At 42.7% G+C, this 142,091-nt stretch overlaps 11 protein-coding genes across 16 annotated transcripts; 3 read left to right on the forward strand and 8 right to left on the reverse strand.

Annotated features, from left to right (window-relative positions):
* The first annotated feature begins 18,338 nt into the window (after positions 1–18,338).
* Positions 18,339–46,614, forward strand: spred1 (sprouty related EVH1 domain containing 1). Its single transcript, XM_037486089.2, has 6 exons — positions 18,339–19,295; positions 30,191–30,461; positions 33,372–33,540; positions 36,949–36,995; positions 41,117–41,272; positions 41,443–46,614. The coding sequence occupies exons 1-6, from the start codon at positions 19,264–19,266 to the stop codon at positions 42,136–42,138; spliced, it is 1,371 nt and encodes a 456-aa protein (XP_037341986.1). The 5' UTR covers positions 18,339–19,263; the 3' UTR covers positions 42,139–46,614.
* An 829-nt stretch (positions 46,615–47,443) lies between these two features.
* On the forward strand, positions 47,444–50,162 carry fam98b (family with sequence similarity 98 member B). Of its 2 annotated transcripts, none has more exons than XM_037486591.2 (8): positions 47,444–47,641; positions 47,832–47,980; positions 48,061–48,189; positions 48,293–48,468; positions 48,680–48,760; positions 48,842–48,958; positions 49,074–49,241; positions 49,329–50,162. In XM_037486591.2, the coding sequence occupies exons 1-8, from the start codon at positions 47,604–47,606 to the stop codon at positions 49,527–49,529; spliced, it is 1,059 nt and encodes a 352-aa protein (XP_037342488.2). In that variant the 5' UTR covers positions 47,444–47,603; the 3' UTR covers positions 49,530–50,162. The 2 variants fall into 2 exon arrangements, with proteins under 2 accessions (XP_037342488.2, XP_037342489.2); XM_037486592.2 differs by having other exon boundaries at positions 47,838–47,980.
* A 94-nt stretch (positions 50,163–50,256) lies between these two features.
* Positions 50,257–63,716, reverse strand: ptpn21 (protein tyrosine phosphatase non-receptor type 21). 3 transcript variants are annotated; one of them, XM_037486589.2, is made up of 20 exons: positions 63,377–63,716; positions 62,158–62,439; positions 60,684–60,853; positions 60,206–60,303; positions 59,247–59,314; positions 59,073–59,143; positions 58,644–58,731; positions 58,421–58,506; positions 58,047–58,134; positions 57,653–57,732; positions 57,416–57,523; positions 56,714–56,774; positions 56,464–56,545; positions 54,829–56,333; positions 54,145–54,285; positions 53,164–53,382; positions 52,732–52,860; positions 52,393–52,627; positions 52,053–52,213; positions 50,257–51,891 (listed from the first exon to the last, which is right to left on the reverse strand). In XM_037486589.2, the coding sequence occupies exons 2-20, from the start codon at positions 62,335–62,337 to the stop codon at positions 51,763–51,765; spliced, it is 3,699 nt and encodes a 1,232-aa protein (XP_037342486.2). In that variant the 5' UTR covers positions 62,338–62,439; positions 63,377–63,716; the 3' UTR covers positions 50,257–51,762. The 3 variants fall into 3 exon arrangements, with proteins under 3 accessions (XP_037342486.2, XP_037342484.2, XP_037342487.2); XM_037486587.2 differs by having other exon boundaries at positions 63,298–63,715; XM_037486590.2 differs by lacking the exon at positions 57,416–57,523 and having other exon boundaries at positions 63,298–63,713.
* Positions 63,717–66,142: 2,426 nt separating this feature from the next.
* On the reverse strand, positions 66,143–71,065 carry spata7 (spermatogenesis associated 7). Its single transcript, XM_037487526.2, has 12 exons — positions 70,811–71,065; positions 70,102–70,164; positions 69,897–69,986; positions 69,685–69,732; positions 69,212–69,315; positions 68,646–69,109; positions 68,531–68,567; positions 67,948–68,069; positions 67,810–67,860; positions 67,592–67,669; positions 67,402–67,459; positions 66,143–67,254 (listed from the first exon to the last, which is right to left on the reverse strand). The coding sequence occupies exons 1-12, from the start codon at positions 70,851–70,853 to the stop codon at positions 66,610–66,612; spliced, it is 1,803 nt and encodes a 600-aa protein (XP_037343423.1). The 5' UTR covers positions 70,854–71,065; the 3' UTR covers positions 66,143–66,609.
* A 2,428-nt stretch (positions 71,066–73,493) lies between these two features.
* kcnk10b (potassium channel, subfamily K, member 10b) lies at positions 73,494–88,789 on the forward strand. Of its 2 annotated transcripts, none has more exons than XM_037487307.2 (7): positions 73,494–73,700; positions 77,102–77,517; positions 83,550–83,667; positions 84,170–84,330; positions 84,496–84,688; positions 84,766–84,908; positions 85,508–88,789. In XM_037487307.2, coding segments are annotated over exons 1-7 (1,728 nt in total). In that variant the 5' UTR covers positions 73,494–73,699; the 3' UTR covers positions 86,204–88,789. The 2 variants fall into 2 exon arrangements, with proteins under 2 accessions (XP_037343204.2, XP_037343203.2); XM_037487306.2 differs by lacking the exon at positions 73,494–73,700 and adding an exon at positions 73,725–74,271.
* A 319-nt stretch (positions 88,790–89,108) lies between these two features.
* LOC119227899 (cysteinyl leukotriene receptor 2-like) lies at positions 89,109–94,845 on the reverse strand. The gene is made up of 2 exons (XM_062557409.1): positions 93,973–94,845; positions 89,109–92,431 (listed from the first exon to the last, which is right to left on the reverse strand). The coding sequence occupies exons 1-2, from the start codon at positions 94,843–94,845 to the stop codon at positions 91,466–91,468; spliced, it is 1,839 nt and encodes a 612-aa protein (XP_062413393.1). The 3' UTR covers positions 89,109–91,465.
* A 2,230-nt stretch (positions 94,846–97,075) lies between these two features.
* Positions 97,076–99,910, reverse strand: LOC119227169 (B2 bradykinin receptor-like). The gene is made up of 2 exons (XM_037485675.2): positions 99,818–99,910; positions 97,076–98,859 (listed from the first exon to the last, which is right to left on the reverse strand). The coding sequence occupies exons 1-2, from the start codon at positions 99,835–99,837 to the stop codon at positions 97,815–97,817; spliced, it is 1,065 nt and encodes a 354-aa protein (XP_037341572.2). The 5' UTR covers positions 99,838–99,910; the 3' UTR covers positions 97,076–97,814.
* A 760-nt stretch (positions 99,911–100,670) lies between these two features.
* bdkrb1 (bradykinin receptor B1) lies at positions 100,671–103,176 on the reverse strand. 2 transcript variants are annotated; one of them, XM_037487527.2, is made up of 2 exons: positions 103,094–103,176; positions 100,671–102,502 (listed from the first exon to the last, which is right to left on the reverse strand). In XM_037487527.2, exons 1-2 carry the CDS (start codon positions 103,103–103,105, stop codon positions 101,390–101,392), a joined length of 1,125 nt encoding a protein of 374 aa, XP_037343424.2. In that variant the 5' UTR covers positions 103,106–103,176; the 3' UTR covers positions 100,671–101,389. The 2 variants fall into 2 exon arrangements, with proteins under 2 accessions (XP_037343424.2, XP_037343425.2); XM_037487528.2 differs by having other exon boundaries at positions 100,671–102,517; positions 103,094–103,170.
* An 808-nt stretch (positions 103,177–103,984) lies between these two features.
* On the reverse strand, positions 103,985–106,180 carry LOC119228151 (B2 bradykinin receptor-like). Its single transcript, XM_037487530.2, has one exon. The coding sequence runs from the start codon at positions 106,177–106,179 to the stop codon at positions 105,160–105,162; it is 1,020 nt and encodes a 339-aa protein (XP_037343427.1). The 5' UTR covers position 106,180; the 3' UTR covers positions 103,985–105,159.
* A 1,229-nt stretch (positions 106,181–107,409) lies between these two features.
* LOC119228150 (B2 bradykinin receptor-like) lies at positions 107,410–109,794 on the reverse strand. Its single transcript, XM_037487529.2, has 2 exons — positions 109,667–109,794; positions 107,410–108,476 (listed from the first exon to the last, which is right to left on the reverse strand). Exons 1-2 carry the CDS (start codon positions 109,684–109,686, stop codon positions 107,462–107,464), a joined length of 1,035 nt encoding a protein of 344 aa, XP_037343426.1. The 5' UTR covers positions 109,687–109,794; the 3' UTR covers positions 107,410–107,461.
* Positions 109,795–116,902: 7,108 nt separating this feature from the next.
* Positions 116,903–135,766, reverse strand: LOC119228033 (uncharacterized protein C14orf132). The gene is made up of 2 exons (XM_037487305.2): positions 135,376–135,766; positions 116,903–120,350 (listed from the first exon to the last, which is right to left on the reverse strand). Exons 1-2 carry the CDS (start codon positions 135,400–135,402, stop codon positions 120,114–120,116), a joined length of 264 nt encoding a protein of 87 aa, XP_037343202.1. The 5' UTR covers positions 135,403–135,766; the 3' UTR covers positions 116,903–120,113.
* Between the last annotated feature and the right edge of the window lie 6,325 nt (positions 135,767–142,091).

Consider the following 142,091-nt stretch of genomic DNA (forward strand, 5'->3'; position numbering starts at 1 on the left):
TATCACAAAATCAAATGACAACATTGCGTGTCATGGAAAAGGGACTTTAGCTTTAGTACACAACTTGACAACTTTGGGAAACTACTTAGCATTTCGACTTATAAAAAAACTTACGGAATAGAAATGTTGGGCAGTATTTTTCATCTAACATCGAAAAAGACATTTGAAGATGTTAAAACTGTATTTTTGTACTTTGACATTTTTTATATTTGGATGGAATTGGCCGATCGCTATTGGATGAATCCTTATGATAAACTTAAGAGCTAAACACAAATGAAAATCTATTATGTTATGTTATTATTGGTATAAAATGTATAAAGCTTGACATGTTTATTACCATTGATATAGTAATAAACCCACACCCTAACTATGCACCTGTGGATTTCAGGTAAGCACTATCGTTCAAACCTGTTCTCTAACTATGACATAATACATCGTACATTAAACAATACTCCTGAAATGTTGCAAGTCAGCATTACGATGATTCCACCTAAACAAAGACCTGAGGTGTCCTCCTCGTCTCCATCCCTGCCACTCCTTCAGCCCGTCGTACTTCACCCACTGTGCGTCAGAGGGGTGACCCCTGCCTCACCCCTGTGGCGCCCGGGGGAGAGCTGGTTGTCCCGGTCCGACCTGTCCCGCTGAATGCCTTATGACTCGTTGTTTGTTCCCTCTACCCTTCCCCTGTCCTCGCTGACTGTGTCCCCATTGTGACTCCGATTGTGGCCCTGCCTTGTTTGGCCAAAGAACGCTCGCACACGCCTCTGCTCAGCACCCGGTGTCTACCTGACCACTATTTAACTCCCACCTACGGATTCACTTTTCAAGCACTGTATGTTCTGTTACCTGATCTGTAGTTGAAACATGTGGGATGTTGTAGCTTTTAATATATACAATAATAATAAAAAGGAAACATTTCTATTTATATACACACTTTCACTTGTCACTTTCTGTTCGCTGGTGCACTTTACTTTGAACTTTTTAACTTTTTTAACTCTTATTCCTTCATTTTTAAACTAACCTATAGCCTTATATTACTAACTCATAGCATTATATTTTATTATATCTTATACTAACCCATAGCATTATATGTTATAATATTTTTACTATGTTGTCTTGCTGTCTGCTGTCATGCACCAACCGCCAAGTCAAATTCCTTGTATGTCGGACATATTATGGTAATAAATGTTTCCTGATTCCGGTTTTTATATAAATATATGTATATATATTAGTATTGTGAGTAGCCCATAAAGCCTCACAGGCATAACTAAGTGGCATTTATTCGTTGCAGTTAAGCAGACCTCATTAGACTTTAGTTGTTTTTTGAGTGCAACCTGTTTCTTTGTTTATTTTTCCTACATTGATTTAAGGGGGGTGAAGACATCAGATAACAGCGCAATACAATAAAATCCAGCCCTCCTGTTCAAATCCAGACATCTACCTGATCCCCCGCCCCCCCCCTTCTTCCCTCCGCCGGCCCCACATCTCCTGTTCCTAACATCAGTGGGGAGCGTGGCTAATTTACGAGCGTGGGCAATGCCAACATACTCTCTGAGGAGGGCCCGTTTTAACACCTCCAAATGCTGTAATGCCTCCCAGCTGACCTTAATTATAAAAGCATGTGCCTCCAGTGCCCCCCCCCCCCCCCCCCCCCACTCTATATACAAACCGCAAGGCCGGGGGTGTGAGCCAGTGCTCCTACCTGTAGAGAACAACACAGCAGCAGCCATCGCGGCAGCTCAATGTTAATAGTTGGATCCTGAGAGGAAATCAATAAAGCTATAAAGGGTGATATCACAGTGCGTCTGGGTCCCCCACGCACACATTCCCTCCACCTCCCTCCCTGCACTCTCCCTCACGACCTCCCTCAGTGGGACCTGTTTACGAGGGGGGTCTGGTGGCTGGCGGGAGCAACTGAAAGGTCAGTAGTATGAGGTTTTGATCCAGGGATGAGACGCCCTCCTCGGGAGCGTGGGGTAAACGGTGGAGTGGGACCCCTGACTCCTCTGGAGGAGAAGTGGATCTTTTACAGGGCTTAGAGCTGCTGTGTGTTGTCAAGGCAGCGACGCATTAGTGCGCGTGTAGGCCCATCGATGCCAGATGGTTACGATCAGAGGAGAATCCCAGGAGGAAAGATGCGGCCTTGCTAAACTGCTGATGAACCGGGGGAGATACTAAAAGGCCGACTCTCCCTGGTCTTCTGTCTGTATTGCAGATTTTTGCCCATAATATTGATATACGCACAGCACGGGGCTCTAGCATCATTGGGCTGATAAACTGCTCATACAATAGATAATCTTTTATGTACCTCCCGTGCACAGCACAAATATTATGACTATTAGTACATTAATTAACTCACTGGCCTGGGGGTCCTCTGCCCAGCCAAGGTTAAGAGCTTCTTTAATTAAAGATCAATACGCTTTTGCAGTATATTTCTACAGCACCAAAGGAGACACGGAGCTCTTTGCTGTCTACATGTCAGAATGAAATAGAACTTTCAAAGATATGGACAGACAGAGATTGTGAGAAGGTGCAAAATGAGAGCATTTGCAAGTATGGAAAGATGAGTGGAAATACTCTATGCCCACTGTACGCAAAGGCCGAAGTGATGTGTGAAAGATGTATTACCACCTATTTTATTGATTGAGTTATAATGCAAGTTCACCTTTCTGCTAATCTGAATCTTATCCCAAAAACATAACGGCATTATGATCTCAGCTAATTGGGGGCAACAACCTTTGTCCAATCTTCCAGTCGGGGTTACACAGATGCCTCTCTAAACATCACCTGCTAACACACCTCTGTACGCTCTGGGCGAAGGAGGTGAGCGCCAACGCTGATGGCTGAGACCAAGGCCCAGACCACTCTGTCAATCGTCCATCCAGATGTGCGCACCTTAGGATTCAGTCCTTGTTGGTAGAAGTAAAGATAGCGAGGCCCAAAGAGCCCACTTTCACGCTCACAGCTCCAACGTTCCCCAAGGATCACCGTAATCCTCCCCGGATTACGTTTGACAGGGCGGGCATCCTCGGACCCCCCCATGTCCGTTCAATGGTGCCGCCCGCGAAAGGTGGCTGCAGCCGAAACCCCCATAACCCCACAGCCAAACCAAGCCCCACCCTGCCTCCACCCAAAAGAAGCTCCAGAACGGGAACTTCTTTATTTTGTGTATTAATTTGCTAATATTTTTGCTTTTTTCCCTTCAAATTCCGCTTTAAATTAGTTAAGAGGCAAAGAAACATTTTCTTAGTTAACTTGTATATATATAGCCAATGCTTAACATGTTACATTAGATGTTGTACAGCAAATGTATCCAATAACAAACAATCCAAAGTAAGTGATGCCTGCAAAGAAAGTATTTTTAGTTTACATATAAATACCATACTGTAAATATGTCTAAACACTTAATTGATAATTGATTATTCACGGGCCCTTTTGCCAAATACACTATAGCTACCTCATGCGTTGTGCATGATAGGCATGTGGGAACCAAAGGATGATTCTGATTTCTTAGTCAGATTTATTTATTAGTACCCAGGGGGAATCCACACGCACACCAAAAAACACACACACAACCTCTCATGCATTTCCAGTGCTAGTCCACTGGAGATGTTACAGATCGGGACGCCTCTGTCATCAATGATCCTTCCTGGTCTCTCTGGGCCTGTTGTCCAGTTTCTCTCGCAAACCCTGCTTCCTCTCCCTCCAACCACTTTGCCACACGAGACTAAGACTGGTTATACAGTTAAACACCAGCAAATCCAGCACTGCCCTATGGGAAATTTGCTTCTAATCCCTAACTTATAGGCACAGAATCAAAGCCAAAAAGCCTAAGCAACAAATCTGATCCTCCCCCCTAACAATCTCGGCCCTCTTGGGAGGGCAGGGAGAAGCTCCACAGACAGGGCTGAGATGGATAAATACCTAAATGATGAGACAGTCTGGGGACAGGGGAGTAGTGTCTGGCTATGGCCGTTCACCTCCAATTTGGCATCCGCTCAATGAAAGGCAATTGGGCGGCAGCCCCCACACAGCAGCCAGTCCTTATTATTATATGTTGAAGTGTGGCTTGGGCAATGATTAATGACAGTGTCAGGGCGAAAACAAAGCACAGCGCAAGTTATCTCCAATCCACCTGCTCCCGTGGCCCGATTGGAAGAGAATGGAAAAGAGTGCGGGCGGCACATGGCTTGATAATAGAAAGGAGAAGAGAATGGGAAAAGGAGAATGAAGAGGGAACAAGGAAAGGGAACAGTGAGGGGGACTCACTGGCCGCAGCAAGGTGACAATGACTTCAAGAGACACACACATAATGTACATACAGGAATGTACAAAGACCAAAGCCAAAGTCTGTGCTACACATTTCATCTCAGAACAAAAATAATTCCTAAAAAACCCTACAGGGATTTTTCTTTGCCTCTATAAACCAACCAAATGCCAACTCGCAGGTAGTTTCCATGTGAGGTGTGAACATGCAGCTTGTGGCTCGCCCCGGTGATTGATTTGACAGACAGAGTGGACTTTCATGGCGTCTGTGTTTGTTACATCCAGGCCCACTGTCCCCTGCTGTATTGGTGTTGACATTTATGAGACATGTTGGGGGGGGGGGGGGGACTGCTAGAACTCACTAATGAGAGAGCCGAGGCTGAAAGCGGGTGGCGCAGCTTGACACTGCCATCCAGGGGCCACTCTGGGGAATGCGGCTAAGGGACGTCGGGCAATTACCACGTTTACACTTCTCTGACTGTGTGCTAAGGTGCACTGCTTGCAGATTATCAGAGAAACTGTACCTAAGGAATGTAGTAAAGGAACCATTGACTTCTGATGTATTCTGTACAGAGGGCAAGTGACTCAGCAGTTACTCCATCGGGCATGCGGCCTCTCGGGTTTGCGTACGTGTTTGTGTGTGCGATCTGCCTTGATTGTGATGGTAAGTTTGTGTGTATTACAAAATTCCAAATTCAATATTTTTGTGTTAGTATTGATATATTGCTCATCTTTCACATGTTATCTCCATCAGATGACAATGCATCCTCAGTGGCAGCTGACACTTAAAATATCTCAACAGATTGTGAAATGACCAGCTTCAACTTGAAAGTGAAATCAACTCCAAATAAGGAATAGATGGAAAACAGGGATTTCAGGCCCATTTTCTGTTTTCACAATCGTCAAACGCTGCTGAAAAAAAAAAAGAAATAAAGTCTCATTTTGACCCATGCAAGGACCCAGAGACTGAGAACCAGGAAATGAAAAGTGCAACACCCCTCCCCACCATGGCTTCACTAATAAATGTCTCTGCACTTTTCATAGAACGCCTTGCTGGAGGAACAAAATACACCGGGGCCATTCGGTGTCTGATATTCCCTCTGAAGAGATTTACCAAGAAAAATAAAGTGTTAAGAAAGATGAAGACAATTTGACCAAAAGAGCTTTTATGCAGAACCTTCAAAGGTCCGACATCAGTATTCATTTTCCGAGTAAAACCTGTGAGACAAAACTCATAACAATGTAACTGCAGCTCCAAGTGATCAATCCAAGTGATTCAATACTTGGGCTTTGGGTATTAGCATGTATTAATATAATAAGCTGTATGCCTCCCTGTGTGGAAGGGAATTATTTCATTAGAAAGGCAACGTCAGAATTATTTGTTTATTGTTTCAAGATATACACATTATCACCAATACCTATCTGACCATATTGAGTCAGAAGCAGGCCAATATCCGTTATTATTATATCTCTAATTTAAAATGGAAGTATGGGCTTTAATACAAGAAGTAAGGAAGTAATGGAGCACAGATGAGGCTGTCTTTAAGGTCAGAGGTCATCCACCAATACCGTAAAACATAGCAGTAGTAATAAATACATGCGTGTCAGATTTAGATGGGTTCCCAAACATAACGTAACCATGTCTCGTTCATGCAGCCCTTAGATGTCCCTGTGCTTCACTTAGCATTTACAATAATGTGGACTTTTCTGGCCTTTGCACCACCAGGATCAGACAGAAAAGGCGTTGACCCGAGCCGCAGCAAGCAGCCCTCACATAAAGGCTCGACATTTCTGAACATCAACACTACTGTTATTTCTCTGTAAACAACTTGTCAATCATTTCCATTAAAAATATTTTGTCATTTTTTTTCTCGAACACTTGTTTTGAGACTTCTCCGACTGTATGCTTTATTTGACAGTTCCAATCATGTAACCCTGCATCTTTCAGCCTCAGATGCGTCTACTCTGTGTAGTTTTCCCATAGCAGGGTAATCTGTGGAGGGAGAAGTAGTGTTTTTTTAATGAGAAGCCATGGTCTCCTCGTCTTCATAACAGCTCTTGTCTGTCTGCAGCGCAGTGCGCAGCGTGCCACGCTGAAACGTGGTCGGTCTATGTGGGATTGCCGGGGCCTCTTTGAAGTACCGAGCCGCGGCTGTTTCCTTTGTGTGTAACAACGCAAAAAAATCAAACCTAAAACCAAAACACCCCTAAGAATACCTAAAAGGGGTACAATATAAAGTGCCATATGTATATGATGCTTTTCACATCTCTTTTTTTGTGTGTTTCATCCCCTCCCCTCCGCCGTGATTATGCATGTCTTCTGTGAAGAGCTGCACTGCGTCGGGAGAGCCCCTTGAATGGAAACTGTGAGGTACAGAGAGAGCACATTAAAATCCTCTAAAGCTTTCAAACGAACAACCTAGGGACAAAACATGAATTCCTTGTAGTGCTGCAGCTCAGACAAGCTCACATTTAGCACTGGCTGCCATCTCAGACAGTGGGTCCAGTGGGATGTGTAGCTATGTGTTTATCAGAAGATGAACTTCCTCTTGTAATATGGTGTGCCCCCCCTCACCCCATCTCCTCCCCCTCCTCCCCCCCCCCCCCCCCCCGCCCCTTTTCCTTCCTTTCCTCTTAGACTGCAGTTGAAGGTGAAGCACCCGAGTTCAGAGAGCGAGAGGATCAGCCGGCGCCTGACTGACACAGAGCAGTGCACTCTGGGAGCTCAGGGTTTTGTCCCTGTGTAGACGCCGCGGCAGGCTTACATTTGTGAGAATGTTTAATGCTTTAATGTAAGGTTCATATGAGCGTGGCCTACATAGTATCTGGGTCTGGGAACTGCAGAATTTCATATTGATAACTTATGATTGTATTTCTCCAAATATTTTCACAAGGAATTAAATAATTCACAATAAAACTAGTAAGAGCGACTAAAATATGATAGCATCAATCCCTTGCAATTATAAGTTGATGTATAATATTATACTATTATACTAGCATTGTGAATGTATAAATGGATTTTTTTATTATCTGTATTTATTGTCATTCTTTTTCCTTAAAGTCAAGATTAAATAAAAAATGTATTTTTATCCCATATAATAACACCAGTCGTATTACACATATGTTTAACAATATGAGCAAAAGAAATTTCAAAACAAAATCAATTTCTATTTCAAAATTCCCTCTTGTGAAACAAAATATTGCGTGTAATTAAATAAGCATCCACCAACCAATTGTTGACCAACAATGTCATCATATCAATCAATCTGCAACTTTTTAGCAATCCAATTTAAAAGCCAATGATTTGGTTTGAATCCCTCTTGTAACTGCACACCACTAAAATAGTGTGTTTCACTGGGGAATACTCCCAGGAGCTACAGACACTATCTCCTGTTTCACCGGGACCTTTTAAAGTTCTCTTCCTTCCACTGTGCACGAGAATGTCACAGCATCTGTATTGGTGTGCTTTAAGAGGCTTTTACTCATTGAATCTGTATTTACTCCCACATATCGGATAAGTAAGTTGGCTAAGTGATAACACATCATAGAATAACAGGTGCAACAAGTATGTACTATACATAAAACCTCATTTGAAATGCATAGCTCACACACAGTTACAGTCTAATGCAACCAGGGTTATTGCTTCTCTCAATTTCTTATTTAATCACCCAACAAGTAAAGCATATCATCTCTACGTCAACAAGCAAAATGTTCTAATCACAGAACAATATTGTATCTGAATATTCTTTAAAATTAAGACTAACCAACAGTGCAATCAAGTCCAGAGACAATGGCGCTCTCTAGTGGCCAGTTTGCATCACAGCCAGAGAGTTACTATGTTATATAACATAACATAAGTATATTATAAAACAGTGGGGGACACAAAAATCTCTGGTACAACGAAGTTCAGACACTTCAGAAGTGTTTTAACTTCTGACACGCGACTTCATTTTGAGCTGGTTGATTAGTGGGGTCTTAATGAACCAATGAATGATGGTGCCGAGTAGTGGGACTCCTTAAATGCCCAACTGCAAGTCCATTGACCATCCGAGGGATTCCCCTCAACATCTTTACATGCAAATGACAATAAAAGTAACCCGGCATAGAGGTCCAGATTACAATGGCTGCTAGATCGTAGGCACCAGAAATCTCTGACACATAAAGGTCTCAGAGAAGATGAAGAGCAAATCAAATTAAGCCAGATTTTGCTTTTTTGGAATTAATTACGGTATTTCATGACAAACGTTTTCACCCCTAAAACCAAATGACTGGTTCAGAGCAATATTTGACAGCTGTGTGGACCCTGTGTGTCTGACCAGTATATTAGTATGTCAAATGCAGGGGTCAAATTCCTCCAAAGGGATCCAAAAAAAACTTAGGGATAATATATAAATAGGGATAAAATATAATATATATATAAACAGAGAGCCTGTTAAATCTGGATTACAGTTACTAAACATGAAAGAGGACCGGCGGCATTTAAAAGTATTTTCTTCACCTCCTCTAAATAGTTCACCTGGTTATATTAATGACGGGTTACTCGTGTTGCTCATCGGCCTCACGCGACACCAAAGACATCATCTAAAAAAGAGTTTCAGACTCACTCATCAAGGAGCAAAAAAAGGAAACTTCGGAAGCTGTTACCAGGAACTCGTTTGGCATAACACTGATACCAGATGTTGATGCGATGGACAAATGTTTTGCCGAGTAGTGCCACAAACTGACAGTTGATGGTGTGTAGCCACAGTTCGTGTTTGTGTGTGTGTGTGTGTGTGTGTGTGTGTGTGTGTGTGTGTGTGTGTGTGTGTGTGTGTGTGTGTGTGTGTGTGTGTGTGTGTGTGTGTGATTGCACGTATGAATATCTGGGATGCGCGAGGCTGTGTTGCCTGCCGAAGTGGTGTGTTAAATGACAGTGACACTCATCCCTTCATGGTGACAGAATGAACGCATCACTGTGATCAAAGCACTGAGACACGCCTTGAGGAGACAGGATACGTGCTATAGGTTGGGGGTTTGGTATCCTTAAAACAATTCAGATAAAGTTATTTCTCACCATCTATAAACATGTGTCTGTCTCAGATAAGGTCATCTCGTTGCATGCAGCATCTTTCTTATATGTATTTGTTTATCGCAACTTTGTTTTGACAGCCCTGCATATAAACGCAGTTGCACTAGAAAAATACTCAAATGAAGTATCATTTGTTAAATGTTACAATTCATAGACTATGCTTTCATACTAACAAAAGAATATACTGTATATCAGACATCAAAAAGGCAACTAAAATAATAAGAACATACTAAAAAGGTACAACCATCATGCAAAAGTCAAACAGAAAAGCTTTCTTCTTGATTCGATAAAAAAAGAATTAAAAATAATTAACTCAATCAGTGGAATCAACAAATACAGATAAATAAGTAAAGAAACAGCATCACATAAAACCCAGTCTTAAAAGAGATGCGGCTTCCGCAGTATATCACAATAATCATATATTTCTCCTACAATACCTCAAGATATCCGCCCTGAGAATGTTAGAGGCAACAGTAAGTTGACTCATACACATATAAGACATTTTCAAAAGGATGACGTCTGGTGTGTGCACTTGTGTACACAGGTGTTGTGAAATAAACTTATTTACCATTATCAACAATAATCATAACGTTGGTGAAGTTGTACGTTGTATCAGAGCCAATTTGCTTTTTAACTGCAGGAGGTGCCCTCAATCTGTCAGCCCTCAAAAGCAAGCTTGCAGGCATAAAAGTTAAGGTTAAATTAGGATACTGTCCATGCTGAAGAGATAACCGAACGTTGATGACCTGGTTTTGTCTTGTGTCAATAAATGTGTCGTATTTTTCCAAACCAGAAAAAAAACAGTGATGTAATAAATCAGGTGAATAGATACCACTGGTGCTTTGAGCAGCCTAGTTCCTTGAACAGCTCACCATCAGCCACAAGGGGGCGCTGACCTCACCTCGGTCACAAAACTGTCAGCTGTGTGTTGCTTCTTTGGGAGATGGATGCTTGTGCTTGAGTCCTGTTTCACACTTGAATATATGTCCAATAAGGCACTTCAATTCCATAACAATTTAAAGACAATCTGATGAGTGAAAGTTATACTTATACCACTGTTTTACAATGTATTGCAGCATTCAGGTCTCGGCGTGACCGCTCTCTGGTCTCTGGTATGACCTCGTGTCTTTTTGAGCGAAGAGCTTGATTAAAACCGCATGGAGGTGCGTAAACATGATTTTTGTGCATGATTGCCATCATTTACTGCTTTCAGCCACTAGATGGCCGTGTGCACCAAAGAAAACCCCTGACAGTGAGAGCGGTTCAAATTTCACCTAGCAACAGGGCTGCTGCTGCTTGTTCATTCGCAAACCTACATGGTTCCACGTGACGCTCCTTCCACTTTCGCATGTACAAAACAATCCATCACGCAAGTGCACGCAAGCGCACCGGCTCACGCACGCGCGGTGTCTGTGGGCCGATTCGTCGCGCGCCTTGCTCCTCTGCGAACGACGGTCAGCGCGGATGAACGGTGGGAGTCTGCATATGTACACAATAAACAATGGAATTTAAACAAGCAGACGTCCTTACGGACGAGCAGAACAGGCAGCAGTGCCCGGGGGGGGGGGGGGGGGGAGAAGTGGTGTCCATGTGACACCAGAGCTCTGCCATGCAGCCCAGTGCCGCTGTCAGGCCACATAAAGCCGTGTTCGGCGTGAATGGAGGCGCTTTGGTTTGGCTCTCGGGTCCCCGGTCAGAGTCAATGCAGCGGCCTCTAATAGTAGAATTACTCCCACCCCTTCGGCTCCCTCTTTCCTCCATTCACCAGTCCGTTCTGTATTCTCCGATAGTTCCCCCCCCCCCACCCCACCTCATGCTCCCCATTACAAATAAACTTACAGACCCATTTTATTTGCTCCATTTGAGAAAACAGTCCAGAGATCCTGTACCGCTGGAGGAAAGAGGGAAAAAAGCAGAGCAAAAATCAATTGGCTCTGCAAAGCCTCGAGACTGCCATGCAGCGAATTGGCTCTGAATGACGCCTCTATGAGGACTGTTTTGTGCTGTAGTTCCTATTTTTTTAAGAAAAAAAGAGGAAGACTTTAAGATAACTTCGGGGGATTTAGAGTCACAAACTATTCTCTTACTCTTTCTAATATCCCCTCAAGAGAGTTTGGACTGTAAGCAATGGTTTTGTGCTATTGTCTGTCCAAACGTACATTTCCCAAGCTTGTGGTTTTTACGTAAACTTAAAACTGTTGTCTTAAGTCCACTCCATTATTTGGACAAATCCATCCACGCACCTTTCCATGCATTTTGGCTCACAGAGAAGCGAACTTAATCATGATAGTCATATTTGTCAGGACCCCGAAAGGACAAACCCGCGGTAGGAAACACACTGATTACTGCCGATCAATTAAGAAAGCTGGTTTTCCGGTCTGCGCGGGTGCTGGCGGGTGACAGACGTATAAACCAAAGAGGCCAACTTCCCCCATGCTTCCCTGGCTCTTTAATTAACTCTTTGATCTGAGTGCTACGCAGTGAGCCCAGGCCAGAGGCCTTTTTTGAGGGCCACACAGAGAAGGGATAGGATTTCTTATACAACAGAACACAGCGGGAAATGGGAAAAATGCTGCAATGCTCTTGTATGGCTCTGAAGGAAAGTTTAGATTCTGATTGGGGAAGGGTGTAAATCCAGGACAATTTTGAAGTATATATTACAATTGTTTCCACGGCAAAATCTGCCTTCCCGTTTGAATCCCAAGTCTGAACTTTGGCTAACATTAACATCAACACTTCGTCAGAAGCTGTGTGTCAAGGACTGGACCGTCAGTGGGGTGTATTTAGATTTCAGAAGGGTTGAAGTGAAGGGACAGTCGATCTGGCAGGATTTGAGAGCCAGTAAGCTCACTTTGTTGGTTGGAATTTGCAGCGCCGTGGAACGATTTAATAACAATGCGTGAAGCAATGAAAATTACACAGCTCCCGCTCGAAGGGAAAAATTAATTGCTCTCAGGTTGCACTCGAGAGAAGTTTGTTCATTCAAGCATGTGTTTGCACACACACACACACACACACACACACGTATGCACACAGACACGGAGGTTCACGAGCAGAACCATGACTGGATGTGTGTGTGTGTGTGTGTGACCCTGCAGCCCTCCTGTGCTGTTCAGTGGAGAGAAGAATAGGGCCTGGGCCACATTCCAGCCCTGCCTCCCTGGGCGAGAGACAGTATTCAGCATTCCTCTGCCTGCCTATCAGGCCAGGTGCATTCCAGAACACACACTCAGACAAACAACACACCATTCAGAAAACAGGTTTATGCTCTATCACAAATGCAAAATGTGGAGGCCCGTGGGTTCCCATGTATGGTAACACAACACAGCATATGTGTGGTGCACTTTCATCTATTACCTCACGAGCGCCGAGCCAACCGCATCAATCTGTGGGGGGGGGACACACATGGAGTACACACTGCACAAACTCTCTGCACAAACACACACACACACACACACACACACATACTTCCTCGCTCACAGGAACACCAGCAGGCTTAAATCAAGACAAACCAGCATTGTCTGAGTGTGCGGCGCTCCTTGTCACGCTGCTACATAACGTGAAAAGATGTTCTGTGCCTCTCTCATTCTCGTGTGATTCAGTCATTCTTAATGCATGGAGTTTGGTGTTTGGAGGAGGCCGAGCTATTTAAAGAGCAGGGGTTGAACACACGGTGAACATACAGCCAGCCTCTTTTTGAAGTTCACACTGCCATGCACTATGAGTCACACATGACAGTGCAGACGGGGGTGGAGTGACTGTGTGTGTGTGTGTGTGTGCGCGCCAATCCCCCATCCGGGGTTCTCTCTTTTCATATATCAGGAGATTCGCTTCGGTCATTTCTCTCTTTAGTCTCGAAGAATTAAAGAATTAAACCGAATATGCCTGGTTTTGTCCGAGTGCAGAGACGAGAGGCATTATGGTGGCGGGATAAAAGCGGTGACCGAGAGAGATAAAGTGTCGACGTTGTGGCAGCATGTGAGGGGGGGGTGGGGGGGGGGGAGAAGGGGATGCTCGCCTCGTGAAAACACGCTTTAAATCCGCAGCCTCTGTCCAATGTAGAAGCGCAACAAGCACAGAACAAACGCGCCATTCAGAGTTTAACGCGCTGCCTCCCTTCCACACCATTCCACCGTCGGATGGAATGGTGCTATTTGACGGGCACGGGACTAGACCATTACCCTTCGGCATGCCTCCCTCGCCGTTACGCTTACTTCCCCCTTATCCTCGCATTCCCCATCGCTAACCGTATCCTCGTTTTTTTTTCTTCTTCTTCTTCTTTTTCTTCTTCTCCTTCCTAGCCTCTCATCCGTCGCCCCCCTCCCCTTTCTTCCCCTTTACATCCCGTTTCATGTCTGCTAGTAACGCGAGCCAATTCCCGCCCTTCTCTCCCCCTACACACACACACACACACACACACCTCCCTCAGCCCACTTGTCACCCATTTCCATGTGGCGACTCTTCATCAGTGAAGTGCCTTCCTGGCCCGACTACCCCCACCCCACCTACTCACTCCGCCACTCTCTGAATGGATGCAGCATTAAAGAGAAGGGGAGGAGGGGGAGGAGGAGATGGGGGGGGGGCGTCCTTCCTCCCTTCCTCCTGCCGGCGCCACCCCTTTGGATGTCGCGCAAGTGGTATGTTCCACAGCGAAGCCTGCAGAAATTGAGAGAGCACATTGTTTGTAAACTAACATTGCAGGGGTCACTTCCTGACTCGCGTGTCCGCTCCCTAAACCCTGCGTTGATCCGTTATGCACCCCCCCCCCTTTCCACCTTCCACCCCCCCCCCCCTTCTCCTCCTCCCTGTGTGTCCATCCATTGGCCATGTAGCCTAGGGCTTTTGGACAAATCCCGTTCTTCCCCTTTTGTGTAGGAAAGCTTCAACATCTGAAAACAATCAAATAATCTGGGTACAATGCATCTCTTCATGAAGGGGTGCTGGTGGCTCCCAGATGAGCGGGAGGATTAAGTGGAGAAGGCCACGGGGGGAGAGAAACAGAGGGATGGGCATGGGGGCTGTATATGACGCTGAGGAAGGGGGCAATTTATTGTTACTAGACTTTCAGAGCAAAATATATGTATGCGTGAAGGTATTGTTGCATAATGGGATGTTTTGGGAACAGGGACAACATCAGACGTTCCAAGAGTCAGGGTGATGTCTGACTCAGATCTGAGTCATTGATTCCTTCTTATTTTTACCCCTTGTCATTTGACCAGGAATCCGATCAAATATTACATAGTTTCAGTATTACGGCCAAAAGCTGTTTTTATTTATTGCATTTGCACAATAAATGGATCTATGCACACAATTCACACAAAATAGTATTTTATTTTTGGGAATTTCTGAGATTCCAAAATGCAAAACAATGCCTGTGTTTTTACTCAATTAGATATTCTAAAACAATCAGGACTGAACTCTTAAAAATGACCACATTAAAGCCTTTATTTCATATTTGCAGTTAGTTGCCATACTATTGCTGGTTCTGCTTGCCTTTTCCAGCTTTGATCAAATGCTAATGTAACACATTTTGTTTCGCACTTCTTTGGTATACAGAAAAAGTTACACACAAGCAGGCACATGCCAGACCACGTGCACAACTTCTCCCGCGTCTCTCATGCTCTTCCTACTCATCCCCATAATAATGGTAAATAGTCATCTGTAACTTCCCCTCCAACGTATTCATTAATCCCCTCCATCCTGTGAGGCTGGATCATGATTACAGGGAAGCTGACTGAAGCCGCCCAAATAAACACCCCTCAGGCGGCAACAAAGGCCTGTCCACCTCACCCTAAACACAGCCTCCCCAGCTAGATCAGGTTTCAGTCAAGCCCACGCACAACATGCAAACAATAGGAAGTTAGAGAGTGTTAAGTGCTGAAGAAGCTAACTGCGGCTGAAACCTAGTTTCCTATTTTTGTAGTTGAGACATTAGCGACGGGTACAAATTAAGTGGCGGGCAGGTCTTGACAAACAGCTGTAAAAAAAAAGCACAGTTTTAAACTTAACGACAAATTTAAAGGTAAATGAAATAGATTTGTTTTGATATAATGACAGCTCTATAACAAACAAAAAAATTTGCTGTAAAGCAGAGTGCTCCACTTTTGGATTCAGTTTGGCGCATCTGCTCAAAATACATGCTGACATTTTATAGCAATTTAAACAACTTAAACAGATGTGGTCCTCTCAAGGGCCGTGCAGCCACGATGACACAAGCACCACCCTTGTGCATGGTCATAAGACCACTTTACTGCTCTTGTTATCCACATTCATCTCCCATCTTCGACTATTTTGAAACACAATCTTGAAAAAGTAAAAGAAAAAAAAAACATGCACTCATGCACGCTGCTTAAATTGCTTGACAGATTTCATAACCATTTTCTGAGGCCAAAAAAGCGACACAGCTCAAATGTTTCATCTTTGGTTGCATTCTGGTCATGCGTGCACACACAGATAGAGAGACGGAGTGCAGAGTCAAACATGCCTGAAGGCCCTCTCACTTCCATCCCCTGTAGCCACTACACCTTTTCTACCCCCCACCCTACAATTAGTGCGCCTAAAAGTCATAGACTTCCGAGGCCAGGCCCACACTAATCATAGGTATGCATTGTTGTGTTCCGCTGCGAGGGTTTTAAAAATCAGCACCTCTTAGTAAAGCCACACCTCTTGGCCTAAAACCTTGTTGTCCGAGGGGTAAATGGACAATGAAGAGAAGCACTTTCTACAAGAGTGTTTTTAAGAATGAGGAAGAAACTTTTTTTTTGCACCGGAAAAAATTGAAGTCCACACCAATCATGAAAATGTACAATAGCATAAATATGTTGACAAAAAGGAGGGAGGTAAAACATATATAGAGCGGAAGATCCAGAGAATAGGTTATTTACAACGAGCTGTCATAAGCCATCTCTGGTCTTTCCCACTGCCATGCCCTGGGGTCTCTGGAGGCTGTATGGCTGCGAATACACAGACTGAATTTCCTTTCTATATTTGCTACACAAAGAGAGGCCTTCACTTCTCCCCTCTTGTGACCAGAGGCTCCCTGTGCTGCTAGCTGGTGATCACATCACCTGTGTGTTCAGCTCGTCATCTGATTTGCGTTATCACGGCCCGAGCAGTGAATCTCCCCTGCTGTGTTCAGCACTATCTGTGGGGAATATCCTGTTTTGGAAGATATCTCATACCTCGTTCTCATGGCAACGGGTTTGTTTGTGAGTTTTTGATTTATTAGATCAGGTTAATATTCACTCGAATAAGCATAAGTGAACCGCTCTAAACCTACAGGTTGAAACACACTACTTAGGGATCATGTCAACATTACAGCTCTAATTTACAAGTTTCAACTGATATATTAAGCCAGAAATCAAAGATCTAAGTCCATATGTGGAATAACAAGCCAAATCCAAGCAATAGCAGAGTAGGTTTGTGGAATGAGTTTAAGTAATGAGGTTATATTTGACCCTATCAGACCCTTATCTGCAAATAAGTGCAAAAGTGATGTTCCATTCTGGACCCAGGTGAACGTGGATTGTGTTGAGCTGACAGCCTCTATGCTGCGGTTGTTTGTTGGATATACGGGAATGTTAGCTTGTTTACCATTCTAAAAAGAATTGTGACAACCCTGACTGCACTTAGTGAGGGAAGTCAAGGGATGCTTCTGTTAGCTGAACATCCTGTTGCCTTATTTAAGTACAGTACAGTGTATTCAATGTGTGAAAAACACAGGAAATGCACACTTCACATCCACTTTTGTGAGAGGAGAAAGAAGGCTGACTTTCTGAACTCTGAATACTCCAAAGGATACAAGCATGCTACTGGCAATATTCATGGTCATTGCTTTTTCTGCTCCATTTGAAACAAGGGACACTTTATTTGAACTTGATCAAGACAACAGTAACCAATTCTAAAAGGAAGAGGCGAGGACAAGTGGCCACATTTAGAAGGTCTTCTGTAACTTCATATGCAATATACAATTTTTCAGAAATGTAGAATGCTTTCTAAAAAGTGCACATAGCATATAAGACATCTGTTTGAACCCCAAGAGAGAATTCCCCTTTGCTCTCAGGCATCCATCAGGATAGCAGAACACACCTCTGGCATGAAAATCTAATAAAAGATTACAGGAAGTGCATAATGTGTGTCAGGGTTGCACATGTGGGGGTCTTGAATGAATTTACAAAGCTACAGAAGGATGTTTATATGGCTGCAACATAAGGCTGTGGCACAAGCTGTATGAAAGCCAGAGAAACACAAAGAAACTTCTCACACAACATGCTGTCACTATGACAACCAGGCAGAATCATTTAGCCTGATCTCTTGCCATTCCACACAGCACAAAAATCCACTAGCATTTAAGTATTACGCAACCAGGCCACCGATTCGCTCTGCAAGGCTTTTAACACATTTGCAAATAAGATTCATAGGTGCATAGGCGGCAAGGGTCTTTCTGATTGCCTTTGAGGGTGTTTTATTTTGGAAGGTTCCCCAGCTGACTGGAGAGTTTGGGCTCCAAGGCTTGGTCATTTTAAGTATATAACAACCCCTGTTTATGTCAAGTAGCTGAGGCTAATATATACCTCACTTTTATTTACCTTAACAGGTTATCACATTACTAAAACGACACCTCACTGGAATTTGTGAAAGACCTTCCCATCTCTTTTGGCGCTGCATTTATGTGTTATATATGTATTATGCTCAATCAAAAATAAGATAAACGACCATGATAAGATAGCAGTGTTGTTTCGAGAGAAAGGGATCTAATGTAATTCCACGTGCTGCAGCAGTCCTCGTGCATTTAAAGCATTCCGCCACAATTTCCCAAATGCAGATTTTCACAAATCGTTCGGGGGCGGTCGATCGTGGTTGCGCTGCTTAATGAACGAAAACAACAGAAATTGTTAATGGGAGAGTCTGTGTCCGAGTCCTGCTTCCAGATTATTTTCTACTTTGCGTGCTATCACACGGACGCTTCCCTCTTGTATCAATGCGTGATTGAAGGGGAAACTTCTTTTGGGAAGTGCAGGGACTACTTTAGGTCAACTTTTGAGAGAAACGCTCCTAATTCACCGCACAGGGCTTCGGGGCACTCTGCATAGCACTCCATAAGTTAGTGTTTGGCGAAACGGAACAAACCGTGTGCTTCTTGGGCGTTTTTTATTGCAAGAGTTGTATGTTTTTACTACGTCGCGGAAGGATCTAATTTTCTCACGCGAGGGTCGACTCATCCGCCCAGTTTTCCGATGTTTCATTCCCCCCCGAGTTGAAAATGGAGTTCGATTAAAGCAGATGTCCACCAACTTCTCAAGGAAATTTCAAGTCTACACGTATTTACTCAACGCACCAGAATCAATATTGAAAACAGTTGAACCATTTTGTTGGGGCTTTGGATGCCTTTACTGCAAATGACTCGGACACGTTGACGGAGCAACGCTCCACGGCGCTTTTTCAAGTGTTGTCCTGGACCTGAAGTTGGCGAATGGATGCTCGACAGCCAGCCATAAATAACCTGCCAAACCTTACAGCCTGCCACCATTTCTACATTCTCTGAGGATCTATTCACCTTTTCGCAAAGCGGGGACCTGTTTTTTTTGTCTTCTTTTTTTTTTTTGGCTTGTTGAGGACGATGATGCCGATGGCCCATTTGTTGTGGTCGGATTTTACTTCCAGGGAGGATAAAATGAATCAACGGTTGTCATTCCTGGCGATTTAACGTTACTCCCCAGGCAGCGAAGCTAACGTTAAGCTAGCTCCTCCGCTTGGTGCTCCCGAGGACGCTTACTTAGGCATGCCCCATCGCACACCGTCTACTTACTATCCGGACTAGCGGTAATTTCTATATGTGAGGGGAAAATGGTGATATTTGTGGTATTTTATCCCGCCGTCACTGCGCCGTCGATGCTATTGCTAGGATTTGGATCCCCGTGAGGAAAAAAATGAGTGAAGATTCAACAAATCCAAACAACGAGTGAGTACACCGTCTTATATACATGCCTCTCCATTGACATGTACAAACACAACAGCTGTATCGATAAGTACTCGCGGATCTCGGGGTATTCAGACACGCTCTGCTCGGGGAGCTTTGCACTACCAGTTCCCGGTGACATTTCTCGCCGAGGGACGCTGATATTTCATCACCTCACTTTATTAATATCAACAATGTCAAGCTCCGATGTATCGTCTTTACGTTTTGACAGTTCTTTTCGCTAATAGAAAGCCGCGTTATGGGTTGCAGTGGAAGTAAAGAGCACATAAGTAAAAAAAATAATAATCGCATTCTTAATCATTTGTAACGTTATATTATATTTTAACTAACCGACAGGGTGGTGAGGATTCATATCAGGCCAAAGCGTGAATGTAACGTTATGTATGTTAATGGCTGCCTACACATCATTTATTTAGCAGGAAAGTCGTGAACACCGAGGACATTTGGCGTTACTTTATCCATAGGCAGTGTATGAGGGACCACTCGATATAAATATAATACATATGTACACTACGATAATCCGGTCGAAATATGATTTGTCTGCCCGGTAGACCGTGGTGTGAAAGCGTTACATTGACAAAGATGTGCATGTGACTGCTGTCCGCCATGATTCTGGAACAAACTCATTGATTAAAACCGTGCGGATCACGTTTCCTATTTCAGTCCAGACTCCCTTTGATAAAATCCTTCGAGTCGTTTGCGCCAATGTCAACGCTGGAAATCTGTAGATGCCATTTTTTTCTCAATCACACTCATTTACATATCACAATCTCCATTCATAAAAAAACGCTTTAAAAGGGCGTCACGTTCACACTCGAGCGCTCTGAACGCACGTCGATCGATTGTAATCAGCGCGCGCAGTGTTTTCGTGCCCGTCGCGTCCGTTTCAGGTCGCGTTTCGCTATTGTTTTAATGGGCTGATCCCTTGTGTGCGCTTGTTGACAGCCAGTGAGAAATATCTGCTCCGGGAGGTGCTGCGGTCACATGATCTCCTCCATTCATAAAGTACCTGCCTGCCCATTCACAGCACTGTATGCCGTTTCGCATTGCACCGACGATCACACAATGATCCCATTCCCCGTGCAATGCGCAACACACACACACTCTCTCTCTCTCTCACACACACACACCAGCGCACATTTATGAGCCCTTTTTAAGAAAATGTGTTTGGGTTTAACCGACGTTTCGTCATTATCTCCGAATATTTTCTCTGAGAAATGGGTTTGTCACAGAGGAAGTCGAATGGCCCCCTTTTTTTTTACAGCTATTTTTATAGTGCTATGGTTTAGTGTTGGAAACACCCATGTATTTACCCCATTCCATCTCTCTGTGGCCTAAATTACATTCATTGATTTAATGCAACGAGGCTTTGTCCTTGAACTACACTTCTGGATTTTACGTAACATATGCCATGGAGGTCTGTCATCAAATAGATTCCAATTCAACCAGTCATTACGGGGGAACTACATATTGTTCTATGGAACATTCACTGAGATTCTTTGTTTTTGTTCCTGCTTTTGCCTGATGCTAGTGGGAAGGGAGGTGTCTTCTGAAAAGATGTTCTTTCATTCTGCAAACCTCTATTGTAATAAATTACATTTCAGAATTAGCTGGGACTCACAACAATAACCCCAGGGACTTCTCGAGGCCCACAAGCGCTGCTTTGGGAACTACTGCTATGGGCTACAGATCATACGGGGTGTGCAAGATACAGTCCATGCTGGGTTTGTTCCACGCTGCATGATGGCAGGAGCTAAGATGGCGAAGTGATCCAAACATCGTTGCTATGATTCCACCACCTTTGTAGCTCTTGTATGATTCATAGAAGCAGAGTGAAGTGAATACAGAGCGCTGCCTGAGACATTTATTTTAGCTGAAGAGAGTCTGTGTATTTTTTCTAATGACTCCCCTATTAAAAAACTCATATTTGTGTTGTTTTCTATAATCAGTTAGTATAATAGTTATTACAGTTCCAGGTTTTGTTTCTTCTCCCATTGATAAGATGCATTTAGATATATGGTTAGTGGCCTGCTTAATCCTAAAAAATATAGATTTCTATCTTTTCTCGACTTTACAGAAATAGTATAAATCATGTTTAAACATATATCTTAGATTTTTCCTCACTATGCAAACACAGCATAGGGAAACGTGTCTGTTCTCCTTGCAGTGCAAAAATGTATTCTCCAAAATGTGCGACGAGATGGTCCCGAAGTGGTTTGGTCTGACTGATGGGCGGTGAGCCGAGCCGGTGTACACACAGCACACCCTTTGCTGAGAACAAGTTACTTGGCCTTGGTACAGATATGTTCACAAGGCTGAAATGACAAAGGGTGTGTGTGTCCGTGTGTGCGTGCGTGCGTGTGTGTGTGTGAACAATGATCATGCCTGAGCGGTTCCCCTGAAGTATGCGCAAGCAGTCTCTTTGTTGAATGTCGCGGTTATCTTAAATATGTATCTCAACCAAGGCAATAGCCCGTGAGGTCAACTGTGCGTTTTTTTACTTTCTGCGATGTCCTCTTATACTCCTTTTTATAAATGGGAATAGTCTCTTATTACACATTTCAGGTTTCTGAAACAGGTTACAGTAGCATACAAATTGTCATTAATCCGTGATATAGGAAAACCCCAAAGGCTGATGATTTCAGGGCCTTGGGGCTGCTTTTGCTGAGGTGAATCAAACGACCCCTTCATCCATTTGTCGTCGGTGAGGGTCAGTTGTGTAGGCTATGGCCTCGTTGTTTTCGACTCCTGCAGGTCTGTGGCATTGTCTGTCGCCAGTCAGGTGATTCCTCTCTCTCTCTCTCTCTCTCTCTCTCTGTCTGTCTGTGTCCTCTTCCTATCTGCGTGACTGATTTGGCAGCCCAGCGTTTCATCTGCCAATGTGGGTGTCTTGATCTTATCACCTGAGTTTTGCACCCCCGTTCCTGTTGCAAAGCTTTCCCAATGCATTCCTCCGAAAACAACCCCCATCGTGTCCCGAAACGACAAAGGGAGGCAGCTACCTCAGCTGTTAGGGCGAGCACTTTATGGCCTGGGTAATTGCCTATATCCTGTGGCCCTTATGTTAAACTAGATCATTTCCTGGTCCCTTTTATTCAATCTTTTTTTTTTATAGTCTGCATTATTTGGGGTCGTTTCCAGTTGTTGGATGCGACCTCCATGAACAAGCTGCTTTACCAATTGGCCTAGTCTTAACTAAAGACGTATCTAACCTTTGACAGAGTCCGCTGAGCCAAACACGTCTTTGGTTTTGCTTCTGTATTCTTTTGGGGAAGTGTTGCCTGTGACAACGGTGGTTAACGGAGACTAGCAATGTGTTATAAGACATTTACGCATACGGGCACTTCGTTTTACTTCACTAATCGATAGCGCCGCTATATAAACTCGTGTTCACGTTCAATATCTTTCCGTTTCACCGTATTTACGTAAGGGTTGAAAGTTGAACAATCCCCAAAGTTTATTTGCGTATAGAATATTTACGCCCCAGTGCCTGCTGGTTCCACTAGAAGCTGTCGTATTGTTTGTGTGATTGTTGACAATGATCCTCTGTATAACCAGAGGGCTTGGACTGTCTGTAACTGAGACAAGCCAACAAACTGAACAGGCCTTGTATAGATGTGGACTGTTCCATTCCCATGGCCAGATTTAGGTCCGGATTCTGGGTATTTTAAACCCCAGCCACTTCCCCCTTATAATTTTCATTTCCTCTTCAAGTATTTAAGGAGCGAGCATAAACTTCAGTGAATGTTAGCAGTGTATTTAGAGCATATTTCAATCAAAAAAACGTTCATATTAAGACAAAGACCTGGTGTGGATATGTGACCGTCACTAAAAACCTTTCTTTTGTGTCTCACCATCCTGATAGTGGGGCTTGTCTCCCTTTCCTTTGTAGAGCCGGGCCTCTGATGTTCACCGACCATATCCTGATGCCCCCAAGAAGTGCTTTTAGCACTAAGTGTCTGAATTGTGGATATTGTTTTCAGTTGTGCTGCATGCGGGAGCATGAAGACGGGGCCTTGTTGTGAGCTCTTTGCTGCAGCTGGGCTGAGATGGTTTTTTCCTGCGAGGCCACAGACTTGAAAAGGCCACAGATGTAAATCCTAAACCTTGTGTCTTTGATTGGGTTTTCAAACACTTTGAAAACAGGAAGTTTTCTAGAGTTTTGTGTGTGTGCGCGCAACCGTGCACACATGTTTATTCCTTTGGAACATTTACCGTGTGTGTGTGTGTGTGTGTTTCTGGGAGAGATAGGCCTCTGTCCAACATGAGGAAATCTAAGTAATCGCAGCTTTGGGGTTTCAAGTGTTATTGAGAAGTTTTTAAATCAAATCAAAATTTGCGGCCTGTTAGACACGTCTGTCTTTTTTTCTCCACAGCAACTTTTGATCAGATTTAGGCTATATTTAGAATATGGAACACGCTGTTATTGTCTGGTGGGAGCGTTTTCTTGACTCTTCCAAATCTTTGGAGGCATAGCTTGAATGGAAAACTGATTGAATGTGAATCTCATTGATGTCCCAGCAGGACTAATAGCTTGGTTTCTGTTCCGATAATAATGTCACACTATACCCGATAGCAGGGCATGCTGTGATAGTTTACAACTTGTCAGAGCAGTTTCTCTTCACATCCATGGGCCATCATCATGATTTGGCGGTTTATCCTTCTCTGAGATACATTCATGGTTTCTCCCACAGCTGGACGCCTCCCCCCTCGGTTTCAGAGTAACTGGGACTACTCTTACATCAAAGAAGACCGGAGACGAAGCAGTTGAAAGTTTGCGGTCGAGCCCCCCCCCTGTCCCCCGCCCCTCCCCCCCTCCTGGCCCCCTGTCCCCCACCCTCACTTTTTGGTAATGGCCAACGCAAGGTTTTAATTTTCCAAATGCTTGCGGTTCAAATTAAGATCATCTCAATATGTGGCTTTGATGGATGTTTGCGAATAGTTTGTTGGCATTTGATACACATATGGGGAGTCTTGTGATTTATAGTGCCACGCTGCAGCGGCACCTAGAACATTGTTGTTGGGGTTGCAGGCCCAATCCAGTAATGGAGGGGTTGGTTAGAAAATCAATGTTAGAAACGCCGTCTGACTGAGCGGTCTTGACATTCATTTGCTGTTTAAGGTCTATCTTTGGTTTAGGCCACAGGCTAATTTGACCCACTAACTGCCGTCTGTGACGGATGCTACCAGACGTGACTGTGATCAGTTACTTTGCCGTCTTATTAGGTGGTATTTCGGTGAAAGGATGGTGGTGAATTTGAATTGTAGAATCATTGTGTGGTGCAGCAGCAGCAGCAAAGTAGGCTTGCTCTGTTTTTTAGTTTTTTCTTTGCCTGAGTCAGTTGGTAGCTTAGCTGAATGTTCTTGTGAGGGGGATGACTCACCAGCAGCCTGAGGTGTTGAGATGAGATGGGGCAAATTTCTCTTTCACTTCTCTTTCTATAGCCGGCGTATTGGTTTTCACTGCAGCTAATGGAGCAGGCTTGTGTCAGGCTGCCTGTTTGTTTTTCTGTGGCCATTGTCCCATTATTAGCTGTGCGTTTTTTATTAATGGCTAACCGACAGCCCCTTCTAAAGTGAGTTGTTCCTGCCTCGTGTCATAATTTGCACTGCATCCATGTTGGGTCACGCCGGTGTTTGTTTTGAGTGTGTCCGTGCCCTTGAGTTTGCCACTGGTTGTTTAGGGGATTTGAACCGTGGCTAATTGGCCAGCTAGTTGGCACCATTCAGATTAGATGCACTGCTGGAATCGACAGTGGAGTCCCAGATTGCATATTATTTATTTCTTCAATGAGGCTTGAGCGCAGGGAAAGGAAACTGTGCCACTGTATCCTCTTACAGCTTTAGCTCCAAGTTGCCATTTCTTTTCTCTGGGTGTTTGTTTGTGGTTGATTACATTTAGATGAATTCCTGACTGTTTTCCTATTTTTCCGCTACATTACACTTGGACTACACCTTTGGCCAAGTTAATCTAGATTGAATACAACAAGAATTCTCCTTCTCCTTTCATAAGTTTTCCTAAAAACGTAATAAGTTAAGTTGCATGTTTTCTCTTAAGACAACATCTGTTGGAGATAGCGGCATGTTAACATATGAATAGATATTGAGTCCCACCCAGTATAGTTTTTCAAGCAATCTTCCATTGCAGCCTCTACTTTTTCTAGGGATTGCTTTCCTTTTGGAGGATAATCTTAAAAAATCGGCTTGGGATAAGTAGCTTGTGTTTATTTTCCCGATGATATTTTAATGATTTCCCCCCCACCCACCGCCCCTTTCCCTCAAAAGTCCGACAAACCAAAGTAGTCTAGTAGAGCTTGACCAAGCTTGACAGTCACCCTCCGGTTTTGATACAGGGGAGAGATGGGGAGGAAAAGCGACGACGGAAAAAAAGAGGTGGGGGGCTATTTTCCCCCTTTCTGATGCTAATGAAAGGAGGAATGGTTTTCCAGCTTTTAGCTTGCAGAGTGTGTCTCCCCTGCAGCATGCTCCGCTGCCTGGACATTGTGGGAGGACAAAACTCCAGGCCCGGGATCCAATAACGTGAAATTTCAGCAGAGAAGCGGCCATTGTGTGGAGAGAGGCAGCCGGGAAGGGGTTGGGTAAAGGGGGGGGGGGCGGAGGAGGAAGGGGAGGGTGACTTGGCGAGCACCCAGGGCTCAGGCCACATCCTTTCTCTCTCCTCTCTTTCCGCACTCCTCCTCTTTCCCTTATTCTCCCCCTCCTATCTTCCTTTCACTGCCCCCGCGCCCCCCCCCCCCCCCCGTCCCACACCGCCTCATACTGCTGCTCTCCCCTGCCCTCCAACCGTCCCCTCTGGGGTGGGAAGCCCAAGGCTGAGACCACAGCAAAGCATGATGGCATTGGCCGGAGCAGCAGACAAACGGCCACTTTGTCAACTTGGGAAATAGTTGTCCCAGGATCCCCCTGCTCCACCACACGCTGGAGCAGGCCAGCCCAGCCTGCACGTGCTTCCCCATCACGCATCCTTTCCTCTATTCCTTAATTCACTTCAATTGGAATCGAATTAAAGTGGGTTGGTGTGTTTGCACTCGCTTGAAATGAGCTTCGATATTTGTAACCTACATTTAATCAGGATTTCTATACACGTGCGTACGTTTACCATATTGTGCAAAAGCCTCTGCACGTCCTATTTGTGGATAGAAAAGGCCCTATTCAAATGTGGCCGGGAGCCGCAGACTGTCCCCCCGCGCCTGCACCCGTCCACGGCCTCATCCTCTTCTTCCTCCTCTTCTCCCGACAGTCCTCCGTCCCACACTCACCCCTCCCCTTGTTTTTCTCTCCTGCTTTCGGTCGGAAATGAAGTCGGTCATCCAGCAGAATAACTTGGAATAATTTGAAATGGGGGGGCTTCTTTCTGTCTATCCACCCCCCTTCAGCCCCCCTCTCCTCCCCTGGCCAGCTGATCTGCTTCCGCTCTCAATTGTGTGACCAGTCGACTGTGTGCTCCCAGCAAGGGGCGTGGAGGCCCGCCTTTGTCTCCACCACCCCACTCTGAAGTGTGTGTGTTTGTGTGTGTGTGTGAAAGAGAGAGGGAGATATGCAGCAGGCTGCTCTCAAACATCTTTTTGGGCCCGATTAGTGCTCTTACCTGAAAAAAGGAAATATTTTTAGATGAGGGGGAGAATGCAGAATGTGTTTTTTTATTGCACTGCTTTAAAGATTTAGTGAAATCAATCTGGTACAGTTGTTTGTTGTTGGTTGCGCTGAACTGCTGGCCTGCAAGTGTCGATTGACCTTTTCACCACAGTGAAAATTAGTCTATGGGACATCTCATATTCCTTGAATGAGATTCATATGGGTGTTTTAAGTTAGATTGAAAAGTGTGCATATACACTGTCCAACTTCCTCTCTGGGCCTGGCCCCCCTCCCTGTGAGTGTCATAGTTGCTGGCATGTGTGTGATGGTAGGTCTGAAGGGTCAGGCCTTGGTCATTGTGCCCTGGTCATGGCTGAGCGACACCACCGCCTGCCTTCTGTTCACCCCAGGGACCCCTGCATGAGTGACAGCCCCTCCTGCACCCATCACTCGCATCCTTTATTGGGGGCCATAGAGGGGTACAACGACAGCAGTATTTCCCTCTTTTACTGCCTGTTATACTGCTGGAAACTTCATTTTTTCCCCCTGCTGTGGCAGGGTTCTCGTGTAAGGTTAAGCACTACTTCTGCGGTGCTGTTATGAGGTGTAACCACAAAGGGTGCTGCTGGGAGTTTGCAAAGGGGGAGGTTAGTAGTAGCCTCCCAAGACCAGTTACTCCTTAAGCTCAATGGCAGCACGTGAGGGAAACCGACAATTGTTAGAGGAGTACATTTAGTTTGATAAGAGAGTCAGAATATTGGTAATTTGATCAATTCTGTGTCCGTTATTGTGCGGCACCACTATCTGTTATTCCCTCACGTTTAACCCACGGAGTAGTCGTTGTTTTTTGTAATTGAAAGAAATTAGCTAATTTTTCAGTTAATTCATTGAATGGCAGAAAAATTACTTTGCGATGTTTGAAAATGTCCTTGTCTTTATGAAGATTAAAACTTGCAGTGTGGTCCACTTTTGTTTACACTGTGATTGACAAAGCTGATGTAAACAGACTGGCAGGGAATCAACCTTTAAACATTCAGCTACGGCTTGAGTCTTTCCGGAAGTAAACAAAAATGTTATCGCATTAATCTCCGTCAAAATAATTGCATGGATTAATACATTAATTTGGACGGCCTTTATAATTTTACAAACTTGTCTTTGTCCAAGGACAGAAAAACATTTCTATTCTGTTAAATATAAATGTCCAAGGGTTGTTGGACGAAGGGCATGGAATTTTCAGTAGTTGGGGATTAACAAATCATCATGTTTTCTACATTGTCCTTCCTTATCGGAGGCGATTGAAAATAAGGACCTCTGAGTAAACTTTCATTTACATGAAATAACTGATTTGATTTTGGGTCACATCGGGCTAGCAAAAACCAGTCGTTAACTCAAAACGACATAGTTATTTATAAGGAACATTATAATTAGCATTGTTTGAAAGACAAACTGTTGCTTATTTAGACATCCAGCTGTTTGTTTCAGTCGGGTCATGTTTCTGACGAAAACAAATCCATAATATTCTCTTTATTTAGTTACTCTTTACTCTAGTTACTCTTTTTTAAGTTGATAAAGGTTTACTGCTGATCTTTTTATATCATGGAATACATCATCTCTAGAATAATGATTATAGCCACACGGTTTCATTAGTTTCAGCTTGTTGCCGGGTAGAATGGTGGATTTTTCGTTAGTCCTGTGTTGGTGTCTTTGTGTTTGAATAGGCCAGAACTAAGTTAGTGGATTTAGTGTTGTGGTGGTTGGTTTTATTTCTGCGTTTTATTCGACTACCACTGGGGTATAGAATGCCGAAGCCTTTACATGAAGAAAGCAAGAGCTTCAGATTTATTGCTCACTGGCTTTTGGATTAACTACTAACCAATAACCTGGGTGCTCAGGTTGGCCAAGTGTGTGAAAGGCAGGAGGGCAAAGGTTAGCCGTATGTAGCAGGCCAGGGTTCAGGCAGGAGAGGCAGTAATGGTGAGAACACAGCCGCTCTTCTTCCTGAGCAGGAACCGCTGCTTAAATATGTTGTCGCCCTTAATAAGTTTCATATTTGGCCACTATCAGAGAAGAAGTTCTTCAGAAACACGTTTGAGGCCATGTGACGTCACAGTCATTGGTCAACCTGGACGTCGGCCAGAGAGCAATGTATCACGGGAAGACATCCGGCAGTCACATTCTTTCCTCTCCCCGGCCGTTTCTGTGAGCTCTCAGATCTGCCCCGGTCTTTAATTAGCTCACAGATCTCCCCCCTGTCTTTAATATGTTACCAGGAGTTTCTGCAAAATGCTGTCCTCAGCACACCCTGACCTTTGTTATTTCCGGTGGTCCGTGTTATCTAATCAGGGAATCATCCAACTCCTAAGTGAAGGGACAGCGAGGTGGAGAAGGTGGGGAGGAAGGGGAAAAAAAGGCAGGAGGGACATAAACGTGTAGAATTATGATCCAAAATACAAGTCTGTGTTAAATATTGCTGTGAATCAATCAGGGACCAATATAGTGATACTTTTAGTTGGGATAATATGGTCACAGTGTGGCAGGATTTTTCTAGTTTGCAATTACAGTAAATAACCTCTTGTTTTTTTGCCTTTTGTAAAAAAAAATCAGTTGCATAGCTAATGTTAGTATAGATAACTGTGTATTACACTGTGAGTAAAAGCCCTTGTAGGTGACGTGACAAAGATGAGTGGGAGAAGTAACCGCTCTATCATTGGATAGAAGAAAAGAAAGCTAGAGGCCGCGTTGTGTGCTGTGGTTTTAAACCACCTGCTTTAAGGGAAAGGTTTCAAAATCAGCAGCAGACAGGGGCTGCACTTGGCCATATGGTCAGTCACCCTCGGCCAGGGTTAAACATACACTGACAGCTCCAGACTTTAAAAACGTCATATTATGCACAGGAACCAAAAAAAAGCCAATAAGTCCTTGACTTTGCCGATCTATATTGTATTTTTAGTTTTGTTGCAGAATTCCCAGTAGTTTTACTTTTTTTTCTTCAGTATTAGTTGCGGTGGGATGTGGCTTGTGGTAAACTCATGAAAAGCCTCAAATTGTTGGACAAATGTGAGGTGGACATTTTAGCCCCTTCTCCTCGCTTCTACCCGTCCCCCACTACACCTTCACCAACCATTTTATGCAAGCTATGTGTACTATACTATTGTACTAATATGACTGAATTATGTGGCCTGATGTTTGATGTATTTGATATTTCATGTCTTCAGTTACTGCTTTTTTGTTTAATCTATGTGTGTGTAATCCTACCTTTTGCTTCCCGTCCTCCTCCACAGTGACAGTTATGCGCGTGTGAGAGCAGTGGTCATGACTCGGGATGACTCCAGCGGTGGGTGGCTTCCCCTGGGGGGCGGAGGCCTAAGCTGTGTCACCGTCTATAAGGTCAGCCGGACGGAGGACAGTGGCAGCATCCACAGTGGAGGCAGCGGAGGAAGCGGCAGCAACCTCAGCCCCTGTAGCTCCAGTCCCGGCTCCAGCCCCAGCCCCAGTCCCAGCCCCACCGCCGTGGAGTTTCACATCAAGGGCGAGAGGCTCAAAGACAAATTGGTGAGGGGAGCTCATAATGTGAAGAAAAAGAAAATGTATATTTCTTTTTTGTGGCCATTCCTGCTCATCAAGTCACTCGCTCTCTTCTGCGCACATGCAGGTGCACAAACCAGAAACGGTGCATTCGCCCTGATGAGATAACCCTGAGCCCCCTCTTTCACTGACTCTCCCCTCTCTGTCTTACTCACACACACACACACAGACACACGTGCACACACAGGAAGTGGTTGTTTGGCTTTCATCCATGGCGCAGGTATCTGAAAATAGGAGCAAACTGAGTGATGCTGTGATGCATGATGATATCATCAGGGGGAAGGGCAGATTACTCAGGAGAAGAGAATGTGGGATGAGGGATGTGGGAAACACAAAGAGCTCGAAATAGCCCTAAATGATGGAATAAGGGCTGTAAGTTCACACTCTGACTTTCCATGAGTACACACGCATTTGCTCACGGACAAACGTGTATTCTGCAGAGTGCACGGCCGTTGCGCTTCCTCGCGAAATAACAACGCTCCTCCAAAGGATCACGATGGACGTCGTGCTTCTGATTTGCTGCAGTGGCCGTAAAGCTCATGATCTTACTGTCACAGACTGGTCCCGTGTTGCAGACCTAAAACAGATCCAGTAGATGCTTTGGGATAATCCTGGTCTGTGGTAATGAGAGTGTAAAACTGCCTGTGAGCAATGTCAGGACCATGCTCCAAGTCTGGTGGCTCCTGACGAGCCGACACTCGAGGCATTTCCACAGTGGGAGATCTTTTAGCTCCTTTTGAGTGAACTGTTTGTGTTTTGCGCGTTGCTATACAATACCTTGTGTGTGTGTGTGTGTGTGTGTGTGTGTGTGTGTGTGTGGTATGTCACGATGCCCCTCATGCCGCGAGGTGGGCAGTCATGGGGCATCGTAAGAACTGAAGCTGAGGGACGGGACCATGAAAACAAAGGCAAAGAAGAAAACTCATAAAAACAATATGTCAGCCATTGTCTTTATTTTCTAAAGGGATGTCAGTGTTATGACTTCAGACCATAAATATGACCAAAAGCCTGATAGGAACTTGAGTAGGTAGAGGATATAACACATCTGAGATGCAGTGATTTTGAAAGTACAGAGGCGCGATTCTGGCTGGTGGAAATGAAGTAACTGGGGCTGCTTAAGGTATGTGAGGACTCAGGTAATGAGATGTGTGTAGTCCAAGAGCAGGAAGCGGAGGTGGAGCCAGATGGACGGGAGACAGAGGAGGTTGAGGGGATCTGTCTATAAGCGCAGTGATGCGGCACAGAGTGTACTGGTGATGACTCAGCTGGCTCTCTCCATATAGCTACCAATCACTCTCCCTCTTGCCCCCTCCTTTTCGCTCCTCTCATCCTCTTCACTCTGATTCTCTCTTTGTAAAAAATACCTACAGATCTAATTGGTTGACGATTACTTGCAGTACCGACACACGGATTATGACAAATCTCCGGTTAAGCTCTCACCTGACGCTCACTGTCTGTGACCCCCCCCCGTTTGGTACAGATGTGCACGTCGTGTCCAGGCTCTCTCTAAAAAACTTCACAATTGTGTTTTAAACTCGTCATTTCATTTTGGATTTTGACCTTTGCGAAAAAAATATGCTTCATTCAAGACCTAATGTATCATTTTATTAGTGAAGCATCTGCATTGATACGTCCTGAAGTGATAATTGCAGTTCTGTTGCCACAGGCCGTGTTCATAGATTGTAATTCAGTATGTAAACGTAGCCTCTCCCTATGCCTGCGCCTCTCTCCACACATCTCACCTCCGTCTCTGGCCCCCGCTCCGTTTCTGCTGTTGGACGGCTCCTCCTCCTCTTCCTCCTCCTCCTCCTCTGTTCTCCAAGCCCTGTGTGGAATGCGGTGTTAAGTGTCACCTCTCCATGCGACTGTGATACTTCCTCCTCTGTCAGCCTTGCTGAGCGCTCACCTTACCTGCTACGGCTCCATTCAGTCTCGCCTCCACAATCGGCCCCAGAGGGGGCTGCCCCTCCTCCTCCCCTCTCCTGCTCCGCCCTGCTCGCATCCATCCCTCTCCTCTTTCCTTTCACTCACGGACTCTGGGCAAACAAACAGGCCGACGCGTTGCCCCCCTCACCCACCTTTTTCTTGGAGAGGCATGTATCCATACGATGCGAGGACAGCTACAGAGACGCTCGTCTGCCAAGTATCAGACCTCTTAAAAGCATTATGCCGACTGTTGTCCAGATCAACGGTGGGCGACCGGGGCATCTGCTTCCACTAGACGGACCAGTGTCCGTTGGCGACCGGTCTCTGACGAGGCACTCGCGCTGCAAAGATGCACAGCGCAGCACTTACGGAGTCATTGAGCTTCTCATGACACCGGCTCCTGAGCTCGCACGTTCTCTCACGCAGATCACCGATGCGCACGCTCACACATTCACAGCCCATTAAGCCTCAAAGACTGTAATGGCCGTCTCTCATTTCATTTGCTGCCCAGGACCCCTGATTAATAATAGCCTAACAGTCTCTCTCCGCCACACACATGGCCTGCTGTGCTCCAAAACATTCTTGCCCCTCTTCTTGTGCCACCAGTGGCTGGCTTTATCATCTGTAATGAAAAGCCTACCATTTAGAATGGCTTTTTTTTTTTACAAATTATCCAAAGAACTATTTAAAATGATTGGGTTGAGGGAAATACTGTTTTTTCTTTTGGTCTTCAACTTTCGCCTCTCTCTCTACTCTCCTAATCATGTTGCTAGGGAATGATTGAATGTGGCAGATGAAAACAACTTGTGGTGAGGCGTAAGGTGAAGGTTTTACACGCGTGTACCCGTGTGACATGATGAAGCCAGTCTGAATACTAATTTAGATGCATGCCGTTGCCACCGCTAATATGCAATGTTTAACCCTCCAAACTCTGTGTGCGTGTGTTAACAGGTGGTCCTGGAGTGTGTCCTGCAGAAAGGTCTAGAATACAACAGGGTCAATCCCATCTTCCACCACTGGAGGATCAACGACAAGAAGTTTGGACTGACTTTCCAGAGCCCTGCTGACGGCCGTGCTTTTGACCGGGGCGTACGTCGCGCAATCGAGGACATCGAACAAGGTGCGTGCGTGTGTGTTAATGGGCATACATGTTTTTTTTGGAGCTGGAGAACAAAAGGGCAGGTTTGTTTGGAATTCCCTCCCAGAGGTTGGGCTATGCCACTGTGTGTTGGTGGCAGTCCAATACGTGTGAAATGATTCCGGCGTGTGCGTATGAACACGGTATGCAGCCTGTATTCTCGTAATGGCTGACCTAGCATCTGTTCAAGGGGAGATGCGAAGTGTTGATTAGCATTGATGCCCCCCCCCCCCCCCCCTCCCGCTACCTGCTCACTCACCCGAGCATGACACCCCCCCTTCCAGCGTTATCTTGTGCCAGCCGCCCAGATAAACGCTACACTTCCTGTTGAGACTGGCACGCCAACGCGTTGGGGGTTGTGCGGGACAGCAGAGGGAGCGTCTGTAAGAGTTGGGACGCACAGTGAATGTGATGCATGCCGAGGTTGGGTGGCAACCTGAGATTCAACCTGAGATTCAGGTTGCCACCCAGCTTCAGTCAGAAGAAACCTGACCTGGTTAGGCTTTTAATGTCGCTCAAGTGTGAGGACTGACTAGTGTAGTGTAATAGAAGGTACGGTTTGTCTGTGTTCAGCATGGCATTTACACACGTTTATTTTTTTAAAGCACTAAACTAGATGGACTAAACTCCACTTGGGTGGAGCTGAGTTTGGTGAGTTTAAGTTTAGTTAGCACCTTGGGATCCTGATAACCACATTTGTGTACAGTACCAGAGGTTGCAAAGTCCACCAATTTGCAGGAGAATCGCCAATGCAGCAATCTGCCTCCAGCCAGCCCTATATTACAAGAGGCTGGCTGGCCAGGGTGCTATAATCTCTTGTACTCTCTAGACCTTGGAAACCCGGGGAGCATGGTTGGGTTGCAGCGGAATATATCGTAAATGGTTTATCCGCGTGGGCACCTACCCACAATCATTTAGCTGAGATTTGTATTTCCTGGGCACGGGTCCATGCGTAGTCAGGGTGGGAGGTGAGCACGGGCAGCCACTGTGGGGCTGGCTTTGCTAATAGCTACGCCTTAAAGTTCCAGTGGAAGATGGTCGCTCTAAAGAAACATGGCTTTCTATAAAAAAAACAACAAGAAGGAGGAAAGGCAATGTCACATCAGAGATCAGTGCACCCGGTTTACAGAATCGAAAGATATCAGCATTATGATGGAAAATTCTTTGAAGGTCAATTCACAACTTTTGAGCAGACAATTCTGAACATACTGAGCTAAGAATTCCCTGTTTAATTCCACCCTCTACAGCGTTATCCTGCCCTTTTCCAGACCAAATAATTGAGAAAATAATGTGAATGAAAGTAATAGTTGATGCCCCCGTTCACTCGACACCAGAACATGCATGCTCTGGAACAAAAGTTGAAACTCCCCATAGCTGCTCAGAGGGATTGAACACATTTCCTTGGCTGCACCCAGAGCCCGTACAGTGTCTCGTCTGCTAGTAAATGCTTCAACTCTTTCCTGTGAATGCCAGCTACAGCAGGTGATGGTGAGTTTGTTCTCCCTAGTTGTGTGTGTCTCTCTCTCCCCCCCCCCTGGCATCTTCTGTATTCTGCTGTTGTGTAATGCCTCTCTTCAGCTCAGGCAGGCAGGTTCTTCTGTATTCCTGTTGCATCGTTCTTCTGCTGGAGGGAGGGAGAGAGAGAGAGAATATGTTTTGTGTGTGTGTGTGTGTGTGTCAGTCTTGCAGTCCTCTGTTGCCATGGCAACGCCGGGCACATGGCTCAGGCAGCTTTGCGGCCCAGCACTGCCAGAGTCGTGCTGCAGGAAGCCTCTTTTTCTCTGAAGTGGAGAAATGCATCCAGACACACAAACACCTTTCTCTGTGTGATATGGAGAACGGCAGACGGATAGATGGACCGACCAGGTCTCAAATGAATACTTCTGGCCTCTGTACAGCTGTACTCCCTCCCTGAATGCTTGAAATGAGGCTCCAGTGATCCTAATTAAGTGTTTGTTTTTTTTAAAAGAGCCTCCTGATGCCCTAGGTACAAACAGTGTCCCGGTGGGAATGGTTTAATCCCTGTTTACTGCAAGAATGCAAAGACAATAGCCTCAACTATTTCTCCTCTATTAAGTTTCCTTTTATCATGACAACCTGATCTTTCTTGTGTGTGTATGTGTTTACCAAAGCTTGGTTGACTGACTACTTGAATATCAGTACCTGAAAAAGTGATAATATCACCATACTGCCCTAATCCAATTTCCTTTACAGTGCTAATCATACTTTCTCTTGTTATTCACTTTTAAACTTAATTTAGTGCTGCTAATATATATCAAAACAGATTTGGAGTCAGACGTGTGATCAACACGTTCAATGTTGATCAGAATTTTTTAAAATTTGGCAACATTTTTTGTTGTTTGATCATCTAATAAATCTCTAACAGAGCAGAGAAAAACCTTTTCCTGATTAAGTTGAAGTTGGGTATCAATGTTTTAGGAGTAAACTTGAGATCAAGAATAGTGCTTTGTAATCATTTCAGATTCATTCTTAAAATCTGATGCTGTGTCTAATTAGCACATTAGCTAGTTTTCTTTCATTAAGGACACTTATACTGCAGTATGGACTACAATATTATCTATCATGCCAATGTTGAAAAGAACCCCCTATTAGTAGAAAAGGGGTCCAAAGGAACAGCATTTGGTGTTAAAATATCAGTAACATCAGTGTCTTTCCTCTGGTTACACCATCCGCGGTCTCACTCCCTCTGGCAGTAAAAAGCTGTAACACGGTCGCCCTGATACCTGAAACATAAGCTCCGACCCGAGCATCAGCAGCCGAGGTGCTTTTTGGACGCGGAAATGACACTTGGCATTTCACCCGAGGTCGGAGTTACAGTATTCTAGACATGTATATTCATTCACTTCTGTGTGCCCCACCGATACAGAGCAGCTTTCATTTCCCCATTTGGCCGCAGTCAAAGAAAAGCAAATGTTTTGTGACCGTCCCAAAATCCGTTGAGTCCAACGTGCTTTGTAGTCCAAGTCATCTGTTGTGAGTGGAATGTTTTTTTCATCATGCAATATCAATACACGTACCCCTAGAACCATCAGGTCAGGTTTACAAAAAGACAAACAAGGAGGTGAATGAGTGTGGCAAAAAATGACACTGGCATTCTGGGAGGTTTTGCCCCCTAGTGGTTCAGCTCCTTGCATTCATCAACAGCCTTTAGCTATCCATCTGAAATGCTACATGCCGGTGGGAGAAGGTTTTAGTCAACATGCATGCCATACACCATACTGATGCATAGATTGTGTGGCGTTTGTACTTTAACTGTTTCAAGGCTTTATTGACTTATTTTGCTCTAACATTGAATGCTCCAGGAACATGGCAAATATAGTGTGTGATCGGACCTCTGGTTTAATCCCCCTTCTTGTTTCTTCCATCCAGGTTGTCGGCCATTTGGGGAAGGAGATATTCCGGAGGAGGGACTAACGGTGAGTGAAATTAAAGCTGAGCGGTTCAGGCTGAGAATCTTAGTGTGAAGAATATTTTTTCATGAAAAACAATGTATTATACACAATGCATTTTTGATAAAGTACCATTTGTGCGATTTAGTTGGACGTGTAAGACTCAAATGATGTGAACCCACAGTAGGTTTCTGTAACGTAGTGCCGAACTCTCCCTCACTATTAGTAGGAGGCGGGTCATAGCTTGAACCTGAGCTATTATTATGAGCCTTGACGTGTCGCACCCAGGCTCTGACATGTCCCTTTGTCTTCTAGCCGTTGTTCTTGGAGATTTAAAAGGTGTTTAACCAGTGTCAGACGGACCCTGAGGTGGAGCCGGGCGCTGACCGGTCAATGTGCTACAGCAGGCATCGGCTGTCTCTATCAATCTAACTTGGTAGCTGTCACTCTTATTACAATTGATGCCGATATAATAACTATTGCTGGGAGGCAAAAAAGCAGCACGGGGGGGGCGGATGTGTGTGTGTGTGTGTATTTTCCATGTTCCGAGGCACTCCGTCCTCGTGTGTGTTTGAGAACGCCGAGGTGTTTTTGCAAAGAAAGGCTGCGGGTATATAATCCAAGTCTACACACCCATGTTCATTTGTTTAAGATACCGGGCCAGTTACAGGAGCGCCAGTCACCTGTTCCACTTCTGATTGTAAAGTAGGTGAAAAGACACACGTTGGAGGGAGGGCAGGTCTTGTTATGCACACGAGTGACAAGAAACATCCAAAACAGGCCAGCAATATGTGCACCTTGAACTACTGTTGCCACTGATTTAGGGAGGCGTTGATCTAACTCTGATCATTTTTTTTTATTTGTACAGCTTCAAATCATATAAAAAAATGGACTGACAAATCACAAAAAACGTTGCCTCAACAAATATTTGTGTCCGTTGCATAATGTTTCTAGTTTTTTGCTGACTCCCTTTTATTGAAAATGCCATGAGCTTCGGCATCACACCGTACCTCCTATGACTTGTCACCACCTTTGACCCGCCTCATATCTTACACCCCGCGTGGCGTGGGCTTGGAGAGGAGAGGAGGACGAGGAGGGGGGGGAGGAAGAGAGCGGGCTGTTCCTGGGGCAAAGTTCCTCTTTAAGGAATCAGCTTGAACATACAGGAAATCCAATGGCACCACTGTTGCTAGGTAGCGGGGGGGGACAGAAGGGCGGGGGGGGGGGGGCGTTGCTGTGCACCGGGAGGGGGGTGGGTAGAAGAGGGTGTTCACAAAGTTCAGCAAGTGAGCCACTGAGGGTGTCACCATGGTGATTTGGCATCCAAGACGCGGGCTACGGAGGAGTGAACCAGTGGCAAGTGCTGCAGCCGGAGAACCAGCAAATACCGGCACAGGGTGTGTTGCTTTACACCCCACCATAAAGTCAGTTTGCACAGGCAACCTGATAAAACGGCTTCACCACAGCATCCAGAGGGTTAGTCGGTGTGTGGGTGTATCTCCTCGGCATGGGAGGTGACCAGCGAGCCTTGTTTAGTTCCTCGATTAGACTCTGTCGTCTCTAAAAACGTCTCTTGTTTCTCGGAGTCGCCTGGAATTCGGGGGGGTATCCTCCTATCGCTGCAGGCGTCGGACCTGCGCGCGTGTGTGCAGGCCTTGCCCAAACATGTGCATGTACACGAGTTCAAGACGGTCCCCTCCACCCACATCCTGCCCAGTGAGGCTCAGCACCCACTTGTATGCCCTTCACAAACTCAGCGTTCTTCCTGTCGCGCACACACACACACACACAAAATTACAGATATTTAAAAAGAAAGGGGAATAGAAAAAACACCCACTGAATGACCCACTGTCAGGAATCATGCTGTACCACCACAACCCTTCCACCACTACAGATATAAATGCTTTTTTTTCTCCTACTGTTTTTTTTTTTCAATGGCAGAGAAAAACATCCGTATCTAATTTAGCGCTGGCAGGAAGTTTTCGCTTATCAGTTTAGTACACGGAGGTTTTGTTGGCCGGGAGACTCTTACAGCCCTGCTCGCAGACTAGACACTTTCAGACTGGTTTGGTTTCAGCAGCGCTTGGTGAAGCATCTCGGAGCATCGGGGAGAACAGCCCTTTAAAAAGGAATGATTTGACATTTTGGGGGAATGTGCTTATTGACCCTTCTTAGAACAAGTCTAGTATGCGTCTGTAATGTGGCGGCACTCGGGCTCTGCCTCGTTTCAGCCCTATGTTTGGAGAGTCACCAACACGTATGCATGGCGCATCACCCTGCCTTCCATTGTCTCCCTATGGGCCTGATGCAGAGGTCCTGCATGTCCTGTAGGGTTTTTTCGATATGCCGAACTTTTCCGTCCGCAGCCTGCGTGCCTTTGAGGGTCCCTAGTGTTGGGTGGTGGGAGCCACGTTGCTCCCTGTGCCTCATCTCTCCTCATCTCCTCTCCTCTCCTCCTCCCTCACCCAGCCACATCTCTGGGGTCAGCTCCGCTCCAGATTGGCCCCCACGCATGCCTTTGAATGGTGGGGCTTAGGCAAGCGCTTTAAAAGGAAGCCCAAGTCTGTTTCCCATTTCACCCCCCGCACCACGCTCTTTCTTTCTCCCACATACACACACAGCTGTCATCTGGCTTTTTAAGTTCTGTACTGCATTTCTCCAGCTGGAGCTGGTTTATGACATTCCCTCGGCAGAGTCTTTGGCCTCTCGCTCTCTTTCTCCCTTGCCCTCACACACACACACACACACACACACACAAAACGGCACAAAGTCATTTTTTCCTGTTCTGTTCTTTCTCTTCTCTCACTTGACTGTCTCCTATTCCTCACATTCCCCTGCAGACGCTGTGGATGTGCGTTACATTGCTCGGTATGTTTGGAGGCAAAGACAGAGAGAAGTCACACACGCACCATGTGTTAGCAGTTTAGCTTGGGGTGGAGGGGTTGGAGGAGGGAGAGAGAGAGAGAGAGAGAGGGGGGAGAAGAAGAAAAGAGGTGGGGGGAGAAAAAGTCAAAGGAAGCATCTCTTAGCAACCACAGGACAGTAATTACTGTAGCAGCAGCTGGGAGCAAACCAGATTTCCGCTGTGCGTTAAAGCACTGGCGTGGGCTACTTTACACACGGCACTGACTAACCAGAGCCAGCAGCCTCCTCCACAGGCACAGCACAGAGGAAGAGATATAGGATAGGAGAAGGAGAAGGAGAAGAGGGGAGGACTTGCCCTGCCTTGATGAGGTCGGGGGAAGCCAGCCGGCGTGTCCAAGACTCATAAACGGTTGGATCAAACCCGTTGGTGTAAAGATGCCTCCGAGTGTGTCCATGCCAGTCTATTTCTGAGAGGGATCTGACGAGAGACTTCTTTTGCAGTTCATTGGGAAAATGCTGAGACAGTTTAATTGATAAAGCCAGCACGATGTACTCTTACTTTCAAATCATCCCTAACCCTGCTTATTATTATTATTATTATTATATACTGTACATATATATGTGGCTGGAGACTAAACAAATGAGATCACGCCGGACATCGCAGATCATCACACAGCTCTTGATGTAATAGCTGACAATCCTCCCCCATCTGTCATCACCTGTACGCGCATGAATCATGGATAGCCATCACTTTTTGATGTTGTTGCCATGAGTACTGAAGTAGAACATCACTTCGTTTGGACCTATTACTATTTATTTTATAGCCAGAAATAGTTATTTTCTGTGTTTATGTTCAAATGTGTTTGATGCAGACAGCGGCATTCACAGGATGTTATTTATAGACCTCCTGATTGATGTCAACAGCGAGCTTAACTCTTGTAATTATCAGATTGTTTGGCGCGAGAGGGAAGGAATCTTCGCTCTGCCTCACGCGGTCTCCAGCGTTTCTCTTTTTAATTTGCATTTTTCGAGTGTGTCTTTTCTCGGCTCGTGTTTTGTAGATTTTTTGCATCGGTTTGAAGGCTTGTGGGAACACACAGGCTGATGAGAACTCTGAGTTCTCAACAGAAGGGCCTTGAGTCTTCGGCACACGGCACAGTCACTGGACCAAGCGTGGGCACAGGATGCTCCCTGGTGGTTACAAGTGGAACACCCTCAGCCCACACCTCCATTCATCCCAACAAATGACGAGATTCTTTTTTCCCCCCCCTCTATGTCTCCAGGTGTGTGACGAGCCTCCCTCTCTGTGTACCCCGATGAAAGAGCCCTTCTCCCAGCTGAACAACATAGTCTCCACCGAGCCATTCAGGGGCTGCTACGTCCGCGCACAACCCTTCGACGAGTTCACCTCCAGCAACCGACGCTACCTGCCTCCACAGGTCCGCGCCTCTCCCACACGACCACTCAAATCCCCCAAAAATCTGAATTATACGCTTGTGAGATGAACTTGATGCAGGAGTCAAGTACTTATTGCAACAGTAAACACAGTGTCATTCTTTTTCAGTAATCCAACTGCTTGTCCATCTCTCTCTCTCTCTCTCTCTCTCAGGTCTTGAAGCCGAATCGTCGTGTCACTTTCGACATGGACGAGGAAGAGATCGTTCGCATCAACCCGCGCAAAGATGTGCTCATCCGCGGCTACGAGGACTACCGCCACCCTGTCATGTGGAAACCGGAGGCCGACCGCGAGGACCTGGACTTCCCCAACGCCTTCCACAAACTGGACAGTAAGAAGTGCGAGTACCTCTTCCCCGACGGCCCCTGCGGGGACTCCCACTCCGTCCCTGGTATGGGCATCGGGAGCGGCATGGGGCTGGGGCTGGGCAAGGACACAGCCATCAAAACTCAGCCCTCGCCCCTGATCAAGTCCAAGAAGGGCCGGCGGCGGCGAGAGGACGGCGAGCGCTCGCGCTGCATCTACTGCCGGGAGATGTTCAACCACGAGGACAACTGGCGGGGGCAGTGCCAAGACGCCCCCGACCCCATCAAGCAGTGCATCTACAAAGTCAGCTGCATGCTGTGCGCCGAGAGCATGCTGTACCACTGCATGTCCGACTCCGAGGGCGACTTCTCGGACCCTTGCTCGTGCGACACGTCCGACGAGCAGTTCTGCCTGCGCTGGCTGGCCCTGGTGGCGCTGTCCTTCATCGCGCCCTGCATGTGCTGCTACCTGCCGCTGCGCGCCTGCCACCACTGTGGCGAGGCCTGCCGCTGCTGCGGGGGCAAGCACAAGGCCGCGGGGTGACCTGACGACGGACCATGGGACACCCTCAAAGCTAGCTAACACACAGGAAGTGGATAAAAGCGGAATATTAAATGCCGGCATCCTTTTTTCATTCCCCTCTCAGACGGGGCGATATGTTGTTGATCCCCAGCTCCGAGGGCTTTTGGAGGTTTCAGTTTGTGTTTGTCGCCGACAAGCAGCAGTGGAGGACAAACCATATGCTTTGTGGGGGATCTGAGCATCAAGCTACGTTCAGGAGCTTAATCGGAGGAGATGAAGGGGAGGCAGACTCAAGATTAATAGACTTGGAGATGTTACTAAACACACCTGTATACACACACCCACCCACACACACACACACACACACACACACCTCTCTCTCACATTCACACTCATGCATTGACAAAGCCAGGCCACAAATGTCAGAACTCTACTGCAAGAAATGTGTGTAACTTTATGAAGGAAATTAGTCTTTTGTACAGAGAGCGACATCTTAATGACAAAAACAGAATTCCAAACTATTCTGCGATGAGAGAAAATACTGTTTGAGTATGCTAAAAGGGATATGTTCTTGCTTCTTTTGTGAATTTGACGTTGGGTAACAGTGGCCTTTCCTTTATGGCATAAGCATTTGATGACAATGTAATTACTAGACAGAGAAAAGTGCACTAGAAATGGCGTTTTCCCCAACCCCAAGTTAAGGTAGCCCTCTAAAATTCTTGTGGTACATCAACCACCATTTTAACATTTTAGAAATGTTCTGTGGTGAATGAATGGCCAATTCCTTGATTTCTTCTTCATGGTATGCTGAAAAAAATCCAAAAGGTAAAAGCTTATTTTTGGGAGGTTGAGCTTGGCATATCTTTTGATATTCAATACCAAGTTAAAATGATTACCTTGCTTTTCCCAGATGATTTAGACCATTTTATTGCATTCCAAAATAAAGGGATCAATTCCATGATTAGAAGGGGAAAATGGTAATGACATTACCATGCAGAGTTCCCCAAAAATAGTTTTTTTCCAGATCATACAAATAGCATTCGAACCTCTTGAACCATTTAGATTGAAACTGATACATGACTATTTCATTTACTCCGGTGAATTTCACTTTTAGTCCAGTATTTACTGCTGTAGTGAAATTAGTGTTTTTTGTTTCTTATGTTATTTTCCTGCTCATTTTATAATTATTTGTGGAACAAAAGCTGATAAGTTGCTCAACCAGCAAGTTTTGTTTCGGTGAGTAAAGGGGTTTCAGTGCTCCTGTGATGAGGCACTTAAATTAGGTCATTCTTTTACTGAGAATCCTTCAGATTTTCAGATGAGTCTGCACATTAATTATTGTCAAATAATGTCAAATTCAATTTGGTATTGGGAAAATCCTCCTTAAAGCACTGCTCTCCAAGCTTTGGTTGCAGCACCCTCTCCAAATCTCCATGTATCTGTTTTGTCCCCCTCTTCCACCCCCTCATATTCTGTGAAAATTGAATTGTCCCTCAAAAGTCAACTGCTTCCATAAGTCTTTATTTAACAGGCCCTGAATGAATGACTTTGTTTCAGGAATGCTGAGCATATTAGCTATTAAAGAGTGTGTGTGTATGTGCGTGTGTGTGCGTGTGTGTGTGTGTGTGTGTGTGTGTGTGTGCATAGGTCTTCAAATGCACTATGGTCCCAGCTCTGTGACTGAGGCTTTGACTTGTAACCTCCTGTTTCCCAAAATATCAAATCAGGCTGGGAATCTTCTTCTTTCTTTCCGAAGGTCCGATTGGACGATCCATTACACCGTTGTAAAGCCGCAGCTAGCTGGTAGCTTAGCATAACAACACATGTAAAGTCAGCTAACTCATTAACGGGTTACATCTCCGTTGTTTGATTTGTACAAAGACAACGTTTTTTTTTGGGTGGGGGGGGGTCTATTATTGTGGTTGGGTTAGGTGGTTCACTCACTGGAGTTCTGTTGTCACCGTGAGGTTGCAATGCAGAAACGCGAGGAGGTTACTGTGCCTGGCAAAGAAACGGTCCCACTCACAACCTCGGTTTTACATATTCCCAAATGTTGGTGCAGCATTAATGAGAGACCTTCAGCAGCTGGCGGGGAGGGTTTTGGGGACGGATAGATTGGATTCTCTTTAGACGGAGCCAGGCTGGGTTCATGTTTGCAGTCTTTATGCTAAGCAGCTGCTGCTTCTAGTTCAATATTTATCTGCTAGACATGAGATAAACTAACTCTCAACAAGAAACCAAATAAGCAGAATTCCCTGAATGTCAATCCACTCTAATTGATATTTTGAGTAACATGGACACAAGTTTTTTTTTCCCCTCCACTGAGAGATGAACCACTTTCTCACTAAACCATTTAGTCCGAACAACCACCTCCCAACAGTAACACCAGTTCAGTTTGGCCGTCCAGCTGCAATAACTGATGAAGTGACCCCAAACTACAGCATTGGCATGTTTTAAATTAGTTCCCGTTGTGTTTACCCTTAACAGATATGCACCTCCTGTCATTCCTGGTTAAAAACATCTGGATTGCAGGAGAAACGTTTATTTTCCTAATTCCACCCCGACCAACACTCCCTTTTCTTTCTATGCAAACTTTCTAAAGTGGGAAACGCATTGGCCTCTGTGCAGACTGGGTCAGAGGCGGGACAGGACACTTTAACGATTCATAGGTAAGACGACCAACACCTGGTACCAAACTCCAAACGACCTGTAAATACGTAACAATATTTAAGTTCTGATAATAATCCCATCTTTTTTTTGTCTTTGAAATTTTAAAGATAGAGATGTATTTATCGTTGCTGTCAGCATATACTGTAGCTTCAATTGACAGCATTATGTACATAGGTCACCTTTTAGTATTATTTCACATTGAAAAGTAGAGGGCGTTTGTGATGGAAACTACTATTGAGCTTCTAATAAGAGTTTCTCTCTAGTTTTGTACGGTAGAAGGAAGGATAGTGCTAACACGGTACAGTAGTGGCAGTCCACTTGTTTCAAGAGTTGGAAATATGTATGTATGCATACGTACACGCGTACGTACACACACACACACACGCGTGTATCTATGCATACAAGTACGTATATACATATATTAATGTGTACATATAAAGCTGCTAGATGCAATCACTAATTTTATTGTGTTGACAGAGAAAAATCAGCTATGAACGACTGTTAAACCCTAATCCTCCAACAGCATATAACCATGACAGTGAGTTCTTAATGTTTGATTTCTCTCCGTGATGAAGTGGACACGTGTGTGTGTGTGTGTGTGTGTGTGCGTGCGTGCGTGCGCGTGTGCTTGAGTGTTCGACTATATGTGTGTGTTCTTGTGTGCCCTGAGCGAGAAAGAGAGCGACTGTAAGTGTGTGTGTGTGTGTGTGTGTGTGTTGCCAGTGTGCTGACTGTGTGTGCGGGCTTGGTGTGTAACCAAATGTTTGGGTGGTTGTCATAGTCTCCCATTGTAATTGGATTTGCCGTGCATTTTTTTGCAAGCTGAACCAAGGTTTGATGAACCTGATTAAAACTTGCTGGCTGAGAAGCAAAATGTAGGACGTGCATTTATACAAAGTGTAGAGAATGCTGAAATAACACTTCTCATTCTGCATTAACCAGCACAGTGCAACTTCCTGTCATGTACTGTATTATATATGCAACATGTGTCTGTCTGCTTTAATATATATATTTTTTTGACCTGCATTATATAAGACTTCAGTTTGAACCACTTTGCTGCTAGTCTTTTATCCTCTTTCAATCTTGGAAATTGTGCATATCTTTGGGAATGCATACAAGTGTACATTATTGACATTGTGTAGATTAAAAAAGAAAAAAACGATATAAACAAGTTTTTCTTCAGTGTATTGTTTTAAGAAGGTTACTTTTCACAGCAGTTGAGTGGTTATGTTTCAATTCTCCAATGCTTTGGTGCACTGATGATACTATATGTAATTTTTTTTTCATCTTACAGCGCTTGATGTAACATTTATGTGATTAGTTCTAAATAGTGGAAGACATTTGTGTTTTGAAACTTGCAGTATAAATGGTACTACTCTTAACTATTCTGTAAACACTGCCTGTTTTACTTTCTTTTTTTCCTTTCACTCTCAGTGTGCATATTTCTCTCCTGTGCATCGATTTTTTTTTTCCCCCCGAAGTTTCTTAGTGCCATCGGCTTTCACATCCTGACGACCTCAAAAAAGTGCCTCACGTCCATCCTAGTATCCATTTTATAATTTAACATCTCTCGTTCTGGTTCTATTGGTTCCTACATGTCTAGGTATTTCTTCTCATGGTTCGAGAATACCGAGTATATAATTTATAGTCCCAATAACTCATGTCATAGTTGTATTTTCTTTATACAGATGTAGCTCGTTACTTTTCATAAATATATAATGTAAATATGCATACATATGTTTGTAACTGTTTTTATGTTACATCATACACTTGTAATTTGACATATCAAATAACATTATCATAATAAAATGGTGAGTTTTAATCTTTTGATGTGTATGCTTCATTGTTTATTTATCTTCCTGCTTTATAAAAATATCTCAAGTTAATTCAACCTCTGCAGTTGACCCTTTGTGTGCAAAATCCAGACAGAAACACAAACAGGTGTTTTAGAAATGAACTGGGAAAAAATTATAATTATGATTACATTAAAAAAGAATGTGATTTAAATTGGAATACGTTACAATGAACTATATTTAGTATAACTAAAGGTAATTTGCATCCGTGACCCTCCCTTCCACTCAAGGTCTGTGTCCCGTTATCTGGCCCTAATTTGTCCTGAAAATTATTGCTCGGCAGCACATTGAGCCACATGTGAGCCTGGTGGGAGTTCCAGCTACAGATAAGCAGCAAACGAACAGAGATCTTGACTCTTTGTTCGGTGCTGTTTTGTTTTAGCCATTTTGACACATACACACATGCTGACTCTACCAATAACGGAGTCCATTGTTTTTCATTTATCACTTAAGTCACCTGGTCTCCCACTCATGTTGCAGTTTTTGAGTTGGGGTTATAACCCGATTTACAGCAACACTTCTTATCTTCATAGTGTCATGTGTTGTAAATTAACTCTTAGTTGTAAGGGAATTGAAAACAAAAGTTAGAACAAGCCTTTAGAACTAGTATGTTAATTTAGATTATTCCAGGCACCATTTTATATTTTAGGTTTTATTTATTTAATACATTCAGTAGGGAAATAGTTTATATATATATAGATGGAAAAATGTACTTTTAATACATTAAAATGTTGTATTTACAGTTCTTTGAGGTTTTATTTATGTATTTACCTCGTTTCTGTGGCGGAACCATAGCTTCGGAGTCTTTCGTTTCACTCCGGACCAAATACGTGACCGGAACAGCGCAGCGGCGTGAGAGCGCTGCAGAAATGAATAGGAGCAAAAACTGTAACGTTATATGCTGACATTGTTCTGTCCATAACAACGTCACGTTTCCACCAGACTAACCCTAAAAACACACCGATGGAGTGCGATATTTTGGATTCCTTGGAGCAGCTCGGGTGAGCTAATCTACTCTTAGCATAGCACGCTACTTGTTTACTTCTGCAGTCACTTTCCAAATGACGTCCACAGTCTGCGTATTTCATCAGAATACACCGTGGGCGCCATAGCTTACGTTGCTTAACGACATCCCCATTTGAAATATGTGGGCGTCGACACCTGTTTGACCACTTTCTCCCCTTCCGCTAGCTATAGCGGTCCTCTGCTGGAGGAGAGGCTGCTCCTCGCAGCCGCCGAGGGAGGCCTGTCGTCGCCTGAGTATGTGGAGCTCTGTAAGTGGCTCTCATCCAGGTTAAAGCCGCTGTGTCAGCTGGAGGAGAGCATTACTTCCGGTCCAGGTGAGCCACATCCCTCCGGCCTGGATTCGGACGATCGGAGCCTTGTTTGCTCCTTCATGAACCCCGTTTTCCATCTGCAGACGACCTGGAAAGCCTTCAAGTGGAGATGAGCGGTCTGCTGAAGGAGCTGCGCTGTCCATATGAGGAGGTGGTTTCAGGGATACTTAAGGGCATCGTACTGACTACCAGAGACCATCTCAAGTTTCTCCGTATGTAATCGAATCCCGCCTCTCGTTTCAAGCAATGCGCCACAAGCTCTGTGTGTGTGGCCAGCAGGGTATTTAAGAATTGTATTTTGTGTTTCCTGTGAAGTGTTTCTAAGCTCTGAGCTCCAGGCAGCGCAGATCGTGATGAGCAGAAGACTCTCTCATGAACAACAACAAGAGAGTCCGGTGCACCAGGAGCTCCTCGCCATCTATGAAACCCTGAGCCTGCCGCGGCCCGGAGGACAGGACGCAGCGGGGGTTTTCTCTCAAGTCCAAGACAAGGTGGGATTATTTAACGCTGTTTTCAGAACATTTGTATCTGGGCTACCAAAATGACCCTTTGGAAGGCTTTGTTGTCTCCAGAGTATGAACAAAGTGTGTGTTGTAGTTATGCATCCGTTTGAGCACACGGATTTGAACATTGTAGTAATCCATAATGCCTTAGATTGCTTGTATTGGGGTAATGTTTTTAATGCATTGTGTGTGATTGTAGGTGGAAGAAGTACTTAAAGATCTTCCAAATAGCTCCATTGGAAACCCCATGCTAAAAAAATCTCTATGCAGTGAACAGTGGGTGAGTAAATCTACATCTACACAAACCAACCGTCATATGAAGTGCTAATTCAACTCGTTTGACTTTGATTGATCTCCGCAGGAGAAGTTGCGCAACATAAACACCGCTCTGTCTTCAGAGTACGAATGTCGGCGCCGGATGCTGATCAAGCGGCTGGATGTCACAGTGCAGTCATTCGGCTGGTCAGACCGGGCCAAGGCACGTTGGTGATGAAATCACGCAGGCTTTCTTGTCTCCCTTCTCCACCACAAGGGATTCTACCAGACAACTGTGGGGGAAGAAGCTGATTACTTTCTGTCTTGTGGTTTGTCAGGTAAAGGTGGACAGCATGGCGAAGGCCTATCAGCCGAGGAGACACTCTCTGAGGCCACAGTCCACAGTAGCTGTGGCTGAGCTGCTGGCCGCCAGAGAAGACATCTGCAACGTGGTGAAGACCAGCAGCGGCTCCAGCAGGGAGAAGACTGCGTGCGCCGTCAACAAAGTAGAGAATAACTTTCCCTTTTTCCCCCCCAAACGACTGATTTCGAGAGTTTCCCCTCTGACGCAACTTCTCTCGTCTTCTCCGCAGATCCTAATGGGGAGGGTCCCAGACAGAGGAGGACGCCCCTCAGAGATAGAAGCACCTCTCCCTGAGATGCCTGCCTGGCAAAAAAGACAAGATGGAGGAAGAGGTGGAAGAGGAGGAGGAGGAGGAGGAAGAGGAGGATATTGGAGAGGTGGTGGATCGGAGCGAGGACATGGAGGAAAGAGAGGAAGATATCGGTACTAGTTTCTGATTGAGTTTTTTTTCCTCTTTATCCGAGGCTCATGAGTTCTATTCTGTTCTCTTTAGAGGGAGCAATAACTTGAATCACAAAATTATCTTTTTAATTATTTATGGTCATATTTTCTATCATGGTTTTACTTTGCTTTTATCAGTGTTAAGTGGAAACCTGTCCACATGAATACTTTTTGCACGACAAGGTTATGGCATCAAGCCATAAACTACATACACATTCTAAAGAGTTGAAGCTCACACTGAAAGTGACAATATGTCTAGAAGGAGCTGCTCAATTTCATTCACATTTTTGGGGGAAACTTCACGGCTAAAAGTGATATTTTTTTCCTGAGTTTACACTCTGAATTATTAGTTTTCTGTAGGGAATTAGTTATTTTCCAATAAAAAGACATTTATTTGTTACCATAAACATTTAACTTTCTTTTGGTATTTAGAAAATGTGAGTAATGTTTGTAGATAAAGGCAAAAGTAGGAAAGTGTCGTCATGTGAAACCCTGAACAATGAAACCATGGCTAAAGGTTTGAAGCAGCTTCTCTCAGTTCTTTGAAGATTTTGTACCAGCTGTAATCCTTTTCCACCTTTTGAAATGTAATAAAAGATCTTCCAGTGATTTAAACGCTTGTCAATATACTGAAATACTGCAACCAGACATTGAGGTCTACCTCCTACCACAAGGTGGCGCCACAGATTGATGTAAACAAAGGAAGTCATTAGGTGATCTTTTGAACCAAATGGTCTATTTGCATATTTATTTGCTGAAAATAAGCTCTACACTCTCTTCCCAATGGCATATTACTTTTTGTTCAATAGATACAAGTTTGTACATCATCCGATATTCAAAAGACATTTTTTACATTATGAACAAAATACCTGTAGATGGACAAAACTGTCACACCGTGGCCACAAACATCCCTCTCAAGTCTCCATTTTAAGACTCATCAGTATGTTAAAACACAACCTGAAGCAAACTGATATGCAGCGGATCTAAAAATGATCCAGTCAAAACACATCAACACATCTGGAGACGTGTTGTCCTCCACTTAAGTCCGATCACTGGCCACGCATGTGACAATAGAAACATTACGGGTAAGACAATGACTTCACTTTGGCCACATTGTAAATTCAGTTGCTGCCCTTTGACAATATTAGTTCTATGATTTCAAATGGACATTGTTAAAAATATTTGACTTCATGTAAACTTTGCCGTGTCTCTGTACAGGTGTATTTAACAAAGTGTTCATTACTAGTCACATGTGTAGCCTACTCAATGACAACTGTCAAAACGTAAGGATCTAAGCTTATTCAACAGCAATATATTGTTTTGCAGGGTTGTTTCTTAAATTAATCGATTGGCAATAATCAAACACATCACTGCAATTAATAGACTGAAAGAGTGTCTAAATGTCCTTCATATTATTCACACATACGGTCTTAAAAAAAAAGGTAGACGTATAGGCACTTTTCTTCACAAAATACCTTAAATATATTGATGTTCTCATGATTTAAAAAAAGGGAAGAGAAATTAGTATACAAAATTCCAGTTTTACTCTAAAAACGTGTTCTTCTTCATTTTAAACTCTTTTTTTAGAACCTTTGCATCAAACCAGTGTTTAACAAAGACTAAGGCATCACTCGCCACTCCTCTGGACAGCAGATATACATTTGTTGTCAGGTGGGTTCGAGGGCTTTTGGAACATGAGGAGTGCTCATACCAGGTGGAATCACGCTACGCATCGATCAATGCAGGAAAAAAAACACCTGCACCACCACATGATGCTCAAATGCATCGGAGCGCTCATTCCTACGGAAATGTTCTACACTATCGGAATAAAGAGTTGCCAGATTGCAATCGAAAAATATAATAAAATTCATTTGTTAATGATACATATCTATCATTACTTATGTATTTTTGCAGCATAACATTGGTTCATTCTGTACAGCAAAGTACTGTGAAAGTGCTGGGCTTTATCAAGAAATAATGTACGTAAAAACTATATAATACTGTTGGAGGCAGGTCATATGTCTTCATGATCCTTTTGTCTGGTATTGCTTCTTTCCTGTAGTTCCGCGCATCGATCTTCAGCCGCACTGATTTAACGCTCCACCAGGTACTGACAGGTACTTCAGCTGCGCTGATCCCACACACACACACAGCCGCGTCGTCGCGCCGCAGTTTGGTATCAAGCTGGAGCCGTCTCCATGCCGTCACCTGCGACGGAGTGCTCATATGAGCCGGGAGTTGCGGAGGTACTGGATGATGACCTTGTAGATGAAGGTGTACTGAGACAACGTCTGAACCATCATCATCCTCTGGCGGCGCAGATGTAACAGGAAGTTTGGGACATCCAGTGCCTGGAATGAGACGGACGCTTAGTGTGATGGAGGCGGAGGTGAATCATGTCCACGCACCGAGATGGAAAACACACCAAAGAAATAAAAACTAGATGAGGTCATCACTTGGAGAAAGAAAACGGGTGTAGTACACTGGTTTTACTTGGGAGCGAGGAAGTTACCTCATTGTGCTCCAGACAGGCGATCATGATCTCAGACAGGATGACCACGCCAGTCCGTCCCACTCCAGCGCTGCAGTGGACCAGCACAGGTAGGTTGGTGTTCTTTGGGTCACTGATGCTGTTGGTGTGTCTCCTCACGGACTGGATCTCCTCCAGGTAAGCTGAATTAAAAAGAAAAAGAAAAGAAAAGACTCTCAATGAAGTAATACGGCAGTTTCAGCTCGATCGCACCATGTGGAATCAACGTTGCTCTCGATGTAAAACCCCAGTCTTGTTTTCAGCCTTCCAGCTTGACATCAGATGATAAAAACACGACGACCTTAAAAAAGATCCCACTCACTCAGGAAGCCCTTTAAGTCCTCGGGACACCCGTGGTCAGGCCAGTCTATGTACTGCAGGTGCCAGACGGTTCTCTCCTGGCCCGTCAGGAGGTGTTTGATCTTTAGCCCCGTGGTGGCGTAGCAACCGGACTCCGTGCGGAACCGCGTGGTGATCTTGAAACGGCCGTATGTCACCGTGTTGTGTCGTGAGCCGAGTCGGGGCCAGTAACGGAAGCTCTTTTCTCGCCCGCTTTCCTAAGTGGGGGCAGAGGGGTGACATGCAACGCGTTAACCCAGGCAATGATGGGGGCTTAAATATGCGTAGCTATCGCTGTGAGAAAAAAAAAAGACCAACGCACTTCTTCAGCAGTAACCATGGCGATGATGGAGACGCCCTGTTCCCACACCATCTGCCAGAAGTCTTGGCACGTGTTTGTCAAGGGACCCTGCGTGGCGATGTAGCTCCACTCCTGACCACCAACTGTCACCTAGAGAGCCGGGAGACGGATCAGTAAGGCTTCGGAGATGAAGAAGCAGAAAGAGTAGCCATCAAGGAGTCACGGTATCAGTTTTTGGGCAGAAGATATTAAGCGGCAGGTTAACAGCAAGAGTATTAAAGAGTTTTCCATGAGTGCCTTAAAAAGGCAAAGAATAACAGCCAATGAAAACGTCATCGTGAGCACTGACGTCAAAATGTTCCCTCTGGGCGCTTGGTCTTCTCGCTGATTAAACAAATCACGTACGAGCCCTCTGATGAAAGTTGAGGATTAGGATACGTCTGCACAACTTACTTTAACATGTGACGCGTTGATGTATCCGGTGTTGTTCTCCTTAGTGGGAACCAGCTCCACTCGCGTGTCGTCATAAGGCAGGACGTCCTGAAAGCGGTTTTTATCCCCGCTCTCGGGCAGCTGTGCGATGGTGCATTCCCCTGCAGGACGACGCTTTGGGATACTCTCGTACTCTTTCAACAGCTCCCCCCTCTCCATGTGCTGCTCCAGAGCTGCACACTAAGACGCACACACAAGGAAACAGGGAAAACTTCACCACATGGATCATGTAATTCTGATCCTAACCCATAAACAAGTTAGCCACATTTTGACTTTCTCGGGCATAAAACGATTACATTTTATGAACACGGACGACATGGTGAGATGGAGAGTAGAATATTTTCATCATCAATAAACAAATGATGTCAAAATCGCTCTGAAAAGTGGACCGAACATTGGCAGAAGTTTTAACTTTCTATTCCCGTAGGACAGAGGACATTGTATTTAATGAATGGTGTTGCAACATTTTTAAAAGACACAGATTTAGGCAATAAATAAAGAAGAATGCAAACTACTTTTATGATGTGTAGAAGTTTAAACTAGTGTGCGTTTACTTTATTAAACCATGTAGACACTTCGAGAACTTGCTAATCGATACGGTTAACAGCTACAACATTAGTAAAGAGCTCATTTTGTTGTTGTTTTTATGTCTGGAATTGATTTTTGGTGCCAAAGCAACAACCATCATGAGTAACAAGGCCAATTCGACCTGTGTGTTAATGGCAGTCTGGAAGAAAATCACTGAAAATTCTCTCCCTCATGTCTCCTTCAGGACGCAGCCTCGCCCTGCAGGAGGCTGACGACGCCATAGACTAAAAAAATAAATCCATAGATCTAAAAAATAATATAATAATAATGCTTAAACTAAACATTCCTTTTTTGCTTAACAAACCCGTTCAGACGCAGAGAGAATAATGAATTAAAGCCTCTTAAGCGTCCTACCTGCTCGTCGTTGGAGGCTCTCTCGGGCTCGTCCTTCACCGGCTCGTCCATTGGCTGCCTGGAAACTGACAGTCCATTGAGATGTGCCACCTTCAGAGGGCCCATCTTCTTCACCTCTGACCTCACTCCTTTCTTCATACCCTGTGGTGACCCCAGAGAAGAGACAGCAAAAGATCAAGACGTGTGTGTGTGTGTGTGTGTGTGTGTACGTGCCGGCCTCGCAGTCAGGAAGTTTACAAGATGGGAGGGGCCCGGCAGCCTCGCTGGGTGTTTACTGACTGAATGTCACCTGTCTGGTTTTCCAACTACATTCTTTCAATGCGTGCCGTAGGGAGCGTGTTTGTGCCATTACAAGCTGGCCACTGAAACCACTCTCTCTGCCAGGTGCGTACACACTCATGTGATCCAGGCATGAGGAACAGACGTGCCCCTGTTGTTGTCAAATTGACCTACAACCCACTTCTAACACGGGGTGGCATATTTTTATTTTCTAAAAACATCCCTGGGGTATAAAAGTGCAACTAAAGAGCAACATACATCTGGAGTGCGACTGAATGGTGTGATTCATTAGAAATAATTTTGCATTTGAAAAAAGTTCCTCAATCGTGCTTTCATACACATTTCAAGAAAATTCTCACTTCCTTTTGTTTCCATTAATGTTGTGTCATTGGGAACAGGACTCACCGGAGGAGGCAAACCTTCTACCGCTTTCTTCCCGGGAGGCACATCAGACACGGGCCTCTTTTTCACGTCCTTTTTAGCCTTCTGCTTCGCCGCGTCGCTCAGGTCGCCCTCGGAGACCGAGGGCATGATCCTGGGCTGCCGTAACTCCGACGGCAAGTACAGAGGCTCGCCCAGGGGGTGAACCTTGTAATTCAAGGGACTGGTTATGGCCGGTTCCAGGGAGGAGCCGATGGGATACGCGGGAGGCGGCTCAGAGGGAGCGTGTTGCTGAGGCGCCAGGGAAGAGAGAGACGTCAGGCTCTGGTGCGGCCGGGACGCCTTCGCATCCTGAGAAAGTGGAACGTGACGCCCGGTGTCTTCCTCAAACTCCTCCTCTTCGCCGCTGCTGTGAACCAGCATGGTGGCATCGGAGAGGGACTTTTTGTGTCCGTACTGCGCGCCCTCCTTGACGCCACCCCTGGCCTCCGTCTCCGTGCGCTCGATAAACACGTTGAGCTGAGAGCCGTGGGAGCGGCCGGCGCACAGGGAGGCCGCAGGGGGCGCGGCCGGGTCGGCGGCGGCCGAAGAGGACACGGCGCGCTCTTTGACCCGCATGCCCTCGAGGCTGTGCGCCAATCCAGCGATCTCAATAGAGTTCCGCTTCTGAGCGTGCTGCGGGTGTCGCGGCGGGGGTCCGCAGAAAAGCGGCTCCGACACCTCTTGCAAGGAGTGGGCCACGGGCAGGCTGTCCTCTTGGAAGGTCTGGACCGAGTGGTGCACCCGCCTGGTGATGATCAGGTCCGGGTTGCTACTGGTGACGTACAGGTGGCGCGACAGGTCCGGCGTGCTGTTAGCGGGCCGCGGGTGGGCGTAGGGGTAGGGCGGAGGCGGCCGGTACACGTGTGTTCGCATGATGTTGGGGGCTGGGTACTCCTGGGCCTGTTGCAGCTGCACATTTGTGAGCTCCGGGACGCTGACGGCCCCCACCACAGGCCTCCTCTCCGTGGGGTAAGGGTACGGGGAAGGACTGTGGAAGCTGGAGCCCAGATGGAAGGGATAGTGATGGTGTTGGGCTGCTCCGCCATGCTCCCCTCTGATCTCGGGCTGGCTGTACACCAGATGGTCCGGCCTGCGGTAGGCGTACGAGTTGCCGATATTCAGGTTCCTCATGGAGTGGCTCTGCCGGTGCTCCTGAGACAGGAGCATCCCTCCTCCCGCTCCGCGGGTCTTCTGGCGCATCACTGTCTCGTAATCCGGCGTGGCGCGGTAGGAAGGCGGGATGAGGGCGCTGTGGCGGTGCGAGGGGACGTAGTCCGGCCTGGTGATGTCGCTAGTAATAGAGGGGTTGGAGGACATGGGCGAGGGCTGGTGGTAGTGCTGGGGATTGGTTAGCGAGCTGGTACTGTGGGCGCTGTACACACTGCCGTTACGCAAGCGCCCTCCGCTGCCGTATTCCAGAGGAGAGCAGTCCAGGCTAGTCTGGGAATGGTAGTAATAACCGTTCTGACTGTTCAGGTACAGATTGTCTGGAGGAGAGCGAATAAACACGATAAGACACCCTTGAGTCATCAATAGATTATAATTACAAAACAAATCCATCAATGGTCACTCATTTACTGGTTCCTAGTTGCAAGCCAGTCTCTGTGAACTCGTTACCTTGTGACGATGTGTAAGGCTCTGTGAAATGACCATTGTAGTGCATCTGAGGGGGGGGCATCATATAGGTCTGAGACTTCGGCTGTAAATCAGACAGAGGGATTCAGATACTGCTCATGTGATCAGAATCCAAAGTCTAAGAATAAAATAGAACTGTGTGCTGACTGACACTCCCGTGGATGATCAGTGGAATAACTATAAATGCGAACGATAAAATTACACAAGCACATGTGGGAAAAGTGGGTTTTACCAGAGATATTCTAGTGGAGGACCTCTGTCTGACCGGGTTAACCACTGCAGGCTGGGCTTGGCTGGTGGAAAAAAACAAAGACAAAAGATGTGACTGAAACCAGAAGACTGCATACGACGCTTCTTCCACAAACTCACTTTGGCCTTTTGATATTTTACTTTACGCAACGAGGTGCATACCAGGACAACTTCAAACACATTGCTCAACTGCTCTTTACACTTTGGTGCATTTCTCCTCAAGTTCTCCAGGAAGCATGGTGTAATGAAAAAGTTGTGCAATGGGTTTTTTTTTTTATTGACATGCATTAAACAAAAAAAATGATAAATTCTGTGTTCAAAACAAACTAAATAATACTTAAAGTAGTTTAGTACTGGAAGAGATACTGTAATTCAAAATGACAATAAAATGAGAATAAACAATTCCACTGGACTCAACAATGCCTTCATCTCATTCATTATAATCCCCTTTACAGCATCAAAACACTTGTCCAACCACGCACAACAAGGAGCAGTGAGTCAAATAGTAGATCCTTTCACTTGGATGGAAAGCCACTACATGCCTAACAGCCCAGGGCCCGTTTCATGTTTACAGTAGCGTGCATGTTTGCTGTGCGAGGTTGGCTAAGCAATGAGGGAGGGGTGGGTGTTGGCACCTGCTTGATAGCCACCTACACTGTAGGTGGTGGCCGACAGTGATGCTCACCCCTTGTTAGAAGGCAGAGCGGGACGAGAGAGCATTGGAAATCGAGGAAAGGACAGAGTGAGAAGGGACTTCTGGGAGCCCTGAGAAGGCAGGGGGTCACACCCCTCTCTGAAGAGAGAGGAGGATAGAAGTGAGGCTACACCGGAGAGGAGACACATGGACGAGACAACAAAGGACAAAGAGACAGGAACTGGGCCAGACATGTGAAAAAACAAACAACAACAAAAAAACACTTACAGGCTACTCTTGTTAATCTTATAAAACTTGAGTCTGGCCAGACACATCCGGCAGACATATTTGGAGGTTTCCATGTCTTCCTACGCAAAAAAAGAAGGAGAAGAAAAGTCATGAGATGGAGAGACAATTAGTACAGAAGTGGTGCTCTCTTACTAATCGCGATGCAAAGCAAATACGCACTTAAAATACTTCTACAGGGTTCTACAGGTTATGGCTAATGGTATGTGACCCACACATGCCTAACATAGCCAAACAGCCACACCCAGGCACAAACATAGGTGCATTGTTCACACGAGCGCCATGACGACAGCAATTTAGCAAAAATCAAACACGAAACAGACATTTTCAACGGGATGGGTAGAGAAACGGAGGTGAGTTGCTAGAAGAGCCTTACTGTCTGGAACTGGACACTCTCCTCTCTGTTGGACAGCTCCAGGACAAAGAAGGACCTGTTGTGACTCATGTTGTTAATTTCATTCCACCTACACAGCCAATTAAAGCACAAGGACAGAGAGAAAGAGGAAAAACACATGATGTCATGGTGGCCACAAAACCGCAGAGCATTTTTAAGAAGAGAATGTGGCACTGCTTTCACAATGCATAATAGAAGACACACACACACACTAAAAATGACCATGACTCAATCTATACTGACAGAACTGTCTGATTTAATACAATTAGAGCTCAGTCACAATTTACCAGACAAAGCTTTTGTTATGAGTAGATGATATTTCCATACATTTTAGGTACTGCTGAAAAAAGACTTACCTAAATGAAAGCGGCCTGCCATTTTTCTGCTTGACGAAGAAGCCATCGATGCAGGATCCCATTGAAACATCGGAGCCTGTACTGTCCTGTTTGCAGCAGAGGCGGGATAGAGACATTCAGAGCAGTCTTTTAGGTGAAAGAATTCAGACAGACATATGACACTTAACAATTCAGATTCAAGTAAGCCGACGTATGACATTTAGGCGAGACCACTTAAACTCACCTTGGCTTGATAGCTTTCCTGGCCATAGCCTTCCATTTTCTCCACCTCCTGCATGTACAACATCTCTGCTTCTGGGGCTGATAAACCCCTGAAAAAAACCCACAAAAATGACATTAGAAACATCTCAAAAACAACCCCCCTTAGAACCTAATGTGTAAATGAAATGGGATGGATTGAGTGATGAGGAACAGCTAGTGATGGACTAAACGTTTACCGGGTGTGGTATCAGGCTGGGCTTATCGGAGCTACTTTACTCCGCAAGTGTTTATGACAGGAGATGCCTGGTATATGGCCTCAGTGAGATTCTACGTCAATTCAGATGAGGACATGACGAAAAGGTAGATGTGTTTGCAAAGCTACTTGTCTCTTGAGCCGCACACAGAACAGGGAGGCTGATGCTGAGGGCAGATGTTGGGAACACCTGCTCACCTGAATGACTGATAATGAAGCGCCACTTTCTGAGTGGCCTCCTCCAGCACTCGCTCATCCTGGATCCAGTCCTGCCAGGACAGAGTTGGGATTTACACAATGCTGGTATTAAAATGATCTCGCGAAAAAGCAACAAATTGTATTTCACACGTTGACTGTATAAAAAATGCTTACAATAGGGAAAAGCGCAAACTTCTGGAGGAAATCCTGGGAATCATATCGGTTAAAGTCTCCAAAGTCAGCTGTTGAGGGAAAAAAGAAAAAGTTAATACAGCAAGGGATAGACTTCATTAAAGGTCCATTTATGCATTTGGCAAATTAGACACAGGCGAATGGTGTAATGCCTTTTGGAAAGCTGCGGTGTATAATGACTAGATGGACTAATTTTAGGAGAGGAGGGGCCCTGTTTGTGAGGAGAAGGAATTGCTTTGGCGTACAGGTTCACAACAGTTACCAGCTCCAGGCCGCCTGCTGCCAACATTCACAACTATGTTTGGTATCTCAGGCGTCAGCACTGCTCAAAAGCTGCAACCGCTCCCTTCACAGAAAATGTCCCAGCATGGGACCGAAACTAGGAACTGCACAACAGCACTATTACAAGTTAGCAACTAAAGCAAGGACTAAATCTGAATAGAAATGTGCACACAGTTTCTTTGTGCTTTCCTTCAAATGCACATTGAAAAAGCTTGTAAGTCCCTTGAACACAGCAGTAAGTGATCTCAGCGGCTCTGCTACACCCAGGCCAGCGAGTTTGGAGCGCCTGATATAACTTCGCCAGCAGTGTTTGAGATTCTTCTGGCGAGGCAAAAGTTGCAGGATGGGTCAGGGCTCAAGCAAAAGTTCACATTCCCCACACAAACACACCCTTGACCAAGCGAACGGGCTAGTTTTCATTGGATTGTGCTGGGTAAGAGCTGCATATTACCGAATCATGAACTGTTCTTAGAAACCCTGTGATGTGGGGCAGGTGTTGTTTTAGAGCTACTTGAAATTCCGATGGCGCAACAATTGCTGTGTAATTGCACCAGTAATCAGTTTACAGCTGTGACGGCAAAAAGCTGATTGACAAGAAACACCCGGCCTTTGCAAACGCAACTTTCTATTGCACAGCTCACAGTCCACATTCATGTTACCTTGCACTGCCAGGCTCGCTAAACGAATAGCTTGTTCCAGTGAGCACGAGATCCTGCCCTCCAGAACATCCTTCTTCAGCTGAAGGTAATACTGATATCTGCAAGGAAAGAGAGGGTTACTCGTGAGTGGCGAGTAGACCAGCTGCCAACAACCAACCAAATATGGTAACTTGGCAGAAATGGCCGAAAGGGTCATTACAGAGGAAACCTTCTCAAGCGTAGCATTATTAAAACAACGTGGGGCATATTTAAAGGATTCTGCTGGAGGTATCAAAATAAATGGACCGGAGGAGGTAGAAAGACAGTGGAAACTGGCATCTGGTTCAAGGGGTAAAACTGTGAACCTATGCTGCTGCTGCTGCTACAACTCATTACCCTTCATAGTGCATAGTCTAGGAACCTCCCCCCCAAAAAAACTTTGACATCTATTTAATAAGTGGCTTGGACAAGACCCCTCATGGCACTGACTGGACCCCACCTTGTGATCTCCTGTTGCAGTTGGGTGACACTGGGTATGTAAAACACGACTCCGAAGTAAACGGTGGGCTCCAGCCCATACTTGTCCAGCTGCTTTTTCAGCGGCTTCTCCAGGTCGATCCATCGCTGCAGGTTCTGCTTGTTGAAGTACCACAGGCTGAAGTATGTTATCTAACGAGCAGAGAAAGGGAGCACAAAGATCACACCTGAACAGGAACGCACATTTACATCATGTCAAGCTTGAGAACAATATTATGTAACGGCTTGAGATCTGTATCACTCATCTCCTGTCTTGTGCACATATCGGTAGCTCGTATCCATTAACACAGCATTCCAAACATTTGTAGACCTGAAAAGTCAACCCTCACAATTTCATGTAGATTGATAGGCTTGTAGCACTCCCTGTTCCGTCTTGTGACTGTCTGAACATCTCGCAATGAACACTTGTAAAGAAAAGTAACCTCAAGGCTTTCTGTTCATCAAAGACAATTTAGCTGAAAGAGCCTTGTTGTGATTAGCAGCCACACAGAAACCACAACTAGAAAATTACGTGACTGCTCAGCACTAGACAGCATTGCTTAGCAACTATAAATAAACACTATGTAAACGTCCATCTGGTGTTTTTGTTTAATAATTGTGTGAAAAAAATAGTTACCTGGATCGGAGGAATTAACAAAAGAAGAGACAACAGTCTGGGCATGTACTTTTCTTTGAATGTATTGAATATATGGTACCCATTAATGAAAATGAATCAACATAGACACAGGATCTATTAACCCATGTAGCATTGGTTGAACGGGGCCAGTGAACTTAATCTTGTCTAACCCTCATTCTATGATCGATTAAAACTGAACTTGCATAACCTTTCGACTATAGACTGACTGACAACCACATGATTGCCAAAAAAAAAGCCAATACGCTTTGACCTGATGCCTTCAAGAACTCCAAACCAAGGTGGAGGCCGCTCAGTGGTACTGTTAGCCACACCAATGACAAATAAAGTCTTACGCAACTGAATAATAGTCATAGAGTGACTCGTATCAAGATTTCATATCCGGCAGTGTTTATCGTTAATTTGAGGTGCAACGGAAATGACGGCATCTCGTCCTCAGATCACAGCCAACAGGGGTGACCAAAGCGACCATATGCAGATGTGAAGCTTGTGCATTATTCTGTCCTGACTCAGCACTACGTTCCTTGACCATAATGTCCGCGCTCTGTGGGAGTGAACATTTCCAAAAATCTGCATGATGAGTTGGTTACATGTGTTTAGTGAAGAGTACGCGATTGAGAATTTCCTAAACCAGGTCATAAGCAGGACAGATATTATAAGAGATAATAATTACTTGATATGTTATTTTGCTTTCTGTTGTACGAATGTAAACAAACGGATAACCTTGTCCTTGTGGCGAGTTGACAACAAGTCCATAAGAGAGAACAATTAGCACTTGTATTGCATGAAAATGCATACATACCTCTCTTAACTCAAGTCTCTGAGCAACTGCCTCCAAACATTCCTGCCCGGTGCTCTCCACTGAAAGCGTAAACTCCACAAACTCTCCATTGAGCAGCTGAATCCGAGTGACGAGACAGCTCTTGCTTGAAACAGTATACCTTCGAGTCCTTTTGAGTTTTAAGCCAAATGGCAAGGGCATGTTTCACACTTCTTCAAGGAGGGAGGTCTTCACTTAGTCCAGAGAAAGTATTCTCCTTGCTGGGCCCTCGCAGGTCACTAGGTTCATCGTTGACACACAGATCTAAATAAATAAATAAAATAAAAGACAAGAAACATCTCAGAGCATCTCCAAAACACTACAATTCACAAGGATATTTAGTGGGAGGATAGTCAACTTTTGAAGAGGTGGCGGGGGTTGGTAAACAGGGTGACTACTCATCACAGGAGAACGTGTTACGATACTTAATCATCCTCTCGACTGCTCTGTAACCCGGGAACAGACGCCCCACCAGACAAACAACCCTTAGCGTAAAGTGACGTTAATCCTCTTAAATACAACATACAAATAAACGCTAATTTACCGGACTTGGCCATCTCGCACATGCTGTCAAAGAATTACGAAGTTACTGCTCTAAAAGTATCCAAATACTTTAAACGACACATTAAAAGCAGCTCTGTTGACATATGGCGATGAACTAAAGAGTACGTTATCTAATCTATACGGATTGTAAGCCAATTGCCCAGATTGTGGTGAGATGAATCTCTTCCAGCCGATAGTCTAATTCAAAAACTGACTAGATCTGTTTCAATAACGTACGTTAACAAACTAAAGTTTGGCGATCACAGCTAAATCCCTGCTGCTTTCCATCTCTAACGTGCATCCATTTGACTGCGATGTATCCAGCGTTAACGTAACGTTACGTTGTAAGCAAACTCATTTGGCGAAACTCAAATTTAAAAAAAGTTTGTTCGTAATGATGGACTACCTAGCTAACGCTACAATGGGTGAATCTACAACTTTAGGAGTTTACATCAACTAGCGGTTATTTAGCTTTGAAGCTAATGTGCTAACATATGATCCAGTAAATAGACGACACCCTTTGGGAAGCTGACGTAGTCGGTACATATTTTGGGTTTTTAAAAAAACCGTTGACGTTACCGTTAGCCAGCAGATGAAATTGTGTATTCCAACTAAGATTAGGTCCAGGGGTATTCCGCCATAAAGGTCAGTGGATTACCATCAATGTGAGATAGTTTCAAAAGTGGAGAGAGCCCATTGGTCCGCAGTCGGCTCCTGGATCCACACTAACGTAACGTCGGGTTAGCAGCCCATGCCTGTCCGTCCGACTCTCCGCTCAAGTTCCGAGCGTGTTTCGCTTCCTGGGATTGGAAAAGTAACAAGCGCTTTCCGTCTCCATCCGCGCCTTCGGCAGCACTAATAACTCGCTTTCAGCAGCTGCAAGCACCAAATTACACGGGGGTATACATCAACTTTTCAATCAGTGCATACAAAATGTATGGTTGTCCTGTACTTTTTGGGGGCGTACGCTTCAAAGTGCATTATAGTGCCTCCGTGGCGGAGGAATACACGGCGGTTGTCAGAGTCATGACATCAGACAGCTGGAATGCCGAGCGGTGAAAATGCCAGAAATGGGACAGCTGCCTGCAGCTAGCTGCCACCGCTGACCTGTCTTTTACCTTTTACGTCGACTGACAACTGATCGCAAATAACATTATTATGCAATGATTAATGAGTTTCAGTCTGTGTCTTTTTTGTATGCAACACAGCCTCACGTCTTTATTTTTAATTTAGGTGTGTATATATATATATATATATATATATATATATATATATATATATATATATATATATATATATATATATATACACAAAGAGTGTCCTCAGTTGTTTGCTGGTCAGTGGGGACTCACATCATCCACAGTTCTTTAGGTCTAAGCTTAAGTTTATTTTTCCAAAGAAAAAGGTTTTGATTTAACAAAATAACATGTAAGTTTAATAGCCATAACGCTTTTTTCCCTTAAATGGAAATTATAGGGGATGGGTAACCGATTGAATCTCAAACGGTCTCAGAAAAAAGGTTTTACCATTTTTTCTTAATGGTTTTAAAATCGGCAGTCTGAATAATTCCAATGTAAGATTAATACGCTGCAAAAATGATGGTCCTTTTTGGCACCACACTCCTTGTGTGTTGGTTTGCTGAGCCACGGTGGGGGAACATTTGCTGGTAGTTGGCAGGTTCAAGGCCTGAACTCAACACTAGCAATTAGAACCCACATCAACCAGAAGGAAGATTACTGATTTGGCTTATAAGAAGCTGAACATTCAAAAAAACATATTTGCACAGTGTGTTCTTATGTGTTTCTGTGCTTAGAAAGGATAGCAATGTATTGCTATTATTTACTATTTTTCTTTAAACATTTTTCCATATACTAATTTATTGGAAAATTGTTATCTTTACATAATTCATGGTGTATGCTTTCTTTGATGTTTTTTGAATATATGCTTGTTTGATCTTGATGGTTTGACTTTTACTATTTTTCATGGAGGCAGGCTCTATCCCTCATGTCGGAGTATCAGTATTCAGCCCTGCTGCTGGGCCACCTTGAGAGAAGATTGACCCTCAATCAAATCCCAATCCAATAAACAAGTGATGAATGTGTTTGTCTGATAGTGCTCGTTCTGTTTTGTGGTGGTGATTCGATAATACCAGACAAAGATCTTCATTAGGTTGAAGCGGTACACAATTAAATTTGTGTGGAGCTGAGAATGCATTCTGCTGATCTTTTTTTTGTCATTACAAACTTGAAAAAGAGAAATCATCCTTAATTGATGTTTTTCATGGACAGAACAATTTTGTAGCTCAAATAATGAGCTGGTTTGTTGCCATAAAGTGTCTTCTTTAGGCTAATGGAAAGAAAGCTAAATACATTATCTGAGCCAGACATCTCCACTTTACTTTCTTACAGATTCCATAACAATGTGTTGCTGATAACATGTTGCTTCTTACAAGTACCATCTTCACAGAGATGTCTCTGTCACTTATATCACTGTGTGATTCGGCTGCTGAAAAGCTTCTCCATGGTGCCATAGAAACCAGGACACATTAAGCACTATTATATTTCAATAGTATTTCCCAAAACAACTGCCACAATGTACCTCACAGTGCACATAAGTAATGCATCAAACACGATGCTTTAAAACAGAGTTCAAGATGCAGGCAGGTACGGTACGGTAAGGGAACATCCAAACAAAGTTTCATGTTTTGTTTTCCTCAGTTTGATCCGTTTGCTGTGTTGCTTGATTCTGTTTAACCTGGTTCTATTAATGTGGTAAAATCACAACCAACTGAGTTGGTTCTTATTATCTTAAACCTGTTTGTAGTGTTTTTGTTAAACTTTGTTTTATTGTATTCTTTAATAAAACCCTTTAGTTAATTACCACCAAAAATCTCTGCCTCCTCCACAGTGACTTATCTTCATGATGGGGATTTAAGGGTGTAATTTTCCCCCAAATCCCCGTCACAATTTAACCCTCGGAGTAGAATCAAAATATAAATTACATTTATACACGGTGTGTACTGTATATTTGCACTGTATAAAGAGTAGATTGCAATGACTTAAGTGCTATGGGGCTACTAAATGCTATTGGTTTCTTTTGCGCCTCTGTGGCTGGAATTTTAACAAGGCGTCTCTCCAAAAATCTCACAACGGTGACGATCCGATGCAGAGACTGGGAAGGAAACCCATTGGGGATTCTAACAATAATAGTTCCTCGGGGCCATCTTTGTCAGAAAATGCCGTCACAACATGTAGGTTTGGAGTTATTTGAATCCCTGTGTGGTCTCTCAGCAGTCAGCTTCAGGACCTGACCAAAGCCCCAGTGGAAACTGTTGAACAAACACGGAGAATACACACGGAAAATGATTCACTGGAGAGACAGTTCGGTTAGCAGGTTGAATAATGACCAGTTTCTTGTATCGAGAGTCAAAGAATATAACTTTTATTGCAATTGTAAAGACACTTTCTGGTGACAGTTAACTCCTAGTCGCTTGATCTCAGAGGCATATGTCAAACAAACTGAAAAATGCAAGCTAAAGTATTTTCATCTATAAATCTGGAAATGTAAATGGCAGCTGCATCATACTTAAGATGAACTCTGCATACTTTCTGAAATCGCTCAAACTAAAGGATAACACTATTTCCACCATGTCACTCACATCAGTGTAGCACTATGGACTATCCTTTGCAAACTTTAGAATCATACTAATCAATTTGGAAAATATGCAGAGCATTAGAACTAACTCCATATTGGTGGGGATTTTACAACATGGAAAACACAGCTTGTGTTAAATCCTCTTCACTAACCTACCCGTTCAACTTTCAATACTATTCTCTCTAAAAAAAAGAAAAAACTCACTAAAGGACTTTCAATCTCGGAGTACAGAAAAGCTCAAAATTCATCCTCATCACTGGCAGAGGCAACTGTATCTGGATGTTGGTCAGGGGGCGTCTCCACATTGTTGGAGTGTTCATTGCTGGACACGTGAAGAGACAGTGACAAACTCCTCCCCAGCTCTTCAAGCTCTTCAGATTGTCCATCCTGACTGACGCCTGCTTGCTCTTGATGAATTCCTTCTTGACTGGTCACAGTGTTGTTTTCATGGTTGACGCCTTCGTTTGTCTCAGTTGTGCCATCTTGATTCTGATGGTTGTTTTCACCAATTCCTATATTGCCAGGAAGCTTCTCCCTGAGCCAAAGAGTGCCGATGCTCTTCTCATGATCATGATCATCTACTCTTTCCTCTTCATCCACTTTAAATGGCGAGGCAGAAATTGTTTCAGGAGAGAACAAAGGTGTAGACACCGATAGGGGAACAGCAAAGTCTGGTGAATCACAGTATTCAATTATGGAACTATATTGGAACAATTTACTGTCCTTTTTGGTCTTCAATTGTTTCCCCCCGGATTCCAGAATTGGTCGGAATGAATCAAAAAGAGCATTCTCCGTTTTTTCAAACTCAGTACTGGAGGTGGGTGTGTTGGTTGGCTCTTCAAAATCTTTACGCAGTATTTCCAAAAGGTGGCGCATTTTACCCTAAAACCAAACGCAATGCAATCAGATGCATGAGAAGAAATCAAGAGTCCTTTGTGAGAACCTTTGAATGTTCTCAAATCTTCACATAAAGCTGCGATCCAAACACTTGCTTGACCTATTTAGTATTCTGTTGTAGAAGCCACTCACCACATCAAGCTGATGCCGATTCATGTCAATATGCCGATCTATCACCCGGTCCAGGAACCTTGTATAGAACAAAAACACAAAGAAAGTGGAATCTTGGCTGCATGTGTTGTACATGTCTGAAAACTAACAAAGCACAGTCTTGCAGTTTACAGACTAGAAAATAAGTCAACAACAAAAAAGAGAGACTAACCTGTCAGAGATGTGCTCCCTGGACAATATGTCCTCAGTTACAGCAGAAATGAATTCAAGGTACATTAGTTCTTCTTCCCTGTTGAGTAACAGATGAGACTTAAATGTAATGTTGTTAACATTCACAGAAAAATAGTACTGTTGAATCCTTAAACATATTGCAATATCTATATAAACTTAAAGCTACCTAAGGCATTCAACTTATCAAAGGGAACATACTCTGCAGATACGGTCTTCATAAAGGGGGATTTCTCGCCCTCTGGTGAGAACCTGAAAAAATAGATGCAAACAATTTATTCAAGTAATGTATACATTTTGCTTTAAATGCAACACAGTATTTCTCCTGCATGATTTTACCTGGACGAAGAGGCATATACATCAAGTTCTGTGCTCCTGTTTGCTTTATTCCGTTGACTAGATGCAGACAAATATGTGCCATTGAACTCATATTCAGACAACTCATGCTCTGTATTAAATCCCTGCAACGCAAAAGAAGAAAGCATTTTTAGAATATTGTAAAGGTTGTCTCGTTATCGTGTTTAATGTGGCTGAAACACTTCCGTTTTTTATTTAAAGGGAGAAAAAGACAAACAAGGATTTGTGAAATTAGGCCACAAATACTTAAACCCCACAAAATGTCATGGTCTTTATTTGGATGGTGTGCCACATGTCTTCAGGTTTAGTAGGTCTAAACGTTCACTCATTTTCACTGAAATTGGGCTTTGATCAGTGCTCAGATCTGGTATTCATTTTTGAAAAAAAAACACTAAATGTTTATTGCCATGTTTATTTATCACCCACAATGTGAGTAAGTACATTTGAATATGTATCCAACCACTTAAGCAAGATTAAAAAAGGTTAAACAGTAAAGTTGTTATATTGTATTTTAACTCACAATAGGGAATATAACTGAATAGCCCAATTAAATCCTAAAAATTACCTGAGATGGCTCAAGAATGTCCTGTATGGTTGTAGTGCTGCGTAAGAAAAATAGAATTCAATTAATTTAAACAACTTTCACACATTAAGATAAAGGATGGGATGTAGGTAGGTACCTTCCATGATAGGTTTCCTGTCGCATCAATCTCGAGTTGGTGCTGTCCTGAGTGGGTTTACGCCTTGGGGCTCTGTAGTAGCGATATTGCGAAAGGTACGAACTCTTTTCTGATTTCAGGGTCTTGGGGGTAAAAGGTTTGTCATGGGTAAAGTGCTGTGAATGTTTGTGGAGCAAATCTCCACTGTACGTTTTCTGGACAGGGTCTTGGAAAGTCTTGTAACTCTGATCTCCTGAAGCTCCCAGTGAACACACTGACTGCTTTCTGTGCGAAGTTGCCTCGGGGCTGCGGTATTTCCTTTCTGATGCTGGGCGAACGTGATGAGACTGGTTCTGAGAGCCAACTTTAAACGATGGATAAACTATGTCCTTGGCATTAAAGGAGGAGAGGAACCTTGGGCTGGAAACCGTGGAACTCCTTGAGCAGAGGTAGGGGCTGTCATCATATTGCACAGATAATCTACTCTGAGAAAGAAAACATGTTTTATTGAAATTATCAGATTTTCTGGTCAAGCAATGCAATGGTTTCTGTACGAACACACCAGTGTTGTTGCTCTGATTTCTTACCTGGGCCGAAGAGCAGGAGGCTCTGCTATTCCTCTGTGAGAGAGAATGGGCCGACTGAGGACGACCACCTTTCCTCAAACGCTCCTGTCTGATCTGGTCATTGTCTGTAAAGAGGAAATGACAAAGTGAATAGACACAGAAAGTAGTCTATAATAGGGAGTGACATACTGCACTTATCTACAAGGTGTGAGAGTGTGATGGCACAGTCAAAAGAAGACAGCATTACTTTCAGCGATAAAGATGACGAGTTGCATCGTGTGAGGAGTGAGGAGTGAGTCTTTCTAAACTATGGTGGGTGATGAGTTCAAAAATAAAGGTTGGTTTTTGATTCAGATAACCACTGACACACCAATACCAAACTGTGAGAGATTAAACTATTTATAATGCATTTAAAACCACATTGGTGTGCTAAAATTAGAAATATATCCTTTGAATTGAATTAATCATTTCATAAGTGATGACTGAGTACTTACACTTTACACTGTGTATCAAGCTTTTGGGTACTGAGGCATCGATGGCAGCTGTGGAACAAGGCAAAGTTAAAAAATCACAACGGATTTTTCCTCTACCAATTATGAAATACAAATGTAAGTATTAATTGCATTAAGAGATAAAAGGCCATTATATATGCATGGGCTGAATTGGGTTGTTCTGAATCATACTGCATCCCTCCCATGCAGCTCACCTTTAGCTGAGTAAACCTTTTTGTAATGAGACACCATGTGGTCTCTAACGAGGGACTGCGTCAATTTGCTGGAGGAGCGAGTGCAGAAAGCTAGAATTGTGACACAGAAAACAACATAAAATGAACGTAAGTTCTTAATTTACAAATAGCCATAATTCAAATGACTTCATTAACATAATGTAAAAAAGAAAATTGTATTACTTACGGCTGGTTTTTAAATTCTGTCCTTTCCCACCAAGGCTGCACCCCGATCCAGATGATACACTCCCTAAAATAAACAGATAGATATTGACATGTTAACTATTGTAGTGAAGTAATACAATACAACAATAATAAAACCGTTTCAATAAGTTCTTTAAAATTGTTGTATTATCAAGCAAGCATTGGGTGCATCAGCTTCACAACTGATTTATGTTCACCTTTGTATATATAAACTAAAAACCTTCTTGGTTGTATGACTAAACAATCTGAAATATTTTCAACAAGTATTTGACAAAGTGATATATGACTAGGATTACATTGTCTGATAATAACAAATCATTTAGTCAGGGTAGCTAATTGCTTTTTGTCTAGCGTTACTGTTTTCCATATTTCGTGAAAATAGTAACGTTAGCTGAACAATGTCGTTTTTATTCCAGCGTAACGTTATTAACGATAAATAAACATTAACAATAAAGTAACGTTAACTTAATGGTAGCTAACTTTACTGAAGCATGATGATACAAGCTAGCATTAGCGTTAACGTGAACTAACGTTACAAACCTCACTGTCTTGGTTATGGATTAAAACGTCTTGAGAACAAGCAGTATGAGTAATTTAAAAGGCTGACCCATGTCAACATAAAATGAAAGTCACGCTAGGGAGTCCATACAGAGTTAACAGCTAACGTTAGCTAGCTGCTAGTAGTTTCATACCTATTCTCGATTCCATGGTATTATTATCCTCATCGTACCCCATTTTCCACAAAAATATTCTTTAGCAGCAACGGGAGATCTTGAATCGATCCAGAAACAACCGTGTGTGTAACTGTAAACATGTTTAAGTTGAAAGAGAATGGAGTAACGTAAAGGTAACAGCCTAAAACTAGCTTATGAACAGATGGGCGGCGGAGCAAAGCTTCTCCGTCGCCATGCTGGTTGCTATGAATGCTGTCGTCATCACGCTCTTGCGTAAAGTCACGCCACCTGCTCCATAACGAAACCACGTACACACAGTGTCACTTGACTGCGAAAACTATACCAATATAAAATGCCACAACACATTCGATTCACAAATCAATAAAATCCCAAATGTATATGATTATCAAAAAATATTATCAAGCAGTACAGCAGTATTTCTCTATTCATGCAGCAAATCATGTGCTTAAAACAGCAAAAATAGAAGGGGAAAATGACATGCATCACCCGTAACTATTGTGTTTCAACATTGTGATGTGTTCTGATATGAGCTTGATGTTTTTGGAGACACCTTTTTAACATTAGCAAAAAAGATGTTGTCCCAGGTCATTCAACACAGTGGTGTGTGTTCCAGAGCCCCTGCCCACACCAGGGACTAACAAGATATAGGAAGACCATGATTGTATAGGTATAAACCTCCGCTAAATTTAATGAAATATCCTGGAACCGTTATCTTGTTAATTACCGGTGGGCTGTTAGGATGTTTTAAATTAAACACCCACCATCTTACTGCCTAGAAACCAAACCAGTAAAGCAATAATGTGAGTGTGTGAACATCTGACCAATCTGAATGACATGAGTGCAACAAATATAAATTCAGATTCAAATATGTCCATCATGGGAACATTCTGTCAGCAGGGTATTGTTCATTCTGCCATGTTCCTTGTATTGTTTGATAGACCTTTTAACCCCTAACGTCATTCACCCAGAAAAGATTGTGAATTACCTAATTGTAGTGTGAAACAGCCTCTCTGAACAGCATTGTTAGCCCTAACCAAAAGTCCCTTCATGCTGTTTTTGTCAGCGTTTAAGGGTTGGATTTTATTACCAGCTTCAAACACACAAATTAATGTAAAGTAATTCATTAACACCCCATTCTGCAATGCTTTCTCATACCTTTAAGGACTTTTAAACCGCAGTGGGCTTAACCTTGTACATACAGCAGTAAAACAGGGCTATAACCTATATTCATATATATATATATATATATCATGTGGAGCTGCGGAAATAATTTGCTTGGACAATGTATGTCAAACTGACGTGGACACACAATTTCTGTTTGTAAAATGTAATAATTTTCAGCTCCAAAGCAACATCATGCTATTTTTCTGTCTGAATAAATGTTGCCGCCCTGATCCCTGATCTTGTTTTATGTTGCTCCCAAATGGGAACCGGCCAAGTACACAACATTCATCATATCCTTGAGGCGGCTTCAAATTTTAACGATTGGCCTGCCACATCGATGATGTATTGGTGTGGGGGCAGGATTAAGGAAAGCATGACACTCGGCTCCATGCTGTGCTCCAAAGGCCGGAAAAGGCGGGCCCCACCCTGAATGTGTACAGGTGCAAACTGTCCAAGAGCAAGGTGCGTCACATCTTCAAAGCAATGAGCATCTGTCCTGATCATAGGGAGACCAGGCCATCAAGGAGATGAGGGTGCACACAAATGTCAGTGAGTTGAGGAGTTTTCTAGGGTTGGTCCATTTCCCGCATGGTCGCATGTGAAAGGTTCAGGGATTTCATGAAAGGAAAACATTTCTGCTTTGGATGTTTTTTCACTGAGAATCCTGTATGTCCACAGGAGCTAAGACAGAACAACAACATTTATGTTGGCTGTGTCTTGCAAAGTCTGTTCCACCTGGAAGATCTAAGTTAGCGGCTAAAAGCTGACAGTATCTGCTCACGTGTTAACAAAACTGTGCACAAAAGGACGGCCCGTACACGGAAGGCAGAAAACTGTGCTAAAAAGCTAGCAGCAAGTTTGAGCTACTCTCACAGTGATATATGGCTGACTGCTGATGGACACATGGCTCATAGAACCTTCAGTGTTGCTGAACAAGGTGCTTGCCAAAATACAGGAGGATACCGAGATTTGGTGAAGTGCAAAGAGCATGGCGGGGTTACCCGAATAAACAACAACAAGTTTCTTAGCTCATTCGAATAAGTTAATTTACTCTTGAAGTAGGACAACACAAAACTGAAAAAAACAACAACAAACTAACTGGTGTACATTTTTTTATTTATCCTACATATAAATGTATTTATATACTACATCATATTTCCTCAATAAGAACAACATATAATACATTTTAAACCTGTGTTTTTCAGAAATAAAACAACAGTTACGGAGCATATTTTGAATCCACAGTCTATTGAAATACATTGAATCCAATGGCTGCATTCAATCATTTATAATGCTAAAATACATATAAATATGCATATGAAAAGTATTGTTCTTCAAATGAAACTTGAAATCGTGCAACACCTGTAGGGCCTTTTGGCTACATAATCAACTAAAAAACAACAAGTTTTGAGTTATACCTCTGTTCAAAAAGCCTCCATAGTATCTGAGACGTGTATATCCTGAAAACAATATGCGCATTGTTGATGCACCTAAATGTCCGTGCCATCGTCTGACTTGCAGGGGTGTGTGTGAGTGTGAGGAGACGGAGGAGGGGACTCTAAAGAAGTTCATAAATGATACACCGTTACATGTGTATGATGTCATGATTTAAGTCTGCAGCTGATTTGGCGTACAACTCTCGCCTGACGCCCTGCACCATGTGCTCCGTCGCCGGATGCTAAACCATGAGACGATAATCCGGTTTTGGGGAAAAAACGAAAGAGTGAGTATTAAAGAAAAACGGTTTATATAAATTAAGTGAAATGGCTGATGCAAGGCCATAGGAGTAAATACCCCCCAGCACGTTACAGTAAACGGCAGGTGGAGGGGCGCTTTGGGAATGAAAGGGAGGAGAGTATCCGTGCCCGTTGTTCGCAATGCCGGCGCAACGCATGGGTAAAGTTGCTTATTCGTGGACACACTGGCTGATGATTGTGGACAGAACCACCGGGGTGGCGTGTTCTTGTGTGATTCGTGATGTGGGTTGGTCGTCCGAGCGGTGCGACAGTGAAATGTCTCATCCGCATCTATGAGACCAACACCGCGATGTGCAAGCGAGGCGCAGCAAAAAGGGAGGGAGGGACAGCAGAGACAGACAATGCGGCTTTGCGATGCGTTTATTTCCACACACACGAAGATATGCGGTCCCGAAGACGTGGGTGATTTTGGTGAATTTTCTTTTTTTTAAATTGAATTGAACACAATTTCTTTTTGATTTTGATTGAGAACCAAAATCACGATGAAATTTCCAATTGAAAACCCGAGGAAACAAGTTAACTGGGAACCCGAACAAGGTTGGTTGATTCTGCTTTCTTATATACTGTCCGATAACTTTGGATAGACTATATGCTATATTTTATTAAATGGGCTACTCCTAATCTCACCACCATGTCATGGATATAGTCTTCATGAGGCACAATAATTTACAGCATGCTGGATTTTTCACAGGCTTCAACCGTTTTGGCAAAGTTTCTATTCATAATTTTGGTAATTACTCTTGTTTTATGTTTCTGTGCTGCAAAAAAGGAGAATGAAGCAGTGGGATGTTATTTCTGTATTCTTCACTGTGTGTGCTCAGTTGTCCAAGGCAACCCTACTAGAAGCAGAGGGATAACCACAAGTTGGCAGCAAAACACGGCCAAAACCGGAATATATATCTAAAGTAAAAGATCCTGCGTTTGTTGTCCATTGGTTGTGACTACCAGACATATTTTCTGAAACACGTTTCTGCTCACCCTTAGTGATTTATTACCACGAAAATAATTGTTTATGTTTGCTGTGAGTTAAATAGTCAAAGCGATCCAAAGAGTTTATTTAAAACGTCGTCGGTAAACGTTTTATTTTGAAATTGTTTCTTTTTGCCGGAAGTAGGGGGCCTTCATATGGCACTCTGGTTAGCATGACATGATTGATTTTGAGTCTTTAGACACTTAAACACCTACAATTTGTCTAGTACTATAGGGCACAAGAACCGACTTCAGCCAAGCCAAAATGTTTTCCTCATGTTTTACTATTATTATTATGTGTAGGTTTGTATTTTGTATTTTGCAATATGCACGAGACCATCTGAAATGTTGGCATTCCAGTGCGCCACCACAACTTTTACCCACAACAGTGTTTTGGATGCTTCATGCAACATTTTTGTTATCTTAATCCTCATTAGCATCCACGTCCATGTTTCCATTATTTTATGAGGTTTCCAGTGACATGCTGGAGACAGAAGAAAGCGAGAGAGGAGAAAGCAGGAGAGAGGGAGAGGAGAGAAGGAAAGGAAGAATCAGAGTCAGATCAAAAGCACTGCTCTCCAGGCCTTATTTCATTTGTAAAAATCAATAATGAAATTCAGCTGTCTGAAAAGGATGTTAGGTGAATACCACGCAGCCTCAAAGATCTGAAGTGCAAAGCAAACTATGTTTATCACAATTTAGATTTAACCTATAGTTCTACACATACACGAGACATACACATATACCATTTTATTTGTGATTTGAGAAATATATTTTTTACCACTGACTAAAGTCAATGAGATCCATCTTTCTGAACATCTTGACGTGTTTATCTGCAGCTGCCCTGCTGCATAGAGCACATTTATTCAATTTCACGGAATGAGATGAAATGTAATTAATGTTTCAGTAAGAGTAGTGATGGACTCGGGTCAATTTGCAATTTGATTTATCAGTAGATTTTCCACGGCATCCGTCAACATGACTGCACCAAATCCAGAAGGTGAAATTGTTATGCGGTGATTTATGTCTGTAGCTTCATCTCTTAATTTTTAAGCTTTTGACATCCCTTTGATTCACTCATAGTTTTCAATTAGGCTTCAACAAGATTCCAGAGCTCTTGGATTAGACACAATTAGACACTTCTTTGACTCATCAGGGTGGGACATTTCCATGAAAATCACTAATGTCTTCCATATCCATTATGTATTCCTATTTATATTTAGTTGCATGATGATAAACAACAGGCTTCACCCATGGCTCTTGAGGCACGCCATGGTTAGCAGGGGTGATCTGGAGCACTGAATATCTCATACAGTGCTTTATATTAAAGGAATGTAGATTTGGCTGCCTCCTCGGTGCTGCTTGCCACTTGGTCGACCTGCATGGCCCCCGTGTACATATTATAAAATCAATCCACAAGCCAATGGCTGAAAGTACCACTTATCCCTTGCTCTATTACAGTCTATTAGATAAATGGATCCTGCTTCTCTGTAAAAGGATACATCAATTTGCACCTCCACATACCTTCACATGTCAATACCGTAAGGATGTAGTCTCAGATGGTGTGTGTTTTAAATCTTGTTCTGCTTGTATCAACAAGATATATAACCATTTGATTATTCTACTTAATTCACATTTTTTAAATTCGTACAGTGATCACAATATTTTTCTACATTGAGGTCTTGCATGAATCCTCAGTGTGTGAAGACGGCAGCATTGGCACCGCTGTTGGCCAGATAACAGCACTTTTGGCTGATAGCTTTGAGTGTCGGCTTTGTCAAGAGCCATTAATTAGCTCGGAGAAATAAAAGAAAATCACTTTCTAATGCTTCATGCTGTAGGCTACAGGTTTTCAACAACTCTTCCTCTGGTACAGGGTTGTGCAATGAATCGTGGTACCACGGAGTGCGATGATTTGGGCTCATAACATTACAAAGTAGTGTGTTGTACTTTCTTTTTGTTGATCTTTAATTCACGAGTGTCACTTTGCTGCTCATCTATTTAAGCTAAATGAGAGGTTAAAAGAGGGCATGCAATAGTGTGGTTAAACTCATTCCATGCATTTCTTTTGTTAGTTGTTATTAAACAATTTATTGCGATTTGTTAACACAGAAACATTGTGTAATCATTTCAACCTCAGTTGAAACATTCTCAAATACTGCCAGCAAAACTACATTTTTGAAGATTTCTTCTCACCACTCAATCTGTCCTGACATTTCTACCATCCAGCGTGTCAACAGATTCAAGGCCATTAGCCAAGTGTTCATTCTCACTTGCCGAAAATCATTTGTGTCACTCTAGAAGACACAGAATGTCTGTTTCTGTCTTGATATCCTCCATCGCAAAGCGAATCAAAAACATAAATTCACCTGTTTCTCTTCCCTTCACTCTTCCCCAGTGGCGGTCCAGACCAACCTGGTCCCTCCCAAAAAGATCCAGGCTGGCATGGCGAAGTCGAGCCTAGTCCATGCCAGCGTGGCCACCATGCAGAACCCAATGGGCTGTGAACCGAAGGCCAACGGCCACTGTCCGCTGCCACGCCTGTCCATCTCTTCGCGCTCTGCCAGCGTGGTGGCCAGCATGGACGCCAGCTGTGACGGCGTGGCCGCTGCGCTCCACTCGGTGATGAAGTGGAAGACGGTGCTGGCAGTGTTCATCGTGGTGGTTCTCTACCTGGTCTGTGGAGGTCTGGCCTTCAGGGCTCTGGAGCAGCCGTTTGAGAGCAACCAGAAGAACACTATCACTCTGGAGAAGGCTTTGTTCTTGAAGAACCACCTCTGTGTCTCTCCCGAAGAGCTGGAGGCCCTTATTAAGGTGAGTGATTGGAAGTGGGGATTTGCTTTTGGAGTTTTAGATAAAGTGAGACATGGTAATGAAAATTAGTCACACACAATACCTTTGTAGCAGCTTTTGCTAGCTGGTGACAGCAATCAGGTCTTGAAAGCTTGAATACTACTTCATCAATTGTCCAGATGTTCTTTCAGCAATTAAACCCTCCATCGACTGCTGCCTATTGTGAAGGAATAATTGCCCATAACCACATACAACACAAAAACAACATCTTTTCAAGTGGAACGTCTGCCACGTGTCGGCCCCCGGTCCTCTGGATTGTTGTATTATACTCCTTACTCTTTATAGTTTTAGGGGTCACAGTGAACTCGGTCAGAATTATAATATTGATTTATAGACATTATATATAGTATGAATATGGTGACCAAAGCACTATCTTGAGATGCTGCTCTGTTCCATCCCGGTTGAGGACAGTTGATGGGTAGATGTCAGGAGAAGAATTAGAGGCTGGCCCTTCCTTCAACAGGAGGCAGATTAGTACCTGCAGGGTTACTAGAGATGTCCATAAGTCTCGGTGACACTTCACATCTGTTGGCAAAAACACTACAGCACATGCAAGCGCATGCAGTTTTATATAACATAACAGGAAGGTAACGTCATCTTAGAGGAAAGGGCAAAAAAAGTGTCTTTATTTAATGTGCAGACAACCCTCAGTGCATTGTGTATTACATAGCAAAACAGTGAGTTGTTGGATGGATGGATGGTTGGACAGACTGAAATGGATTCAATTAGTGTTCTCTAAACCAGGGTTTAGCTTTCATAGCTCCTGGGAAAAGGAGAATGAGGTGTGTATCTTCTTCCCAAGGTTTTGAAATGATGGTACTTTCTGTAGCAGCTGGCCTTCAACACTGTGGGTCTAATAAAGGCGTTGTTGTTGTTGTGAGTCTGGTTTCTCTCGGCTCCCAGTGCACAGCTTGAGGCATCGTTCCTGAAAATGTCTGGACAAGGTTTTTTTTACGGCGTGATGATACTCCAAAAGAACAGGTGTGTGTGTGTGAAGAGGTGTGTTTGCGCTGCCATGTCATGGCCACACTATCCTTTAATGGAACGGAGATGTTGTTAGTGTAAACAAATGAAAAAAGATAAACACATGTGCAGGCCGTGTGTTTAAAATCCTCTTATCTGTCTAAGGCCAACTTGACCCTTCCTTCTGAAATTCCTTCACAAAGAGCTTGTCTCCTTCTTATCTAGGTAAATTGTCAATGTCCTTGGTCACCCATTTATTGATATTTGGAGTGATGGTGTCCTCCAGAGTATGAAAGATGAGGTCACTGCATCGCTCAGAAGGCGAAGATCACCAACACAAATAAAATAAAAAAGAATCACCAATCAGTCAGTTCTTAACAACCCCCTTCTTTTTCAGTGGTGTCTTTATTGAGTTATACATTTGAATTCCTTGTATCCTCCATAATAAATATATTAGTACATGGAATTACAGAGTGAGGCATTAACAACACCCACACGTTTTAAAATAGCAAACTAGCTCACGGCCAAAAGAGCACTGAGTTGTGTTTACTCCAAGAGACGTTAGAAGACAAGTTTCATGATGTCTTCTACCATGCGCATTGTATCTTCTATTTTTAACAAAAAAACAGCAATACAGTTAGCTGTAAAGATCAAGGGCAATTTTAGCGGCTGAGTAACCCTGACGCTTCTGTCTGATCATGAGATTAAATAATTAATCAGAATGATTTATTTTGATCTTGAAAAAAATAAAATAAATGCTTTTTATTCGCAACCAACACTTTAACTGGACCGTATAACAAGCAGATTGGAGAAAAAATAATTCATCATTCACATCACATCATGTCTTTTCCTCTTACACAGGGTATGCGGCTGCTTCGCACCACTCTCTGATACTACCCACAGATTTATAGGTTGAGTTTTGAGCTCACTACCTCAAGATGACATGAGCAACTGGTTGCGGGATTAGAAAATAATTCAAGATGTGTCCGTGGGCAGTCTGCTGAATGGAAAGCTCAATTTTTAAGTGTGCCAGACACAAAGATCAAAGGGAGAGTCCCTTTTATCAACCGTGATTGCAAATTAGCAATATTTCATGCACAAAACATATTGCAATAGAAGATCTGAAGAGAAGAAAACAAAAAAGGAACACGGTGCTTTGCATGTTTTTGTAGTCTGAGAATAGCAAATACAAGATTTGTGTTGGTGCCACAGTCAACCCCTCCTATTGTTTTGAGCTTGAAATACCTCAAATTTCCAATCACATGGCATACAGGGCACTCAGCTTTGAGAATGGTTCTGTTTGGCAGTAGCTTCTTCAACACTGCTACAGTGAATATTGCACCTCTCTCACCTTCTCCTCACCTTCTCCTGTTTAGTTATTCCTTCTCAGAAAAGCATCCTTTGTTCCTCCTCCTTTTCCCTTGCAGCGCTCACTTATGATCCACACATATGCTGTCATAAGTTTGTAAAAAAAGAAAATCGATGAAAGTATTCCCCCGAGGAGATGTGTGGAAAAAAAACCTTTAGCATAGTGTGCCTGAAATCCTAAGGGAATCAATTATTCATTGCACCAGCCAGCAGCCACAGACCTCCTGTTGCTTAAAGCAGCCGCACTACCAGCAACAGCCAAATAGACTGAACAGATTCAGACAAGTTATAATGTATGATGACGCGTCTATGTTTGGCCAGATTTTTTTTTTACATTTCAACATCTGAAAAGTTAAATATAGTAAAATAATATTTTTTCATATTGATACATAGAGTATACTTTCCTACAAATAATTAGATGAAGTGATTAATGCCAATTTGTCTAAATGTCTATGCAGTATATAAATGATACTACAAACTGCTAGCTTAGCTTAGCATAAGAGACCTGCAGTAGAAGTAAACAGTTAGCCTGGCTCAGTTCAAACACATACAAATCTGCCAACTAAAACCTATAAAAGTAACCAATTAATTTGTACAAAAAGTTTGAAGGCTTTGGAGGAGCTAGTAGGCTTGTAGGAGAGAGAAAGGCTGACTGTCTGTGCTATGCTAAACTAAATAGCTGTGGAATCTAGCTTCATATGTACTAAAGAGGCTCAAGTATTCTTAGTTAATTATTTGCGAGAAATTACCTTTCCCAAAATGTCGAATTATTTAAATAAAATTACAAATTCTCCTGCCTTGTGTCAAATAACCTTTGCCTTTTCTTATGCAATCTCAAGAAATGCCTTCAGGGCTAGGTCACAGGTACTGCATCAAAGAGTCTGTCTGGTCTTTTAACATGTTATGTTCCTGCTGCCTCGAGTCTGTCACTCAGACAAAAATCCTGTGGCGACGCCGCGGTGGTGACTCACTGTTACCAAACTGTTTGACGGAGGAGCTGACAGAAAAATGGCAACTATCGGGCAGCGTGTGTGTGCACAGCGTCTGTGTGTGTGAGGTGGCAGAAAGCGGCAGAAAGCGTTGCCACACAGCATGTGTTGAATATTTGTGTGTGTGGGTCCATGCACTTCTATTGACCTCCTCGTGTCTGCTTAAGCGTCTGTGCTGTCCACCTACCCACTGTGCGCCCACAAAGGCAGCACAGCTAATTGGCTTTTCCTGCGCCCTCGGGATGACTCACATTTTGGCACAATGTGAAGCCATGCTGTTATTGACACCAGTCAAGCCTCATTTATTTATGACTCACTTAAAATAATAAAGTTAAGTTAATGAACTTTTACAAACACTGAGCTACTTGATGGATATGCAACCAATGTGGGATAAGCTCGTCGGGGGTATTCACAATGTGCACCCAACGTTTACAGAAAAGTTGTCTTCTAATGTCTCAGCACAACATGTGTGGAATGTAATGTAGTTCATCTACTCATTCACTGAACATTTGAAGGACTAGTTTTATTTTTGGTTTAACAATCCCCTCAGTTGTAGAACTTTATTTTGCTCCTCTATATCAATTTGGTGGTGGCTTTTACGTGCCAATAAAACCTATCAATATGTAAGGTAAAATAAATGAGGGTCATTTTCTGCAATGTTCCGGTGTTTCTTGTCTTTAACTACAACTTTGTGCAGGATAATTGAGTTTGTAAATGAGAATTTGTCTATTGTGATAATTCTACTTTCACTGAAGTAAATTACCTGATGCATCAATGATTAATGCTTCCCTTCACTGTAGGATGATTATAAAACAACTTCAAGTTCAAAAACAGGCTTATTTTTTTTGATAAAGCAATAATGCAATATCAAAGTCTGATTCCTTTTTTCTATTCACTTCACAAACATATCTGACCAATTCAAAAGAGCCTTATCTGTGATGGACCAGAATCGTCCTATTTGGCAGTCAGTTGTGCAGCTTTAATGCTTCAAGGTGGTTTGGGCAAAGCTACAAACATTAGCAATGGAGAGAACTCTGCAGAGTGCTTGGCACCATGCTGACTGGATTACTGCTATCACCTGCTGTGAGGCAGAACGATACTCTGACAGGATAAAGATCTGTAGTGAGTTAGCTTTCTCTCCGATGATGATCAAAAGCGTAGAATATGAAAACACACATGATCCAATTCATCTCTCAATTCATCTCTGTCTGTGTGCTTAGTCTTGTGAGCAATCGAAATAGATTAGATAGAGACCATGTTACATAAAACAACTATTTTTAATCCTAATTACAACACAACCCCAATCAAAGTTAGCATGCACAGTGTCTCAAAAGAACCTGTGGAAAAGATGGATTTCTGCCTCTAATGCAGTGTGAACTTAGCTGAGAAAAGAAGGAGAAACAGAAATAGACCTTTGAAGTATTCATAGGCATGTTGAGGCTAATTTTAGCTCTCCCTTGGCTCTAGATTTAGGTTATTAGAGGATGTATGATATAATTACCGCTTTGATATTGCTCCACAAAGTAGCTGAATCTACTAATACTCATGAAAAAATCATTACTGCTATTAGCTAATTTTAGATTTGAAAAGCTGTCCTGCTGGACAGGCTGAATTGATGGAGCTGAGGAAATCACATGCAAGATTATGAGTAAGCATGTGCAGCGATGTGTGTGGAAGTGGCTCTCCACTCGGTCTGCTTTGAAATGTATGTCACGATAGTTGATACATATTTTATTAGATGGACGTACTTTTCCCTAACAGCTTGCACGGATAGAATGGGGGTAGCCCTGAATGAAGAGGAATTTTACAAATGTTGGTAAATGTACCGGAGCTATTCCCTACAAAGGCATCCCTCACTTTCATGTCAGCAGAAGGGATGTTTCTTTGAGCCCGGAGGTAAAACTCTAACTATGAAGATATAATGCCCATAAAGAGGGAAATTCACACAGAACACAAAATAGTAGATTACATTTTCATGGCTATATAATGGAGCTTAGAAGGAAATCATTGAGAATGATGATGCAGTAAATCAGAGCATTCCCTTGATAGGTTGGAAATTAAAAAGGGACTTAAAAAAGAGCGATAAAGGGATTTCTGCTGAAATATAAAGTCAATGAAGTCTTGTGTCTGCGTGAAGTGTAAAAAATGTGGGTGAAAATGCTGAGGAGAAACGGCTCCAAGTGGAGAGCAAGCCACTGAATAATGGGCTCACATCTGGTGCTAGATGTCCGTGCATGTACTGAACCGTGTCGGGAGGATGGAGGTTTGCCTAACTTGACCAATGCGGTTCATCATTTCCTTTTTTAACATATTTTTTATTTCATACGGTGGATATTTTCATGAAAAAATACAAGATACATTACTCGAGAACACCACAAGAGGGGGCGAGGGGTAGCACAAAAATGCGTTTCTGCAGCAAAACTATGTGCATTTTGCTGGTAATTCACAAGCTATGTTGACATTTTTAAGACATCTTACATAGCATCTAGCAATGAGACTTTAGGCATCACAAGCCGTAAAGGGAAAAATGTAATACTATTGGTCTAATTAATTGTAACCACATCCACATGACACCATTCGTAAACACACATTTATGACACATGTTTACGATAAATGTAATTTATATTTTCCTCCCCCATTAATATTGTCATATATACATGTTTCTCTTTCCAGCATGCCATAGATGCTGTGAGTGCTGGAGTGAGTCCTATTGGAGATACATCATTCAATTCCAGCCACTGGGACCTGGGCAGTGCCTTCTTCTTTGCTGGAACTGTAATCACAACCATAGGTAAACTTTCAAATAATACACTCTTTAATTCTTGTATGTTGGTTGTACAAGTGGTCAAACAAGAGAAATCCCAAAGTGTTACATTTTAAATGAATAAAAACATATACGGTAGGAGGATTTAAGGAATTGAATAAATTGAATAACAGTGTAATAGATATAAAAGAACCATTTATTTATGTTATAATTTTAATTTGTAAATGTTTGTAACGATATTGATTTAATTATAGACATTTTCATTTCAAGGATAAAACATACACTGCTGAAAATGACCAAGTCCAAGGGGAACCTATTGTCTCTGTAGGAGCCTTTTTTTACTGCAGACCACGGCAACAGCAACAAGAAGCATATAATATGGCTTCAAGTAAATATGTTGCATAGGAAAGTTATGATTGGCACCTCACTCTAAACACTCCTCATCCACCTCCGCCTCCTTCCTCTTTGCCACATCTTCTCTGCCATATTTCTTCTCTGCTCTTCCTCGTCTTTCCCTTGTTTGTGACAGGATATGGAAATATAGCTCCAAGCACGGAGGGTGGAAAAATCTTTTGCATCCTTTATGCCATATTTGGCATCCCTCTCTTTGGCTTCTTGTTGGCCGGGATTGGAGACCAGCTGGGCACCATCTTTGTGAAAAGCATCTTGAGGGTTGAGAAGATATTCAGGGTGAGTTGCAAGTCTAAGGTAGTTTCTTGTTGTTTTTTTACCCTGTGTCCGATTTTTTTAATTGATAGACGTCTATTATTTCCTTTGGGTACCTATGCGTCTTAGATCTTTTTTTTAACGGTTGCTTGCATTGTTCTAATATCATTTCCTGTTTGGTTTTCTCAGCAAAAACACAAACAGATCAGCCAGACTAAGATCAGAGTGACGTCCACCATCCTGTTCATCCTGGCTGGCTGCATTGTTTTTGTCACCATCCCTGCTGTCATCTTTAGACACATTGAGGGCTGGAGCGCACTGGAGTCCATCTACTTTGTTGTGATAACACTCACCACAGTGGGGATAGGAGACTACGTGGCAGGTAGATCTATGTGAGGGACCCTTGTTTCTGTTGTAGTGTCCGACAGTTTCTTCTAACCGTCTGTCCTCCCTCTGCAGGTGGGAACCGTAGGATCGTCTACAGGAAGTGGTACAAGCCTTTGGTGTGGTTCTGGATCATGGTGGGATTGGCGTACTTTGCAGCCGTCCTCAGCATGATTGGAGACTGGCTTCAAATACTGTCTAAAAAGACCAAAGAAGAGGTGAAGTTCAGTCAATAAAAACCGCTCAGTATTAAATGAGTTTGTTATATTTTCCCAAAATGTTCTGTGTCAAGACAGAAGACACAGAGAGGAAAATATGTACACGGCTCGGCAAAACAAGATAACCTTTGTCAAAAGCTTCTATCACATTGCTTCTTGGTCCCTGAAAACGAGTTTTAGTATTTCTGTGTCAGATGTTCATGGCTTAATAAGCCAGGACTTTGAGGTAGTACTTTTGCTCCCGTTTGATTGACATTAATTCAAGTATTGCTAAGGATGGCATCATGCACACACCTATGTGACATCACCTTCATTAAACTGATCCCTCGCCAAAGAGAAAATCCCAACTCGTTCAAAAGGTATTCCAACATTAAATTGCACTTCCTTCTTTGCCTTTGGACAATTAAGCCTTGCCGACTAAAGGCAATCCCCTCAAATCCATTTTAAGTAAATGCTCATAATTCCCTTTTGCTTTACCCGTGACATTTTTAAAAACAACATTGTATAAAATTAGCTTGAGAATTGAATGGAAACACAGCCAATGCCTCCTCTGCTTTAAAGATCTGTCTCTGAGCCTTTTCTTACATCTGTCCTCGAAGGTCGGGGAGATCAAAGCTCATGCAGCAGAATGGAAGGCAAATGTTCGAGCGGAGTTCCGTGAAACGCGGCGGCGCCTCAGCGTTGAGATCCACGACAAGCTGCAGCGGGCCGCCACCATCCGCAGCATGGAGCGCCGGCAGCTCGGCCTGGAGCAGCGCGCTCTCTCCCTGGACATGCTGTCCCCGGAGAAGCGGGCCTTGTTCGCCAGCCTGGACGCCGGCCGCTTTAAGACCTCCTCCCAGGAGAGCATCGACACCAAGCTCAACAACCTGAGGCTGAAGGGGGCGTGTGAGCCCTACGACCATCCCGCGAGTGAGCAGACGCCACAGACCGCGTCCTCCTCCGAGGAGAACCTCTTCAACCTGCGCTGCGGGTCCCTCACCAAGCTGGCCAGACGCAACAAGAACCGCGAGCTGCGGCGGAACATTAACGAAGACGTGCGGCGGGCCAGCGTCGGCGTCAGCAACGGCAGCGCCATGCTGGGAGAGGAGAGGACGGAGGAAGAAGACGAAGACGGGGAGCCAGACGAGGAAAACAGAGACAGAAAAGTGGAAAACATCAGTCTGACAAACCTGTCGCAGAGCGCCATGGAGCGCGGGAAGTTGAACGAGTTTGCACCGGTGCCGGCCAAAGATAGCGAGCGACTGGGCATCGAGTGGAAGTGTTCTTCAGAGACACAGGGAGAAACCGAGTGAAAGGTAGAGCCGAGAAGACAGGACAAGCGTGCATGGACCTTTGAGATGTCAGTAAGTGTGCCTTTGTGTTTTTCCTCGCTTTGATCGGCACCGCTCCGAGTAAATTCAGTCATAATGCCATAGCCATGGGAAGAAAATGTGCTGCCAAAAAAATGGAAAAGACAGAAGAGGCTGTCGTTAAATGACCTCGTGCAGGATGTTACTGTAGGATGGGCAACTCAAAGAACTTTCCTCGCTACACGAACTATCAGCTTCGATGTCTATCAGCCTTGAGTCTCGACACCCGAGAGACACTTGGGCAACGGCTTTTTTGTTAACGTTGAATCTTATTTTCTAACCACGTGGGCGGGATGTTCAGAGTTCTTGCTTCAGCTCCTCCTCCTTCAGAAAGGTTGTGGATCTGCGCTTTGTCATCTTACAATGTGCTGGTTATTTGTAGCTCAGCTACCAAAGGACTGGGAGGGTGGGAGGTTTTGTTTCTGCTGCATCAGTTTGTCAAACAATAGACACTGACATGAACAATTATTCCTGGTATGTAACTTTGGAAGTGCAGCCTAACGGTATAAATACTCATGAAAAAACAAACATCTCCTAGATTGTGCATGGTTATGAAATAAAACCATAAAAGAAGATTCACATACTTGAAAGCTCGAAATGACAGCTGTAATAATGTTCCTTACTGTTCGATGAATTAAATGTACTGCTTGCTTTCACAGGCATTTATTATCACCATTGGCCAACAAATTGTCAGCCATGTTGAAAACACCTTTTTTGTAAATGGCATTCACTTTTATCACAAATGTCTTCAGACTTTTTATTGGATGAATATGATGCTTTTCATTTTGTACTCATCAAGCATGTCGGCGTCCGTGTTTACTCCTTTTTATATCAGCCAAGCACTTAAGTTGAAATTTGAAAAAGTACAAACAACATGTCGTGTTTCTTTTATCAAATGATTTTTCTAAAACGCTGTCAAACATTTTTCTGTGTTTTTCTGTATGTTGACTCATTGAAAAGTTTGACACATTTCCACTTTTTGCTTTTCAAAAACAGGCTCTGAAACTACTACCCGACGTCTTCTTTAAATCTATACAAAATGATCAAAAACTAAAGACAAAGTATACACACACTGGTTGTACTTGTACCCTGTTTTATCCTTTTTATCAGGCAAGACGTTGCTGTGTAAAGTTTTTTGTCATGAACATATCACATTAAATGTAGTGAGTGCCTTTTTACAGATAATAAACATGACCTAAGGAATTCAAAAGGGCCGTAATCCCTATACTAATGATAGCATGAACATATTGATTCCATATGAGTATGAGTATTGCCTTTCAAAGGGCATTGCTACAAAATTATATTACACCATATGGCTGCTTTACAGCTGGCAGCACACTACTGATACTGGTATTGAACCGTTGTATCTATCTTTTGAGAAGAGAAAGATTAAATGTCTCACGATCAATAAGAAATAAAAAAACAAACAAGCGGCAGCTAAATGAAAAACCAAGTGTAGCCCTGAACAATTTACACAGGTGCAGTCAGCGATTAATAAAACAAATAATACAGAACATATTCAAAGGTATTCATGAATAGATTAAAGTAAAAAAAAAACGTGTATCCAGTTACTGATTCAGCCCCCACCCTGAAGATCCCAAAATGCAGCCTGACTACGTTTTATCTGATCACTATCCAGAACCAGAACTATTAACTGAAGCTGGATTTATTGTAGAATTAACCTAATTATTTACACACACAAAACTGCTTGACTGCACCTGTTCAAATGATCTAGTGTTACTCTGATTGCCTTTGACTGCAGCTGACAACGCTCTGTGTGAGCTGTCACTTGTTTGAACAACCCTGTGAGTTGAAACACAAATCCTATTTACGGGATCTGTCATTTTGGATAAGAAATGTGCTTTGGTATTTTGTTGATTATCACTTATTGAGCACAAAGTTCCAATTCTCTTTCCCAGGCCTATATGTTTGTTCCAAAGAGCACCTTTTTTTTGTTCCAGCAAAAGTGAGGTAGTGACCGCTCAGACAAAACTGGGATTCCTCATCTATATTCTAAAAATGTTATTATTAAAAATAAAGGAAATGAGGACAATAGATATCACCGGAAGACAAAGAAAACAATACTTCAGCAAAGCATCACTTCTATGCATACTTTATTGTATTTCTTATCCTTATTTTAACTCAACAATTTCAGCTCCACCATAAAAAGACACTGATATGACGATGCTGCAGCCTTTGTGTAACCAAATGGCAAAATCCATTATGTAACGTAATGTAACTGACTCATTGCCTGCCGCTGGATGCTGGAGCTCAAGGTCTCCATCCATGTAGCTCACTGCCACAGTCACTTATGTCGAAGGGTGTTTGTCACCTGGCAAAAAAAACTCTTAGTTGACAGGCCCCTTAAAATAAAGTAATCAAGGAGACAGGTGGTGTGTACGAGGTTGTGTGTGCGTGTTTGTGTTGATCTTCCTTTGAAGGTGGAAGTGACCTCGGCCAGCTCCTCTCTCTCTCTCTTTTGTCCGTCCCTGAGTTATTTGTCCCCCTATTGCTGCCCCACACATGATGAATCCACCACAGTTTTCTATTTATTCCAATACATTTAGTTTAGTTTTTAATACATTTTCAATTTTATTTTGGTGGATTAGTATATTTACTTATAAAACAGTCGATCACAGGTACCGATATGAATGAGGCTGGTTGAGTAGGTTCTACAATGACAGACGATGATGAAAAACATCACTTGAAAAACATGTTTTGAGCTGTGAATCAAATAACCATTAAATTATTTTTGGACCTTATCAAATACGGTTATATTACCAAATACAACTGATAATTATCTGTGTATGTAAAGACTTAATCAACTGGTAAATCTCCTTTGTGTCATTGTACACAAGGTTAGGTACACAGATTTTAGACACTGTGTCGTATGATGGGATGATGAGTGGTTGTAATCTTGTTTTTAGGAGACCAGGAGCACACTCTCATAAACGTGTGCAAGAATTTCTGCTTACAAAACAAACTCTCTCACCCGGAGTATGTCCCTGCATGCATGAGCACACACTCTAGTTGTCCCTACTTCACAAGTGCTCTAAAGATAATCTAATCGTAAGCTTTCTCACATTTCCTGAATTTTGTCATAAAACATTACATTCTTATGCCTGGGAATGAATCACGGTGAAACACAGCTCTCTGCATCTCTGCTCTCCAATGACTAAAGATAGCTGTTGTTGGGGCTGGGTTCAACTGCGCACGTCTGGCAAGTGGGAAAGAAACCACAGAACAGTATGACAGTCTGGATTATAGACCGGGAGACAGCTGGGCAGAGCTGTCTGTGAAAAGCTGATTTAATCGTGTTTTGACATTAAGATAAAAAAATCATTGCAATAGACAAAACACAATGAGTGGCGGCATTAAAGAAAGGATAAATTAGAAAATATTACAGTAAAGATATTTTTGCTGGAGCAAATCTAGTTTATTGTTTTATAAAGAAAACTATAATGTAAATACAGCTAAACTTCATTAATTCTATTCATAGATTCCATCACAAATATATTATGTAATATCATTATCACACATTTGCAAACTTCTCATTTCTTTCCTTCTTCTCAATTTTCTTCAGGATTTTTTGGGGGCCTCTGTACACATTACCCAGATTGCATGCAAACACCAAGGTCCAGTTACATGAGCCAGGTAAAATATGGTCAGAACTAAAAAATTCACCAATTCTCTTTGACTCTTGAATGAAGAATCCACTCAGTTTGTAATTTTCGCACTCAACCTTTTTATTCCAACGAGTATCAGGTTTATCTTAAATGTATGTGCATACTATCAGACCACCAGTGTACTGTAGATAAGCATTGATTCTTAATGCCGCAGAGAAAGCTGACCCTCGTAGGCGTGCCATTGCTGAAACTCTGCCAAGATCCATGTGAAACTCATTTATCTCCATCCCTCCATGCACCTGTACTTTACTTACTGACACAAACAAGGGTGTCAGAGGCAAGGACAGTGGAAGGTTATATGGGCATTCAGATGGGCTTCACGGCTTCAACCTTCTGCTGATTCAGATTGTTCAGCATTAAATTAAGCATATTATCTGACATGAACGGATGAACAGTTTGAAGAATAGTCAGTGCAAGGACTCACATGGAGGAGACTCACATGGAGCAGAACACCTTCTTGCCTGCATCTGTTTTGTTATGAAGGCAAAATGTCACACAATTTATAAGAAAACTTGAGATGCAGGGATCACCCACCTCATAGGTTGCCATATTATGTATATGTTAGAAAAAATTTACTCAACACCAGTGTGAAATCATTAAACTGGACAGTTATGGACAGAGTTGACACACATACAAGACATGCATCAAAGCTTCTCGAAGGATTCTTCCTTTGGTTTCAAGATGACAAACCTTGGTTTTTCAGGGGAGGGGAGGACTGGAGCTCCCACTGGTCACCTCCACATCCAACAAAGAGAGAGAGAGATGGCATTGTCATTCTTAATAGAAGGAGGCACAAGAGGAACTTTGTTTACCGCTAGACAATAAAACACGATTTCCTTGGAAAAACACCTAGATGCTGGTTCACAAATTCAAGTTCAGGAGGTCACTGACCTTTTGTCCACTTACAATGAAACTTATATTCATTTTTACAACAGTATATAAAACAAATAACAAAATTCAAAGAGTAGGTAACATTATTATTACTCTTCTGCCATCTGGGGATATAAAGCTGGTCAATATACAAAGTTGATTTATCTTTATTGAGGGGCAATAGTAGCAGTTTTGTGTTTGATTGCTCTGATAAAATACTGCGGGTTTGGTAATAAAACAAATGATTCATTGGAAATCATCAACTATTCCAAATGTAAACAGTACAGTAAACATCTTGCTGCACCTCCATGATTGTCCACTAGAGAGCTTCAGGTGTCCACTTTTGGTCAGCCACAATTGAAACACCAGGAAATTAGGATTGTGAGAAGGCAGACATCCTTTTTGTCTGTGTCCTTTGCGTCCTTCATCCTTCCTTTCACATCTAAATCACACCTGTCTGATCAAAAATACAAATAGCATGACATAACAGATTCATCATCGTACAGCGCATTGATAAATCCCAGAGCTTGTGGATATGAGATATCCGCCTACTTCTTTCTATTTAGAAACCTCCCAGAAAATGCATCACCATAAAGCTGAAATGTTTGTTTTACTAACTACATTATTTAGTCCTGTTCTTTATTTGAATTTACACTGCATTTTCATCTCTGCGCTTCCTCTTTATCTTAAAGAAGAGAATAAGTTGATTGACATTCTCCTTCCCCGTTCTAGTAATGAAGCAGTAAATGAACGGGTCTGCAAGGCAGTTGAGGCTCGAGATAGCAGTGCTGATCTTGTACGGATAAAAGAGCCATGCGAGAGTCCTGCAGTCGTCCACTGCTGTAAGAAGGAGCATCATGACGTGGATGGGTCCGAAGAAGAACAAAAGGCAGAGCAGAACTAATGTCAGCAGCTTCCGAATGCGTTTACGCTCCTGTTCCTCAGTGGCCTGGTTGGATTTCACCGCCTTGCTGATCCCCCAGGTGGAAAACACCCCAACGACAAAGGGAACGACAAAGCCCAGGACGAAGCGTGCTACGTTGACCCGAGCCAAGTTCTTCGACATCGGGAGGAAGATATCAAAGCACACTGAGAACGTGTCGTTTTCCCGGTACGAGTCCCCCCACGTGATGGTGCTGGCGTTGAACGAGAACACCGACACCCACGTGGCCGCGCTGACCCCCGCCGCGGTGCCAACTTTCCTCAGGGAAGTGTACTTTAAGGGGTGAACCACTGCCAGGTAGCGGTCTACAGCAATGCAGCAGAGGAGCGCATCACTGGTGTAAAAGTTAGTGAACAGAGAATAGACGGATAGCACACACACGTAGCCGCCGTGGACCCAGACTCCTTTCCACAGGAAGTCCAGCCACAGGGAAAGGCCCATAGTGAAGGCCAGGTCACTCAGGGCCAAATTGAACAGATACACACCGAGCCCGTTTTTCTGTCTAATGTGCTGCCACGACACATAGAGGAAGAAAGCGTTGGAAGGGATGGCGGTGATGATTAAGGCCAGGTAGAAAAACAGAAACGCCCTCTTCCTGGATAAACTTTCAGGGAAGTAACATTGTGAATAGTTTGTGCCCAGTGTTTCGTTTTCCATTGCAGATGTGGCGCTCTAAACAAGGCGACACCTTGTGAAGAAACAAGGAAGGATATTAGCAGAGTAAAACAGTTTATTCATCAGATAATGCTACTGCTATAACACCCACAGAATGTCTTGTGTGGTTTCTTTAAATTGGTGACAACTTGATTGCAACACGCTGTGTAGTTTGATAGACAAAGGCATTCAAAAGTCAGAGAAAATCGAGTCAGTCAGGACATCTCCAGCTGCTTTGATAATTTGACATTTAATACATAGTGAATCGTGCGAGCCTCTATTTAGTGAAATTTGAAGTAGAATTCAGGGGGTTACTGGTTTTAGAAATTCATTCACAAATTGCCTAACCTTATTTGTGATGCGATTTTTTTCTCCTTTCCAGAAAACTTGTGTTATACATATATAGTACAATTGAGTTTAATTATAAAACGTATCTTGCAGATTGAACTAAATGTACTGCCTTCGCTGTTTCTAAAAGCACTGATGTGACACTTTCTTAGAAGTTGCTTCTTACACAATACATCCTACATCCCCACATGAAAAAAACATGGAACAAAAGCAATCATTGATTTTAGTTATCTGAGATAGATTATAAATCTATAGCACATTTGAAATCAATGTATTTACACCTTGGTGAAATGATAAAATATAAAACAGAATAAAAACAAACTACACTGTTTTAAGTGTAGTAAGTATTTTAAAAGAAAACGCCATATGAAGGTCAACTTACTTTTTCTATTTCTTTCTGTTCCAAAGTAGGTCCATAAAATGATGTATTTTCAAAATGAAAACATTTAATAGGATGCAGACTGGATTTGTGCAATCGTCTCGTCTTCACTGCTCAATCAGAGCAGCTTAGAGAAACAGGAACATTCAGCAGCTGCCTCCTTGTTGTCCGTGACTACAGTATGTCATTTACTGGGTGACAGGCCATAACAGGGCAAACTGTTAGAGGACCACAAAGCCAATTTAATTTGGATACTAAGTCTATATGAGACTGCATGTCTTCATGTTTGGTGTGTCAATATACACAAGGACTGAGGTAAAGGTGATGCTGATTACTGTCTGATAAAGGAAAATACATCTGTTTGACCATTTCCATGGTCTAGTTATACGCACACCTATATATATATATATTTTTTTGGTATGTTTTAAATGTACATATATATACACTCCCCGCCACTCTCATTCCTGTCTGTACTGGCTTTCTCTTCTCAAAAATGCAGAAATGGCCTTAAAAGTTAACAGAACAATCCTTCTTTTGGGGACAAAAAGGAATTCAAAAGTTCAGCCAATGGCAAAACAACGCTTTAATAAAAAACAAATAAGATGGGGATCTTCCAAAGTGGTACCATATGTCATTTTTGTGTCACTGTTCCCCTGCTGTCGCTTAGAAAATAAACAAGAAACTTGTTACTAAAAAGACCAATAGAAGGCTATATAAGACTACTGGTGCTCAACTTAACAATAACATCTGTTTGAATATTTAATTGTAAACAAAACAGTTGTTAGGAAACAAACTGAATTCCGTTAGAGCTCTCTGACCCTTTTCTCCTCACCAAAAGTCCCCGACATTTCCCTAGAGCGTCCTTTATCTCGTTCTGGGCGCTCTCACTGATCAAACAGTAGATGATGGGATCCAGAGTACTGTTGATGGTGGTCATGGTAACTGTTATCAGGTACGGATCTCTGAGCCTCGTGGCCCAGCTGCAGGCCCCAGGCTCCAGTATGGCCCTCAGCAGCATGACAGTCTGGTAGGGCATAAAGGCCACTACGTAGGTCAGAAGAAGGAAAAACAACAGGTGCCCCACTCGATTGCGCTCCCCTTTCAGGATGGAGGTGCTCCGTTGGAGAGACCGCATGATCTGCTGAAAACAAAACACCATGATGAAAACGGGGAGCAAGAACCCCAGAGTGACTCGAGTCAGGGCGAGGTCGGCATCTTCTGGTCTCATGGGCATTGTCCCGTCACACAAGGCGCTCGAGGAGAAAGCTACCAGCGCCCCCGTGTGGTTAAGCAGGACGGTGTGGATGGCGATCTCCAAACTCCAAACGGCAATGCACGCAACGGCGGCTGTCCGCACCTCTCGAACCCGGTGACAGTGGAGAGGATAAACCACCGCCAGGTAGCGATCGACGGAGATGCAGCAGAGGAGGCCCGAGCCGACGTAGAAGCTGTTGTTCATGATCACAGCCAACAAGCTGCACAGATCCCCCGCAGGCCTCCCCAGAGACAGCTCAATCCACACGGGTAGAGAAATTGTGTAGAGCAGGTCACAGATGGACAGGTTGAAGAGGTAGACTGCGATGCTCTTCCCCTTTCTCATCAGCATCCAGGCTACAAACAGAGACAGGCAGTTGGCCGGGAAGCCCAAAATGAAAAAAAGAGAATAAGCAGCGGCAACGGCGTGCTTTTCGACAGAAGACTCCATGACACAGTTGGTAAATGTACTTGTGTTTGTCTGGTTGAGTAGAGCTGAGAGCATCTTTACATGATGATAACCAAATCTGAATGTGGACAAAATGAAGGGCTCTGTGTTTTGCTGAAGAGAGATGAACTCTGCATTGCAAATAAGTTCTGGTGAAACATGGCATCCTAATAACGAAAATAGCCTCTGATGTTGCTGTCATTATCTTTCTGCAGAGGTGAATATCAACAAGATGAAAGATAAGCATTTTCCTGAACATGTCTATGCAAACTAAGCTGTCCTGTCGTTTTTTTTCCCACCAAAGATACATTTTCACTTTAAACCTCCGTTGTTCTTATTGAAATTGAAATGTTAAAACTATAAAACAAAATCGAAAAATGTTGATCAAAGAATCTCCCTTTTCTCTTTTGATATCCCACTGATCTTCAAATGACCACTTTGATAAATCTTAGAGAAAGCTAACCCTAGGTTTGCTAGAACTTTAAATGCATCAGCATCAATGATTCAGCCCTTATTTCTGCTCACTAACGACTCGCACTTATTGTATATTATGATATTGTCTTTGTGTTCTATCATTTCCTGCCTTGGTGCAGTATAGAGGATTCGATTTGTTAAGTTGTTTTTCATTTAGTTGAAACTTGGCAAAGCATTCTTCCACTGTGGCAAGGCAGGCACAGTATTAGCCATCTGATTGTATTTTATATTACATCAGGAATGTGTTCGCTCTAAAGAGCCTTTTAGCTGAGAGGTTGATGAATGACCATTTCTTAAAAGTACATTTTTTGTCTAATATTTTGGGGGTTAAGATCAGGAATCGGTCCGCTCCCACCTGTGCAACACACCCAATCTTTCCTGTAAAAGTCATTTTTTTATAACAGTATTTTAAAACGCTAACATTACAAATTGTATCAACATTTTTAAATCAACATTTTACACATTCCAGCAAATATAGCTACAAGGTGAGACTGTGTTACTGTAAACAATGTAGAAACTAGTATGATGGGTTGAAATAAAATATTATGTCCTCTGTCTCTGAGAACATTTAAACAGTGTTTTTCTCAATACGTTTCCTTTTTACCCACAATAAAATTCAGATTGCAACAATTTAAATGGAAAGTTCTTGATGGAATGCTTGTGATTTAGTTTATTAGCATGTAATATCTTGTGGATGTGAGGTAATAGGAAAATACACTTTTAACTGATCCCTGGAGACACATGAAGTGTCTTACAACATTGTTTTCCATAACCTATTAGTCATTTTGTCTCTTCTACTGTAAATAAACATTTAGAGTTAGATTTATAGGATTTGGGAACCTGGCCACGTCAGTGAAAATGATTCAGATTAAGTTTCAGGAACTACCAGCTATTAGAAAAACACATGTTATAAAAACTGTACGATCAGTGGAAAGTTTCCGAGGAAGTTTGACTCATTGTCAGCAACCCACTGCTTTCTGAGGTTTCTGCAACCACAGGAATTCATTTAATGAATCTCACTGAAAGATACACCATTTGGCAGCACTTTAGTTCAAACGTGGTCTACTGCAGCCTTCTTGTTATGTGTGAAAACAGTTTTTTGGAGCAATATGGGATTCTTGGCATTTTGACCTCACCTTTGGTTTAACTTCCAACTATTATCACACCAGTTCAACCAGCATGCACATAAAGCAAAACCTATCTAAGCTCTGCCAAATCTGATTTTTTTCTTTTTTTCCCCAAACATGCTAAAACAATAAATGTCTTTGTTTGATGTCTATGATTGTTCTTGAAGACGTCTCTGCTCGCCCAGCAGCCCTTGTCCCGCCACTAGCTGAGCTTGCACAAGGATTTTAATGACTTGATACAATGGCCTTGCTGTTGTAAACATCACTGTTGATGAACAAGAAACTGAATTTAGCCAAATTTAGTTATATTCAAATATCCATTTTTGAATTTGGTTGTTGATTCATTTATATATGTTCAAAAAAAGAGTTGTTTTATGTATTTATAGCGGTATTACCTCATAAAAACAAGTCCATAAAATAGCTATTCTTACCTTATTGCCATAGTAGTTCTCCAACATACTCGGAAAAGGAGGGTTGTGCTGTTTTTTTAAGTTGGTTGCATTCTACAACCTAGCACTTGGTACCTTGCACACTGTTCCTTTAACTTGGAGACAACCACATTATTGTAACCAAGAAAAGACATCTACAAAAAAGACGACTTCTTACTTGAATATTTGTTTCACAAAGCACGTCTTTATTTTCTTTGTAAATACTGTCACAAAGTATAACTACATTGATGATGCAAATTTTTTCAAAATTGTAAAACAGGGTTGTTCCTTTAAAAGCACCAACATGACTGAGCAAGTGACAACTTTTTCTACTGTGGTGAAATTGAGTTGTAAAGAAAACTGTACAAAGCATCAAACTTAACCTACAATAATGCAAAAGTGCGCACAGTGGTAGGTGCGCATAGTGGTAGGTGGCCATTTTCAGATTTTAGCTTTCTGGAATCAAAGAAAGGCCACATGAGTTCCAGTGTCAGTATCAGACAGGGAAATACATGGTTACAATTTATGGCAGAGTTTGGTTATTGATGTTCAACATAAAGATTTCAAAAATCTAGAGTGACTCCACCAGCACAGAGAACCAGGTTTACAAATATATCCTGATACAAGCACACGGAGGAGGAAGGAAACACATGCAAACTTGGGATATTAAAACATGCTTAGACACAGAAAAGGTCGTTTCCAGCTCTTCTGTACACTCCATAATAGTACTTTGCGGCCCATTACTATTGCAGTGCTGTTTAAATATTTTGCAGTGATAATATTGGTCTGAAAAATTTCTTTTGGAAACAAAAGTTATAGGGCATTAACGGTAAATTGAGTCACGTGGTGTCATCGAGCACTTTCTATCACAAGGTGTTCAGAGAAAACCATAAAAAAAAAAAATAATTAAGAATAATATGAGAAAAAAAGCTTCTCCTGTAGATCAGCTTGAGACCTGCTCGGTTTTGACACTTCTTGACATTTGCCAGGTGGTGGAGGATGTTCTGCTACTGGTGCTCCTCCGCGTGAAGAGATCCCTTACTTTTTGGTGGAAATTCTTTCCTACTATAATGTAGAGGACGGGGTTGAGAACACTGTTGAAGAAAGCCAAATTCATGGAGATATGTCCGCAGGCGTTGGTGATGGTTATTAGGGTACAGTTCGTAATCATGCCTGCATGTAAAAACATCTCAACTATCCTAGACAGGTGGAATGGTACCCAGCAAATCATAAACGCTAGTAGCACTGCCAGCACCAGAGTGGTGGCCTTGTGCTCAGTTTTTCTTGTGTTCGACCCAACAGCTAACCTGTTGTTCAGTGCTTGAATAATCCTAAACGTGCAGAAGGAAATAATGGAAATTGGGATGACAAAGGTGAATATTATTAGCATCCCACTGAACAGACAATATACAGTGTTATTTGGGTAATCAATTCGGCACACAGAAGAGTTTACTCTACTGTCATATGTCACTTTCCTGTAGACGAGTGCGGGGACACTCAGGAGCAAGCCGAAACACCACACCAGCAGACAGCCCACTTTGGCGTATCTTGGCCGACGTATTCCGTCATGGGACAGCGGGTGCACCAGGGCCACATAACGGTCAATGCTTATCAGAACGAGGAAGTAGATGCTGCAGTAGGCGTTCATGGTGATAGAGAGGGTGACCACTGCGCACAGGGGATGAGGAAAGGGCCAGTTATATCTTTCGGCCGTGTACACAGCCCAGAAGGGTATGAAAGCCATCAGGATGAGGTCAGCAGCGGCCATGTTTCCCAGCAAGATCTCCGCCACGGAGCAGGCCTTCTTATGAAAGCAGAAAACCCCCAGTACAAACACATTCAAGATGATTCCCAGCACAGAGATGACCAGGTAATAAGGTGGCAGCACAGTATAGTGCCAAGATTTCAATTCTGCATGAGGGCACGTCAATGTATTTGTTTGGTTTTGGTCTCCATACATAACCGTTGTGCTGAAGTTAGCAGGAGCGCTGTGAAAAATAAGAGAAAAGGATGACTGAAGATCAGAATAAATAGTTTGAAGATAATATACAATTGTGTCATTGTCATTAAGTGGAAACACAACTGTGAGTGGTAAGAAGAAATGAATTAACACGGTTAAATACTGAATACTGAGTGACAGGAGAATACTGGGAAATAGTTTGTTAAAGTAGTAAAATAGTTGGCAGGTATCGTGGATCAGAAAGGGAAAGCTCTTCAAATAACACAGCTTAGGTCCAGTGATTTCCTCTAATGTTTGTGGTCTGTCACGGGGCTCTATAGAGTATGACCATAGAAATGTGTGTCAATGCTAATTAATGGGGGACTTTTGCTGAAATTATATAATTTGAATAAAAAGTTACATTTTTAAATAGAGTTTAAGGTTACATGTTACCTGTGTTTGTGTTTACGTATGTATGTGTGTATGTTAGTGTGCATAATATAAAAACATTATTCAAACCTATGAAAATGTTTTTTCCCAATGAACTTGTCACATTTATAATTTCTGCAATAAATGTATCAGCCAATTTGTAAGTAGATCAAAATAAGCAATAACTCTGTGATAAAAACTAAACACGTCATGCATTGAAATGGTTTCTTCATAAGTGCTGTTTTTGAGGCAACATACGTAACTTTCTGTTTTACATTTAGGAAAACATTTACATTTAAAAAATACTCTTCATAGTGATTTTACTGACTAATCTAAGTTTTTGAACTTAATTTAGTCGTCCAACAATAAACTTAATCAGGCAATCTAGATGTCAACGCTGCATCAACAAATACGATATGTATCATTTGAACAGGGTGTGCCTGTCCAGTCTAGAATTTTTAAAAATCAGTTTGACTTTATATCCTGAAGTTGAGCACACAGAAATATTAGGTTTGCTGTCAAGCATGATGTCGTGAAGCTCACACCAGAGTAATATACAAGCCAAATAAATATTATACCTTGTTGGCAGAAGAACCATCCTTCCTGAGAAATCCCAGATGATAAATATCCAGACACACAGCACTGCTTCTGTAGCTCCTTCTACTGCTGCCTCCCTTCTCTGACTGACTCTCTTGAAGGAGAAAGGAAGCAGATATAAAAGCATGTCCCCTCCTCCCATTATTCACTCCCTTTTTTTACTCGAAGTACTCTTGTACTCTTCCATTACCATTGTATAAAAAGCCTGTCTGTCTTTTTGCAACACGGTTTGTATCAGTCACATTATGTCCGAGATGTTCATTTTAATACATTGTAAGGTGCCACATCTCTCTGTTGCCTAGACACAGCTCTCAACATTGAGACAACTTACCTTTTGGCCACAGCGTTGTTAGGGCATCGTTACCAGCTGAAACCCCTTGGATGCAGGGCAGAGCAGCCACTGACAGTTCTTTGGGCCATGTTATGCCCTTATCGCAGGGTGACATTAGAGTCTATGACATGTTTTACACCCAGAAACTCTATTTACTACTCTATTATATGCAAGACATTTTACCTTGCAAAGCCCCTTATTTGGAGGAATGAGGGGGTAAGATAACAAACATGGGGAAATGGGATGAATACAAAAAGGCATGAATTTAATTAAGGCCTCACTGTAATTAACTGTGAATATTCGTGTTATTATATTTTGATTGATTAGTCAAGTCAGAACTCGTAACAGAACAAATAGCCGGTGCATCATGAGACATCATAAGACACTTTAATGACACAAAATGGATAAAAGACAGGCAAGCACCACAAAGGTGAGCATTAGGATTTAATGGTAACATTTCTACTGACACATTTAGACGGGTAAACCAGCTTTGCATTTTCCCCGGGTAAACATCCCCAAACCCGATAAAGAGGAGGACAAAGGCTAATACCATCATTAAGTGGCTCCCTTTGACTGAATGTTTGAGATTACGTAATATATTTCAACAAGCAATGCAACACGTTTTGAATTTGTTGGTAGCATGTAGTTAGAAGCTGCTCTGTGTGGTTAATGTTGCGTTGGACCGCTAACTGCATCTGACACTACTGTTGTATATTTACACACACTGGAGTACATCTGAAATGAAATAACTTGCATCATGTCTTTGCATTCAATATTTAGTTGTTTTATTAAAGTGTTTCAAATTGTGTTGGTTACAGAAACAGACAAAACGTATAATTATTATTTAAGTAACAAGCATTTATATCAAAGAAGAACTTTCTGTGTCTGTCACAACCAAACGAAAGTTTAGCTTACATGTCAAGATATATCGTATAAAGGGAATAATGAATGTAATTCTACAACGGAGGACATTCTCCTGCCTTAGCTTCTATGGAAAAAAACTGATTTGTGGAGTCAGTTCAGATACATACTTCGTGTCCATTTTCTCTGGTTACGTGAATTATTTAGCAAAGAACAGCATTACACATCCTATGATGGAGCTGGTAAACCATGAAACTATATTATTATTGCGTTAAGTCTAATGGAATAATGAGGTTGGATCCATTTCCTGTGTATTACGTTATTTTTTTTCCATAAGCAGCAATTGGAGTGGTGCGTGTCATTAAGAGTCACCCTTTGCATTAAAAATGACCACATCCTTAATTTGCTCTGTTCTGTTAATGTAAGTGGACACAACAGATCGCTGAAATGTGTTCATATCGGATCCTCTGCGATGATGTCTAGTTCTCATGTAGATGGCACTAACTTTCCTCCTAAAGTACTGCCCTGAGAAGACATACAGCAGTGGGTTCAGGCCACTGTTGAGGAAGGCCAGATACCCTGAGACCTGGCTTCCTATGTCAAGAGTGTGGGACCAAAGCTTCTCGTCCAGCACTTGGACGTCACAGAGTGTGTCGAGGAAAGTGAAGACCTGGAAGGGACCCCAACACAGTAAAAACAATATTGTGACAGCATACACCAGCGCTGTGGCCTTTGTGTCATTAGTGCCATGCAAAGCAACACTCTCCCTCCTCTGAACTAAAACCTTGATTATGTTTCCGCTGCTGAAAATAATGACCAACACAGGGAGTAAAAAGCCCACCGCATTCATCAGAATGTGGTGGGCCAACTTCCAAGAGCTGTCATGACCATAATCCAGTACACAGGCCGTTGTCTCGAACTCCTTGAAGAACTTCACCTTTCTGTGAACCATTGTTGGCACGCTCAGTGCAGCCGCTAATATCCACAGGATGGAGCAGATCACCTTTGCATAGAGTGTGCGTCTCAGCCACCTGGCCTGCATGGGCTTCACAAGTGCCAGGTAGCGGTCCACGCTGATCATGACCAGGGTGAAGATGCTGGTGTAGAAATTGATGATGATGAAGGAGTTGACCAGCTTGCATAGGGCCTCTCCGTACGGCCAGTTAAAGTCATTGAGCACGTTCATCGCCCAGAAGGGGAGGCAACACAGGAGGATAAAGTCAGCAAGCACCAGGTTGCTCAAGTAGACCTCTGCTACTTTCAGTCGATCCTTGTGAGCAAAGAACACCGCAAGGACAAAGCTGTTAAGGAGAAGGCCTAAAAAGGACAATGTGAAGATGTACGGGGGAATGATGGACTGGACAAGTTCCCATTCTGTAGAGTTGGGAGACTCTGATGGGCCGGATGTCATGGACACACTCCTGTTTTCGGAAGACAGTGTTTCCACAGATACAAGCGCCATTGGCTCCATGATCTAGAGAACACAACACTTCACTCATCAGTAAAATATGATCAATAATATATGCATCTCATTGAAAACACTTGATGGTAAGTGTAGGTTTATAATTTTCCAAAAGAAAACAAATAAAAAATATTGTAAAATGACATATAGTGATGAATGAAGGATGCATTGCCTCAACACATGGATGGCTGAGCTGGTGGCTGAAACCGTTAAGTCTGCTAAAAGTGTAAACAACATCAAGAGTGCTGAACGGGGCGGGGGGGTGGTTCCTGTGTTGGGATGACTCTGTGGTGGCCACAATTTAACCAGACACACATACACTAGTACTATTTACCACATAAACAAATCACAGCATAGATTAATATTAACACAAAAGTAGTGGGACTTGATTCTCTACTGTTAATGATATAACTCGTATTGAATAGTTATTTTCTGCTTTATTAAGGCATTGAATTCGGTGTGTTGCACCCTAAGTACAATTTTGCTCTAGTTTTACCAGACTTAATCAAACATAAAGTATGATAAGTTCTTTTTGCGTAGAATCTGTTTGAACTTTAATGCACAAAACTCAAAAAGATTGTATAGAAAAGAGAAAGTTCTTACCGTTGGTTTCATGAGAATGTTCCTCCCCCGGTCCAAATAGCACACATGTGTGCAATGCGGCTCATGGGTGTATACAGAACTCCTTGTAAAACAGCGAGTCAGAGGAGAGATCTGCTTTGGGAGTTTCTGTATACAGTTGGATTTTTCCACACCCTTCCCTGAGACATTCAATATATCAACTTGTTTATGAAAGAGTCAAAAGCTGTGCACATAATGTGAAGCTGATCCTGCATTGCACGAAATGTGTTCAACTAAGATCATCAGCAACACTGCAGACTATTAAGAAAATATAAAAATATTAAGACAGATGACATTTTCCATTACCACTGATGTATTTTGAATAAAATCTGATTATTTTCAACTTGAAAAGTAAAGTTGACAGTCATATGATACTGACCATGGTTTTCATGCAACCATTACAACATTCCTTAAGGACAAAGGTGTGATCCACATCTATATGTTTTAACAGATTAACAAGTTTTTTTGCTTGTTTTTAAACGTTCAATTATGCTTATTGTCCCGCTGATCTGCAGTTATTACATGTTTGCGCAAATAATGAAAACTGATTCATCCATATAACAATTGGTAATATATATGGACTTGCTATTGTATAGTGCTTTTCTAATATTTTGACCACTAAAATTGTACACACTAAAAGACACATGTTTAATCCATTCACACACATTCTTTTACTGTTGGCAGGCGCTTTCATGCAAGTGGCATGTCGGTACTAAAAAACTAAACTTCACATTGACACCAGTTTACACGACGTGTAATAATAAGAATGTTTTTCTTATGCATGTACCCATGTGTTATCCTCTTAATCAATTCTCCTTCTCATACTAATTCAAGTGATGCAAAGGTAAGAATTACATACTTCATGTGGCTGAAACACATTTTATTGTCAGTCCGCAGTGGGATGTTTTATCTAAAAATGACTCTGAGCTGCAGCATCCCTTTTATGGTCAAGAGCTGCTGATTTGAATTTTTGCAGTCAATTATGACATTTTCCAAAGGAATGTGGCTCATTGTCAAGGCAAAAATATTTTCGTATCAAAACAATGACCCTGCTTCTGAAAGTAATAGATACCACTTAATTTGGCAAAAAAAACACTTTTTACATTTATTGCTGAATTATCCTGAAAAGATATGGTATTTTTCTCTTCCGGATAAAAAACAGGCTTCACGGTTGACTCGATTTTTAAAGATATTATTATTCCATAATCAAAAGTTATATTTCACTCCACATACAGAGGGCAGCATAATACACAAACGTGATGGATTTGTTGTTTTTTTAAGTAGTTGAACCCAAACTTCTTAGAAAAACTCTTTCCTGATGGTTGCTAAATAAACATAAAGCACGGCCTCGGACAACACCTATACATTAGAACTTTATCAAAACCGATAATGGCTTAAATTAGCAGGTAAAAAGGAAAAGTTCTGGATGAGAAACTACTATCACAATACATTCATTATAATCATATCAAATTCAAGATTAACAAAGACGACAGTATAATGGCTAATGTTGTACAATGTTAGTTCCAGATGCTGGTAGGCAAATCTTCATATTTATCTTACAGACATGAAAGTGGTATCAACTTTCTTATCAAACTCTTAGGCAAATTTGACCAAGTGGCATTTTTGTAGTTAAAGTTGACATCCTTCTTCAAAAACATCTTTGTTATATTGAGATCTCAGAAGCAAAAAATACAGTAAAATAATCTGCTCTATGTTGCTTTTGCAGTGCTTTTACAAACCTTTCAAATTGCTCGTAACAAAAGTCTTACACAAGCTCTCAGAGTGACAGCCATATGCGTCCTAAAGATAGCCATCTTTGCAACTTTCTTGCTAGGTTTAGCAAAGTTTTAACCTTGGACTAATAGCTTTTTTTTATTAGAAAAGAGTTGGCAACAGGGGGCTGTTTTGAAGAATTGAAGGAAATCTATTGTCCTCTTGCTGTTTTCTTAAGATTATCAACTCTTTAATAAGTAATCATATGATGTAACTTTCTATCTGTTATTTAAACTGAGTTCTTGACCAGCTGCCTTTCTCTTTGTGTTGTTGATTCAGATTTTTGTGCTATCAGTTAGTTTGGTTGCGTTGAGATTAGCAGTTAAATGACCGGACTTCCTCTGCCTCTTTCTCCTGCAACGTGTAAACACTTCCCTGGCCTGTTGCTTAAAGTGTTTCCCCACAATCACGTACAGGAAGGGATTCAATGAACTGTTGCTGTAGCCAAGATAAGTAGCCAACTGGTCTCCAATGTCCAAGGCGTAAGCCCATGTACATCCAGGAAAGACTTCAAAGTGATCCAAAGTGTCCAAGAAGATGAGAACCTGGTAGGGCAGCCAGCAGAGGATGAACGCAGCCAGAACAACAAGAACCAGGAACGCAGCCTTCCTTTCCACACTGCCCCCCTTGCCTTTTCTCAACTTCCGGCTGCTCTGGAGAACTTTGGTGATGTGGTAACTGCAGAAAGACAAAATGGGAACTGGAATGAGGAAGCCTACGGTGCTGACAGTCATGTTGTAGCGCAGTCTCCAGCCTTCATGGGGATAGTCTACGCGGCATGCGTCGACCCCCAGGTCGGGGAGGAATTGAACGGAGCGGAAGAGGATAGCCGGGAAGCTGAGCAGGACCCCAGCGATCCAGACCATGAAGCAAACCGCCCGCGCCCACCAGGCCCGTCGCTCCCTCCCTCGGGTTAGGGGCCTCGTGAGGGCCAGGTACCTGTCCACGCTCACGAGCGTCAGAAACAGCACGCTGCAGTAATAGTTCATCCCGATGACAGTGTTGATGAACTGGCACATGGCCTCGCCAAATCTCCAGTGGAACTTGTTGACCACGGTTTCCACCCAGAAGGGCAGGCAGGAAACCATGAGCAGGTCCGCCGCGGCCAGGTTGCTCAGGTAGATGTCGGCCACGGAGCTGCGCCGCTTCTGCAGACAGAACACACCTAGCACGCAGGAGTTGCCGATCACTCCAAGGAGGCAGATGATGGACATGTAGGCAGGCTGCATGGCGTAAATCCAGTCCCACGCAGCCGTGTGGTTGCAGACGAGCTCGGCTCTTGCGGCACTCTCCATCGGTGATGTGGTTCACCGGGAAAGCTGTCGCAGGGTGAGGGTCGATTTTAAAAGGTAGAAAAAATGAGGTTATGTACAAAACTGATAAATATAACAGTGAAACCGTTTAACTGTATCAACAAAGGTTTGTTGTCTTTGTCCATACGGTCACGTCCGGATTTGCGTTCCAAAGCGAGAAGCATAATTGATTCAGTGGAGTGTTTCTGACTTAATGGTAGTTTATCAGTCAGCGCACACAGTACACACATGCCCCTTGTCAAAGTGGAGAGGCATAGCAACCGGGTGTCGCACGTCTGTGACTGAAAAGAACCCAGGCCACACATTTCAATAAATTCAGACTTACATACACAAACCGTACGCTGCACACGCAATGAGAATTTTAGTCCGACTGAAATGTTTCATTTCCTTACTGACTGGAGTGCGTTACCGTATCATTCATGCGTGCCCCACCCTTCCACGTACACATATGGTTTTTATTCCTCCGAGAAAGTGGAATTTAGCAAGTTAGGCCAACTACCCAAATTCAGACAGGCAGACAAAAATACACGGAACACGGTTACATTGTGTATTTTTTAGATGCATTTTACCCTTTGAGGTAACATTGTTTGCCTGCTTGCTTTTTTTGTTCCACAACAATTTCCAGCTCTGTCAGTGGTGGTAAAGTCTTACTCGTAACAAAGATTTCCTGTTTGGAACAGCATGCTTTCATTTGGGATACTAATATGGGTGTACCCTCGCCCACAGCCCACATAAGTCAACATTGGGACATAGAGTAGTGGGGGGAAATAAAACTCAGACAACTCATGTGCATGAAGCCAACAAAAGGAGCACGTTTGTGTGTCACCGCTGGAAACTCTGACAGAATCCTGTTTTTAACTCTGCAGACTTGATGAGTCAAACACGGCAGACAACTCTTAGCAAACAAGTTGTCGGGACTGTACACGAACAGCATTCATGACATCCATTAAAAGCAATAGGTTACATTTGACCAGTTTTTGTTCATATCAAAATAATTGTATGTATGACAAATGTATGTCCATCTCATTTTCCACTCTTGTATAACACCACCTGTGTGTTTACAATGTGTATGCAAATATTTGTAATTCAGGACCAGCTGCTGTTTGTTACACATGGTGAAACTGTTTAAAAAGCGAGAAAAACAAATCAGGCCATGCACAAACAACAGGATCATGTTCAAATAATGAAATCGTCTTTGTGAGAACAGGTATGAGAAGACATGGAGGAAGGGTTGTTTTGTCCCAATAGTTACACTAGCAGTACTTTATACCACCGTCTTCAGAGTAGAGGACAGGTTTGATAGACGCAAGGACTCAGGCGCGGCCGCTCTCCGAACCTTCCACTCCTTGAAGAGTTCACAAACTTTTTTACGAAAGTTCTTTCCAACAATAACATACAGGATGGGGTTGAGAACACTGTTGAAGAAGGCCAAGTAAGTGAAAATCTGATTGCAGATCTCTAGGACGGACTGAAGATGACACCCTCCCAGGATCTCAGCTCGCACCAGTACGTCCAATGCGGTGACCACGTGGAAGGGCACCCAGCAGATAAAGAACGCCAGGAGGACCGCCAGCACCAAATTGGTGGCCTTCTGCTCCGTTTTCTCGGCATTGAACCGCTCCGTCATCTGGTTCGTCAAAGCCTGGATAATCTTAAGAGTGCAGAATGAAGCAACGGAAATGGGGACAACGAAGCCAAAAACAATCAATATCCCATCAAAGAACAGCTCTGTGGTTAAGTCCGGGTAATCCAGAAAGCAGGCCGTCACATTATACTCTCGCAAATATTTCACTTCTCTGAAGAAGATTGTGGGGAAACTCAGGAGCACGCCGAAACCCCACACCAGCAGACAGCCCAGTTTGGCGTATTTTGGCCTACGCATTCTGCCGTGGGACATGGTATGCACCAGTGCCACGTAGCGATCCATGCTAACCAGAACCAGGAAGTAGATGCTGCTGTTGGCGTTTAACTTAATGCCCAGGTTGACGACTTTGCACATGAACGGACCAAAAGGCCAATTGAAACCGTTGGATATGTAGACAGCCCAAAAAGGCAAACAGGACACCAGGATGAGGTCGGCAGCGGCCAGGTTGCTCAAGTAGATCTCAGCCACGGTGCAAGCCTTCTTGTGGAAGCAGAAAACCATCAGGATAAACACATTGAACAGGATTCCCAGCACAGTTATGAGCAGAATATACACGGGTTGGCTGGTGTAGAGCCACTCCCAGTCGTAAACATCCAGACAATCCGTGCCGTTGGTGGTGTTTTGGTCTGGGACGCTGTCGGAAACATGAGTTAAAAACATTAAAACATTGAGATGTAAACTAGCGATGTTTAACTGATACCTCTACAGCCTTCCTCTTCAATGTTCTGATGCAATAATTATTGTATTACTAGATAGTACAGCTGCAGGGTGTCACTTCAACTAGATTAATTGTGATAGAACCAAGCAAATCATGTTAGCTGTTTTTTTAGGGGGTGTCAGATAGCAAATAAGTAAATAAAGTAGAAACCTTCCTTACATAATCTGTTCGGCCTTGTCTGTGTCAGCTCAACTTATCTAATACCGATGCAATGAAAAAGACCTCCATAGCTGCTCTGTGAGGACATCGCTAGTTAAAACAACATTTCTATATTTCATGAAGTACACTTTTTCCCGTTGAATGAGGAGATGAACGCGCCAATCCAAACAGAGCGCTCTATTTAAGTGGTCATTTCTAAGTTGCTATATCTAACTGCTATTGGAACTATCAATCACTGGATTGCAACTCTGAAATGCTCCACCAGATGCACTGCCTCCATCTGTAAAGTATTTATATGGTACCTGTGTCTCATTTAGGGTCTCACCATGTTCCACTAATGAGGAACAGACATGGCTCTGTTCTGTCCTAATTTCCCAGCGGGAAACTTTTGGTCTTCACAATACGAGATATTATCTTTGTCTGAGTTAATTAGGAAACAAAATCAAGTTGTACATTTTGGCATTTATGTGATGAGTCTCCATCACATGTGTCACTGATAAGTTTAGTTAATACTGTAAGTATCAGATAATATTGGGCACAGGGCCGATTTAATGCAGAATCAACTGTTTAATTTTACATATTTGACAAAATATTTGTTATAATTTGTTTAGAATTTCTCATCATTTTGTGCCCAAACTGAACATTTCTATTCAAAATTAAAAAAATTTGTGTATTAAAAAAGTAAAAAATAAACATTTAACCCGGTGGACTTTTATTCAGAACTTAGAGTGGAGGCTCTGGCTCACCACAAAATATCTTCATTTCTTAGTTTGTTTTGCTTTATTTCATTGTAGTTTTTAGTGTATCTATATTTATATCTGTAAGATAGTTGCATGATTATGAAGCATGACACCACGTTGGCATTTTCAAAGTTAAAGATAATGTATACATGCTAATGTGAATTCTTTGGTGATATTCAACAAACATCAAATTAAGCCAAAACATACCTTGTAGGTTGGAGAGCCATACTTCCTGAGTAAACCCAGATGGGAAAAGTCCAGATGTCAGGCTACACTGCTTCAGCGAGCCTCTCTTACTGTCCCCACTGTGATACTGACGCCCTCTCTTTGGAAAACTGGAATTGAAAGGACGTCTGCTAACTTCAAGCTTCTCCAAACCGCGTTGGTGTAGAAAGAAGCAAATATAGAGTCACCGACTTGGCGCACTACACACATTCATGACTGATCTCCACAATGTCTTCATAATAACAATCTTCATATTACTGTTTTCTATTTCAGAATAAAATGATTGTTGCTCTTTCACTGAACATATTCGGATCCTACTGTGTAAAACATATCTCGATACAAGTTTTCAAGTTCTCTGGATGATTAAACGGTTGTTGAACAGCACTGAAGAAAAAAGACACTTATTTACACTGAAGCTTTCACATTGTGTGTAAAGTTTACTCTATCATCATCGTAGCCATTTTAAGCCTCTTTACAAATTGTACTTCAACAAGACATCTGAGAATATTGCCTACCTCCAGCATAATTGCTAATGTTGGAAACCATTGCTGCTTCTCCTTTGCCTCGTCTTCTCTATTTGTTGGAAAAGTTCAATTTTTATGGGCAGAAAGGTTGAAGTTTCTGTTGAAGCCGATCATTGTCTTCATGTGGTCCATGATCTCTCCCTGCTGTAAAAGACAACATTTCCCCTAACTCACCCTCCAATCTCTGTAGTATCTACCAAACTAAGTTATGATAGAAAATTAATCTGATTTTCTACGTTGTGTTCGTGTGCATCACTGGCAATGCAGGACGATGGATTGCAACCTGAATCATTAAGCCTGTGATTTTTAGCTCTTTCCCGAGGACTGTTATCTTAATTGATCTAATAGACAGCAAAACGATGACAGTTTGAGTATTTTAAGCAAAAATAGGAAGAGTTTTTCAAAGTAAAATCCATTCAGAATAGACACGTTCATAAGACTAGTGATCAGTAAATGCATGAGCATGACTGTCATATTTCCTTGGAAAAAATGAAAATCATTCATTTTTGCTACTTCCTGTTGCAGAGACATTGACGAGCAACACCATGATTTTCTGCAACGTATTCCTTAAAAGTGTACTTGTTATTACATATTATGTTTTTAGGATGAGACTGATAATCTATTGTTAACCCTGAAGTGACCTCCTGCCGGAGCAAGCCAGGCTGAAGCAGTTAGTACCTGAATGGTGCTCGGGCCGTTATCTCACTCACCATTTGTTTCCGTGACAGGTCAGGTCACGTTGCTTACTTCCTGGTATTGCAACTGAGACACTGTTTCCTCTCTTTCCAATCCACCCTCACATTTTTGTTATTACATGTCTTTATTAATGGTCTTGTTTTTATTCACTTGCATGAGTGATTTACCACTCAGTGTATTTCTAAATAATGATTTTCTTCAACCAGTGGTCTTTGAATGGTCAGGGTTAAAATGCAAAAATTTAAACTTGTTCAAAAAACCTTTAGGCTGGAACAAAGAACAAAGTTGAATTATAATAAAGTTATTTTACTAAAGAATAGAAGTTGTGACACAGAGCTTTCTTGAACTTTCACAGTACACAGTCCACCACTGTCCACGCTTCTGATCATAATCATTTTCCATCATGTGGTCGTAGTCGCCTTGTTGGCTCCTTTAGAGCTGTTGCTTCAGTGTCTTTTTGACTGGACCCCTTCAAGTTACTTAAAAACTACAGTCTTATCTCATGGCCAACATTTTTAATTATTGGGGAGAAACTACTTTCCATGTAAGCGTTCCTATCTTCTAAACTTTTAGGCTAAATATTGTTTACTTATATGTTACAGATACACTATGTTATAAGGCTGTTAGTCTTTGTTGTTTCCAACTTTCTGAGTATAGTAATATAATATATACACATTAATTCATGAACACACAAAATCAATATATAATTATAACTCTTCAATTGATGTCAAGTTGTCATATATGTCGAGGTAAATTATTTGCCATGACTGAAGTATCATTAGTGGAGTGGAAACTACATTGAGCATTTTTTTTAAAAGCTGAATAAATAGAAGCTTAATGAGGCAAATAAGGGAAGCAAAAGCAAAGGAGATTGAAAAAGGTGCCAGCTATTCCCAAAAGAGAAAAAATCCAAATCATTATTTTGGCTCTAAGAAACAATTACAACTTCTAGTAATTGCCCAAACCAACAAATGAATTGCACAGATGGTCAAGTTACATACACACAATCTCTCTTCCAAAAAAGGCTCTCAGCAGCAGCAGTTTTGTTTCATTTTTAAGGGATAATCTGCATTCCTGTCTCCCTGTAATAACACTTGTCTTCTGGCCCATGCTCTCCGTTGTTTGACCAACTCAACTTCTCAGTGACACCAGGAAAACACTGCCAATAAAAACATTCATGGACATTTCACATTTCCTGCTGCAGTATATTAAAGGCTGTTGGAGGACAACACTTAAAGTCAAATGCTTGCCTGTATTGTCTATTACAAAGTTATTTTTACATACATGGCAGTCATGACAATAATTAAATTTATCTGCCTTTTATCACTGATTGCAACCTATTTCCTGGCATTATTTCATCCTCTGAGCAAACGGAGAGGAGCTTGAGTAGTCATAGCAACAGACCACAACTCTCCGTTGCTGTTATTTCTCGGTGGTGCGTAATGACGCTCATCACAAATGTCTGGACGAGGGGGCGGCGAGGCTCATGCTCCACTTCGAAAACACCCGGCTCATTTCCTGTCTCCTTCTGCCTGTCTGCTTCACATTTTTCTCTATATATCTTGCTCTACTTTTACTTGGTGCTGACCTCGCCCCCTGTTTCACAACTCAAGACGGCAGGCAAACAGTTCCACATGTGTGGGTCTGGTCCCCCACCCTCCTGACCCCCCACCCACATCCACACACACACACACACACACACACACACACACAGTCACGCCTTGGCTGTTGTCTGAAACCACTAATGCAGCTTTGAAGAGCACTGTGCGATGCCACTAATGCAGGCAGCCGTAGAACCACGTTGTGTTTCTCCAAAAAGTCAATTCAACCACAGCTTCTAATGCAGTCCGACCGCTCCCTGCGAGTCCCTGACGGAAAATAAATACACCACCCAAAATTGCAGTATATGGAGACAGAGACTTTAGATATAAAAAGGCTTCGAGGTTGTGGAAAATGATCTGTGTTTTCTCTCATATGTTTAATTCAAAAGCCCGATATCTCATATCAGAGTCTCTGGCCCCCAGATGACGGCAACACAGAATGATCAAATTAAAAATCAAACACGGTTGAAATAGAGTTTAATTTCACGTCCTCTTTGTCGTATAAACTAACCAGCCATCACAAGAAATTCTACAAAAAAAAAACGGTGGGCAGCCATGATCTAAACATCTGTTTTCTGAATTTGTGAAAAATGTCAGGAAAACCCCAAACACTTTATCTGAGCCATAAACTGTTCATGGGGGGGGGGGGGGGGGGTTAGTAGTTTAGAGAAGACCCGCCGGAGAGGAAAACATTTTCTGAGAGGCCACTTGATTGAGAATTAATATTTCATCATGCAGAGGCTGCTGGAGTGGCTCATTGTGGTTATGACTCAAAGTGATTCAATTGATCTGCAGCAGAGTGAGAATCCAATTTGTTGACATCTAAAATGATGTTGAGAAATAACAGAATTCTCCCAAACTCATTCAAATAATTCCTGCAAGTTTACTAGTCTACGTGTTTTGAACAATGTTTCACTCCATCCCAAATTTCGTTTAAAAGCGTAATCATGTCCATTTTTTAAACTATGACACAATAGAAACTGCTTATTTTGAGGCAACTTGGGATTTTCCATTATTGAAGGAGAGTCTGCTAAATTAAACAAAATGAGTGACAAACAGGAAGGGAGAGAAGCTTGCCTTGCCTCAGACAGTCGAATATTGTGTCTTTTTACTTTAATATCAACTGACGGACTACGAATGTCTCAGAGGGACCAGAGAGGTCACAGTGTGTTTTATTGAATCACTTTTGATTGCACGGTGAAGCTTAACAAGAAGATTGTTACTAGTGTCCTCTATATCAATAAAACATCTTTTCTATCTAAAAAATGAGAACCTTTTACTGATATATTCAAAGAACAATGCAGGGACATCTTTTGTTTTACTTTTAATATTCATATAATCAATTAAGTTAAGTTTAAGGTCTTGAATCATCTAAATGTTGATTTGTATGTATAACCAGTAGATATTTTTGTATATAAATATCCTTCTATATAAAAAAGAGAAGCGGAAGTCGGAGCCCCCTATATATTCTGTACATATATGTGTAACCAAAATATACTATATTCAATTACATCTTTTACTGCAGTTTAATGATACCACCAGTATTTTTAGAACTATGTTTGCACCCCAAGATTCTGATACTAAAGGAAATAATGCCTCTGAATTGAACGTATTGAATTGAATTAATATAGAGCCCTCTGCTGGATATATATTGCATATGTATTGTATGTAAGTGTAAGTGTTCTGTGCCAAGGTAATTCAATATATGAATACGATTTGATGATGCCTGACCAAAAATCATTTCATTTTAATATTATTATTATTCTTTAAAATAAAATTTCAGAGACGAAAATACCCTCTCAGAATTCTATTCAAGTACAATTTTGTTGTTTACACTGCTGATAATAAAGGCTGTAATCATTTTAAAGCTGCCATGGGACCCTCTCCAGGAAACATTTATTTATGTTTTTATTTTTGGTTATGGTGGTTCAAATATTTACCAATAACACTAAGCAGTTTTTCAGAGTGAGCAAGAGATACCCGATCCCTGCTCTGAGGAAACACCTGTCACATTCATCACAACAAAGAGAAATAGACAGATCTTTCCACTATTATTCTTGTCCTTCTTGATTTCTGCTCATCTCAATCATCCCGTCATTCACTGCCAGCCAGAGCATCTGTCTGTCTCTCTGCTTTTCTTGCTCTCGGTTCAAGGTATCGCAGAGGAGCCCTCGAGTGGTTTCCACTTTAATGTTGGCCAGCAACCGAGTGTGTCTGCCAATGGGCGTGCCAGGCAACCGGAGTGATACATGTCAGTCTCCATGGTGACAGGCTGCATGTTCTGCATGCTGATATCCAATCACATTCAGTGTAGTGAAAGAGCCCGTGGCGGTCGTCAGCTTCTTTCAGACATTGAGCAGTTGCTGCGGTGACTGCTGCCAGGCAACATCAGTGTTCTGTATTTTCAACCTCCCTCCATGGCTCTGCTCTGTATTAACTTCCTTGATAAAAATCATTGTTATATATAAATGTATTTAGCTCAATATGTTGAAGATTGAGCACAGGGCACTGTTGGGCAGTACTCCTATGACTCTCTTCTCACCTAAACGGAGAGAGGGACAAAGAGAGAGAGAGAGAGAGAGAGAGATACCCAGCTATAATACATCAAAAGAATATTGCTCCTGGCTTTTGGGTTTGGGTGATGCTGAGCTCCCATCATGGAGTAACAGAAATGAAGCATTTTCCCGGAGGCTGCAGCAGCGTCAGTGGGTGGATTGCATTAAGGACTCTCTGCTCCCTGTTGCACATGGCACGTTATTTACCATCAGGTAGAACAGAGGGCTTAATGTAGAAGATGTTCTGCTGCATCTTGGTCATAAAAATGTCATTTAATCAGTGGGTAAGCTTTCAATAATTAGGGAAATTAATACATTTTAATCTAGTTTATTTAGTTTATTTATATAATCGAGTTTATCATCTTGTTTAATTGTTGTGCTTAGTCAGAGCTGATGGTGCTGCTCTCTGAGCTCCTCATCTGAGGTTATTAGCTCTGTAGGATTTGTGATGAGCGGCGTGATTAGAGAGCGTATTTGTGCTTCAGAAAGAAAAGTGGAGAAAAGAAAACCCAGGACATAAAACAAACCATACATAAATAATAGTAAATAAATAGTTGCCCTTAGCAAAGGGTGCTGAGCAAAAACATTACAGCCTGCTGTTACCATGGTAGCAGCCCACCTGAAATCATTTCCTCACCACCCTATCTTCCCTCGGGTATGTTACAAAGAGGTATACACAGTCAGTTGGTGAGATCTCTGTGAAGTCTGTGTTCGTGGGAGGACAGCTGTCAGTTACTCACGTCGCCAATGGACCAGAGAAGACAACTCCAAGGTCAGAGTCGATAACACATGATGCAAACAGATGATTCATGTTATGCTGTTATATATTGTGTTTGGAGCAGAGTTCAACACATATGTGGAGTGGGGCCCAGCTGTATAAATCATAGAAGCCAGCACTCCCTTTTATTCCTCAAAAAGGACCTCAAGCCGGAAACATTGTGAACAAAGGACCATTACTGATTCTAATAACCCAATCCCATGTGTCAGAAAACCAAATGAATTGGCCTGAAGCAAACTAATGTATCTCTATTATCCAATATTGTGGTCTTCTCCGATGAACTCATTCACCAGGGGACAGCCATTACACTTTTGACCTCAAGTCCCTGCTGCACAGCAAACTCTTGTTTTGTTCACTGACTGCTGACATCATTACTAAAAAATACTCATATGTCAAATCAATATGGTGGGATGAAACATCTGGAATCATGTTAGAGCCTGAATAGACAGTCCGATTCGTGCAGTGTGCAGCAATAAAAGGTTCAGAGAAGGATCATATGAAGCAAAGTCACCTTCTTCCAAGGTGTGTGGAGAAGGGAAGTTATCTTGAAATTCAGCAACAAAAAAAACCCTTCATGATTTTAGATGTCTGCAGTCACATGTTCTTTAAAGAGAATTGCTTGGATGTAACCACTGAGTAGTGACATCCCTATAGACATTTAGAAATGCTTAATAACACACTGTAATGTTGTTAGATATACCCTTTTAAAATGTGTATTAGCAGTATTGCAGTATTTATCAACTATTATTCATATTTTTATATATTTATTTATATAATGAGACATAATAATAACTAAGGAGAACAACATTAACCAATTGAGTTATTTTATGTTTTTCATTCCTGCAGGATTCTGTCTTCACTATAGAAGTGTGGATTTAAGCCCCAAATGAAAAGATGATACGGAAGAGCTCCAGTGTTACACACACCCTTCCAGGAAGGACACTTGTGCGATTTTATAGACACCTTCTCTCCTCTGGATGATGCAGTGCTTTGTCACATATACCACTTTGCACTTTGAATATTTAGGAGACACACTGTATCGATGTAGATATTGTATAGCCTTTATTGGTGCGCTGGATAAGTATAGACCCCGTGAAGTACGTTCTCATATGTCTCTGAAGGGACAGTTTGACAGGATGTGTACAATCGGCTTGGCATATTTTAGCATACCTAGCACCTCATCACAAAGCTGTCACTCTGACTGGACAGGAGTTGGGCTGAAGTGTTACATCCCGTGAGACCCGAGGGCAACCGAGGGGGAGAAGACAACCTCTCCTCACATTCTCCCGTATCACACCTTCTGCTCTCCTCTCCTGACACTTCAGACCAATTAATCTCATCCTGGCTTTAAATGAATGACATTATCTATTATTAACAGGAAAAAACCAACTTCCTTTCGCATAAACCATATAAATGACATCTTAGCCACTGTGGATTTCTCCCAAACATCACCTAGAATTCTAATGATCACTATGCATTAGCATAGATTAGACCTGGCAAGGTCAATGGTCATCCAATCCACTCTTTCTGAGGCATTTTTAGTGAATCCTTTGCTTCTTGGAGTTCCTGCCTGTGGGACGCCCATTTTAACCCTCAGGAATTCTAATGATCCTCTGACTTGACATTTTTTGTGCAACGAAAGACCGCTTTTGCATGTTTTCAAGAGAAGCCTAATGACTTTGATGATCCCTTGATCTCTGTTGCCATCAAAAGGTCCAAATGTATCGTGTGAAACCTTTAACCAGCTACGGGTTTCCAAGATTAAACACAAACATTTTCACTTCCGTAATGCATTAACTTTTTATCTAGTGCCACCATCAAGTTAAGATATGATATTCCTGTCATAAGGAAATGCCCATCAACCTCCTCTATACTTTGGTAAGTATGTTAACATGCTGATGTTTACACATGAGAACATCAAACTACATAGTACTACTAGTACTATAGTAAGCCGAAAAGCCGAAAAGTATTGTTTTTCTTCAAAAATAATCTGCCTTTCTTGACGTAGTCAAGACCATGTTGCAACGTTTAAACGTTGCATGTATAATTGTCTGTTGGTTCAGCAATAAAAACATGAAGACAGAGAGAGATGGAGGGGAGCAGGGACTCACAGAGGATTACATCAGGATTACATCTAAACCACTTGTTCCTGTGTCAAAATGCCATCCAAGTTTAGTATCATCCTCACCTGATGGCTTAACAGCAACTGGTGCTGTCCTTGTCTGGTTTGGCTTCACCAGGATCAATGGCAGGTTATGGAGGCAGAGAAAAGAAAATGGTTGCATTGAGCCAACACAGCTTCCTGTGAAATATTCACTAAAGTTCCAGATGAGCTGTTCCTGTGTCTGACAACAAAACTAAAATGGATTATTACAGAAATGTAATAATCCATTTTAGTTTAACACATCTTTACAAAGGGAGCATTTTGCATATCGTTTACAAAAGATAAATACAGCGTTTCTACATCAACCATTTATTAAAAATAACTGTCTTGAAAAGTCCTTTGAACTTTGCCAATGTTAAATTAAGACTACATTGGTACATTTGATACAGTTTGCTAGTATCACAATCTGCAGTGTATGGACATTTGAACATGTATAGTATTGTGTTTACAAGACAGGTTCATATATTTTAACCTAAAGCATTAGGATAGCTTAACTCATAAATCACAGAAGGAAAGGTTTGCTGAAAAAGGACTACCCACTTTCTATTTCTCTCTCTTCGTCTAAATATATAGATCAGTCAGTATGTCAATCAAAAATAAAACTATTCATTGACTTCACATTCAGAAAACATGAACATTGTCATTAGTTCTCCTTAAACAACAATAAAAACAGTGTTAGTAAAGCACAAGGAATTAACAAAGTAGAAATGCTTTCCAGATGTCACATTTGTGTGAATTCAGTGCAGCGTTCGCTGTGATTTTTAAGCAAACAATTCTTGAAATGATCAGAAAATAAAGAGCACAAATTGCATTTGTGACCGTTGATAGATTTTTGAGTCTCAGAGTAATGTTGTTGCATCCAATTAGATCAATGATTAGTTGCCATGGAGACAGGTGCCTCCAGAATCCCTAGCGCGTCAAACCTAATTTACTAAAAAAATGTAGAGATCGATAAATTACTTTATATCATTTCAAAATGAGGCATCCTCTCCCTCTTGACATTGGCATATATTTATCACAAAGTTCACTACGAATGCGATAAGTGTTTAATTTTGATACATTTACCACATTTCCAATATGCTCTGCCCTGTTGACAGTATTAATTCTGAGTGATAAGAAATACTTTAACAAGCTGTACTTTCAGAAAAAAAACAATTAGGTGCAGTCAGTAAAGATGTAATTTGTGTTTTGGATTGTACTTTGTTAAAATCTGTAGATCATTTCTAAACAACTCAACAGACAATAACATTACAATTAGAATTTCTTAAAAGTCATGGTGAATATTACTATACGTATTTGACAGTAAGAACATCCATTTCAAAGAAGTTAACTTAGTTTTACACCACTTACCTAATCAAAACGTCATCCATTGCATATCAATGAATTAACATAGCTGAAATAATTTTCATGAAATTTTATACCAGGTTCTTTTTAGTTTAGTTTCAGTTTAGATGCTATATACAATGATGATCGCCGTGTTTCATTCACAAATTCGTCCCTAAATGAGCTCTAACGTTCAGGGCCTCAGGGCTGCCGGGCATGAAAAGAATACCTCCACTTTATAAATGTTTTAAAACCATTTCTGTTTAGCCGCATAATTAAACAGCACTGCTCTAAATTGCAGCTATCTGGTGGATGTTTAAGATGCCCTGAATCAACCTGAATATCAAGCCCCATTTAATCTCCATCCTCATCTTTGCATGATAATGAGCGTCTTGTCAGAGGGGAAACATGGAAACAAACTTAGCTGCAAAGAAAAAAAACATGTTTTTTTTATTCCTGGTAGAGAGTGCACGTCGGACGTTTCTGTTTTTAACTAAAGAGCCGGGGAACACAAACACTACTGTTCAAACTGCCAGTTGAATTATCCAAAAATGATCCCTCTGATAAAGAAGTACAGCAGCCAATGTTTCGTTGTCTGCCATCACTGCTTCCGAACCATTAGCGGCTCAAACTGATCCAGAAGTGCAAGAGAGCGAGAGACAGAGGGGGAGAGAGAGAGAGAGAGTCAGAGAGTCTGTCTACGCAGCCCAGAGTTCTACAGAACTCAGGATGTGTGTGTGTCTGCGTGTGTGTGTGTGTGCGTGTTTGTCTTCATAAGCATATATTCATCAGAAAGTGCAGGCGTAGACAATCCCGACCACCACAATGTTTCCGATGGTGGCGATGATGGCGATCCATAGCCAGATGGCGTCGCTGGACATGGACTGCGACTCATCCTGCTGGCCGTGTACCGAGCCGGCACAGGCAGCGGCGTGGACACTGGCCGAGGAGTTGAAGAGCGAGTGCTCGCCGCTGTAGTCGTCAATGGGCGAGGAGTCCATGAAGGCTCCCGTCATGACCGGGATCTAGGAGAGGAGGAGATGAAGTCAAAGAGAGGTTTGAATTGAGTTTTGCTCTTAATTTGCTGATTCCAGTTGTTCAAAACTATATTACAATTTGACTCTTTTTAGGCCGACACAATCAAGGTTGTATTTCTTATTCACTGTGTTGCTCCTTGCAGTGGGCTTACACAGAGAGCTTTGAAAAATCGTCAGATCCAGTTATTACTGAGTCATGGCCAGCTACCAAAAAAATATGAATCTCAATGTGGAATATGGTAAACATTAAACCTGCTAATCCCCATTGTGGGCGTATTAGCACAAAGTGGCTTCTATGGAAATAATGGTATGACTTTGCATTGTTTTCACTGCTTTGGAGTTCTAGAAAAAGAACAAACATAAAGATAAAAAGTCACTTTACGGTCCTGAGCCAGCAGTAAAATGTGTTTCTTTCCTGAGAGTTATAGCACACCAGGTTGTTTCATAGAGTCGGCTTCATTAGTTAATGGTTACAGGGTTTCCACCACAGACATGCAGGGTCGCACCTTTCTGTGTGCGTGTTTTTGTGTGTGTCTTTGCATTGAGTATGTGTTTTTAAGAAACAGTGATTGATTAACATGCATTAAATATTTCAGATGTGGAAAGCGAAAATGATTTATTACTTGGGACAATGTGCACCTTTTGTGACTCCGTGGCTTAGCCATTCAAGCAAGTGAATGCTTTCCTGTTTGTGTGTGTGTGTGTGATGTATGAGAGTATTTATCTGCATGATTGACAATGAGAAATGCACAAGGGACCTGTACCACGCTCACACTCGAAAACAATCTTTGAAAAATACCTCCGAGTCTTGCTTGCTCATTCCAGCAGACCGAGTCGCCCCCCCCCCCCACTCCCCCTCCCTCCAATAACTGCCGATTAATGGAGCCAAATACAGTGTTGCATTTTTCAATGTTCAACAACAGAACTTAAAGTATCAGGTTCCCATTTCTTTCTCGAATGAACAAAATTTTTGACCTGGATTTGGCTCCGAATCCTCATTCTACAACATCTCATATGTGCCTTTTATCAATTTAAACACGTCATTGTTATGTGTAGATTCAAATCAAATAGTCATACCCATATCATATATAGATGGTAGGCTATTTGAAATCAGCATCAATGAGAAAATTCAGCAAATATCTCTCTGTGGTTGAAATGCACTTATTGTAAGTTGCTTTGGATAAAAGCGTCAGCTAAATGACATGTAATGTAAAATATATTTACATTTTTTTGATTCCCGTTGGATCCTCATCAGTAAAGAATTGCAACGGCACCCATTCTTTTAGGTTTTGTGATAACAGGTGGGATAAACCATGCAAACCGCCCACAAAACATGAGTATTATTCAGCGGAAAAACTCCAAACGCATCACAACTCAACAAGAAGCTACTCCGAGAAACATTCCTAGCTTTACAGAAATCTAAATTCACATTAACCAATACAACCCTCATTAGTAACTGACTATATTAAACCCTAAAGACTTCTGACTAGGACCCTGCTGTGAGTATCATACTAAAAAGGATACTTTTGTCTGCAGGTGTATTTATCTGGGTATGTTTAATAAAGATATTATGAATGAAAAATTTACATCCAAAAAAATATATTTTCTATTGGTCTACTTAAACAAACTAATGCCTGTATTGAGGAGCTGCTTTTCAGATGAACGTAATACTCCAATTAATCCGCCAGGTGGAGACATAGACAATGTTTTCAAATGGAAGGCTGAGGTAGATCGTTCAATGCTGGAGGAAGACAGGCTGGAAAATACTCCTGCTTGAAATTCATATGAATACAAAGAGCTGAAATAAACTCAAAGATGATTGGAGAAACAATTAGCAGAATTTTTTTCCAACTAATACAATGTTTGATCACAAAACTGCTAAAGTAAGACTTAATCAATCGTCAGTGAAGCAAATTCTTTTCTTTTTTTTGGGCTGTTTGCTCAGAGAGTTTTGATTATAAAGTGATCAGATGTATACTGAATGATAATATATGTTTGTTATAGCATTAAGTAGCAAAATCGTAATGAGCGAGCACCTTTAGGGTGCATGCTAATTTTAAGTGTCATACTTGTATTTAGGGTTTCCATCTTAACACTTTCACATGCGTCGATGTTAAAAAAGCATGTCATTTTCTCGTTCTGTCTGTGTGAACATCCCTGTATTCACTATCTGTCTGAAGTTTTACCCGGTGAAATAAACACAAAACATCACTGCCAAACATTAGCTGTAAGATATTTGAAGTGTGTGTAATCTTGTGTCAAATTACACACTTAATTGTGAAAGAGGAAGGATGCAATTAACAAAAACACTGATTTTAGGAATCTTCGAAAGAGACTTTTCCAGCAGAAGAAAGCAATTCAAAGGGAAACCATTCAGAGAAAAAAGTATGAAGTATGATATTGATATTTTGAATGGAATTCAAAATAAACACTCTCTCATTCAATTGTGAGTATCATACGGTAAACAACTTTCTTTCATTCCCGAAACGCATACTTCACACCATCTTGGGTTGTGCCCACAGCTGTGTAATACTCCACACAAGAAAACGGTGGAAGACAATACAGTGAAGCTGCTTTCACCTGCCCTGCTCTCATAGCTTTGATTTATTCGTCGCAGCTGTTCCTCGAGCTGTGCCATCCTACACTGGTGATCACAGTAATTGTGAAATAAAACGGACCGTAATAGCCTCCTGTGGGATATTGCCACCAGTAAGTGGCAGCATAATGGCTTTGGAACAAACAGGCGGAGCCCAAATAAACGTATACCTACCCACAAAAGCACCGAAGCGTTGGCTGTTGAGACAAAATCAGAACAAATAACGTGTTTTTCTGCAATAAGGGAGGTAGTGTGAACTCCAATAAAAACATCCATATAGTCCTCGTGGAGAACAAACGTCAAGATGTTCCCGAGAGAACAAATTGTGAAACGGGAAAGACACGAAGAAGGCAGATGCCTGCTGTGCCTTTCACATAATCGTTGGAAACACACAGCTGTTGATTTGTCCCAACCTTCTCTGCCGGTGCTGCTGTGGGCTTTGTCTCAATCTGATTTCAACTAAACCACACAGCTAACCACTGCCCAAAGGTGTGTGCAATACCAGTTCTACCGTCCCTACTGTCCAGACTCATCTCTCCAGGGAAATCAATGTTGGAAGAGTTGGAAATTCCCTTTGGCTTGTGCAAGTTGGAGCATGCATTTAAAAAGAAAAATACATATTTGAGCTCAAATCGCTACTTTCTCATTCATGTATTATGATGACACGGCTGTCCTTAATGCCATAAGGCCTCCATTGTCCCCACAATTTTCATTAAAATAGTGTTGCAAAGGCAGCACACATGAGAATCACACCCAACTTGATTAGGCCTCACAGCAGGCCTTTTGTGCTACATGAAAAACAGGTGAGACAGATACCAGTGACAATGGCTCAGATGTAATGCACGGTTCCCAGTGAGCCCTGACAGCGAGCCAGCAGGAACAACACCAGGGCCCCGAAAATAAACGGAATTCTGTGATTATTTATACATGTGCTTCTCCTGCTGTGACACATCAAAATGTCCTCTGTAAAAAGAAAGGCCCGTCCTCTCCACACAAGCCTTTTATTATTCTGCTTAAAAGCAGAGCACAATGAAGCAGCTTTGGAAACACACACACACACACACACACACACACACACACTGAAGTGAGTGTTGGTCTGATGAGTCTCTCACTGCCTCAACGCTCGGTCATCACCCTGCAACAACAGGTGTGTGTCCCCATGTAGACTCATCACACATCCCACCTGTTATCACACATTAAACCTGCTGTATTCATGCACATTGAAACACATTAACTGTGACATAACACCCAGCTAATTCTAGTAAACTGATGATAATGATTTCTAATATTATTGAGGTGAAAATGAAAATGTAAAAGAGACGCTTCAGGTTGAAGGAAATCTATTTAAAACTCCCCCTGTTAAGTGATGTTGTATCACATTGGTTTTGTAAGAGAATCACTGAACAAAATATCTCATGCTTAATTCATGTGTGAACTCAGGAGTTAAGAAATGACTGCTTTCTGAAAAATGGATGCATACCACTAGTCTGGTTGATGCTTCTCTGGGGTCTCCTTAGATGTCTTAAATGATCTTAACTGATCCTTGTGGCAGAATAACACTTAAAATAAACCTTACCCTACTCTAAGCAGTAGGCTGCATAGAGTCTTTGAATACTTATTTATCATCATTATTTTTGCGTCATCATTGGAATGATTGTAAGGATTGTTGAAGTTCTTCACAAAATGTTACAAAAGAACACAAAACCTTTTACAAATGAGAAAAACGCTCCACTCTAACTGGCTTTTGTGTCTTTGCTTACTTAATGTATATTTTACAATGTATGGACTTACATTAAAACATTATTTATAAGGCCTTGCTTTGTTTTCCAGATTATCAGAACCGTGCAAAGATAAAACAACTCAAATTTGAAAGGTTTTTAACTTACTGCCCATACAATTTAGATCAGGGAAATAATTTACACAGCGGGGAAATCCTAGTGTGTTAAATTGGCCGTTAAAGAAGAAGACACTCCATTTGCACAATAGCAACGATTTAGTGAAAACATTTGGTGCGTTCCATGCACCCCGTGTTGCCATCAATCTGGTGGGAGATTTATACAGGTTTTAAGGCGGCTTGTTCAGCCGCGCAGGAGTGGAGAGACCTGTAATTTAAGGCCTGGTTCCTACTAGACAGATTTACAGCTGTGCTTTTATTGATTTTCTCTGTCACATCAGCCCGGTATCATTTTTCAACAAATCTTAGAATTCAGCAGGAGAAGAACAACCCGAGTGACTCTTACTTGACACCCTGGTCATCCAGTCAGCTCGGGGGAAATTGACCAACAAACGGAAAAGTTCTATATTATTCTTATGAATAATGCAATGGCTCCCCTTCATGCTCCTCGCCTCAATGGTGTACCAAACCGCTTTTCTATTCATTCTCACCATTAACGGTACTGCTACCAGTTCAACAAATAGAGAAATATTAACCTGTGGAGGAGATTATGCACGTTCACATCTGGAGCTGCCTCACACTGACTCACCCACTAATTAGAAGTCGCGTGATGACTTGATATTTGTCAGCACACATGAAACACTAAAATCCACCACAAACAAAGAGTGATACGATATTCAAGCCGGATAAGAACTGGGAAAAAGTTCCAGACGATCACACAGGCACAAGTGTATGTATGTGTGTGTGTGTGTGTGTGTGTGTGTCTAGAAAGTTTCTCACCCGTGGCGTGTGTAAGTGCATGTGTGCGGTCTGTAATGCTTTGCTCTGTGACACCCTGAGCTTTAAAGACTCAGTTCACACTGGAATAAAGTCAGAAATTTCTGAACTGTCAGCAGCGTGTAACACAGAACACAGACGGACGGGGGGAGGGATAAATGGGAATGGGAAGTTGAAAGATGTCACAATTTCCTCTTTATTCCTTGCTGATACATCAACACTTTCAACGAGGCATTAGGAAACGCAGGTCACAGATACAGTAGAGCCTGTCAGCCAAAAACGGATTTCCCCACGTTTCTATTATTTGGATGATTATCAGGAACATCGCACTGCTCAAATCTGCTCATGCTTTCTTATCTCTTTCAAGATGAAAGAAGAGTTCAACTGGAGAAAGAATCAGGACAATTACAACAGGAACTACAATCAGAGGGGCTATACGTTTTAACATGAAGTTACTTAATACATGCACATAAATTGCAAGAGAATCAAAAATATGATGTGCCACACATTTTTTTAGGAGTCCTCATTTTAATAGAAACTATGGTGTTTGACTCAGTTTACAGGTTGATAAATCATGAAAAGGGTTCTCGCACTGCCAAATCCCTGCACTAAAATACATCCCGGATTTATTTCGACAGGTTTTAACTTGATTCATCAACCATTTCCACTTTCATTTTAGATTCCTTCAAAATCGATAGAAAAATGTTTTTCACCAAAGCCTGGAGGCCATTTATTATTTATGGCAGTAGATATTTTAAATATGCATACACTAGATAATGTGCAGCAGCATGTGTTATATAGTACAGTTTACAAAAAAACAACCCATTATGTTACAGCAAATGAGATTTCTGATTGCAATATGACCCACCACTTCACAAAACCTCGTGAGTAATACATTCAATTAAAACTCTCAGAAGGGTCACATGTTCTCTCTTGTAGGTTCATGGCTGGTAAGAAAACTGACTTTTTTCATGAAAAATCCTTTTTATTAACGTGACTAAATGTGTATTCTGAAGTGGACAAACTAATAACAAAAATATTTTCTGATTTACCATCTAGTTTGAAATAACGTGTGAAAAACAACCTGTCTGCCTTTATTCACGGAAAAGGTGTGTTCAAATCTTCATTCAAAACAAGCCGGTCTGCTGCTGCGTCAGCGACACGGCTCCATCCATTCCTGCTCATTCACTGTGCGATACAGATACATCTCAGGCGCAGAGATGGTGGCCCTTAATTGAATCTCCACTCATGTAAGACTTCACTCAGGCTGAGGGGCAGCAGGGTTCGTCCTGCTTTGCACCGACTCTTACTACACACAGCAGTCTATGGCCGATGAAAAAGCTCTCATTTTGTTTGGTGTAATCAAAGGGTGATTATATCCATCAGTTACTCATAACGCAAATATTATGAAGAAATGTTCTCAAATAACTTCTCTCAAATAACCAAATATTCCTTTGGTTTAGTGTTGAAAGATGAACACTGTTTGAGGGATGTAATACATTTAGCTCTTATTAATGCTGCAAAGCTAAAAGTAAGATTAAAGTGTGTCTTCAGCAGCATGAGGATTACAGACAAACCTCTCATTTACGTCATCAGGAACATTTATTTCCAAAGTATGGTAGCCATACAAGCAATTTTACATAGCGTTTAGACAATAGGACAATGAGACAATTGACTCTAAAATCCTTCACGGCCCAAAAGAGAACAACATGAGACAACGTGAGACATTACCAACAACATGAGACAACGTGAGACATTACCAACAACGTGGGACAACGTGAGACATTACAAACAACATGAGACAACGTGAGACATTTCAAACAACACGAGACAACGTGAGACATTTCAAACAACACGAGACAACGTGAGACATTACAAACAACAACATGAGACAACGTGAGACATTAGCAACAACGTGGGACAAGCACTTGTTGTCTTATCCACAGAGACTGTGTCTTTCTGTAGTGTGAGATAACTCCTTTGGGGATGTGACTGAACGGTACAGGCGTGATTCAGAAATGATGAACAACATGGAAGGACTTTCTCTCACTCCATCTTACACCATGCATGCAAGTAAAAATGCCAACATACGGACTATTTTTGTGTGTATACATACGTCTCATGGGTGCTTATTATTAAATTTTGATAAAAACACAGAGCAGACTTTGATTAGACCAACAAAGTAGTAACTCTAATAAAGCAGACTCAGCAAAGGTTCTCAAATAACTTCTCTTTAATCCTGTGTGTGTGTGTGTGTGTGTGTGTGTGTGTGTGTGTGTGTAATAAATCCCCAGAGTAAATGTACTGTAAGTTAGTTATTAATGAAAAGCCAACCCATTTGTGATCCGCCCATCAAACACAGCGGCCTCTCTTGTTGTTCACAGTGGGGGCGTCATCCGGCTCTACAAAGCTATTGCTGCAGACCCCTCTGAACCTTCTCTCTTCCTGTCAAATATAAATGAACCACAACACATTCAATTCCTCAGGGGGTTTAGCCCTGAATTGTTTTATTTTTCTCTCTCTTCTACTTAAGAAATACCCTTACAATTATTTACCCCGAGCCCGAGGCATCTGATGGAGAAACATGATTAAGTCTATCCTGTGTTAAAGCTGTATGCCACTCCAAGACAGATTCTAGGCGGGTTGTTACAAGGTGTTTCTGTTCCCAATGCAAACAAGACAATGAATTATGTACTTAAAAGTTTGTATTCACAAAATGTTGATGAAGGATAGCATCATCCTAACTTGCAAAATAACTGTCTTTTCAACCCCAGTCTCATGACGGTTTGTGATAGACTCACAAAATGAATCTATTGATTTTAATAATGTTGTGTGATGTTCCATTTTTTTCATGCGGCTCAGAAACTCTCTCATAAATGTAACGTTTAAGCAAGAAAATGAGTTGAATTCGGGATGAATTGTCTCAAAAGCATCACTTGATAAGAACAAAGCTTTGTCACACAGAGACAAGGTTTGTTTGTTTGACCAATCCAGCTCCCGTGCAGCCCACTGTTTCTCACTGTTTCATAGTCCCTCACTCGCTCTGTCCTTGCGTCGTCATGTGAATGCACACTTTTTAATGAGTGTGTCCAGCATGGAAAAAGCATCCTAATTGACTTACCGTTGACATGTTTTCTGTGGTGGTGACGTTAACTCTTCCTGGTTCAGTTGTAGTTTGCCATTTTTTTGGCAGGCCAATTATTTCAAGTGAATATAGAAGATTATTATGCAAAATAATTTGTGGCATTCACACATTTCATTTCATGAGTGGTCGAATGAGGAGAAGTAATAAAGCTAACTCATTTAAAAGAAATTTAAATTTACAATACTGAATAATCTGATCCATAAATGAACAAAGTAAGATATGTAAGACAAAGTTTCTTCTTCTTATTGCCTACTTTTTTCAGGAGTAATTTGTCACATTTTCTCACCATGACACCTGCCTCAGGTCAATTATCCAGGTCACTGTCTAAGTCATCACTGTTACACAAAATATGTACACTAACATAACCTACTTATGGTATTCTCTCTCTTCCAACACCCGTCACATGACCACCTCTCATACTATTCATACTACTAGACATTCACTTTAGTGGCAATTGCAATTTTTTAGACACAACAATTTAAGCTTCAACATTAACTATTTGTTTGACTTTGGTAACATTCTTCTGGAAGAAACTTTCTGACAATTGTCCCTTACCAGGGAGCCTTATATGGCAATTTTAGGGACTAAATCTCATTAAAAAAGGACACTTTTCAAAAAGGTGCTTAAATCTGCTTAAATTAAGGGAGTTTCCTGAATCTTCTTAAGCCAACCTCAGAAATTAGGATGTTGAGGTGTTTTCCCATTGTTTGTTGTTAATGCAATCTTATCTTTCTTCAGTGTGTAAATGTCCATCAGAATAAAAACCCAACTGCTGTAAAATGGCATTAGCATCCTACAGCTTGCACTGGTGCAGCCGTTACAGCGCTGAAGTTTGCATCAGCATTTATGAATGGTTGCCGTATGTATTTTCCCCAGTGGAGGACGGGGGGGGGGGAGGGGGGGGGGGTGTTATAAATTTGTCACGCGAGTGCCGTGTTGGCCTAGTTAGTGTTTTCAAATATTGTAACGTTCTCGGTCTTGAATTAATCTGGTGTTTACAGTGTGTGTCCAAGTATTGATGTGAGGCTTCAAATCATCAATTTACAGGTGATGTAACGAAACACATGTGTGCAACTGTGTAATCAGATGTGGATAATTATTTTGCAAAGAAGGTTCTTATGTGCTCGGTGACGTAACCTGATTTGTACCTGTGTGTGAAAGCTGTTCGGATCACATAAAGCCAAGATCGGTGCGAAATAAATCAATTACAATGTGTTCAGTCTTTGAATTAATTACAACAATAGACAACATAATTTGCTTCAAAATGATGCAAGGGTTTGAATGTTGTTTTCTTTTACACACAATTGAGTAAATGGTAATCCCACACAGCAGGTCGTGTAATGCCCAAATGGATATGGGATGTACTGCACACGAGCGTGTGGTGCTGCACCACAGGTTGCAACACGGAGAAGCTCAATACTACTTTTGACTTGGTAAAAACCTCATGGGGCTGATGTTTTAAAATAAGCTCAGGGGAAAACCATAAATCCACATGCACTACTTAGATTGGTGCTTTGTTAGGACTGAAACAATGGTGAAAACATTATGGTATGCCTACGCAAAAGCTCGAAACAAATCACAGCATCTGCAAGAAATGTCTTCAAGTTCAAGCTGTGAATTGATTCACAATACACCAAAAAAAGATTAAACATCTTAAGAAAAATCTCAGTTGGTGTACTTCTCCACCACTCATGCATTCCAAATGATTTCCATATGTAATACAACTGGCTGTAAGAGCCTGACTCATCATCTGGACATTAAAGTTGCATGCACCTGAAAAGAGAAGGCCACAGTCGGATTGGTTTCATATAAGAGTTGTGAAGCATTGAGCAAGGCTAGTAGATAGATAGTGTTAAACATCTGCAGCGACACATTATACTTTAGCACAGAGGACCAGTGTAATTTGCGTTATGCCTCAGCGGCAAAAAATAAACTAGTGGCCAAATCCTCTAATGGCCATGACAGAAATGAGCTATGAAACACCCTAGTTCTCATGGGAACGGCGTTGCATAATCCAGGATAATGAGCTGATGTGAAGATACAGTCAGTTGCTTCCTAAACTTTGGGCCGGGGGTTTCACAAATTGTGGAACTACTACAGCAGAAATTTGGCTGTAAAATAATGGAAAACAGGGATTTATAATTGAAATTACAGCATTAAACATCTCATGGAAAACTGTGTCTTTTATATGAAATAAAGGATTAGAAGCCAATATCTTTCAAAGTTTAACACTAAAATATAGCTCAGCTTAATGTATAAACATTAAACATTAATAATATTATATCAAAACAGAAATAAAGCTTCTTTGAAATGATCTCAGGATGAGTTAAAAATAGATGATTTATATGAGGATACATAATTCATACCTGGTGACTATCCGAGGCACAGTTACATAGAAACCATCATGCAGTTAGGGGGGGGTTGGTCTTTCAGGGTAGATGTTATTACTTCGTACTTGGCTGTCACGGTCTATTAAGTCTCCCTTTTATTATCCCCAGGACTTCTTTCAATATGCAATCACTCATTTCAGGTGCAAACCAGCTGGGAGATGTTTGTCTGCAGTGGGAATATTTTGTGAACTAAAATGGCATAAGGACACTAGGAAAAGACTTAGTGGCGGCTGAGTCACATTTGTCATCACTGTATTATTTTAAGTGCCCACCATTCTACCTAGTAACTGCATATTGGGAAGCTTTGCCCTTACTTGTGTCAGGCTTTCTGTTCTTGCACATCACAATGAAAATGGTAGTAGATGTACCCCTAAAAATAATCAAAACAAAATGATTGAAATTAAAGCAACGTTTTTTTTTTTTACAATAATAAGGAAGTTGTAATTTTATATGAGAACAGGCAGCTTTCCTGACAAAAATCCATGTCGGAGTTGAAATCATAAACATCCATATCGGACTGGCACATGCCATTGGTTACTTACCCTTGTTCTGTGCTAACGTTAGCTCAGTGAGCTGGCTGGACACGCCGTCTCTGACTGAGGTTTTAATGTTTGTAGCTTACTCATTTTGAAACCATTAGCCTGTGAAGAGATCTTAAATATGCACTAGGTGACTACATACATGGTACTGTGCTAAAAGGCAGAGGATAAAGCTCTTTATAGCAAGAAGCCTGAATGCTTATTTGATAAATGTAACGCCATCTTGGATAATGAATCTGTCAACTACTCGAAAGCCGAGAGACACAAATAAATAAATCATAAAATAAGTCTGACCTTTTTTACACTTCTATTCTTGTCACGTCGGCTTAATCCTTCAGAACCTGCCGTGCCTGCCGTGCCTATAGTTACTGTTGCTATGTTAAGATTGGACGTCTGCTCGGGCATGGGTTTAGTAAATGATCAATTTGTTGACAAGGCGGTTTGGCACCTGCTTCAACATTAATCAGAGCCTAAAATAGAGACCTGCAGCATCTTGGACGTCTGGATGTCTCATTTCATCAGGAAGAGTTTGAACTTGAGGCTGTTTGTTCCACCCGACTTTGTCCACCATTAGCAGCGTGTTTTAGTGAGTTATTGTTTTGATAAGAGGGAGGATGATCAGTCATTCAGAGCAAGCCTCCAGCCAAAGTAGTGCTTTTGTTCTAAGTGAAAACTATGTTCTCTCTGTAGATCAAATATTCCCTTCTGTGAAAAGCTGTCTGACTATACATGAAGTGATCACATTTAAAAGTTAATCAATGAACAACACTAAAATAAAGATGCATCAAATCGTCACGCAGCTATTCACAGAAAGCAGACGATTCAAAGACCGTTTTCACGTAGTCAAAGAATTGATTGTTCCCGTGCAAACTGCTCTTTCTAACTTGTTCCAAGTAAGTGTTGCTGTGTGAACTTGTTTACAACACTGCAGGGTACTAAAAACAATACGCCGTCAGTACAACCAGTTGCTGAATCACAAAACGAACACCAGAGGGAAAATGAACTGCTAGAGATGAAAAGGATGCTCCGCCATTATAATAAGCCTCCTCTTAGCAAACAGGACATTTATTCTTTGAATGGGAGACCTCAGTTGTGACGAATGCACAGCAAGATGAAATGATTATGTAATTGAATATTTTATGCAATTGAGTGCACAGATGTGCTTGATATTTGCCTTGTGGCAATTTGCTATTTTGCGAAGTGTCTTTAATAGGAAAATAATCTCTTCTGTGAACTATTCAACTTGCATTTTCATATCTGGCATCATATCTGGGAAGCAGTGGTGCACAAACAAGTATTCTTTCCACATTATCAGACAGTCTTTCTACAATCGGATGTCATTTATTTTACAGATTTGGACCGTTATGGTTTTGGTCCAATCGTTGGTCCAAATGAAATCGATATGTTCTGGTTGTAACTTGCATTTGGTACCTGCAAAAATGTGGAGGAGTCTGCATGAGGACAATCCAGCGAAACGATCTACTAACTTTAAAACAACGTACTTTGATTTAATTGAACTTCCAGCTCTCAATGTATTGTGTTATCATGTATTTGCCTGTACCGTCCGTTCTTTGTCCTGGTCCTGTGGGTAAGGTCTGTAAACCGCTCCCTCCAACATCATCTCCTTTCCTTTCATCTGTCCTTTTCTTAGACGACACAGATTGACAACGCTATCACGTAGAACGACCCAGAGCCACAGCTTCACTGAATAAGTAATTGAGTAATGAGAAGTGCTGATTGCTTGTCATAAGAAGACAAAGCATCTGATGTAAGACTTTACTCGGGAAACATATGTATGGCATTCTATTCAAGAGTTAATTCCTTTCTTTGTTTTTCTCTTCACTATGGGCAACAAATGTCACAATAATAACTTTTAAAAATCGCTGTGTTCATGCTTCTACATGCAAAACTGCGTAAATGGCCAGTGTTCACTGTGTACTGGATTGATTGAGCCGTACAGGTTTTCCTACCCTTTGTGGCAGATCAGATCAATTTAAGCAACTCTAAGACTGACTAAATGTCGTGGACGGCTCAAGAGGCTGTCCACGACACAACAGACGTTTTTCTCAATTTGGTCCATTTGAAAATATACAAGACAAATGGTCTCATGGCCCCTCAAATTTAAAAGCTTCACTGTCATTGTCACCTATTAATCTGCGTTTTGCAATGCTCGAGGAGGCCACCACTTTCAGCATAATGTACTATGCCATTTTTCATTTCAAACCAGTGAGTCATTTGCTGTCAGATGCGAATCACTCAGCAAACACAAAAGCCTACACATGGTTCTATTGAGCGTGTCCTGTAAAATAATCCTCACACAAACAACAGTCTAGCTGAGCTACTCTTTGATGAATTGGTGTTAAAAGATCGTTAATTGTGATGTCAATGTTCAAAACTCCAGGAATATTTGCCTGCCTTCGTTCACCGTCACCATTACGGAGCGACTCAGGGCACTGGGTTGAATATTGTTTTGTGTTTTGTCCTCACGAATGAACAAATCCATTCTATTTCTGTATTTGCGATGTCTATCATTAGATGTGATGGACAACACCGGTCTTTCTTCTGCAAAATTGCTTTAATGGAAACATCAGAAAGATCGGCTCCTTGTCTTCCTCCATTAACCAGAGTGTGTTTAGCCGGCTGCTGTGAATCCTCATCTGTGCAGAAGAAACGTACCATTCTGTTTTCCGGCTCGGTGGTTTCAAATACTTTGGTATTCAACCCCCTCTCAGTAGTGAGTACATGGGTAACTGACGGCCCACAAAAAACTGGGCTTCTGTAAGTAAACCTGGTTCCTGTGCACTGCAGCCCAAACAAGGAACACACCCTCACAAATCCTGGAAGACATGTTATTGACTTTTAATCATCTGTCATTGTAACTTTAGGTTTCATGGCCTCCTCTGTTACTGCTCAAAATGTGTTGTTGGACGGTAATCTAAAACCATTTGAGAATACTCGGCCCTAGGAACAGCTACTGGCAGCACAGTGTACCCTCTGAACCCCTTCAATAGCAGGATAATGGCAAAGTAGATGGCACCAGACAAACCATAAAGAGCCAGACAGCGGAGGGAATTATAGGCCTGCAGTCGAAGCTTTAACGCAAATAAACCACATGTCCATAAAAGACGCCAAGTAACAAATGCAACTATGTCTAAGGAGCCAAAGGCATGGACATAACAATCTAGTATTGATCTAGTATTAATATTCCAGGCAGGATGAAATCATGCCATGTGTTAGTGTCCCACTGAAACTAATGTAACTGGTCCAAATATTTATAGTTTTAAATAGTTTTAATGATTATTTTTGTCAGAAACGATCCCATATTGGATTCTGACACAAAATCCCACTAAAATTCAGCATTTCCATGACGACATCAAAATGTAACATAAATTAAATGAAATATGAAATGAAATCAACTATTTAATAACAGACCACTACAGGTGGCAGAAAATAATATACCAGGAAGTGCCATTATCAATATGGAATTGGCCATTTAAGCACATTGGTGTCATTACATCCTAGTTTCATTCTGGCGTATTGAACACCTACATTCCTGATTTTGCCACATGAACCTGTTGACCGGCCACGCCCATTCAATAAATGGACAAATGTTATCAAAAGTTCGGACGAGCCAAAACCTCTTTTGGCCAATTGGAGGAAAGATAAACTCACCTGCGCAGCCATGAATGACAGATCCATGATGTGGCTTCGTCCAACACAACGCGCTCAACGAGGGACGCAAACGTGCGTAGTTGTTTCTATTATTCCCCGACAGAGCATTTGCCTTCTTTCTTTCTTTTTTTTTTTTTTAAATCTCCTAACTCGGCATCCACGGGTTTCTCTGCGAGTTAGCGGGCATCACGTGAGAAACATGTCGAAAAGGAGGAATTTAAAACAAAACGGAGAAGCAACGGTCAGGAGATGAAGAGATGTGCGCAAAAAAACAAAAGCCGGAGCAGACGGGAAAATGAAGAGATGTGGCCGCGAGAGAGACACAAGGAGAAGGAGGCAGAGGAGGAGGAGGAGGAGGAGGAGGACTGTCACATGCACCGACGAAGGTGCGAGTTCTCTCTCTCTCTCTCTCTCTCTCTCTCTCTCTCTCTCTCTCCCATTTATTTATCTGATCTATTTGCTGATCATTTCCCCCTTTTTTTGGTAAATTATTATTTAAAAAGATATATCTTCCTATTGAGATGTGCACTACCTGTATGTTGAGGAGCGCGTTGAACATGTATGTTTTTTTTAAATTGTGCACTTTTGACTTGGTCCTGTTTCTCAAGAGAATGTTGCCACTTACATACACATAACTTGAGATAACGCTTCTTCTCCGTTTAGTGATGTTGCTCTGCTTTGTTTATTTCTGTCTATTTATTTATGGAGATATAGGGCAAGCATAGAGGGTTAAAACAACCTTGTTTCCATTTTTCTATTCTTTAACATGCTTGCCAAAGATTAATAAATCACAAAATTAATAAATATTCTGTATGGGCAAGGTACTTCTTGTTTAATTTATTGTGCATAACCCACCTGACGCTAACAAAGGGCTTATTACCCAGCAATAGTATTGAACCTAAAGTAATAGTGTCAGATTAAACCTGGCTGTGTCTCTAAAGTCAAACAGGAACCCAACAGGTGTGTGATTATGACTTTCAAAGGTAAATCAAATCTGTAGATGAACAGAAGTGAAAGTGCACTTGAGCTTTATTTCTCCAGAGCCCTTTATGAGGCTTAACAACCCGTGACCTAAAACTAATGAAGCATTATTCAACTTACCAGACTGGCGGAATAAAGGGTGCTGCTATTATTCATTAGAAAGCCTCTTCAAAAGCCAATTACCGAGCCCTTACAGTGTGAAGTGATTCATTCAATAGTGACCCGCCTTCACTGTAAATATTAAGTGCAGTCCTTGGTTGAGTAGTGCTGTAGTCTATTTGCCATTTCAAAGAGACTAGACAGCTTACACTTAAATGCTCTTAATTTGTTTTGGTCAAGTATCACAGACATATTATTTATTCTCCTCTAATTCTCTTCTAATATTTTTCTTAAACATAAACCCAAAGTCATTTGTACAAAACATATATTTAACAGAATGACTCGTTTATCATTGATCAGTACATTTATGATGATCTTTACAGGGGATATTTTAGGTGGGTTGCAATTTTGAAATGAAAATACAATATGTAAATGACTTACTGGGTAATTTCTGTAAATGCTGTAAGAGTCTCTTTGCCATGCAGCTGTTTTAAGCAATCAGTCATCTTAGATTAGCCTTTAGGTGTCATGTTTTCTACTAAAATGTTCCAAAATGTTCTTTTACACTTTCACATTTAAAATGATGCATCACACAACTTCAATAAACCTACTGTTGCGTTGAAGCTTCTCACAGAGATTAAACACTGTTTAATAGGGGGATTGTCGAGCTTGCTAAAACTAGGACAAATATCTTTTTCACAAAGAGGAAGCTCACAGGATCAACAGATATGTTTTTTGGTCTGGAGGGGCATGCTTAATTATTTCAGGGTCTTATTTATCCTAAAGCAGAAACTAAAATCAACTGAACCTCTTTGAAAGCAAAGATTGTGAAGCTTTTTTATTGGAAAAACAGATTCCATGTGCACTTTCCATATTTGAATACAAGATTAAGCACGACTATTGAAGTCTTGAACATTTTCCCCAGTGGGCTGTTCAGGAAGCCGCAGTGGAGCTGTAACGTTATGGTTGTACGATACACAGTCAAAATGATGGGAAATTTGATAAACCGTGCTCTAGAAAACAGGCATGTAAAAAAAAAACAGGCACAAGGGATTCAAATGTTCTGGAGCCATGGTTATGAAAAGTAAATCTGATTACGATAATCTAAACTACGATATCTTTTTTTCTTTTAGTAATCGATATCAAGACCAATGTCTTAAAAGGTGTTGAAAGCTGTCTCAACCACCCCACTTTTTAACTGGGTCTTGTCTCCGTTGCAGACAAAGAGGATTCTGGATCTTATCTCGGGACTGCAAGCATATCAATAAATTAAGTTGCTTATTTAACATTTAACATCATAATCTTTCTGCACTTGTTTTTATGGCAATGAGGATCTTTCAGATCAGTGGGAGAAGTATCTAAATGCATTTTGAACACCACGTCATTATAAAGAGGTGATAACAGCCTGCCTACTTTAATATGCCAAATGAGGGCCGTGAATTATCTGGCGTTCATTTTTTAGTAATATGTGAAGAAATGTTGATTTTGTCCTTCTCACCTGTTGACATTGCAGATGTGGTCTATTTCAGATCTGTGTTAACATTGCTTGCATAAATCAACACATTCCTACATCGACTGCACCTTGGCTTTGAAAGTGAAACATTGCAGCCACACTAGCATTTTAGTTTCATCTGAGGTGGATCTTTGTGGTTCTCCTTCTCAGGAAACTAATGTTCAGCAGCCGCTTTTATTTTGTGATGGACATCCGCGATGAGCATTCACTGACCCCGATTTACAGCAGTATAATCTGGGTAAAAATATATGTACGGTGTGGGTGCGTGGGGTTGAAGACACGGCACAGGACCGCAGGGTGGTGGGTTTCACAAAATGCTTTTTATTCGCACAATTCATCAATTAATTCGTTCGCTCGGTCGGTCGGTCCGTCTCCTCCCTCCCTCCTCGCTCGCCTCACTGTTTATAGGGGCGAGAGGAGACCCGTTAATTCCCCCCAGCTGGTTGCCAAGTGTTTCCACCTGGCACTGTTCCCCGAGCCACTCCCCCTCTCTCTCCCTCTGCAGCCGAGCCGAAACCACGCCCGCCACCACATACCCCCACCGCCCGACTTAGGCCGGGGAGCCGTCCGGCCTAGCTTACTCCCCCCCCCCTCCCTCGAGAGGGCGGGAGAGGAAGTCCGCCACGACCATCTGCGTCCCCGGCCTATGGACCACCTTGAAGTTAAAAGGCTGCATGGCCAGATACCACCGAGTGATCCGGGCGTTAGTATCCTTCATGCGGTGGAGCCATTGGAGCGGGGCGTGGTCCGAACAGAGGGTGAATGAGCGTCCCAGGAGGTAGTAGCGCAGGGAGCCCACCGCCCACCGGATGGCCAGGCACTCCTTTTCCACCGTGCTGTACCTGGCCTCCCTCTCCGATAGCTTCCGGCTGATGTAGACAACGGGGCGGTCGACCCCCTCCACCTCCTGGGACAAAACGGCCCCCAGCCCTCTGTCCGACGCGTCGGTCTGCAGAACAAACGGGAGAGAAAAGTTAGGTGTGTGGAGGAGTGGCTCCCCACAGAGAGTCTGTTTTACCTTCTCAAACGCCCGCTGGCACTGCTCCGACCACTGGACCGGATCTGACGCACCTTTCCGGGTCAGGTCGGTCAAGGGGCTGGCGAGGTCCGCAAAGCCGGCGATGAACCGTCTGTAGTAACCCGCCAGCCCCAAAAACCGCCTCACCTCTTTTTTTGTCTTAGGGCGCGGGCAGGCTGCAATAGCTGCCGTCTTGTCCACCTGAGGACGCACCTGCCCACCCCCCAAGTGGTACCCCAGATACCGTACCTCCCTCCGTCCAACTGCACACTTCCCCGGGTTGGCGGTGAGCCCGGCCCGCCTCAGCGACTCCAGCACCGCGTCCACCCGCCGCACATGCTCCGCCCAGGTGGTGCTGTGGATGATTACATCGTCCAGGTACGCGGCCGCATATGAGGCATGCGGACGCAGCACCCGGTCCATGAGGCGCTGGAACGTGGCCGGGGCACCGAACAAGCCGAAGGGAAGCATGGTGAATTGGTACAAACCATACGGAGTGGAGAAAGCCGTTTTCTCTCTGGACTCTGAAGACAGGGGAATCTGCCAGTAGCCCTTAGTTAAATCCAGGGTCGTAAAAAAACGTGCAGTGCCCAGCCGGTCCAGGAGTTCGTCGACCCGGGGCATTGGGTAGGCGTCGAATCGTGACACGTCGTTTACCTTGCGGTAGTCCACGCAGAACCGCACAGTCCCATCCTTCTTGGCCACCAGAACGATGGGGCTGCACCAGGCGCTGTTGGACTCTTCTATTACCCCCATCTCCAACATAGCCGCTAATTCCTCCCGAACCACTTTTCTTTTGTGTTCGGGTAGTCTGTAGGGTCGTGACCTCACCGTCACCCCCGGGGGTGTCTCGATTCGGTGCATTATCAGGTCGGTGCGGCCTGGCCGGGGGGAGAACACATCAGCAAACCGCTTCTGCAACTGGGCAATGTCCGCTCTCTGGTCCTCAGAGAGATGACCCTCACACGGGAGCGGGGTGGGATTAGCCGCTTTTGGCACCTCCGGCCCCAGGTCCTCTCTTTCCGATACTGTGGAAATCAGAGAAACAGACTCCGCCTCCCTCCAGGGTTTCAGGAGGTTGAGGTGGTATATTTGTGTAGCCCCGCCCCTGTCAGACCGCACCACCTCATAATCAACATCCCCCACCCGGCGTGTGACCTCGAAGGGCCCTTGCCACTTAGCCAGGAGTTTTGAGTTGGAAGAGGGAAGTAATACAAGTACCTTTTCTCCCGGTGTGAATTCTCGCAGCTTGGCCCCTCTGTTGTACAGCCGTTGTTGTCGTTCCTGGGCCTGGAGCAAATTCTCCCGTGACATCCTCCCCAGTGTGTGGAGCTTTGCTCGCAGGTCCAGGACGTACTGGATCTCGTTCTTTCCGGGGCTCGGACCTTCCTCCCAGCTTTCTTTAATAAGGTCCAGCACCCCTCTTGGTGACCTGCCAAACAGAAGCTCAAAGGGAGAAAATCCCGTGGAGGCCTGGGGGACCTCCCGGACTGCAAACAACAGAGGGTCAAGCCATTTGTCCCAATTACGTTCATCGTCGCTAATAAATTTACGAATCATGGACTTCAGCGTCCTATTCATCCGCTCTACCAACCCGTCGGTCTGGGGGTGGTACACACTCGTGCGGACGGACTTAATGCCCAGTAACCCGTAAAGTTCTCCCAGTGTGCGCGACATGAACGAGGTGCCCTGGTCTGTTAGAATCTCTTTCGGGATTCCAACCCGGGAGATGACCTGAAACAGAGCCTGCGCGACGCTCTTTGCAGAGATATTGCGCAATGGCACTGCCTCCGGATACCGGGTTGCGTAATCCATGAGGACTAACACAAAGCGGTATCCGCGTGCGCTCCGGTGAAATGGCCCGATGAGGTCCATGCCGATGCGCTCGAACGGAACCTCCACCAACGGTAGCGGCCGCAGCGGGGCACGTGGTATGGCTGGTGAATTAACCAATTGACACTCCGGGCAGGACGCACACCAGCGGCGCGCGTCCGCCCGGATGCCTGGCCAATAAAATCGGGCCATTATCCGGTCTAGTGTTTTCCCGTATCCCATGTGACCCGCCATCGGATTATAGTGAGCCGCCTGGAAAACCATTTCCCGGCGGCTTTTCGGTACTAACAACTGGGTGTTTTCCTGCCCTGTTCGAGTGTCACGACTCACTCTATACAGTCTGTCCCTAATCAATGAGAAGTGCGGGTACGACTGTGCTGCGTCAGGGCGCACCAAATGACCATCAATTCTTATCACTTGGTCGTAGGCTGAGCGTAGAGTATCGTCACGAGACTGCTCGAGTGGAAAATCTTCCATGGAGCGGAACTCGGGAACCGCCGGGGTCTCCTCGGGAGGCTCCGCCGGTTCCCCCTCTTCCCCGGCGGCGTCGGACGACCTCGCGTCACCGCTGAGCACCGCACACATACCGCATGTCCCTGTCGGTCGTGAACGCACCCCCGCAGCCTGCCCCATTAGCGTGTTAAATCCCTCCCAATCCGTTCCCAAAATTACGGGGTGCGTCAGGTGGGAGCTAACCGCGACCTTTATTCTATATTTTTTTCCCCTGAACCGAAGTTCGACGGACACTATGGGATACTCGTGAATGTCCCCGTGCACACACCTTATTTTCACCCGCGACGCTTCTACCAATGCCCCTGGCCGAACCAGGCTCTGGTGTATCATGGACTGCGAACAGCCCGAATCCACCATCGCCTGGCGTGTACCCCCCTGGATTCTTACCGGAACGCGGTACGTCGCTCCCGGGCCGGGGGAGGGTGATGGAGCGCCGGCAACCCGGATCACCTGCCCCACCTCCATCAGCGGGCACTCCCTCCGCAGATGGCCGGGCTGCCCACACTTCCAGCACTCCTGCCCTGGCGTTTGAGAACCTCCGAGTGGGTCAGGAAGAGTGCCGGCCCCGGTCGGTGCTGCGTGGTCGGCCCCCCTGGTACGAGCTGGTGACCGCGGCGTCGGCAAGGGCCACCCTGCCGCCGGCTGCTGGGTCCTCCTTCGCGGCGTGGGGACCGGCTGCGGCGGCGCGGGCGGGCGCCCGGCGTCGCCCCGTCCGCCGGGGTGGACCGCCAGGTGATCCTCTGCCAGGGTGACCGCGGC

Source organism: Pungitius pungitius, chromosome 14 (assembly GCF_949316345.1).
Source record: "Pungitius pungitius chromosome 14, fPunPun2.1, whole genome shotgun sequence".
Taxonomy (NCBI): domain Eukaryota; kingdom Metazoa; phylum Chordata; class Actinopteri; order Perciformes; family Gasterosteidae; genus Pungitius; species Pungitius pungitius.

What these genes read in the sequence shown, in the direction of transcription:
- spred1 (XM_037486089.2), top strand. Translation starts at nt 19,264, where the DNA reads ATGAGTGAAGATTCAACAAATCCAAACAACGA. An exon ending in AATCGAGGACATCGAACAAG is followed by an intron (nt 33,541 to 36,948) that starts GTGCGTGCGTGT and finishes TCTTCCATCCAG; the next exon opens with GTTGTCGGCCATTTGGGGAA. An exon ending in GACGCTACCTGCCTCCACAG is followed by an intron (nt 41,273 to 41,442) that starts GTCCGCGCCTCT and finishes TCTCTCTCTCAG; the next exon opens with GTCTTGAAGCCGAATCGTCG.
- fam98b (XM_037486591.2), top strand. Translation starts at nt 47,604, where the DNA reads ATGGAGTGCGATATTTTGGATTCCTTGGAGCAGCTCGG. An exon ending in AGACCATCTCAAGTTTCTCC is followed by an intron (nt 48,190 to 48,292) that starts GTATGTAATCGA and finishes TTTCCTGTGAAG; the next exon opens with TGTTTCTAAGCTCTGAGCTC. An exon ending in CTCTATGCAGTGAACAGTGG is followed by an intron (nt 48,761 to 48,841) that starts GTGAGTAAATCT and finishes TGATCTCCGCAG; the next exon opens with GAGAAGTTGCGCAACATAAA.
- ptpn21 (XM_037486589.2), bottom strand. Translation starts at nt 62,337, where the DNA reads ATGCCCTTGCCATTTGGCTTAAAACTCAAAAGGACTCGAAGGTATACT. An exon ending in GGCAGGCCGCTTTCATTTAG is followed by an intron (nt 58,135 to 58,420) that starts GTAAGTCTTTTT and finishes TTGGCTGTGTAG; the next exon opens with GTGGAATGAAATTAACAACA. An exon ending in GCCTTACACATCGTCACAAG is followed by an intron (nt 56,334 to 56,463) that starts GTAACGAGTTCA and finishes GCTCTCCTCCAG; the next exon opens with ACAATCTGTACCTGAACAGT.
- spata7 (XM_037487526.2), bottom strand. Translation starts at nt 70,853, where the DNA reads ATGGGGTACGATGAGGATAATAATACCATGGAATCGAGAATAG. An exon ending in GTATATGCCTCTTCGTCCAG is followed by an intron (nt 67,861 to 67,947) that starts GTAAAATCATGC and finishes CTATTTTTTCAG; the next exon opens with GTTCTCACCAGAGGGCGAGA. An exon ending in AGGGAGCACATCTCTGACAG is followed by an intron (nt 67,460 to 67,591) that starts GTTAGTCTCTCT and finishes GTTCTATACAAG; the next exon opens with GTTCCTGGACCGGGTGATAG.
- kcnk10b (XM_037487306.2), top strand. Translation starts at nt 74,217, where the DNA reads ATGAAATTTCCAATTGAAAACCCGAGGAAACAAGTTAACTGGGAACCC. An exon ending in GATAGGAGACTACGTGGCAG is followed by an intron (nt 84,689 to 84,765) that starts GTAGATCTATGT and finishes CTCCCTCTGCAG; the next exon opens with GTGGGAACCGTAGGATCGTC. An exon ending in CTAAAAAGACCAAAGAAGAG is followed by an intron (nt 84,909 to 85,507) that starts GTGAAGTTCAGT and finishes CTGTCCTCGAAG; the next exon opens with GTCGGGGAGATCAAAGCTCA.
- LOC119227899 (XM_062557409.1), bottom strand. Translation starts at nt 94,845, where the DNA reads ATGGAGTCTTCTGTCGAAAAGCACGCCGTTGCCGCTGCTTATTCTCTT. An exon ending in GGAAATGTCGGGGACTTTTG is followed by an intron (nt 92,432 to 93,972) that starts GTGAGGAGAAAA and finishes CGCCTTGTTTAG; the next exon opens with AGCGCCACATCTGCAATGGA.
- LOC119227169 (XM_037485675.2), bottom strand. Translation starts at nt 99,837, where the DNA reads ATGGTTCTTCTGCCAACAAG. An exon ending in ATGGTTCTTCTGCCAACAAG is followed by an intron (nt 98,860 to 99,817) that starts GTATAATATTTA and finishes TATTTTTCACAG; the next exon opens with CGCTCCTGCTAACTTCAGCA.
- LOC119228151 (XM_037487530.2), bottom strand. Translation starts at nt 106,179, where the DNA reads ATGGAGAGTGCCGCAAGAGCCGAGCTCGTCTGCAACCACACGGCTGCG.
- LOC119228150 (XM_037487529.2), bottom strand. Translation starts at nt 109,686, where the DNA reads ATGGCTCTCCAACCTACAAG. An exon ending in ATGGCTCTCCAACCTACAAG is followed by an intron (nt 108,477 to 109,666) that starts GTATGTTTTGGC and finishes TGTTTCCGACAG; the next exon opens with CGTCCCAGACCAAAACACCA.
- LOC119228033 (XM_037487305.2), bottom strand. Translation starts at nt 135,402, where the DNA reads ATGGATCTGTCATTCATGGCTGCGCAG. An exon ending in TGTCATTCATGGCTGCGCAG is followed by an intron (nt 120,351 to 135,375) that starts GTGAGTTTATCT and finishes CTCCTCTCCTAG; the next exon opens with ATCCCGGTCATGACGGGAGC.